Genomic DNA, 142,251 nt, shown 5'->3' on the forward strand with positions numbered 1-142,251 from the left:
AAGCATTTAGAATAGTGCCGAGCATATGGTAAATAATGTGTGTGCTATTATCTAGTTCCTTTACAGCCTTTTTTCACATTTAGATCTTTGGTATACCTTTTTTTGCATGATGATTTGAGTCTATTTTTTTCTCAGATGGATAGCCAGTTTTGTTAAATAGTCGATTTTCCCACTGATCTGAAATGCTACCTTTAGAATATGCTAAGGAACAGGCCATCCCTAGAAGTGCCCTAAGAGGTCTCAACCAGTACATAGCCACCTGTGATAACTACACTTGAAAGCAGGCTATTCAATTAGCACTTTGTGGACTCCTTGGGGACCTGTTAAAGACAGAAATTCTGAAGTTGAATTTAATAATGTTCAGAAACTAGGCCTCTCCCCTCTGAGCCCCACCCAAACGGGTTTGGAAGGCCAGGAAGGCCACCCCAGTTGCTCTGCTTAAAGAACAAGGCCGCTGAGGACTGTGTTCTTGGAAAAGCATATGCAATCTAAAAATGTATATACCACAAACTATTTTCTCCAAAATAATAATGATGAGAAAGAGAACTCAGTCATTCTGAACTTTATAGTAGGAGAATATACGGTATATGCATAAAGATGGGATATATTTAGCTGTGAAAGATGGCTGGAGTTAGTGGAGAGTTTCACAAGTGTAACAGGCTTATCTACATTAGATGACTATTGTGTAGGGGAGGCTGAGAACCAGAGATTCAACCTTAGCTTTTTCTTTAAGACTTAATCACAAACACATCAACTGTTTAAGGTGTGCTGCCATCTCCTGGCCAAACTTGTGTTGCAGTCAGATCACAAGCAGTTACAGCAAAAAGTGAAGCAGCTATGAGTAGGATGTGGTAATCCAAAACAAAACAAACACGCACACCCTCTGGGAGAAGGCATGCTGCGTGCTGACTGACAGTCCCTGGTGGCTACAGATAGTGCTGCTCTGCTGGTAGAGGCCTATGATGGTGTCCATCAGGCACTGCCGAGCAAGCAAATCTGAAGAGCAGGCTGAGGCTAAAAAGAAAATTCACATATTCCAAATGCAGATAGGCCCATATATAGATTCCACGCCCAGATTCTCTCACAGTGTAATGAAGAGTACATAGGCTTGTGCACAAGTTCAGAATGTTGCAAGTTCGTGCTGAAAAGAGGCTGGCGGAAAGGGTGTGAACCCAGGAGAGGCTCTGAAAAATAAATTGCTATCACTCCACTTTGCCCCCGTCTTGGCTCTCCTGCCTCCCATTCCCGGGCCTTACCCTCTGGTAGTGGTTATGTCAAGTGCCGAGAGACCAAGAGCAATCCATGGGGGAGAGTAACATGTTCCATCGATCTCCAAGGCAAACTAAAAGACCTCTAGGGTCCCAGTGGAAATGGAATGGAATAGAGAGCATTCTGTAGACACAGTGAGGTTAAGGGAAAACAAAAGCCAAACAGATATGAACCTAAAACGTTAATGTGATCTTTATTATACAGCACATCTGGTGTTTGTGCACCCCAGAAGTATACACAATACTCTATAAAACCAAACCCAGCCATTCAAAATTACACTAAATGAAGACTTAACCCATAGTTGCATCTCTTAAAAATATACACAGTTAACACTGTCCCGCTGTAACAATATCATGGAAAGAGACAGGTAGCACAAGGAGGGAGAGCGTGTAAGAACTGAAGTTTGTGCCAAAGTAATTTTCTCTTGTTATTGCACTTTTATTCTACACACTTAGTATATTACACTTTTTATTTAACACTGTAATAATAAACATTAGTCCTTTGAAACAAACAAAAACATTACATAAAGACAAAAGACAACAAGCTGTCCAGGCCAATTTCCTTTCCAACCCTCTGAGTAAGGTGTCCCCCCAGTGTCAGGTGTTCACACACAGTCTCTTCAGTCAGCTCTGTGGACTGGATGTTAGTTAACAAAGCAGATAAAGTTAAAAATAAAACCCTTTTCAGAACAGTAGTGTACTTAAAACCCCCCAAGGGAGTTTGCCATACAGGTTTCTCAAGTTGACTCCCTCCTAACCCACTTAAACATCACACTAGCCCTAACCCACCCCACCCCCACATTTAGATGGATAAACCCTCTTTTTTTTTCTTTTAAAGAAAAAGTGGGTTATTTGATCCAGCAAATCCAAAAATCAAGCTTTGAAAACTCAAAGAAAGCAACTACTCTTTCGGCAATGGACTCTTCGAGGGCCATTTATTCCACTCTGATGCAGTATGAACTTAGGAGGTTCCCTGATTGGTCAGATGGAATACCACGCATGCCGTCTCTCCAAAGCAAGGCCAGAGGGAGTCTGTTCCCCAAAGTGCTGTTATAATCACCAATCCCTTTTGGCTTCTCAGTGCTAAATAATAAGCCAAAAAATAAAGTGTCATTCAGTGCAGTTATCATTTTGCAGCCCCGCTACCCCAAACCACTTTGCTGATCAGGAAAAAGCTTTGTCAACACCTCTTTGGCAGCTCAAGTGAAAATGCAAAAAAAACGCATTGGAGAGCTGACAGGTACTGCTTGAGAGTTCTACCAGTCCCCTGTTTCTATCCGTGGTAGTAATATATCCCTCCCTTCACTCTTTCCTTGAATTTTAGTGTTAAAAATTAGGAGAAGCTGCTGCCTAGGCTCTGTCCCCTTGAAACTGATGGAGTCACAAATGACTTCTTTGGTCTGGGAAGAACCAGCACAGTCCTCCTTCCCAGAGAAGTGAAAGGCTTTTGCTCAATCAATGAGCCACTCTCTGCAGAGGATCCAGGGAACTAGGGCATGCCTGTGGAAACCTCACCCCGACGTGCATTCCGCAACGCCCCCAGACTGACCTTGCCGCTGGCTCCCTAGGCACTAAGGCAGCTACTCTGGAGCCCCAGGCTCCACCGCGTCTTCTGATTGCTCTGCAGGAAGGTCCGTCACTCAATTCTGAAGCAACAGAAGCGACCAGACCTCAAGCACATTAAAAATGGCCAGGTAATCATTTTCAGGCTGGGGTAAATTGCCCTAATTAAGTTGGTAAGAAGGATGGAACACAGTGAGGGTAACTCTTTCATCCCATCCTTCTTCCTCCCCCTGCCACAATCTCACCTCACCACGTGGGAGCACAGACAACCAAAGCTAGGAGGTAAAGTCTTCAGGACTTTGGCCTTGTTGAGCCCTCTACAGCCCAAGTGCTGCCAGGCCTCTTTGAATATCTAGTGTCTTCCCAAGTTAATATACAATACAGTACATTTCATGGCATTGCATCACCTAAATAATGGATGCCAAGCAACAGAAGAACCCCAAATTAGCAGACACTGTTATTCAACAAAAGCAAAGTATACACACGTGTTATACATATGTATTCCTGTACTCAGCCTGCTGAGCGTTTAAATAACACTTCCAAATATCTACATATGGACTCTGGCTGACCTGCACCTTTTCTCAGAATACTTTTTAAAAAATGAACTGCAACCACTCATCTCCTTACTAAGCGTTAGCCCCTCCCTTGCTTCTCCCTACTCAGGCAAAATATGTGCGCAATCTGCTAGAAAACTGGTATCTGAGAGCAGACTAAGCCACGGGGGATAAACTGAAAAGGGACTCTGGGTGGAGAAAAACCTAACCTCCCATGTGTAAACGGAGCTATGAACTAAGACTTCCAAAGAATGTTAGGAATGTGGGCTCCACTATGGGAGCACAGAGTCCCGATTATGGCTGGAGTTAAAAGACAGTCTGGAAAAGGGAACTAGGTAAGACTTTTCTTGAAATTTCATACAGAAGAGATTTATACTGACTTTTTGGCTAAAGAAACAGCTTGGGCATCAGTGAACTGCTGGATATGCTCAAAGCCATCCAACTCTTCCCTATCCAGGAGTCATCTCTGCCTGGAAAGGTCTCAAGTTGCCCCGCAAGCATCAGTCCCCTTGGGAGCTCTCTGTAATGAATGTCAAATTCTTCCCATAGCCAAAAGGTGAGGGGAAGGAAAGAAAGAAAGAGCGAAAGAGAAAGGTCTCTGCTTTCAAGTAGAATCATCGAGTCCTCTGTTTGGCCTCTCAGAATGTGACTTGCATAGCCGGTCCATGATGCCCTGGAGCATGGGCTGGACAATGCCCAAGAGAGGTCTCTGCGAGGGGTCACCATCCCAGCAGGCTTCCATCAGCTGCCAGCACTCCTCGTCAAACACAGGGAGGCGTTCTGGACGGGCCCCTAGAGAGAGGAGCATGGAAATAAGACCCGAGGTGGCGAGAAGGGAACCGACACAATGAAGAGGCATGATCAGCTCACAGGCTCTGTCCCCTTGAAACTGATGGAGTCACAAATGACTTCTTTGGTCTGGGAAGAACCAGCACAGTCCTCCTTCCCAGAGAAGTGAAAGGCTTTTGCTCTATCAGTGAGCCACTCTCTGCAGAGGATCCAGGGAACTAGGGCCCCAGTTGGGGCTCAGGATGCTACACAATGCAGTGAGCTTTGGCTTCAGCTGCAGCTATCTAGGTTAGAACCTAACAGTAACTGTGATGAAAAACTGGAATACACTGGCAGAGGATGTTGAAGAATTAGAAATTTTAAAGATAAAAACCTGTCTGAGAGTTCAGAACCACGCTGCCTGGAAGCAGAGGTTTGACTTAAATGTCCTTTCTGGATTCCATGATGGTTTAAACGTGTATGAGGTCCTGCTGTGGAGTGGCCAGAGAGGAGGACAGGAGGCCGCTGCAGCAGTGCCTGGTCTCAGTCTGCTCTCTTCTGGGGAGTCAGGGCAAAGCAAGGCTCGTGGTTCTTACCTCTCCGCACATTGTTCCAGAGATGGTCTTTGCTGGCACACCTCTCAAATGCCTCAGGGAGCTTGACAGAGCCTGAGCAGATATACCAGAAAAGAATGCCAAAAGCGTAGACATCCACAGAATTATCATACTTCCCTACAGCAAGAAAGGGTGACAAGTAGTGAGCCAGGGAGGGAATCAACAGCATCACCACTAACTTGCATCTGCAGAGGCCTTTACACATTCTTTCCTAAAGCCTTTAATGCCCATTATCTCTTATAACAACCCTGTTAGGCAGGACACATTTATAATGCCCATTTTATAATACGGAAAACTATGGCACTGGGAGGGCTAAAGATTGAAAGAGCCAAGACTAGAACCTGACAAAGGGGAAGGAAAACAGGCCTTTTATTTTATTTTATTTATTTTATATTTCACTGATAGTCATTATATTTTGTATTTCATTATTGTTTGTGTGAAGTACTTTTTTATTTTTAAAATAAATAAATTGATTTATTTATTCTTTCATTCATTCATTTCTGGCTGTGTTGGGTCTTGGTTGCTGCACACGGGTCCTCTCCAGTTGCAGCAAGCAGGGGCCACTCTTCGCTGGGGTGCACGGGCTTCTCATTGCGGTGGTTCCTCCTGTCACGGAGCACCGGCTCCAGGCACGCGGGCATCAGTAGCTGCAGCACTCGGGCTCAGCTGTTGTGGCTCACAGGCTCTAGAGCACAGGCTCAGTAGTTGTGGCTCACGGGCTTAGTTGCTCTGCGGCATGTGGGATCTTCCCGGACCAGGGATTGAACCCATGTCCCCTGCATTGGCAGGCGGATTCTTAACCACTGTGCCACCAGGGAAGTCCGGGCCTTCATTTTAATGGGACAATCAAAAAGATTAATCCTGAAAGGTCATGTTAGGGAAATAAAGTTGGGAAATACAGGTGGGTAGATAGGTTGGAACCATAACATAAAGATTTTTAAAGTCGGACAGAAGAGTCTGGATTTGATGGGCAGCAGGAGTCATTTATCCTTTAGAGCAGGAGGTGACATGAAGAAAATATTTTAGAAAGATTATTTTTACAGCAGTAGGGTGAACTGCAGTAGAAATAATCAAATGAATTTAAATATGAAGTAGCCAAGATAAAATAATAAAAGTGGGAATAGAAATTTTTTTAAAAGTCAGGGAAAGAAAAATGATGACTGTCTATTTCTTTTCAATGTGCGTAGGACTACAGCTATCCAACTAACTCCTAATCCTTATATGTATCACTCAATGAAGGGTTGGGGGAAGACGTGTGGCTAATGAGAGAAATCCAAATATTATAAATTGCTAATTTTAAGTCTTACCAATACTAACAAGTGACCTGCCATTCCCTTTCCACCTTCCCTGGCGATGACGCAACCTTCCTCATCCATTCAGGCTCAAAACCTCAGAGTCATCTTTTAGTCATTCCTTCCTGTTCATCACCCATATCAAGTTAATTACAAAATCTCGCCCATCCTTCCTCTGAATTGATCTCAAATCTGTAACATTTTTTGTTTCAGCACTACTACCAACTTAATCCTAGGTCTGGTCTCCACCACTGGTCTCCCTACGTGGCTCTTGCCACTCAATCTGCCTTACCTACTGCTACTAAACATTTCCATGAACATCTCTTTTCATCCCTCACCTGTTCAAAAGCCCAATAGCTCCTTACTTCTTTCACATCAAGCCTTCACTCCACTGCATAAATTTCAAGCTCAAATATATCTTATCTCCAACTTGTTTGCTATTACTTCCCACACTGATTTCTTTCCTGTCATGCTTATTTCTAATCGGCAATTTTGCTCCTATTTCCTCTCCCCCAGCCTCCAGAATTTTCTCTCCTACTTAACATGGTTGGACTCGAGAGACAGAAAGACCTAAATTCCAATCCCAGCCTCATTACGTCTAGCTCAGTGTTTTGGGGTGGGTTTCTTCATCAATCTGGCCTCAACTTAATCCATGACGTGGACATAAAAATGCATCAATGTCACCACAGAATTGTCATGAGGATTAAATGGAACAAAATATATGATATAACATACCCACAGTGCCTAGCTCAAAGAATATATTAATAAATATATTGACTTCCCTTCCCACCTACCAAATTTTCCAGATCTCATTCAGTTTCTATCCAGAATTTCACCTCTACCACAAAACCATCTAACATTTCTTCTCTGAACACCAACATTATGTAGCACTTAATCACATGTTGTCTTATACTGCTTCTTAATTATTTTACCTCTCAATATATCTCTGTCAACTGTAAGTTCTTTAATGATAGAGGACAACTCTTATTATATAGGAGTTATTCAATCAATACTTTAGGATTAAATAATTGGCTGACTATGGCAATGATGGCACTAATAGCCCAGAGAGACATCCAAAACAACAGTTGGTGACTCCCATTTACACTTTTCTTTCTTGCCCCTTTACCTCTTCACTTGTCCCCCTACTTGTCTTAGGTTTCCCCTGTTCTGGTTTCTCCCCTGCCTGTGCCAGAACTGCCAGTAGTACTTGTGGATACTACTTAGCCCAAAGGGTAGCACTTGGTTAAAACACGGAGCCCTGCCCAAACCCACTCCCTGCCCTCCAGCTTACCTGTGAAAAGTTCAGGGGCCATATGAATTGGTGTCCCCACAATGCTGCCTGACATCATGGCCTCTGGCTTGCAGAATCCTAAGTCAGTGATCTTGGCACGGTTCTGCTTGTCCAACTGCCAACAAAGCAGGGTGAGAGTCATCCTATGCCTGGTCCTGCACGTAGCGCTCAGCTGCATACCCAAGCTCAAAAGTAGGCATCTACCTCACAGCAGTACTTAATCAACTCTGCCTCTATTCTCCCTGTCTCTAGATTCACTCCCATTACTGTCTTCTCCCCATACTGTAAACAACCTGATGGCAAGGACTGCCTTTTTCATCTTTGTACCCCCAGCACTTAGCATAGTGCCTAGCACATATCAGGAGCTTAGCAAATCTTGGAAGAATGAATAAATGAAGGGCACTGAGGAAAGTATTATTAGTTCCTGATTATTCTCCTCTGACCTCCAGAACCCAGGGCAGGAAGTTGCTAAATAAGAAGGTTGAGGTCCTCTAGTCAGCTGAGGAGGGTTTTTTAATTCCCTCTAGTTTCCTTTCCTGAGGTCCAAGACAATAAATCTGTCCCAGGTGAACAGATAAAGAAGATGTGTATATATATATATATATATATATATACACACACACACACACACACACATATATATATATAATGGAATACTACTCAGCCATAAAAAAGAATGAAATAGTACAGTAACATGGATGGAACTAGAGATTATCAAAAGAAGTGAAGTGAGTCAGACAGAAAAAGACAAATACCATGTGGTATCAATTCTATGTGGAACCTAAAATATGATACAAATGAACTTATTTACAAAACAGAAGCAGACTCACAGATATAGAAAACAAACTTATGGTTACCAAAGAGGAAAGGGGGTAGGGGAGGGATAAATTAGGAGTTTGGGATTAGCATATAACAACTTCTATATATAAAACAGATAAACAACAAGATCCTATTGTATAACACAGGGAACTACATTCAATATCTTGTAATAACATAAAATGGAAAAGAATATGAAAAGGAATATATATGTAGAACTGAATCATTTTGCTGTACACCAGAAACTAACATATTATAAATCAACTATACTTCAATAAAAATAAAAATTAAAAAAAAAATCTGTCTCATTTGGCTATTGACAAGCCTCTTAGGTTTCAGCCTAGAATTTTAGGAAGATATTTCCCTCCCCCTAAAACTGCTATCATCTTTATATATCATTTTTTAAAATATATTTATTTATTTTTTGGCTGTGTTGGGTCTTCATTGCTGCAAGCGGGCTTTCTCTAGTTGCGGCGAGCGGGGGCTACTCTTCGTTATGGTGCGTGGGCTTCTCATTGTGGTGGCTTCTCTTGTTTCGGAGCACGGGCTCTAGGCGTGCGGACTTCAGTAGTTGTGGCACGTGGGCTCAGTAGTTGTGGCTCACAGGCTTAGTTGCTCCACGGCATGTGGGATCGTCCCAGACCAGGGCTCGAACCTGTGTCCCCTGCATTGGCAGGCGGATTCTCAACCACTGCGCCACCAGGGAAGCCCTCTTTATATATCATTTAAGTGTTGCCAGAGACACTTCAGTGATAATCCAATATATTTTCAAAAGGAGTATGTCAAAAGATTCTTTATAATTTAGATAACAGGACTGGTAGGTTCATGACTATCTTACCTTTTAAGGTGTGTTTACCTATCTCAGTCCTCATCCAGCATCTCAAACCCTAAGCAATAACAAGACCTGGAATCCTCAAAAATATCAATGTCACAAAAGCAAAAAAAGGCAGGACTATTCTAGATTAAGAGGCTAAAGAAACATGACAAAATGCACTGTATGATCCTCGGATTGGATCTTGGGCCAAACAAACAAATAGACCATATTTGGGATAGTTGAACATATTTGGGACAACTGGAAAATGTTAATATAGACTGTGTATTAACTGATAATATTGTATCAATTTAAACTTCTTGGGTGTGAATAATGGCATTTTAATTAAGTGGAAGAATGTCCTTTTCCTTAGAAGATACAAGCTGAAGTATATAGGAGTAAAGTTTTATCTGCAAGTTACTCTCATATAGTTCAGTAAAAAATGTGTGTGTGTGTGTATGTGTGTGTGTGAAGAAAGAGAGAGAGAAACAAAGAGAGACTACAATAGGAAACAGAATATGAATCTGGGTGAACAGTATGTGGGTCTTCATTGTACCACTCTTTTAGCTTTTCTGTAAGTTTAAATTTTCTCAACAGTGTTGGGAGAAAAAATCTTAAGCAAAATAAGCTAGGCCTATGATGCAACTCCTCCCTAAGCTTCAAGTCCAAGATACCATCCATCCACTCTGCTGTTAACTGGTCACAGTCTTTTCCTGTGACCGAATTTACATTCATGTGTACCTCCCTCCAAAGGTCACTTACACATAGAGACAGGGAGTTATCTTGGGGAAACAGCTCTTACTTACCAGCACATTCTTCAGTTTGATATCACGGTGGACAAGTCCCTGGCTGTGCAGGAAGCGGATTCCTTCCACCACATCTAGGGCTATCTGCAAACGGGTCTCCAGGGTCAGCCCAGCCTTGGGGAGACAAAAGGGTTTACCTGTCACTAAGAAGACAACTCCTCAATCCAACTTGCTTATACCAACGAAGAGTTCCTTCTGTGAGATACTGAAAGACTGACCACACTAGGGTACACAAGGACAGAAAAGTGGATGAGAATAAGGGAAGAAGAAGGCAGTCAGGAGAGGGAAATAAAGGAAAAGCAAGGAAGGGCAAGCCATAAAGGCCAGGTCAGATCCCTTGGAGGCAGCACTTAGGCCAGCCGGATGATCCCCAAATGTGACTAGGAGAGCTACAACCAAACGCCTGAAGGCATGAGTGCATCTCTAACCCTGAACAAACTCTAGAACTGCCTTAGAGGCTCAAAGTGAGTATTTCTAGGACTCTCAGGCAGATTTACTTCCATTGCTTTGTAGGACTGGTTAGCCTTTGGTTTTATGGATTCAAATACCAAAGTCACCCATCTTACTTCTACCAAGCCTCCAATTTAGGGTCTCTTGAATTCTGGAGAATGTTATATCACTCATCCAAAAGCCCATATATGGTTGTCTAACCCACTTATGGAAAAGCATCACATGGTACTTAGCTTAACTCCCCTGAAATGAAGAAGGAAAGCCGCTTGCAGAGTCATTTTATTCACCATATTGATTTCTCATGGCTCCTGCAAGCATTTCTGAGGATTCTTCTGTCTTATTCCATATAAACTGGTACAAGAGGCACCTGTGAGAAGGGACCTACCAGATACTCTGGGGTTAGCTTTTCCAGCTCCAATGTAGAGGACAAACAAAAGAAACCTCTCTATTTCCCCGCTGGTGGCTGTTTTAGATGAGGGGAACTCAACATCCAACTGAGGGTATTTCACCTTCATTCAAAATCTTCCACTTCTCACTGTCTACGGCAGAATTTGAATGCTATGGAACTTTTAACGTTTTTGGTCTTCTATAATTTGTTCCCAACATTTCTTTGCATATTATCTCCCCTCTATTCCCCAAATGAACCAGCTCTTCCAACACAGTCAGTGTCCTTCAAATGTTCTGGGCACTAAGCTATTCCTTCCCCCGGTATGACCTCTTCTTTCCATCTGCCCAACTTTTACCCATCAGGGTTCATTTATCCAACTCAAATGCCACCTGTTCATGAAATATTCACTGACTACAATTATTTTATTTTATTTTTAAAAATTTTTTTTGAATTTATTTTTGGCTGTGTTGGGTCTTCATTGCTACGTGCGGGCTTTCTCTAGTTGTGGTGAGCAGGGGCTACTCTTCATTGTGGTGCGCGGGCTTCTCATCGCGCTGGCTTCTCTTGTTGCAGAGCACGGGCTCTAGGCACGTGGGCTTCAGTAGTTGCAGCACACGGGCTTAGTAGTTGTGGCGTGGGGGTTAGTTGCTCCGCGGAATGTGGGATCTTCCCAGACCAGGGATCGAATCCGTGGATTCTTAACCATTGCACCACCAGGGAAGTCCCTACAATTCTTTTAAAAGCCCCCGGCCAATTATACTTTTTGACATCCCCTTATGTTGCTTAATACAGGGCCTTGTACAAAGTAGTCACTAATAAATACTTGTTGACAATAAAAACTAGCTTAATTCACTGAGAACGAAAAAAGAGAAAGAATAGCAGAGTTATAGAAAGCTTTTCTGCTCTTCTGTGTAGTCTAGATTTTTACACTACCACGAGAGGTAAAAGTGGTGAACTGCAGTATTCTGGATATAAACTGGGCAAAAAAACATGTTCTGAGACATTTTTAAGGTTTTTTGGAAATGAAGGTAATAAAGCTTGATTACTCCAACACTGTCTTATGAGAGCTAGAGGCTCTGAATAAAGAAGAAAGGAGGAAAGGCCAGAAAGGAACCTGTGGATCTGGCTGCCAGCTGGACCTCACTCCCTCCTTGCCCTGCCTCACCTTCAGCCCACTGTAGAGGTCCCGGTGCAGCCGCTCCATAATGAGCAGCACAGCGATGCTGGAACCACCACCATAGTTGTAGTCGATGACGGAGCCGTGCAGATCCACCAATCGCTCATGCTTCGGCAGAGACCTGGTGAGGAGCGGAAAGGTCTGGGCTAGAGCTAACCTTGCATAGCATGTCACTACAGTGGAAGAAATAACCCTGAGACCGTGCAGAGTCCAGGCCCAGAGGTAATAGCCCTCAGTACAGCGAGAGGGCAAAGAGAATGGCCTCTCTAACGAGGACAGAGAATTATGGAATCTAAAAACTGACAGGCCTTAAGGACTAAGGAAGAAAGTCAAATGGAAGGATGGGTCTGAAAAATTAGGATGGTGGGGAAAGGGCAGGTAGAGGCAGGAAAGGCCTTGAAGAGAGCACATTTCTGGGCCAGACACTGGAATACTGGTCTACAACATTTTGAGACATAGGAATGGAGAGACAAGGTTTACTATAGCTCTTGGTACAAAATTTATACCAGGCTTCTAAGCTTCTTCTCTGGATCGTTCCCCACGAAGATGAATGAGACCAGAACCCACCTCATGTAGTGGAACTCCAAAGCTAGGTCATTCCAGTGCTTCTCATCTGGAGGGACAACTGACTTGAGGGCACAAGGGAAGTGTCCCCCCCAGTTGTCACACAGGTACACCACACCATACTGGCCCCGGCCCAGCTCCTGTCCCAGTTTAGGTTTACCTATAAGGTACAGAGACAGAGATAAGGCAGGAAGGATGGGAACTTGCTGGGCAACCTCCCTAAGATTCTTAGACGTGGACCTGCCTAGAAGCAGGAAGTCATAATTATGCCAGGGGAAGAAATTTGGATGTTTTCTAAACCAGTAGTAACCTAACTGGTTTAATTTGAATAAACTTTGGTTGTGTTATTTGAACTATATAAATAGCAGGACCAAACAGACTTCATCAGAAATTCAAAAACACATCAATGGGTGTTTAGGCAGCTTCACAAGGAAGCAGCTTTAGACAGTGGGGTTCTCCAGGGTTGGACATGAGGATGTCAGGTATCCAGAACCTTCCTTCTCCAATTTACTAGGGAAAAAAAATAAGGACTCACGATGCAGCAAGACATCCTGTAAAGAACGGCTTTCCAGCGAAAGGCGGGCCAGGCGGGGAGCATGGTCTTTCCGAACCTTCAGCCATAGATCTTCAGTTTTCTCCAACCGGCCTGAGTGGCCAGCTTCCAGCTGGGAAGGAAAAAGAAGAAAGAAATATGACTTACCAGGTCCCCAGCTCTGGCTTCCTCACCTATTATATGGGGATAATAATATCTACCTCATGAGGATACCTGTGAGAATTAAATAAGATATATGTAACATAGCTCAGAGATTGGCAGACCGTGAGCATTCATTAAGGAATACTTTTTCTTCCTGGATGCATAATCACGTCTACCCACCCTCCCCTCCACACACATGTACACATGCACACGCGCACACCCCAAAGGGATACGCAGATGTCACATAACTGCAAACTACTATGGAAGTTGGAATGTCATCCCTTTCTGTCACTCATCCCTAAAATACTATATAAACTCATATAAAATGCCTACCCCTCGATTTTCATTCCTCACTCAGTGAAGTGGGGAGACATTAATTGAGTTCCCTCCATTCTCTCTAGAGTTAGAGAAATATCCACACGAAAAAGTTACTGATGAAACAACCTGTAACTTAGCATTATCCTTTAACAGAATAGAAAGGAAATATACTGATGACTTTTTAAAAATTATGTAGACAGCAGTAGATGAAACATTCCACAGTGGATGAGGTTCCTCTCCGATTGATCCAGCTGTATGTCCTTTCCTATATACCCACCTGCCGCAAGGAGGCTGCAAAGGCCTCATGAGAACTGTTGAGCCGAGTCCGGAATTGGCTGCAAATGCTCTTGGCCAGCTTGGAGGCGCTGAGGCTCTCGATGGCTTCCTGGGCCACCTTTCTCTTCCACTCTAGTGTGATGGCAGGTGGGCTCACCCATGTGATGCGCTGGATGATCTGTCAGGGTGAGGACAGTGAGAACACTGAGGGATGGGAGACGGGAACCACCAGGAAGAACCAACATCCCTCCCTCTCTGGGTTACCCACTCGTTAGGCCAGGATCTTAAGATAAGAGCTGTATGAAGTCCAGCACTCCTCTCCAATTCCATCTACCTCAGAATCGGGGCTCAGCCCAGCGGAAAGCATCAAAGAACACTAGGCCTAGTCTGCGTGCTCACAGATCAATACATTACACTCAGTACTGGGGGTGCCTGATAAACCCCTTTCTAAACACAGCAAATAACTCTACGGAAGAGTCAGATGGAACATCAGAAAGGAAACCGCACTCATGGCCTCTGGCAACAAAGCCTGCTTCTGAGAAAACACTTAGGTTGGGAAAAAGAAATATGAAGAAGATAATGAAGCAGGGTTTTATGGCTCCATAAAATATCATTTAGACACATCACTTTTAAGAGTTAAAGGGGGCACTGTTAATAATTATTTCAGAACAGGCATAAACCAGGATTCTCCCAGGCAGGCAAACCACGACAAATGGCCACCTGCCCTGACAGACATCAGTTTGTTTAGGACAGACACCCTAGACGTCAGTTTCTGTTGGAGCGACCAGATTCACATAAGCCAACTAGGGGCTGAAAAACACTTCCCTAAACAACATCTACCTGTTTGATTTGCTCCCACAGCATCCTTGTAACTGAGGACCCTGAGTGAAATGTGACTTCAACATGATAGGCAGCATTTAAGATCTGAAAGAGAGTACACAAACGAAAGTCAATATTCCCTGAGTAGAGTGGCTAATTAAAAATGCAATCAATGGGGCTTCCCTGGTGGCGCAGTGGTTGGGAGTCCGCCTGCTGATACGGGGGACACGGGTTCGTGCCCGGGTCCGGGAAGATCCCACGTGCCGCGGAGCGGCTGGGCCCGTGAGCCATGGCCGCTAAGCCTGCGCGTCCGGAGCCTGTGCTCCGCAACGGGAGAGGCCACAGCAGTGAGAGGCCCGCGTACCGCAAAAAAAAAAAAAAAAAAAAATTGTAATAAATGATATTTATTTCAAGAACATGGTGCAGTTTCAAGGTTCCCAAATCTATCCCTCAGTGTATGTGCAGAGTCAATGCAGGCTGATCATCTATCTGGTGACTATTTGGGCTCCTTTACTTCATCTTCATCTTCTTGCTCATTGACTTAACTGCAATTTGACCGTTCACAAGCACCTCCCACGGACAGTGGTCATGAGATAGGAAAATAAAATAGAATTCAAACTGGACTGGCAAAAAGTTGAAAGGGAAATTCTTGACTAACTTGAAGCTGGGTTCGTGGGTGGATTCTGTTTCATGTGTTATCTGTGACACGCTCTTAACTACCCTTTGAGTACCTGTTTGAGATAATTACTGGTGATGTGAACCGAGACATCCTGAGACTTCTCCAGGCTCTGCAGACACCGTTCCAGCGTTCCGACGAAGCTCTCACGTAGGTAATCCACAGAGCTGATCAGCTTGTTAGCCACTGCTTGATTAAGCCGGGAGATGATGAGTTCCTGGATCTGTCGGATGCAGCATTTGATCTCTCTGGTGCCCACTGGTTCTCCATTCTCAGGGACAATGACATCTACGGAGGCAGAGCAAAAAGCTAGTTGGCTGTGAGGGGAAGGGGCAGGCACACTGAATAAAGGCAGCTCCCAAGTCAGACCCAAGGAGCTACCATGAACAACAGCTACTAAACGCATATGGCTGACAAACTGACTCTCAGTATGACCATGGGCCAAGCAATCCTCAACTACTTAAGGCATCTAAGAATCGTGAGAAGGAGCAACTGTGTACAGAATGAACCTATTGATTTTGTCAGCTCTTATATCACATTTATAGAAGAGGAGAAACAACATTTATTGACTGCAGACTATCTGAAATGCACAGTAAGTATTTTTCATATGTAATCTAATTTAATCCCAACAACAACACTGTCAGGGGTATATTACTGGTTATATTTTATATGTCAGGAAAAAGCCTCAAAGAGAGAATAAAGTGGGTACTGGGAAGGGATGGTACAGTTAGGAAGTAATATAGCTAGCATTTGAATCCAAAGCTCATGGATTCCAAAGCCTCTTATCTTTGTAATAATTCACACTTCCTAGCATATTAATGAGAAAAATCCAAGAGTCAAGAATTCAATTTTAATCAACTACTAGAGAAATAAAAAGTAAAACTGGAACGTTGTCCCCACTATGCTACTAGCTCTCAGGATTAGAAAAGTCTGTTTTGCAAACCAGAGGACAGAAGAACTTAAGAGAAGACAAATCACCTATAAAAATTCCCTCCTAAAAAGGCCCTCTCTAATGTTAGAAACTTATATTGGTACTACCTCTTTGGAAGAAATCTGGCAATATCTATCAAAAATTTAAGCTAACCAACCAATAAACAAAAGAAATCTATACACCCTTTGCCCCAACTACTGTTTCTGCTTCTAGGAATTATTTTTCTAGAAATATACCCTTACAAGTCTCAAATACATGCATGCACAATGATGATCAATGCAGTATACTCTGAGAGAGAAAGAGAGAAAGAAAGGAAAGGAAAGGAAAGGAAAAGAAGGGAAAGGAAAGGAACGAAAGAAAGAAAGAAAGAAAGGGAGGAAGGAAGAGAAAGAAGGAAGGAAGGAAGGAAGGGAAGGAGGGAGGGAGGGAGGAAAGGGAGGGAGGGAGGAAAGGAAGAAAGGAAGGAAGAAAGGAGCTTCCCTGTTGGTGCAGTGGATAAGAATCCGCCTGCCAATGCAGGGGACCCAGGTTCGAGCCCTGGCCTGGGACGATCCCACATGGCTGTGGAGCAGCTGGGCCCGTGAACCACAACTACTGAGCCTGCACTCTGGAGCCAACGAGCCACAACTACTGAGCCCGTGTGCTACAACTGCTGAGGTCTGTGCATCTGGAGCCCATGCTCCGCAATAGGAGAGCCCATCGCAATGAGAAGCCCGTGCACCACAACGAAGAGTGGTCCCCACTCACCGCAACTAGAGAGAGCCCACGCGCAGCAACAAAGACACAATGCAGCCAAAAATAAATAAATAAAATAAATAAATTTATTTAAAAAAAGAAAAGAAAGCAAGAAACAGCCTACATATCCAGCAGTAGGGGAACAGTTAAATAAATTAAGGTATATCCATTAGAAGAAGACAAATTTCTCTGCACATTTATGGAAAGATCTCTAAGATATGGGGTAAGTGAAAAAGCAAGGGCAGAAGAACATATAGAGGAAAACTAGATGACTAGGAGACAGTATCTTTTTATCTTTGAGTAAAGTACCACGTTTATAGGTACTATCTTTTCAAAAAATAAATAATTTATAAAGTATGTATGTCATGATACCTAGTGTGCATGCATTACCTTTATTTTAAAACAAACAAAAATCAGTAATAAAAATCTGGCTCCGGGGCTTCCCTGGTGGCGCAGTGGTTGAGAATCTGCCTGCTAATGCAGGGGACACGGGTTCGAGCCCTGGTCTGGGAAGATCCCACATGCCGCGGAGCAACTAGGCCTGTGAGCCACAACTACTGAGCCTGCGCGTCTGGAGCCTGTGCTCCGCAACAAGAGAGGCCGCGATAGTGAGAGGCCCGCGCACCGCGATGAAGAGTGGCCCCCGCTTGCCACAACTAGAGAAAGCCCTCACACAGAAACGAAGATCCAACACAGCCAAAAAATAAATTAAAAAAAAAAAATCTGGCTCCATAGGATATGTGGCAGCTCTCTTCTAAATCTACTTGTCATTGCCTGAAGGATACCCAGAATGTATTAGAACAAGGTAAGAAGCAGCACGTAAGTCCTGTCTAAGATGTAGCCAACTAGGTAAGTAGAACCACAAGTCCATGATGTAGTTAACAGAGCCAGACATTTGATGTACTTGTTCCCAGTTACTCCACATCTGAACTAACCACTGTGCCCCAGGTACCAAACATGATTACCTGGTACATGATAGACAATCAAATGTTTTCACTGACTGCTCAACCTACCTGCCCTGACAACCCTTTATCATGTCTACTCTGATGCTGGCATTGATGCTCCAGTGTCTTTTATTCAGGCACTGAATTAAATTAAACATTCAGAAGATTTCCTAGGATTTCCACTGCAAGTGAGCACTTCTCAGCAACTCCTCCCTACAATGGGAATTCGCCAAAGAGGGATCTTTGTTCATCTTTAGAAAGACCTATAAGAAATCAAGCATGCTATGCTTGCTAAAGTATATTTCCTTTGTATCTATAAGTGTGACAAACATATACCATCACTCACACACTCATTCATTCTCCAAAGATATACTATACACAGACTCTGTTATTTGCTGCAAGGGATATAGTGATGAATAAAGACCCAGATCCTGTTCTTCATTTCTAGGATTTGAGAAAATAGAGGAACATAAACAACTATAATAATAAGATAAAAAGTGAAATATACCAGAAATTTCAGTTCCAGATGAAATTCTATGGGAGTTCAGATGAACTGCAATCATTATTAGCTAAGAAAATTAAAGACAACTTCATGAAAAATGTTATTTGGAAGAGGCCTTGAAGGGTAGGTAGGATTTGAAAATTCACAAATAAAAGAGATTCAGGTTTAGGGCAGGGCATAAGCAAAAAAAAATAAAATAGAATAAAGGAAGCATACAGAGGACAGGAAGCAGTTGAAACCAACCAAAAAAGAAATTACAGGAAGGTGCATAGTGGGAAATAAGACTGAGAAAGTTGGAAAGGGTTAGGCTTTGGAAGATCTTGAATACTAGGCTAAAGGAGTCTTAACTCAGTCTGTAGAAATAGAGCCAATAAAGATGAACTGGGGAAAGGAGAGAAAGATCTCAGTGAGATCAGTCAGGTAACAGTAGTTCAGTTAGACTAAAGAGGAAGGAATAGAGAAGCAAAGGTATATATGAAATAGGGAAGAAGACTCAGCAGGACTTGGCGACTGACTGGATACGGGGACAAGAGAAAGAAAACAGTTAAAGACCATGCTGAGGTTTTTGTTTAAGACTTTTTTTTTACTTTTTAAAATTTTTTAATTTTTATTTTTTTTATTTGGCCGAGCCGCGCAGCACGTGGGATCTTAGCTCCCCGACCGGGGATCAAACCCGTGCCCCCTGCATTGGAAGCGCAGAGTCTTAACCACTGGACCACCAGGGAAGTCCCCATGCTGAGGTTTTGAAGCTGGTTCCCAGGAAGATGGTAGCATCGGTCACTGGGAATAGATTAAGAAGCAGTAAAGCATGGAAATTAAGAGTATGGGCTCAGGAATCAGACTGTCTAGATTCAAATTCTGCCGCTACTATTTAGTAGCTGTGTGACCTTGAGCAAAGTACTTAACCTGTCTAAGCCTGAGTTTCCTCATCTAGAAAATGGCAATAAGCAGAATCCACCTAGGGAGGTTGTTTTAGAAAAAAACAAAGACAAAAAACTGAGGCTAGGTCCCATGTCAGAAATGCTGATTAGTAGGTCTGGAGCGGTCTTTAATGGTCTCAAGCATCTACATTTTCAAAAAGCCTCCCAGGTTATTTGGATGCATAGCCATGACTGAGAACCTAAAGGGTAACTTGCAAACCACGTACTTTAATTAATAGGTAGTAGAGCTAATGTTCATGCAGAAGACAGTATAACAAGTCAGTAGCATCTAAACCTCAGACACCAAAAGACCAGACTAAGCATTTGGCCCAGTTTTGTTAACAGTCATTCATGAAGAATGGGAATGCCAGAAAAGCCAAAACCGCTACTTTGGGAAATCCTTCTGAGTTAGGTCTCAGGAGCAGCCTGAAAAGAAAATGAGACCATGACACACAAAAAAGAACAGACAAAGAAGCATGGGCCATGCCAAAGGAGCCAGGGTTGAAGCATGACTCAGTGACATTCTTCAAGCAGCTCTTCTCCAGTTTTATCAAGGCCAAGGGGATACAGATATAAACGGGAGACTAAAGAGCACTATTGGGATGAATTTACCAAAAGCTGGACTAACAGTCCTAGGAAGGAATGATGGTGGAATCTTCCAGGAAGGTCTCTCAGAACAAAAGATGCCACCTTGGCTAAATGATTTAAGGTGGGCTCCTGCTAATGACAGTGGGGATAGGTGAGATGATCCTGAGGTTCCTTTGGGCTTCAGAATTAATGAACTCAACTTCCAGCTGGAAAAGAGTTAGAGGATGCTGTAGTCCCCGCGCCCTACCAAGTTCTCTAGGACCTACCTTTAAACTCCATGTTGGCAGCATCATCCAGAAGCTCCTCCTTCATGGTGTTAAGCGTCTCAACGATCACGTCCTTCATTTCCTCCTGCTTTCGGTTGGCAATATTCATCAGTGATTCGTACAACTCATTCTCCTTTTTTCGTGTATATTCTAGACGTTTGGGAGTAATCTGCAGGTCCCGCTGCATGTCAAAGGCCTGGTTAATAAAGATGTCGAGGCAGCGGCAGTGCACCAGGTTCAGGGCCTTGGCTGCGTCCACCAGGTGAGTCTGTAGCACCTGGTGAGAAAATGTGTTCAAGTGTCTCAGCTTCTCACTTTGCTCCACCAACACGCTCTGAGCTTTGGTGTCCTGGCTGGGGTTCCCACAGTTACAGTGACTGCTGCTCAGATAGCCCAGGTCAGTTAGCTGGCGATGGAGTGGTGATCTTTCATTCTCCATTCTTCTGGTGGAGGAGCTGATTATCTCCGAGCCCAGCTTCGGCACTTTGAAAAAGAATACGGGAAAGGAGAAATACTTTCGGATTTCCTGAAGCTCTTGCTCATCCCTTTCAGAGAGTTCATCTTTGTGGAGTGCATAGGTTATCACAGGCAAGAAATCATTCACCAAGTCACCCAGAACATCCACTGTGGGCCGGAGGCCTTGGCACGGTGCTACCACAATGTCCACTTCCTAGAAGGGGAAGGGGGTCATATCAGCACTTCAGGGTCAGAACCAATCCTTGCCTCCCCAAAGTCCCACACTGAGACCAAAATCCAGATCTATGATGGGGCAACTGAACTTCGGTATGCCCCAATCATGGGTCCACCTCCTTCCTTGGTTACCAACACTCCCTGGTGCAGCCTATGCAGGCAGGCACTTGTCCAGAGAGAGTGAAAAAACAAGTAAGTAGAAAGGATGGCAGTCCTTTTAGCCATTTTATTTATTTTTATTTATTTATTTTTTCTTTTAGCCATTTTAGATAAAAAAGAATATTTAGTCCCTTTTGTTGCTTTGGAAACTCCCATTAATTCCCTCTGATGAAGAAATAAGACAACTAGTAGATGAAGAAAGAACTCTTAACAGACTGGGAGTGAATCTGCCTAGAACATTCCTCCCCCTCTTTCTAACCTGACTAACTCATCCCTATCTTTCTAACACGGCTAATTCCCAAGGTCCTTTAAATCTCAACGTATACATCGTGTCATACCCCTCGGGAGTCTTTCCTATTACACAATCCCGAGCACTCTCTACTTCTCCTTTTCTTAATGTTCAACACATTTAAAATTTATTTATTTGAAACCTAATTCTTTCCCATTAGCCTATAAACTCTTTGAGGACAGGGACCATGTCTATCTTGTTCACTACTATAACTCCAGTGCCTAGTACAGAGTAAGTCCTTAACTTTGTTGAATCAATCAATCAAGCAGCAAACTAAAGGCTAGATCTGCCAAACATTACGGTCCTATTCTAGGAGTTGGCAGGCATCCCAAAGTCTTAGCCACCTAAGTCTTAGTAATACCTTTATGCTCATGTTCACTTGGTCTGGCAGAGATTAAGATTTGCCTATCCAATATTTAACCTCTGCATTATTGGGAAGGCAATGTCTTTTATAGACAGGGGTGGCCGATAATAGGTGGGGCAACAGGAAAGCTCTTTAAAGGGTTGATTCTACTAGTAAGTACACCCTTTGGACTTGCCCTTCTTGCTTGGAGCACAGATGTGACAGACAGAGCAGCAGTGATCATCCTGCAGTCCTTGGGCAAACGTGAGAGTAGAAGCCAGCCTTGAGGATGATGAAGCGAAAAGAAATAGGGGGACTTCTCTGTGGCGCAGTGGTTGGGAATCCGCCTGCCAATGCAGGGGACACGGGTTCAAGCCCTGGTCCAGGAAGATCCCACATGCCCCGGAGCAACTAAGCCCATGCACCACTACTACTGAGCCCACGCTCTAGAGCCCACGAGCCACAAATACTGAGCCCGCGTGCCACAGCTACTGAGGTCTGCGCGCCTAGAGCCTGTGCTCTGCAACAAGAAAGGCCACTGCAATGAGAGGCCCATGCACCACAGCGAGGAGGGGCCCCCGCTAGCCGCAACTGGGGAAAGCCTGCATGCAGTAACGAGGACCCAATGCAGCCAAAAATAAATAAATAAATAAATTAATTAATTAAAAAAAAAAGAAATAGGGAGCTTGGATCTCTGATGACTACAGAGCTGCCACACCAGCCCTCAACTGCCTAGCTTTAGACTTCTTTTATGTGAGGGAAAGAAAGTAACCTCTGTCTTGCTTAAGCAAGTCCCTACTTTTCTGATTGTTATGTACGATGAATCCAATCATAACTGATAAACCCAACGCCTGAAGTGAGTTTCAAGAATGATTTTTGGTTTAGAAACAACTTTCCACAGGTCCTTTCCCTAGCTAGTAGTTTCTTTTTATTGTTCTACTTCTTTCCTAAGGATCTTGAAGCACTTAAGAGCATGTATTTCCATCCATGCATAGGTTCCTCCAAATCTCTGAAATTGCCTACTTTGCCTGGCACTCCAGACCTAAGTGTTGACCTGGAGACTTGTGCCTATATCACCATTGCAGGCACACCAACTCCAAAGTCTGCAGACTCAAAATCAATCCTTTGCAAAATTCTAGTACATTTTAAAGAGTTATGAAAGAACTCAACACAAATCTGCTCAAGTCTGTGTCCTTAACAGTTATCAGATGTAGCAAATTTACTTTATTTGAAATCTAAGATATCAATTTGTTTATTTGCTTTCAGACTAATACTCTGTTTTTATTCCTTTTTTGAGCAATAGGTATCATTGATGAAAGATTTTTAAGAATCAAAACCTGGGATCTTTTCCTTTTTGATCTCCTCCAGATAAGGAAGAAAGGGCTGGGAAATGCCAGCCTATTGTTTCTTGTAGTGTGTGTGTGTGTGTGTGTGTGTGTGTGTGTGTGTGTGTGTGTGTGTGTGTGTGTGTGTGTGTGTGTGTGTGTGTGTGTGTGTTGTGTGTGTATGTGTTGTTTCTTGTAGTGTGTGTGTGTGTGTGTGTTGAAGGACAGAGAGACAGAGAGACAGAGAGACAGAGAGAGAGAGAGAGAGAGAGAGCGCTCTCCTATTTCCAGCAAAGCACAAAGGTCTCACCTTCTTCCTCAACAAAGAACTCATAAATTTTATTCGCAGGTAGGTCACAGAACTTTCATTTGGCTGGCCACCTTGAACTCCCTAAAGCTAAAAGTGCTTTTACCATCTCAGCATTTGTAATTTGAGCAAACACTGTATAAATCCTCGTGCTTTCTACCCAAGCCTAGGCCAAGAAGAAATCTGCTGTTTCATGTGTGCCTCGAATTGCATGGAATGTTTTCTGATTGGAAGACTAGTGTGACACTCACCCTGCTATTCAAAACAAGCCCCTTCACTACACTGAGTCACACGGCTGGAGTACCAGTCACTTCATGAGGCACATTCAAAAAGTGGGTAAGTAAGAACTTTTAGGGTTTAGAGTACCACATGCAATTGCCTAAGTGCCAAAACTTTAAAGACATATAATAATTAGATAGGCTAGAAGAGAACCCCAAGAACTGAAAATTTATAACAAGATAATTACAGATGACAGTGGTTTTTTAAAATATTTTAAAAATTGCTTCTGACTTAAGTAAATATCTTTTTAAAGGTATAAATCAATCAAACTTATTATAGAAATATTAAGGGAAGAAAGCCTAAATATTCAAAACCTAAGTTAAGTGTTGTTTAGAAAGTTTTCAGGAAGAATTTTGTTGGCTTGTTTATTTGATGGATTTTCTTAAAATTCTAAAATAAGCTTCCAGGTTTTCCTCAAAGGACCATTTTGTGTGTGTAACACAACCATCAGCCAAAGCTGCCACGTCCATTTGTAGAACCAATAGCCTTTGTAAGGGACAGTTGACTTTATTTGCTCATAGTTGCAAATTCATTTTTTAAAAAATGGATTCAGTGGATAAAGAAGATATGGCATACATATATATATACACACACACACAGTGGAATACTACTCAGCCATAAAAAGAATAAAATTTGGCTGTTTGCAGTAACATGGATGGACTTGGACAGCATTATGCTAAGTGAAATTAGAGAAAGACAAATACTGTATGATATCACTTACATGTGCAATCTAAAAAATAAAACAAACTAGTGACTATAACAAAAAAGAAACAGACTCACAGATACAGAGAACAAACTAGTGGTTACCAGTGGGGAGAGGGAAGGAGCGAGGGGCAAGATAGGGGTTATGAGGTACAAACTACTAGGTATAAAATAAATAAGCTACATGGATATATTGTACAACACAGGGAATATAGCCCATATTTTATAATAACTGTAATGGAATACAACCTTTAAAAATTATGAATCACTATGTTTTACACCTGTAACATATAATATTATATATCAACTATACTTCAATTTTTTTAAATTCCCCCAAAATGAATTCTGATGGTAGGTACTGCCTGGTACATTGGCACCTAGAAAGAAGTTGTCTACTCCTAAATACATCTTGTACTAAACAAAAATGGATAGAAAACAAGTACCATGCTCTCCTCCGTTCCCCAGTTAATTAACTTGTGCAGTCGGTTTCACTGTTCTGACTACCAAGACTGTTGGAAGACAGGCAAAAAGAGCTGCTGGCTGAGACCCTGGCAGCAGTACAAATTAGACTGGAATGTGATATGTGATTCTGCAATACTCACGGCAAAGGGATGACTCATGCCTGACGGTTATAAACAAAAAGGGAAGCCATCACTGTCTCCTGGAGACAGGGAGTGAAAAAAATTCACAGAGAGGATGAGCCCTGTTCTGGGTCCTATTATGGCCACCTGAGAGGGAAGACTGACCTCAGACTGTTTCATGGAAGGCTGTGTTCCTTCCTGGCACTTAGAACAGTGTCTGGCACTTAATGAGCATCCAATAAATAAATGTGCAGTTGGACTTCCCTGGTGGTCCAGTGGTTAAGACTCTGTGCTTCCACTGCAGGGGGTGTGGGTTCGATCCCTGGTCGGGGAACTAAGATCCCACCTGCTGCTTGGCGTGACCAAAAAAATAGTAATAGTAAATAAATAAATAAATGTGCAATTACTGGATGAATAAATGATGCCTTTACTACTTGCTCAAAACCACTTTCAATCATCCTATACAAAATTTTCTATTTTTAGCCCATATCCCACACATTTATCTGGACCTGCTATTTGCATCTACTCCAAGAATAAAGCAGTGAGTAAGCATTTTGCTCCTAACTCAATCAAGGAAGAAGAATCCCAGGGAATCATGAGAGTACGCCATAATTCCCATTTTGAGTCACAGCAAATTCCTAAAGAGATTTCTCTTTTAGAATACATCTGCACAAATCTGTCGAATCTACATAAGTTGATATATTACATCAATTTTCTTGGCAAGATTAAGAGAATGTAATAGAAAGGAGATTGCTACTCTGCAAACACCAGAATTTACCTCTCTGGTTTTGTTTTCTATGTAAAAGCTTTTTATGTAAAATGACACTACCTTAAGTGCCAAGAAGAAATGCCTCAATCACTGAAGCCTGACCACTTCCTAAGAATATTGGCTCTTACTGGTGAGGACTCCTTACTCTACGGCTCATGGCACATTACTGAAACTCAGTGATAGCTAAGGATGATTATCTTAACTGATGGTTCAAACAGAAGATGATCACGTACTCAGGTAGGTCATAAATATCTTTGTTTTCCCTATAGTTCTGAAGCCTCATTACATCACACAGAAGAGAAGTACATAACTATATAAGAGTCCTGCCCTTGCCCAGCAACTGACACAGCCTCGACTCCAATCCCTGTCTCTGTATTCTACCTATCGTCACTATCAATTCTCCTCCCATGCCCACTCTCACAGGGCAATGGGAGGTTTTTCCCATCTGTTTTTACACAGGATTGATTTTTCCTCATTTTTATACAGTTCCCTGAACTATCACTCTTAAATGTCAATTACATATAAAGGCAAATACCTCCCTCTTCTTGTTACACTGTTGAAAATCCCTTTACTCTTGGTACAAACACTCTCCACTGGGGAGCTGCGACTGACTGAGCTGCTTTCTAGAATATAACAGGCCACAAGCAGCTGTGTCAACCCAGAGCTTCACCCCAGCAGTCAGCATAGAACAGATACAAGCTCACCTCCCTACCTAGTAAAAAGTAGGGAGTGGTAACTCAGAGGCCATAACAGACTTGGGAAAAACCATAATCCCAACCAAAGCCCTGAACTAGCCACAGGAAACATGAGGCCATCATGCTAAAAGTGGAAATATGTTTACAGTCCCAAACACCCCAAAGTAAAGGCTTTAGGTCTGCGTCTCAACTCATAAGCATGAAGCCCTTAAGGATCAGAACTATCTGATTTCATACTGTGATGAATGAGATAACAGACAAGTTGACAAGAATGTACTGAATAGCCTCTGTGTGGTCTGTTGGGTTGGCCAAAAAGTTCGTTCGGTGAGGGAATACATTGTTTCATAAAATTCTTGGTGAAAATGAAAAACGTGTCTTTTATTTTTACTTAAAACCAAACGAACTTTTTGGACAACTCAATACCTTGTGGATATTCAAACATCCAGGTACCCACATATACAGATAAAAGTAGGAAAGTGAAGCTTTATTCTCTTATCACTTACTAGACCCAATCAAGAGAGACCATAGTAGAACGGAGAAGAAGGAAGGAGGGGAAACTTTACCTTTTAACTTTATAACTTTAACTTTTGTATTTTTTACCTTTTTATAACATCTCTCATTTTATTACAAAAGTACTTCATAATAATTATGAAGAACTTTGCTTCTAACTAGAGCAGAATAACTCTAAGTAAGCTGGAACCAGAAGGACTTAAGTTTGACAAAAGGAAGGAGTCCCACCGTGGATGGCTGTCAGGGAAGGGACAGGTGACTGAGAGAATAGGAAATCCTCTTCTCAAGGACACTGATTAATTCATTCAAAGGGAGACTTGCTAAGTGCCTGACACTGTTCTAGATGCTTTACACTTAGTCTCTTATTTAAGCCTCACACCAGTCCTAAAAGATACAGATTACTACTTCTATTTTACAAATGGGGGACACCCCAGCACCACAGTCACACAGTTAGTTAAGTAACCAAGCCAGGATGTAAGTCCAGGCCCACCTAACTACAAAGACAGTGTTTAAACAGTAACTGAAGGTCCACTGTGTCAGGAACTGTCTGGGCTGGTGTTAGGAAAGCTCTGAAAGAAGAATAAAGGATGGACAGGATGATTTCAGGGACCCTAACAGTCCTACTGTCTATATTAAAAAGTATACGCTGGCTATAAGTAAAAGCCCTGCTCTGCTATGAAACAATGCTGCAAAAGAAATCAAAAAGAAAATATTTTTAATTGCCCGAATAACAGAATTTCTGCCTGCTGACAGTACTTTCAACCTTTGCATCTCTGAATCAGGGAGGATTCCCTACCACCACCATCCATTACCGAAAGTGAAACACAAACAGATCTTTGAGATAGTGAAGATAGAAAGAGATGCCATTTGGTGCAGGAAAGAGGTAGATAGGATCCTTAAAAAAGGGAGAAAACATGAGAGGAAGATTAAGACCATAATCTCTTGCCAGATTTTCCCCCAAAGAGCTAATCTTAGAAGGCCAAAAATGAATCAGTGGTGGTGAATTGAGAAAATATAGCCTCAGCTTTAAGCTGTTCTTTTTAAGAGGGATCAAGGCTACTACAGTGAGCATAGGGATTTTAAAAAGAATCTTGCCTCTAAACCACATATATCCTTAATAGGTAAAATTAACCTATTAAAAGTATTACCAGGTTTCTTGGCAAAGAGCAATGTATCGGTTATATTTCACTATGTTAGTGTGTGTTAGGGGAAAGGCAAGAGCGATGTTAAATTCAAAGAACATAGAATTACTGCCTAGAAGGAACTTATAATTTAGCATTTGCCTGAACTTCCCATATCCTTTTTTAACACATCACTTTAGTTCTCCTTTCTTTTTGCCCCATAAAATCAGGGTTTCTTTAATTATGTTTCTAGAATAGCATTATTTCTCTTATACATATTACCCCAACTTTGTTTCTTTTCCCTTAGAAATGGCCATCTTTGACCTAATTCCATACACTCTCTCCTCCCAAAAGTATCTGCTTACCTTGAAGATAGTCACCCAAGCTTCTTTCCAACTTTTTACCAGTCAACTGTTATCTTTCAATCTAGATACATTCAAGAGAAGACACGGTATCTAACTAAAAGTAAGCAACACATAAATTTAGTTTCATAAGGCACCAAAACAAATACTAAAAACTAGACAAAAATTGAGAGAAGCTAGTCTTCTAGCCACAAACAAGTTTAGTAAATTTGGGGGTTAAAATTTTGCATAAATTTGTGATTTTTTAGTAAGATACTTTGATTTGGGGTTATGAAAGTATTAACTGCTGATAAATTAAAACTAACAGTGTCTGTATGGATCAACAGAACAGAATAGAGAGCCCAGAAATAAACCCACACACCTACGGGCAATTAATTTCCGACAAAGGAGGCAAGAGTATACAATGGAGAAAAGACAGTCTCTTCAGCAAGTAGTGTTGGGAAAGCTGGTAGGTCAGTCACCCAAGGCAACAGAAATAAAAGCAAAAATAAACAAATGGGACCTAATCAAACTTATAAGATTTTGCACAGAAAAGGAAAGGACAAACAAAATGAAAAGACAACCTACAGACTGAGAGAAAATATTTGCGAATGATGTGACTGACATGGGCTTAATTTCCAAAATATACAAACAGCTTGTATAACTCAATAACAAAAAAACAAACAACCCAATCAAAAAATGGGCAGAGGGCTTCCCTGGTGGTGCAGTGGTTGAGAGTCCGCCTGCTGATGCAGGGGACACGGGTTCATGCCCTGGTCCGGGAAGATCCCACATGCTGCGGAGAGGCTGGGCCCATGAGCCATGGCCGCTGAGCCTGCACGTCTGGAGCCTGTGCTCCGCAACGGGAGAGGCCACAACAGTGAGAGGCCTGCGTACCGCAAAAAAAAATAAATAAATAAGGGCAGAAAATCTAAATAGATATTTTTCCAAAGAAGACATACAGATGGCCAATAGGCACATGAAAAGATGCTCAACATCACTAATTATTAGAGAAATGCAAATCAAAACTATAAGGAGGCGACAGAGGAATGGATAAAGAAGATATGGTACATATATATAATGGAATATTACTCGGCCATAAAAAAGAACAAAATAATGCCATTTGCAGCAACATGGATAGTCCTAGAGATTGTCATACTGAGTGAAGTAAGTCAGACAGAGAAAGACAAGTATCACATGATATCACTTATATGTGGAATCTAAAAAAATGGTACAATTGAACTTATTTACAAAACAGAAATAGAGTCACAGATATAGAAAACAAACTTATAGTTACCAGTGGGGGAAAAAGTGGGGAGAGATAAGTTGGGAGACTAGGATTGACATATATACACTACTATATATAAAACAGATAACTAATAAGGACCTACTATATAGCACAGGGAACTCTACTCATTACTCTGTAATGACCTATATGGGAAAAGAATCTAAAAAAGAGTGGAGATATATATGTATAACTGATTCACTTTGCTGTACACCTGAAAGTAACACAACATTGTAAATCAACTATACTCCAATAAAAATTTTTAAAAATAAATGAATAAAATAGATCACAACAGCAAAACAAAACTGTAATGAGGTACCACCTCATACCAGTCAGAATGGCCATCATTAAAAAGTCCACAAATAACAAATGCTGGAGAGAGTGTGGAAAAAAAAGAACCCTCCTACACTGTTGGTGGGAATGTAAATTAGTACAGCCACTATGGAGAACAGTATGGAGGTTCCTTAAAAAACTAAAAAGAGAGTTGCCATATGATCCAGCAATCCCACTCCTGGGCATATATCCAAAGAAAACTATAATTTGAAAAGATACATGCACCCCAATGTTCATAGCAGCACTATTTACAATAGCCAAGACATGGAAGCAACCTAAGTGTCCATTGACAGATGAATAGATAAAGAAGATGTGGTATATATACACAAGGGACTACTACTCAGCCATAAAAAAGAACTAAATAATGCCATTTGCAGCAACATAGATGGACCTAGAGATTATCATACTAAGTGAAGTAAGTTAGAAAGATAAATACCATATGATATCACTTACATGTGGAATCTAAAATATGACACAGATGAACTTATTTATGAAACATAAACAGACTCACAGACAACGAAAACAAATTTCTGGTCACCAAGGGGGAAAGAGGGTGGGGGAGGGATAAATTAGCAGTTTGGGATTAGCAGATACAAACAACTATATATAACACAGATAAAAAACAAGCTCCTACTGTATAGCACAGAGAACTATATTCAATATCCTGTAGTAAACCATAATGGAAAAGAATTTGAAAAAATATACATATATGACTGAATCACTTTGCTGTACAACACTGTAAATAACTAAAAAATTATAAATCAAATTAAAAACTTTTAATTTTTAAACATTAAAAAATAAAAATATCAATGTCTGTATGAAATTACAAACAGATTATTTCCATTGATGGCTACTGACTGAGGGTTATAAAGAGAAAATTTTACTACTCCAAATGGTTAAGAGTTCAAAGTAGTAAAAAAAAAAGTTTATTTGCAAGTCATTAGACCTTTCCTGGAAACATCAGTCTACTTTAGTTCCCTGAAATACACCCTACCAGACATCACCATGAGCCAGTAACCATGACAGTGTGTGGCAGCCTGGCTGCCAGGTGACATGTACATTTGTCCAGAGGGCCAGAAAACACCTGGTAGGGATAAACAGGCTATTGATTAGAGCAGAAAACTGAGAGCTATGAAACTGCCACAGAAAATGAAACGCCACTGCTAGGCTGCAGGAATCCCATCTTAGGCTGAGGACGTTTAATCATCTCTGCTCCTTTTTATTCCTTTTCTTAGAGGTGTTCATAGGGAAAAACATATACACACTCACACATCAGATTGAGGCAACTCTAAAGCAGACAGCTGTGTTCCACTGGACTTGTAAAAGGAACAAAAAAGAAAAGGAGGTGATGTATGTACCAGAAAGGGGGTGAAGGTTAGGAAGCGGAAGTATGTAAATGAAGACAGAACTAGTGAATATGGTGAATGGCAAAATGTGTTGCCAGCTGGAAAATGACTATGTTTTATTTATTTTTTATTTATTTTTTGCGGTACACGGGCCTCTCACTGTTGTGGCCTCTCCCGTCGTGGAGCACAGGCTCCAGACGCGCAGGCCCAGCGGCCACGGCTCACAGGCCCAGCCGCTCCGCAGCATGTGGGATCTTCCTGGACTGGGGCACGAACCCGCGTCCCCTGCATCGGCAGGCGGACCCTCAACCACTGCGCCATCAGGGAAGCCCGAAAATGACTATGTTTTAACACTACATGAGGTTTCAGAAACTAACAGCTTGATAGTATTCCTCTATTATTGAATTATGAACTGAGAATCTCAGGGGACCCAGAGCTAAAAAGCTGGGAATACTGTGGTATTCCATGCGGGTACCATGTGAGTTGGCCTATTCCAGAACAAACTGAAAATGGCTAATTTATGAGGCCTTTAAAGTAACGTATTAGAAGAATGACCATTGTATAAGAGGGTAAGGGGAAATTCTGTTTTAATAATTTGACAGTTAAAAATGAACATCTCACTTCCCCTATTTCAATCTTGGTTTCCTTTAGCTAAATGTTTCCTTTCTTTACCACTCCCTTTACAAACCAAATGGAAGGGCTGTTTAGAGCTAACTCCCTGGCCACAGCCCTGGCTGTTTAGACCTAATATAACGGGAGCTAAAAAAAAAAAAATCTTTCTCACTGGCACAAAGAATCTTCAAGGTACTTAGAAAATGCTCCCAGCAGTAAGCTGAGCATCCCTGATACACTAAATGGAGACAGGAGCCTGACTACAGTGACTGAGCAGGGCCTGAGGGCCCCAAAGGCTGCTAAGGCCCCTCTGAGGCTCAGCATCAAGGGATTCTAAAGTTAGAAATGCTGTTTCCACATCAAAACCAGTGGAGAATAAAGCAGATCCGGAGAAACACTAGCTAAGGAAGCCTCACAAACCACATGAAACAGAACAATGAGTGGCTGGAGAATTCCACAAGAAAAGAGAAGAATATTTCTCAAGAAAGAGAATATATATTTCAACTGTGCAGACAGAAAGTTAATTAGGGGTCTCAACTTCCCTCCCCGCCAAGTAGCCTCCTCAACTGTTAACTCAGTTTGAGTGCTTACTTACTACATATACCTGGAGCAGCGATGGGAACTCTCACCAGTAAGATACGTGCTCAGGTATGCACTTGGGAAATGGCTCTCACTTTCTTTTCTGTGACTTTACTTTATCGCCTCAATTCATGCGACCAAAGTAAATGAGCATGAAAAATTAAAACCAATAAAGTGAAGGGACACAGAAAAATCAATCAGATAATGTGCCTGTCCTGCAGATGGCTTTGTTCACATTCCAAGACTCTTTACAAAAGGCAAGAACAGGAAAAATCACCACCCAACCAATAGCAGTCATTTCAGCTATTTAACAGTGTTTTTTAAGTTGCAGGTCACAATACATTAAGTCAGATCATCAATTTAGTGGGCTGCTACCATCATTTTTTTAAAAAAGAAGTCAAATAGAATAGAGAAGAAAATATCAGTGTGTTTTGCAAGAAGTAAAAGTATTGTCTTATGAAACTTTATTTCAAATGTATGCATGTATATATGTACTGGGTCCTGATAATAAAATGTTATTTCTTAGAGTGAATTAAAATCTAAAAAAGTTTGAAAACCACCACGCTATTGGACACTGAAGGAACTAGACCAGAGCAGAATACTATAGAGATTGTGTATGGATCAAATACTTAGGAATTGTGAAGAAGTTGGCGGGTCAACTGAGCAGGCTCAGTCAATAAACAAAGATCACCGTCAGAGCTACTGTCAGAGTTATCCAAGAACTCTAACATCGTCCTGGAGCTAAGCAGTGCACGCTGCCAGTCTGAACACAGAGGAAAGCCACCACTGAAACTGAGCTGAGAGGAAATGCTGGCTGGTATACAGAGCCCCCTCTAGCGTTTATCAAGATAAAGGAAATCTGGACTCTGGAAGGAAATGAGATGGCAGTCTCTACTTCTAGAGGATCATAGGCCGAGGCCACAATCAAAGGACTCACTCACTGACTGAGATCAAGCCTTCTAGAACAGGGGTAGGTGAAGAGAAGAAGAAACCGTTCTCCTAGTCCTGCCAAACTAGCCCTTCCTTCCTGGCACAGCTAACCAAGGTGATGGACGCTCTGTTTTGAGCACATCTGCATTCTTTTATTCCTACCAGCTCCTGATCCCTGACATAGTCACCTTCCCTGCCCATTCCCCCCATTCTCCTGACCCCCAACATAGTCACCTCCTCTGCTCAACCCCATTTGGCCTAATCAAATAGCCCAGTCCTAGCTATACAGAGACGAGTCCTTCCTAAATGGAGATCTGAATACCAGATAGACAATATGATCTTTTAGGAGATGCCGCAAGACCTATGTTCTGTTTGGGAGTTGGAAGAATATCTTTGAGAAAAGCAAAGATATTCTTCAGATGACGGGATCTCCATATCTCCTTACATTGAGCCAGACCTGTCCTCAAGTTCTGAAGTCCCTTAGAAAGTAGGAGACATGATCTGTCTCACTTAGTACATAATGGCAGGTCTAAGGAAAACTTCAAAAGTTCTTCACTTGTTCTCAACTTAAATAAGAACATTAATCATCTTATTTGCACCTTTCAGAAAGGGATGGCTAGAGACAATTCTAGCGACACCTTCCTGCTAAAAAATGAAAAAAGGATTTCTAACCCTGATCCTAATTCTGTCAAAGCACACTTGAGATGCAAGTAACACATTCCTTCAATTTTAGACAGGAATTAAGCAAATTGCCCAGGGCCTTGCAGCATGGTAGTAGAGGCAGCGATGGGCACTGCTACAGCCTTGTCTGGCTTTCAACTTCCTAGATCATGTTCCTTTGACTCTGAGCATCAGCTGATGCTCAGAGCCCAGAGTACATATTGCCAAATTATTTTCTGAGAAAGCTCAAATACAAGGAAAGCTGGTATATATCTGTGCAACTATGTAAGTATGAGTTTGGTACCTGTAAGAGAGCATGGTGCATCGTCACCTCCAGTTCGGCTAAAACATGGGCAGCATCCTCACTGTCCTCTTGGACCTCCAGGTCCTCCTCAGGGATGGTGTCCCAGTTGCCCTGGTGAGCAACCAGCGTGTGCACTAGTTCATACTGGCCAGGGAGTGCCAGGCTGACCCGAGTCTGAGTCCCATAGGTGAAGCGGAGGCGCCGAAGCTTACAGTTCTCCTCACTGCCCAGCTTGGTGGTGGGAAGCACCTGCACCCCCAAGAGCAGGTTCAACAGCTGGCACTTGACACTACAGTCCTGGCCGAGGATCAAGATGCAGGGGAGGCAGTCCACAATCTGCTGGAGGTGCTTCTCTTCCTTAGGCGGGAAGGAAATGCAGCTCAGCTGGCCTGGTTGGGGAAGGGGAGGGTGGAGAAGGAGAAAGGAGTACAGAGAGAAGAGTGAGGAGGGGTAGGGAGAGACTTCCAGGGAGATCCCATTAGGATGTCAGGCTCCTAGAAAAGACATTTCTAGGAAGCTCTTGGCTGAAGGAGGTACCAGGAAAACATCCCAGTCAGAAAAGGTTCCTCAAATATCAAACAGGATTCCCCTCTCTGGCTCATTCCCAGAACAGTTGTTTCTATCCAGAAAGGTGGCAGTGACCTGATCTACCCTCCCCTCTCGTTTTTCAACCAGTGGAGGGACAGCCTAAGGAGTTTACAAGGACTCAAGTATAAGATCATTAAACTGACAAAGCCAGAAAAGACTACACTAACTGGGATGTGAATCCAAGAACCGAATATATCAAAATGAAAACCTTCCTTGTGACACAAGACCTAATACTTGAACATATAAAGGCCCTTTAAAATGACTCTACCACATGCAGTTTTAGCTTATTTTCCTCATTTATAACATATTTGATAACTAAATGTATCAGCCAGTCTTTAAATACACATGTATTGAAATAAAATGTTATTCAGGTGTGTATAAGCTCTAGAATCTTTTCTGGTTCATTTCACTGATGGCTGGTGACAGCATCCCAGCTGCCAAGTCATCTGTTTTCTTAAAACACTGGGTGCTCAATTAAGATCAATATCTCCTAATCAAATCATATTCTTTCAGTTTATGGAGGACGAGACCCTGAATAAGACAAAGGGAAAGAACTACCTGTTAGGATAAAATCCAGGCAAATCTAGGAAGAGATGTGATCCATCTCAGAAATATCCTTTCAGGGCACCACACTCATCTAAACAGATCAAATAATACTCAAGGGAAAACAAGGGACTTCCCTGGTGACACAGTGATTAAGAATCTGCCTGCCAATGCACGGGACACGGGTTCGAGCCCTGGTCTGGGAAGATCCCACATGCCTCAGAGCAACTAACCCCGTGCGCCACAACTACTGAGACTGTGCTCTAGAGCCCGCGAGCCACAACTACTGAGCCTGCGTGCCACAACTACTGAAGCCCGCGTGCGTAGAGCCCATGCTCCGCAACAAGAGAAGCCACCACAATGAGAAGCCCGTGCACCGCAATGAAGAGTAGCCCCCGCTACTCTTCAACTGCAGCTAGAGAAAGCCCACGTGCAGTAACGAAGACCCAATGCAGCCAAAAATAAATAAATGAAAATAAAAAATAAATTAATTTTTTTTTTAAAAGAGAGAAAACAAAAGTCTTCCTAAAGTATGAGAACATCTTTTTGGGAAAAAGAACCAGAAATTAGTTGACTAGAACTCTCATATTCTGAACTCGATCACTCCCCAGCTTGTTCAGTGCCAGTGCCTGCCCAAGTCTAAGATTCAGGCAACTTTGTGTTTGTCCAGAAAGGCACAGACACACGGTTCTTAGGCTGTTAGAAGTCCAATCTCCGAGCCAAATACATACATCTTAATTGAAATTTAGGGTGGCACCAAGTGAAACAGTGTTTGCTTTAGTCACTTAACCATGAGCTATTCATTTTGTTTATGTAATTGAAGCAAGAGAGACCTGATTCATTTAAGAGGTTGTCCTACTTCAGACTCTACCTATCCTGCTTCAAACTCAGTATTTCAAATCCTCAAATCTTTTTCTCTCCCACAAGTGGCACCACCAAAAGATTTAAGGAAGTTGGCTTTCACCCAGCCCCCTTTATGAATTTCATTAAGCCCTTCCTTTCACATCGGCCTATAAGTACATCACCTGGCCAGCACATGTAAACCAGTAATACAAGACACTGAAACAGGAAATCTGTTCTCCTGGGACAGAGATGAGAAAGCAAAGTGTTAACTGAGTGCCCAATTCTGTGCAAGGTATTTACTAAGCTCGAGAGTAAAACACCAGACCACTGGTCTAATTTTTGACCCACTGATACAATCTAAAAGCAAGGGGACACAGCCAATTGCTGTGCTACCACTTAGCAAGTAGTGAGTCCTGAGTCCCTTCATATCTTATTGACAACTAAACAACACTTACCACAGTTGTCAGGGAGGAAAAACAATTTTCCTCTACCCTTTTAGTTTCCTCTGGCTGGGTCTAAGAATTAAATTGACATGAGACAGATTACCAGGAGAAAATGAAATTTAATTAGGTACACATGGGGAATCCGAACATGCGATTCCAAAGACGGGTTAAATGAGATACATATGTCATCCTGGACTAAGGAGAGGGGGTAGGGGGCTCAGTCTTCAAAGGGAAACAAGGCAATCCACAGTAAGAATGAAGAGTAAATGTTTGGTAAAATGTTTGCTGGGTCATCCAGAAACAATGGGACATAGAGAGGACTTTGACCAAACAGGCCTTGCTAGGTTCCTCCCCTGACTACTACACCTGGTTCATATTACACTGTAGCTAGCCCTGGTGATAGCTCTCTTTCTAGGATAGGCCCTCTATCTAAATTCTTTTAGGCAGTTAAGGCAGAGGAGATAAAAGCTCTTCCTGAGCCTTTTGTTTCTTTAAAACAACCAAGCCTAAAGTAATCCTCATACCACAGAGACACATTTTGAGATGGCAGATTTTGCTCCCCTATACAGACTATTCTAGTTGTATGTTTATAATTACCAAAAGCAGGAAGAACCATCATATTTCCCTCTGTATCCTCAACACCCAACACAATGACTAAAAAATAGTTAGTGCTTTGTTATAAGCTTTCTTGCTTTGTGCAAGAATCCATTTACCATGGAGAATTGTCTACAGAAAGCCAGAAGTGGTTCTACTAAGTACTCAGAAAAGTCCAGTAGCATGATGAACAGTCCGGTACCATGAATAGCATAGGAGCAACTGTCATTCCTAAAAACCTCCTTCATCTCAACATGGAGAGTAGAGGTGGACAACAGAATAGTACCTCCCCATTCACCTGCAGACCACAGTCTCAGCCTGAGCAGTGAGAAGTCCAGTTAGATTCACTCTTATCTACCCTTCCTGTACTTTCTCTTTTCCCAGTCTTCCTCAGATCTCAGATGGGTGTCCAAACTCCTATAACAAAAGTTATAAAAATAAGTCTAAATAAAAACCATAATAAAAATAAGCTTAAATGAGTTTTTTGACTGGTGCTGCTGGGAGAGCAGGTAACAGAGAACAAAAACCAACTAACCATTTTTCAGGACCAGAGGGAGAGATCTTAACACCTCTGAGACCTCAGGGTCAACTACAGGAAAGCCAGTAAACCATGCTGCGTTGGCCAAAACCACAGCGGACATACCCCATTACTCATCCGGTCCAAATTATCACACCCCCATCTCTGTACTGACAAAAATAGTCACTATAAATAAACCCGCTAGAGTCTAACAACCATAGGCCAGTGCAATGGGAGAGGGGACTGACAGCGAAACCGGTTCTAATTTTCGTTTCCACGCACTCTGCTAGCGTTCTGCGTGCAACCCACTGGACTGAGAAAAGGTCTTCAAAATGGATATCGCCATCTGTTTTTCGAAACGTCATTATCCAAGGCTTTTGCTTCTCCCACCAATCTTTAGCTTTTTCATTGCTCTTCAACGTGTCTACAAGATTTGAACAAGAGCATGGAGAGAAATGAAGCTGAAACGAGATCGTTTCACTCCTTGCTACTCTCGGCAAATGCGTTGGTGAGGGAGGAGCGCAGCGAGGGAGTGGGCAGAGCACCAGCCGAGGGCAGATGCTCTGATCCCGGGCTTCACCACTGACTGGCAATCTACTTGCTTCTCTCAGCCTTGGATTTCTCATCGGTGAACTAAGGGACTTGGATTAGATCATCTTTAACACCCCTTCCAGTTCTGAAATTCCAGGATTCCATCAGGTTTTAACTGTTGAAAGAAAAATAACTGAGGGGGATGGGCAGTTGGTCTGATTGTTTTTATTTTAAACTGTACGTGAATTTAATTACTCGAGCTCTCCCTGGACTACTATAAGGGCAGATCAAAAGCTGACTGAACTAGCCAGGGGCTCTGAGGACCTACCAGGCAGTTTTAGCCGTTTTCTTAAGAAGAGATTAAAAACTGTAGACTGAAGGTAGGAGGGAGGAAGAAAATCTGTTTCAGATTTGAGCAACTGCCTCACTGACAGTTAAAGGACTTTCGAGTTAATCAGGTTTTCTTTTGTAATTAATATAACAGCATCTGCATATGGGGCTGCCGGAAGGTAACAGCACGGCCTCTCGGCTGGAGCGCTTTAACCCTGCCAACTCTGGCTGCAGGAAAATTCAGATAGTCTTCAATGCAAGCCAAGACTTCTTTTTTTCTTGATGATTCTTAAAAACAGATTATCTTGATTTGGGTTACTTCTAAACAAACGTTTCAAACTACGAGGAGGAGAGCAGCTAAAGCAGCAACGCATTTTGTTTATCTGTTTTAGATAATGAAGGGAAACGAAATATATCATCCCAAAATATGCCTCTTTGACATATTATTTTGAACAGGTTATTTTTACGAAACAGACACAGGTGAAGCTCTGGAAACTGAGAAGTTACCCTTTCGTAAGAGACATATTTAAAAGAGAAATCTCCATTTGTAAGGGGGTCTTCCTCCAGTACCAGGAAGAGGAGGGCTCAAAATCTCTAGAAACTCTTATCAATGCAGAAAGCAACCACTTAAAACTGCACAACCACCTTACCCTTCTTTACTGTGCTTTTCCTGATAAACGCCCATAAATGACTCCCCCCACCTCACCCCACCCCAGTAGTGTTTTATCTTTAGCTGGAAATCGTATTTAAGGTAGTGGCTCGGGCCATTTTGGAGTCACGCAGTTTTTCCAGGGTATCTCCCACGTGTACAGGAGGTACACATGTTATTAAATTTCTGGTTGTTTCTCTCCCATTAATCTTTTTATAACAGGGGTGTCTCGGCCAAGAACCTAGAAGGGTAAAGGGAAAATTATTTTTCCTCACCCACAATAATATTTACTGAGCCCTTTCTAAGTACATCACTTTATTTGCCCCATTTCATTTAATGCTCACAATTCTACCAGACATAAACTATTATTCTCCCCATTTGTAGATGAGGAAGCAGTAGCTTAAAAGGCAAAACAGAACAAAAAAGAAGCCATGTTTCTCCATTTCTCTAAGCAGATAAAAAGTGGAACACAGGGCAGAGCAGGAACTGTTCTTAAGTCTCAGGGGGTCAGGTGAATACTTAATGGTAAACAATGTCCCTGAAGGGTGGCAGAATATGCCATCCCCCAGAATGCCACTTTGGCATAAGGATTATTTTGAGCTAAAGGCACTCGACAAACAGCAGGTATAAGAAGGGCACTCTGACCTCCCCTTTATCTTCCTGAAAGCAAGATAAAACCCCCATTGGGAAGATGTCCTCCCTATAACAGAAGGAAAGCAAAATTCGTTATCACCAGAGACTGGGAGTCGAGATCAAGAAAAATCTGTACAAATAAGCCTTGTTAAACTAGCCAGTACCTTCCTAGTTACTTTCCCACCGTTAATTTCCCTAGCTCAAGCTCCTCTGTCTTGTCACGCTTTCATAATTTACTTCTTTGTCCACTTCAACTCTGTTTCTTTGGGTCTTCATTCTTTTGTGAGGACTCCCATGTACATGTAAAATTTAACAAAGTGCTTATGCTTTTCTCCTGTTTATCTGTCTTATGTCAGTTTAATTCTTAGGCCCAGCTGGAGATAATAAGAAGATAGAGGAGAAATTGTTCCTCCTCCACCTGCCCTACCTCACTTTCTCCCAATGTGGGGACAAACACAACTCAGTAGTTGTAGGACCCCAATTTAAAGCAGACTGACAGAGTCCTTACAAAAACTGCCCAAGACGATGAGGCCTGGGAGAAAAAAACAGCACTACCACTATCGGGTGAACACTTTTTAAAATGTTATTGTTATTCTACCCAACAGCTCTAGAGTCCCTTTTCTAAAAGAAACAGTAGGTACTTTTCAGAGAAACTTTTAATGTTCCCCTCATCAGTTAGACTGTATTACCCTTTGGGCTGAGGTTAAGATTATTCTAAAGAGGAAGAATTGGCGGGAAGTAATATTAATGACTTTTTATTTATTTATTGAATTCTTGAATTTTATTTTTTTATACAGTAGGTTCTTATTAGTCATCAATTTTATACAATGTTTATAATGACATTTTATACATGTCAATCCCAATCGCCCAATTCATCCCACCACCACCACCACCCCCGCCGCTTTCCCCCCTTGGTGCCCATTCTTTTTTTCTCTACATCTGTCTCTCAATTTCTGCCCTGCAAATCGATTCATCTGTACCATTTTCCTAGGTTCCACATATATGGGTTAATATACGATATTTGTTTTTCTCTTTCTGACTTACTTCACTCTGTATGACAGTCTCTAGATCCATCCACGTCTCTACAAATGACCCAATTTCGTTCCTTTTTATGGCTGAGTAATATTCCATTTTATATATGTACCACAACTTCTTTATCCATTCGTCTGTCGATGGGCATTTAGATTGCTTCCATGACCTGGCTATTGTAAATAGTGCTGCAATGAACATTGGGGTGCATGTGTCTTTCTGAATTATGGTTTTCTGTGGGTATATGCCCAGTAGCAGGATTGCTGGATCATATGGTAATTCTGTTTTTAGTTTTTTAAGGGACCTCCATACTGTTCTCCATAGTGGCTGTATCAATTTACATTCCCACTAACAGTTCAGGAGGGTTTCCTTTTCTCCATGCCCTCTCCAGCATTTGTTGTTTGTAGATTTTCTGATGATGCCCATTCTAACTGGTGTGAGGTGACACCTCATTGTAGTTTTGATTTGCATTTCTCTAATAATTAGTGATGTTGAGCAGCTTTTCATTTGCTTCTTGGCCATCTGTATGTCTTCTTTGGAGAAATGTCTACTAGGTCTTCTGCCCATTTTTGGATTGGGTTGTTTGTTTTTTTAATATTGAGCTGCAAGAGCTGTTTATATACCTTAGGGATTAATCCTTTGTCCATTGATTCATTTGCAAATATTTTCTCCCATTCTGAAGGCTGTCTTTTCATCTTGTTTATGGTTTCCTTTGCTGTGCAAAAGCTTTTACGTTTCATTCGGTCCCATTTGCTTATTTTTATTTCCATTACCCTAGGAGGTGGATCAAAAAAGATCTTGCATGATTTATGTCAAAGAGTGTTCTTCCTATATTTTCCTCTAAGAGTTTTATAGTGTCCAGTCTTACTTTTAGGTCTCTAATCCATTTTGAGTTTATTTTTGTGTATGGTGTTAGGCAGTGTTCTAATTTCATTCTTTTACATGTAGCTGTCCAGTTTTCACAGCACCACTTATTGAAGAGACTGTCTTTTCTCCATTGTATATCCTTGCCTCCTTTGCATTGACTAGTTGACCATAGGTGAATGGGTTTATCTCTGGGCTTTCTATCTTGTTCCATTGATCTATGTTTCTGTTTTTGTGCCAGTACCATATTGTCTTGATTACTGTAGCTTTGTAGTATAGTCTGAAGTCAGGGAGTCTGATTCCTCCAGCTCCTTTTTTTTCCCTCAAGACTGCTTTGGCTATTCGGGGTCTTTTGTGTCACCATACAAATGCTAAGATTTTTTGTTCTAGTTCTGTAAAAAATGCCATTGGTAATTTGATAGGGATTGCATTGAATCTGTAGATTGCTTTGGATAGTATAGTCATTTTCACAATGTTAATTCTTCCAATCCAAGAACATGGTATACCTCTCCATCTGTTGGTATCATCTTTAATTTCTTTCATCAGTGTCTTATAGTTTTCTGCATACAGGTCTTTTGTCTCCCTAGGTAGGTTTATTCCTAGGTATTTTATTCTTTTTGTTGCAATGGTAAATGGGAGTGTTTCCTTTATTTCTCTTTCAGATTTTTCATCATTAGTGTATAGGAATGCATTAATTCTGTATCCTGCAACTTTACCAAATTCATTGATTAGCTCCAGTAGTTTTCTGTTGGCATCTTAAGGATTCTCTATGTATATTATCATGTCATCTGCAAACAGTGACAGTTTTACTTCTTCTTTTCCAATTTGTATTCCTTTTATTTCTTTTTCTTCTCTGATTGCCTTGGCTAGGACTTCCAAAACTATGTTGAATAATAGTCGTGAGAGTGGACATCCTTGTCTTGTTCCTGATCTTAGAGGAAATGCTTTCAGTTTTTCACCATTGAGACTGATGTTTCCTGTGGGTTTGTTGTATATGGCCTTTATTATGTTGAGGTAGGTTCCCTCTGTGCCCACTTTCTGGGGAGTTTTTATCATAAATGGGTGTTGAATTTTGTCAAAAGCTTTTTCTGCATCTATTGAGATGATCATATGGTTTTTATTCTTCAATTTGTTAATATGCTGTATCACATTGATTGATTTGCGTATATTGAAGAATGCTTGCATCCCTGGGATAAATCCCACTTGATCATGGTATATGATCCTTTTAATGTGTTGTTGGATTCTGTTTGCTAGTATTTAATTGAGCATTTTTGCATCTATATTCATCAGTGATATTGGTCTGTAACTTTCTTTTTTTGTAGTATCTTTGTCTGGTTTTGGTATCAGGTTGATGGTGGCCTCATAGTATGAGTTTGGGAGGGTTCCTTCCTCTGCAGTTTTTTGGAAGAGTTTGAGAAGGATGGGAGTTAGCTCTTCTCTAAATGTTTGACAGAATTCACCTGTGAAGCCATCTGGTCCTGGACTTTTGTTTGTTGGAAGATTCTTAATCACAGTTTCAATTTCATTACTTGTGATTGGTCTGTTCATATTTTCTATTTCTCCTGGTTCAGTTTTGGAAGGTTATACCTTTCTAAGAATTTGTCCATTTCTTCCAGGTTGTCCATTTTACTGGCATAGAGTTGCCTGTAGTAGTATCGTAGGATGCTTTGTATTTCTGTGGTGTCTGTGTAACTTCTCCTTTTTCATTTCTAATTTTATTGATTTGAGTCCTCTCCCTCTTTTTCTTGATGAGTCTGGCTAATGGTTTATCAATTTTGTTTATCTTCTCAAAGAACCAGCTTTTAGTTTTACTGATCTTTGCTATTGTTTTCTTTGTTTCTATTTCATTTATTTCTGCTCTGATCTTTATGATTTCTTTCCTTCTGCTAACTTTGGGTTTTGTTTGTTCTTCTTTCTCTAGTTCCTTTAGGTTTAAGGTTAGATTTTTTATTTGAGATGTTTCTTGAGGTAGGCTTGTATAGCTATAAACTTCCCTCTTAGAACTGCTTTTGCTGCATCCCATAGGTTTTGGATCATCGTGTTTTCATTGTCATTTGTCTCTAGGTATTTTTTGATTGCCTCTTTGATTTCTTCAGTGATCTCTTGGTTATTTACTAATGTATTGTTTAGCCTCCATGTGTTTGTGTTTTTTATGGTTTTTTCCCTGTAATTCATTTCTAATCTCATAACGTTGTGGTCAGAAAACATGCTTGATATGATTTCAGTTTTCTTAAATTTTGAGTCTTGATTTGTGACCCAAGATGTGATCTATCCTGGAGAATGTTCCATGCGCAGTTGAGAAGAAAGTGTAATCTGCTGTATTTGGATGGAATGTCCTATAAATACCAATTAAATCTATCTTGTCTATTGTGTCATTTAAAGCTTGTGTTTCCTTATTAATTTTGTTTCGATGATCTGTCCATTGTTGTGAGGTGTTAAAGTCCCACACTATTATTGTGTTACTGTCGATTTCCTCCTTTATAGCTGTTAGCGGTTGCCTTATGTATTGAGGTGCTCCTACGTTGGGTGCATATATAATTGTTATATCTTCTTCTTGGATTGATCCTTTGATCATTAGGCAGTGTCCTTCCTTGTCTCTTGTAACATTCTTAATTTTAAAGTCTATTTTATCTGGTATGAGTATTGCTACTCCAGCTTTCTTTTGATTTCCATTTGCATGGAATATCTTTTTCCATCCCCTCACTTTCAGTCTGTATGTGTCCCTAGGTCTGAAGTGGGTCTCTTGTAGACAGCATATAGATGGATCTTGTTTTTGTATCCATTCAGCAAGCCTGTATCTTTTGGTTGGAGCATTTAATCCATTCACGTTTAAGGTAATTATCGATATGTATGTTCCTATGACCATTTTCTGAATTATTTTGGGTTTGTTTTTGTAGGTCCTTTTCTTCTCTTGGGTTTCCCACTTAGAGAAGTTCCCTTAGCATTTGCTGTAGAGCTGGTTTGGTGGTGCTGAATTCTCTTAGCTTTTGCTTGTCTGTAAAGCTTTTGATTTCTCCATCGAATCTGAATGAGATCCTTGCCAGGGAGAGTAATCTTGGTTGTAGTTTCTTCCCTTTCATCACTTTAAGTAAATCATGCCACTCCCTTCTGGCTTGTAGAGCTTCTGCTGAGAAGTAAGCTGTTAACCTTATGGGAGTTCCCTTGTATGTTATTTGTCGTTTTTCCCTTGCTGCTTTCAATAATTTTTCTTTGTCTTTAATTTTTGCCAGTTTGATTACTATGTGTCTTGGCGTGTTTCTCCTTGGGTTTATCCTGTATGGGACTCTCTGTGCTTCCTGCACTTGGGTGGCTATTTCCTTCCCCATGTTAGGGAAGTTTTCGACTATAATCTCTTCAAATATTTTCTCTCGTCCTTTCTCTCTCTCTTCTCCTTCTGAGACCCCTATAATGCGAATGTTGTTGTGTTTAATGTTGTCCCACAGGTCTCTTAGGCTGTCTTCATTTCTTTTCATTCTTTTTTCTTTATTCTGTTCCGCAGCAGTGAATTCCACCATTCTGTCTTCCAGGTCACTTATCTGTTCTTCTGCCTCAGTTATTCTGCTATTGATTCCTTCTAGTGTAGTTTTCATTTCAGTTATTGTATTGTTCATCTCTGTTTGTTTGTTCTTTAATTCTTCTCGGTCTTTGTTTTTGGTTTTTGCGGTATGCAGGCCTCTCACCACTGTGGCCTCTCCTGTTGCGGAGCACAGACTCCAGATGCGCAGGCTCAGCAGCCATGGCTCACAGGCCCAGCTGCTCCGCGGCATGTGGGATCCTCCCAGACCGGGGCACGAACCCGTGTCCCCTGCATTGGCAGGCGGACTCTCAACCACTGTGCCACCAGGGAAGCCCTCGCGGTCTTTGTTAAACATTTCTTGCATCTTCTCGATCTTTGCCTCCATTCTTTTTCTGAGGTCCTGAATCATCTTCACTATCATTATTCTGAATTCTTTTTTTGAAAGGCTGCCTATCTCCACTTCAGTTGTTTTTCTGGGGTTTTATCTTGTTCCTTCATCTGGTACATAGCCCTCTGCCTTTTCATCTTGTCTGTCTTTCTGTGAATGTGGTTTTAGTTCCACAGGCTGCAAGATTGTAGTTCTTCTTGCTTCTGCTGTCTGCCCTCTGGTGGATGAGGCTATCTAAAAGGCTTGTGCAAGTCTCCTGATGGGAGGGACTGGTGGTGGGTAGAGCTGGCCCTTGCTCTGGTGGGCAGAGCTCAGTAAAACTTTAATCCACTTGACTGCTGATGGGTGGGGCTGGGTTCCCTCCCTGTTGGTTCTTTGGCCTGAGGCAACCCAACACTGGAGCCTACCTGGGCTCTTTGGTGGGGCTAATGGCAGATTCTGGGAGGGCTCACGGCAAGGAGTACTTCCCAGAACTTCTGCTGCCAGTGTCCTTGTCCTCACGGTGAGACAGAGCCACCCCCCGCCTCTGCAGGAGACCCTCCAACACTAGCCGGTAGGTCTGGTTCAGTCTCCCCTGGGGTCACTGCTCCTTCCCCTGGGTCCCGATGCACACACTACTTTGTGTGTGCCCCCCAAGAGTGGAGTCTCTGTTTCCCCCAGTCCTGTCGAAGTCCTGCAGTCAAATCCCACTAGCCTTCAAAGTCTGGTTCTCTAGGAATTCCTCCTCCCACTGGCAGGCCCCCAGGTTCGGAATCCTGACGTGGGGCTCAGAACCTTCACTCCAGTGGGTGGACTTCTGTGGTATAAGTGTTCTCCAGTTTGTAAGTCACCCACCCAGCACTTATGGGATTTGATTTTATTGTGATTGTGCCCCTCCTACCATCTCATTGTGGCTTCTCCTTTGTCTTTGGATGCGGGGTATCTTTTTTGGTGAGTTCCCATGTCTTCCTGTCAATGATTGTTCAGCAATTAGTTGTGATTCTGGTGTTCTCGCAAGAGGGCATGAGAGCACGTCCTTCTACTCCACCATCTTGAACCAATCTCTCGTTAATGACGTTTTGATGTCTCTAGTGACCCGTTAGGTTAGATACGTTGCTTAAATTGTTTTTGGAGTAATGGATTTATATCATCACACTCTCCTTCTTGCCTGTTTTCCATCCCAGTCAATAATATGAGTGAAAGCCGGGTAAGGTATAGTCCATGGCCAAGGAGGGAAGGCACTATATGGAATAAGTGAAGTGGAACTCTATCTTTGCCTTATCCTATTCTTGAAACTCATAAGGTTGATGGGGCTTCAGAGTCAATTCAGGTCTCAGCTGAGTTACTACTGCAATACTTGTTCCTGATACCCAAGGATCTCCCTCCTTCGGTAAAATTTTTTACCTCACCTTTAACACTGAACTTGAAGTCCTCTCTGAAAGTGAGTTAAATACAAAGGATTTTATATAAGTCACTGAAGTAATCAGTGATACAAATATGCATTTCCACAAATAAGTAGTGATGTTTTATTTGTTATTAACTACATGTGCCAAGAGTACAGAACAAATCCTAAATTGAGAAATGAACATTATACAGTCTTTCTACTACAATCAATTCTACTACAAGCTTCAAAGTATTGAGCTACAAAAACCCCAGGAGCTGAGAGAGAAATAATTCTGCCAAGAAGCATTTATTTATCATTCCCAAACAAGCTCTCTGACCTTCAGCTAAATTTAAAGGATTCTGAATTTTAGAAGGGGCATCCCCATTTAAGGAAGAGTCTGGGTTTCAGAATCTTCAGGACCAAATAATATAAGGTATTTTGGTTGAAGGGGATGGTTTTTGGAGATTAGAGATGGAAATGTACTCAAGCAGCTAAAGCTCTTGTTGGAAGCTGAAAGTCAAGCTGGCAGAAATGTCACTCAAGTTATCCTACCTGGTGGTCGTGTTAACATCTTGAACAGCTTTTGAAAAGCAGACTGTACTGGTACCTGGGAAGGGGGACATAACCTCCCCCCACCCTTTCCCCTGCCCATACCGCCCCCCCCCCCCCCCGCAGGGCTTATATGTCCTGGGAGCCATGCGACATGAAGAGACCATACTCAGCAGCCTGCTGACAAGTTCTCTTCTGGGAGAAACTGCTCCTGAGGCTGGTCGAGCTGCAGAGGGAATAGAAAGGCAGCTGGCAGCTGAAGCTGTAATTTACGGGATGCAGAGATGCAAGCGCTTCTTCGAAGAAGCCGACCCCATGCTTCACTCAGGGCTTAGTTTCTGTCATTTGGAAGGCAGCTTCTTTCAGCTAGTTACCATTAAGAATGATCCAATGGTGGGAATGTGTTAAAAATGACACAGGAACCACCTCAAAGGGGGGCTTACTCACTGGACTGGGGACAATTTAAGCATAAAATTTTTTTTAAATGATAATAAGAAATTATAATCCATTGAAAAAATTCAGAAGTCCCACACTGATATAAATAAATAATAAACAAACAATGGAAAAGGAATGCTCTAACTTTGCAAATACCAACTAAGAAATATAGAAGAAATAGTGGATAGAAAAACCACCACTGAGGCAGGTGGGCGTTGTCAATGGATGCTAGGTCTAGTGGAGGGAGGCATTTTCAGGAACAAGATCATCCGTGAAACCTTAGAACACCTTCCCACAAAAGACTAATCAATTGCAAAAGGAAAAAGTGTGACTTTAAGGTGGAGAAATCTAAAGGACACCAACATGACCAGAGATCAAGCTTAACATCTCCAAGGGTGGGTGGGCCGACAACATGTAGCCCTGATGTGACTGCATATCACGTCATTTCTGTGCCTAGTCCTGCTGAGAGCTCATGACCTGAGTCTAGTCATGAGGAAGCAGCTAGATCCAGGCTGAGGGTCATCCCATAGAATGTAAAGCCTTCTCTTTAAACCTGCCAAAGATATAAATGCCAGGGAAAGGCCAAGAGACTGTCCACATTCGGCGAGTCTGAAGACACATGATAACTAAATGCAACATGTGCTCCTGGACAGGATCCTGGATCAAAAGAAAAAGACACGACTGGGACAGTTGGCAAAACTTAAATGGGGTCCATGGACTGGATGGTAATACTGACTCAATGTTGATTTCCTGATTTGGGAAGTTGCATGCTGATAGCATGTCCTTGTTTGGGAGAAATGCACACTGGAAGTGTTTAGAAGAGATAAGACAACCTATCTAGAGCTCACTTTCACAAGGTTCCGAAAAATATATACATATATTATAATAGAAAGAGAGAGATTAGGTGATGGGGCAAATGCAATAAAATCTTAACAACTGGAGAACCTGTGTGGAGTGGGTATGAGAACTCTTTGTACTGTTCTGGTGACATTTACATAAATTTGAAATTATTTCAAAATAATTTTTAAAATATTGGCCAAAAAGATAACCAGCAAAATGTATCCAGGTCTGGATCTCAGAGAAAAGAGATTAAGAGATAGAATTTTATTCATCAAAAAAACTGGGCTTCCCTGGTGGCGCAGTGGTTGAGAGTCCACCTGCCGACGCAGGGGACACGGGTTCATGCCCCGGTCTGGGAAGATCCCACATGCCGCGGAGCGGCTGGGCCCGTGAGCCATGGCCGTTGAGCCTGCGCGTCCAGAGCCTGTGCTCAGCAACGGGAGAGGCCACAACAGTGAGAGGCCCGTGTACCGCAAAAAAAAAAAAAAAAAAAACCCAGCAGGTAAAAAATACATCATATACAGTAATAATACAATTTAAACAATAAGTTTCTTCACTGTCGCCACTTCTGCCCTGCACATTACCTTCTTTCTCCTCAATCTTCCTGTGATCATTTTCTGTGCCAGTTCTGAGTCTGGGGAGTCCAAGGCACTCATCTAAACAAGTAGTTCAGGATCAGATTTAGAACCCAAGTCCTCAAGACTAAGCAGTATAGACAAACACCCACTCCAGAACAGGACACTTTGATGAAAGTTACCTATAACCATCCAGTGCATTGAACAAGAAGCCACCAGAAGAAGCTTGACCTTGCACTGCCTGCAGCGGCCTCCTGATGTGCAGCAGTAGGGAACACACCTCCACTTCTTCTGCAGCTCAGGCCTCTTTATCACAGGCCAACTACTTTTATCCTCGACTAACCAACCACGTTTCCAAGTTGCAACAGCAGAACTTCTCCACTTTTCTCCATGGAATATGAGCCAGCAGAGCAGGCCAATTGTTCAATCAGGAGAAACTGAGATAGGTTTCCCCAGAGGACTTCTTATATGCCAAAAGAATAAGAATGACTTCTCCTACTAGCTGTTTTCCCCCAAGTTCTTCATTCCTTTTTGCCCCTACATATCTCCATAATATTAAAAGTTCAGGCTACAGTATATTGCACAGAATATTCCTAAAAAGTAAGCTCCATATTGGTTCAGTCACTGTCTCTCTAATTTGAATAAAAACAGAGCTTTTATTCAAATTAGTCTTGTTATCCAGTTGCTTTTATGATACGGCCTTACTTAATCTTTAGTCTGGAAAGCTTGGCTTAACCAAGAAAATCCTGGGAAATATAATTCTCTCCCATTATATAAACTAGAAAGGGTAAAATCTGTCTGGCATAAATAACACACTGAAGTCTTAATCTGATGAAGCTAAAATTAGACCTTTTTTTATATCTGAGTAAAGTAAAAGTGATAAAAGCATTTTTTTAAAAAGAAGTATGAGGGTTTTTTTTTTTAATAGTCAAGGGCTTTTATGAATACATAAGCTATTACTATTCTTTGGGATAGTTTTGATGTCTTATTAAACAAGTGAAAAGCAAAACAATCCTCAAGTTCTACTTCCCATCTTCCTGCCCAGAGAACACCACCCCAGGGAACGGAAGCACATTATAAAGCCCAACTCCAAAGACTTGCGGTCAAAAGGTTCCCGCAGCCACATGGCACCCCACAGGCTGGGGACACGTCCAAACCACTCACACTGCACACTGCCTACTAAATACGACAGAGAAGGCACCGCATGTGATGGGCAAATCAACCAGGGTCCCACAGGGGATTCTGATGAGTCCCCATGCTCTGACCAACTTTCCTTCAGAGAGTTTTGGTTTGGACTTTGGAGGAATACTATCTATAAGGAGACTTTCTCAGAGAGGCTGATTTATAGCTTTAAGCAAGGGGGCACATAACCACTGCTACATCTGTTCTCCTCTGTTAAAGTGTCAAGTTCCAGGATCCCCAAGATTACCAGACTCCCCATTTGGCAAAGAATGGAATCAATTTTCAAGCATGGGGTGGCCTATACTTAGACTGAAAATCCTACAGGGGACTCCAGTCAGACCTCTGAGAGTCATGAAAGAAAAGCTGCATCTTTCACAGGGACTCTACACTCTTGTTATGAATGACACCATTCAGATTCCCTGGACCACACAGGAAGCAAAACCCACTATCCCTAGAGGTGAACTATTTTCCTACAAAAAGTAAAAGAGCAAATTCACCTTAGGTCTTAAAACAGTTAGGGAAAAAACCGCATCCACCCACACTCCTCACACGCTTCATATTGGCATCCCTGTGAGTAACCTCTGATGAAGATAAAAGATACCCTAACAACAATCTTCATGAATGCATTCTGCTTTTGAACCATGCAAACAAGACAATTATAGTTATTCCATCCCAGAGACAGACTGGGGCTAGTTTTCCTGTACAGTCAGAAAGTTAGTAAAGCATCTCAACTACTGTTTTTATCAATGCCATTTAATCTTAGAATTTCTCATATGCCTTATCCTCCTGTCCTCAAAGACTAATGGTTAAGCAGGAAACCAATGTGTAGGAAATCCTCTAGAGGGAACATGATGAAACACTAATCCTTCTTTCTTTCATTCTAACATTCTAGCATCTAACATCTAACAACATTCTAACGTGTTAGAATTCTAACAATTCTAACATCAGCTTAGAATTTAAAATATCAATTAGTTGGACAATGTTTCACCATTGTGTGTCCTGTACCCAGTACAAAGTTAGGCATTAATAAAGATTTGTTGAGTGAATGAATATTTACTTCCCATATCATGGTGAAGCTCCGGTGTTGCATGCAACTCATTCTTTGGGACATGAAAATCATTCTTTGGGATACTAGCAGCTCCAGCCTAATGAGTCATCTATCAAATGCTTATCATTGTTCTATTTTAGGGGCCCAGAGAGGAAAATCTTGGCAAAGATACAAAATCCCATATCTTTCATGGGGGAAAAATTGCCCTTCTGGAGTGGAAAAAAACATTATTCCAATATCTACCAGATATGTAAACGATCTAACAGAGACTTGCCTGTTATGTACAAAGCACTATGGTAGGTCACTCTTTACCCTTAGGAGTTCGCGATCTAGTAAGCGAGATAAGACAAATCTATCCATAGCTATCATATGAATAAATAAATAAAAACATGACCTGTATGTCCAGAGCCTATAGGAATTGAGCAATAGGTTTAAGGTGAAATTCATATTTCCCTTTACTTCAGTAACATATTTTTTGAGGTTCTAGTTTCAAAAGATTGCTTTTGAGAAGTGCATTTATTGCAGGAAGATTCTTTGTTGACTTAACATAGTGAGACAGAGAAGCATGGAGAAATAAATGCTGATGACTGGAAAGTGGACAGAGCATAACAAAATCTAAAGACCAGATGGATTTTTATTTAAATCCATGCTTTCTTTAAATGCTACTTGCAAGGCTGAAGAACTAACCATATTGAAATCAGTAATGCCTTTTAAGACTAAACTAAACATATTAAAAATTATAATAATCTTAAAGGTAATAATGTCTTTTCTTTCAAGAGCAGGCAGAATTATCCAAGCCTTTTTAGTAGTGCGCTGCCCCGTGCCATGGGAAACAGATTATCCTAGCAAAGGAAGATTAGGAAGGGGAAAGGAAAGGGACTGGAAATTGGTATAAAAGGCTTGAGTAGGTAGTGTCACATTATACTCACTCAATCAGATAAAATCTCCCACTGAAGTAGATTATGGTTCCATGTCAAGCTATGGAGCCTGGGTTATGACTCACTTGTAACGTAATCTCTCCATTGCCAGGGTGCATTTTCTATTCCCATGGCCAGATCAGGAAAGAACAAGGGAGGAGTCACAGAAGCAGAACGGGACTGGGAGCTTAGAGACCTGGGCCTAAATCTGGCTTCAGCTCAAAACTGTTCTGTTCCTCATTCCATTCATCACTCCTCTTATTCTTCCCCCGACACCCCTGTTCCAGCCTCCTAATCTAATGTTCACCAAGTACATACACACACACATTCAAATGTCACGTATGTTTAGTACTAACTATATGCCTGTGCTAAGTGCTTTAATGTATATTATCTCTAAATATCACAACAACTTTGTGAGGTGACATTATCACTCCCATTCTATTTATTTATTTAGATATAATTCACATATCATAAAACTCACACTTTAAAACCACACAATGTAGTGGTTTCTAGCCTATTCACAAAGTTGTACAACCATGACCACTATCTAATTCTAGAACATTTTTATTGCCCAGGAAGAAATCCCATACCCATTAGCAGTTATTCCTCATTTTCCTCTCCTCCCATCCCCTGGCAATCACTAATCTACTTTCTGTCTTTATGAATTTGCCTGTTCTGGACATTTCAAATAGATGCATTCATATAATATGTGGCATTCTGTATCACTCCCATTTTACATATGAAGAAACCAAGACTCCAATAGGTTAAGTAACTTGCCCCAAGTCCCACGGTTAATAAAAGGCTGAACTAGAAGAGGAACTCAGGTCTGATTCAAGTGCTTGTGCTTGCTTTTGACTACTTTTTTTTTTTCCACTTGTTACACCAGAAAACAATGGTGGTTAAAACTTTTGACTACTATATGCTGCTTCCATACAGGAAGAAAATTGAGAGAAAGTGAAAGTTTTAGATATAATTGGGGAAATGGGGTTTTGTTCATCTAAGGTAATACAAGTAACAAATAAAAATCACAGTTATAGCACCATCTCTGCTAAGCTTCTGTTGAAATGCTGAGGCAGCTCTTCTAAACAGATCATGGCAAATTACTAGAAAGCACACCCTTCCCAGTCTCTGGCTGATTTACCCCACAACCGACTCCCCTCCACCCCTCAGCCCCATGAAGATGGCAACTATAAGAAACCAGGCTGTAAAGAAAATCCTCTCTCCCAACTTTCCATCCCTTGCCCAGATGCCACTCTGCCACTTAAACTGTATTATCCATACAAATTTCTGTCTAACAAGTCCAAGAAAAATGTGCACTAGGGCTTTTCTTAAATAAATAAGTACACTAGTGCTTTTCTTCTCCCTTTTAATTCTGGCAACCAAAAGAGGGTGAAGGATGTTGGAGAAACGAAGTTGTTAGCAAACCAATGGCAAAGAGCTATAAAAACCTAAGAACTGTAACTCACATAAAATGCCTATAATCTACCTTTAGCTTTTTCCAATTTTTCTACTTTATATGTTGCGTATGCATATGGCTGAGATTAGATTACCCCTTTCTAGAGGGCCAGGTTCAGATCTTCGATAGTCCTTTTCCTCCCTCATCCAACATAAACAAACAGGTGCACTGTAATGATAATTATATTTTTTTTTCTTTCTTAGCAGAAAACTATAGAAGGGGAAGACTGATCTCCACTAACCCAAGGCCAAGACCAACGTTTGTTTTTACTTTTTAACCCCATTACCAGGGGCTCAAATGTTTATTGACTAGTAATAGCTAATACTTACACAGCACCTTACCAGGCACTGTTCTAAACACATATACTAACTCCCAACAACCCTAGAGGCAACTACTATGATTATAATCCTCATTTCCAGATGAGAAAACCGTGGCACAGCGCTGTTGTGATCTGCCCAAGGTCACTCAGTTAGTAAGGAGCGGAACCAGGAAGAAAGGAATGTGGCACAGATTAAAGCATTCCAACTAAATACATTTAAGTCATTCCAATTTCTTAAAATTGAGAGGTTTATGATACACTGCAACAGCTTGGAACTCTACTAGATCATAAAACAAGAAAAATACTTCTCCCTCTGCTACTCTGTAGTACTCCACTCTGCCTGTCTTCAGAAGTGGTCAAAGCCTTTATCTCATTACTTCTGAACCCTCTGACAGAGGAAAATCAACAGATAGACGGGCTCTCATTCCCTATAGTTACGTGAAAAGAAGGCCAGTGCTTTGGGAAGAAAAGGAGGAACTGAATCAAGGCGGTTTCATTATAATTCAGTTTTCCCTGTACAGGCCAAGCTACTCTCATTTTAGATTCCACCTACTTTTTAACTTCTAAAACATCATGTACATTATATACTCACTATACTGCCCTCAGTGAATTGAAAACTGTGAAAAATAAGAAGGAAGCATTATTTGGGGGGTTGTTCCCATCTCTTTTGTGGTTAAAAGTGAAATAATAAAAATTTACAGTTAATCCATGATCTTCAATTGCTCAAATACCATACTACATCCAACCTAGAAGACACTTCCATTCTGAAATGATAATTTAAACCTTCAAAAGAGGTTTTAAGAATTGAGGTTAAGAATTGAGTGTTCCTTCGCTTAAAATTTCAAGTTCCTATTAATCAGAAACCAACATTCACAGAAGAAAGTTGAGACAGTCTCTGAATGAACTTGACCTTCTAAAGATAGTCTGTAAAGGGAGAGAACAAGAGCTAGTTGTCTTTTTTTTTTTTTTTTTTTGAGCTAGGTGTCTTTTAAGGAATGGTTTCTACTTTCTAACACAATCACCTAAACAGCTGGGAAAATGGCATCCCCAAAATATACACAGTAAGTGCCACCTCACTAATTTCTCCTGATGCTCCTTTTCACCTCCAAAAATAAAACTGTCCACACTAAAGGAATGGAAGCATTTCATGGAACAAAATCAAATGGCTCCCAGTCCTGTCATCTGTACCCTCTCCTGGTTTTTATTTCAGATGGACAGACTCCAGAGGGTGAAGAGAGTTAAATACGAAAAGATTAGTTCATGATGCAGTCAACTAGAAAAGCCAATGAGGCAAAATACAAAGGTGCATTTGTATTTCTTAAGTTGGCTTTTAAAGAATAAAAACAAGAGCCAGCCAAGGTGCCTTGAAAACCTCCATCTCTCTGAGGTGAATCTACTCTCTGATTTTTTATCAGTAGTAATTCTAAAATAGTTGTTAAAAAATTACAGCAACAGAGGGCTTTTTAAGATAAGCTATAAGAAAAACTTGTGAGCAGCAGGGAAAGCCGCTGGAAAGCATTGCTGAGGGAGAGGGTGAAAGTACACGTTCTGGGGCTCATCCCTGAAAACATCTGCCCTTCTCACCAATTGTTTTTGATAGCCTCACAGAAATTAGTTCCCTCTATGGGTCCATTTTAAGAATAACAAATCTCTGGGCAGAAGATGGCAAAACCACAACTTCAGAAAAGCTAGTCATACCCCCTTGTCCCACTTATCCCATGAGGTAAAATAAAAGCTTTTTTATTTACATCCAGGCCAACTAAGTGGAATATCATCAATCAGAATCTTATTTTTATCACCATTTCTGGAGTCTCAGACAAATTTAGGATATTAAACATGCAACTTTGGAAATATAGGGCCCAACACACAAACTCTGAAGAGTTTAAGAATTCACTGTATTCTACGCCTCATGTTCAAATTTGCTGTCAGCATCTAAATTAGTGTTTCTGAAAGTGTGCTTGCTGGCCCACTTGCGTCAGAATCCCTACCCATGGCTTGCGTTTAGATTCTTAGGACCCACCCACTAGACATAATCAATCTGTGGGATAGAGCCTGAGATATTTTCAACATTAATCTTAATACACACTTTAGTTAGAGAATCACTCAATGAAACCCACTGACTGCTATACTGTCCCAAGGTATCTGTCTGCATGGGATGCCAGTCCCTTCTTCCATCCAATCTGTTATTTCCTAATTAGACCAAGTTATCAAACCCTCCAGTTCCCCACCAACAGCAGTTTAAGAGGAAGCAAGAAATTAGGAAAGGTCAAAAACGCTGCACGATTTTAAATGCTTTAGGGCCTCTAACACATCCCAGAGAGAATCAAGTCAAGTTTCAGGACCAAAAAACGATCCTTTCCCTGTCTAACTTCTTCACCCTAAACACAATCCGCATCTCTGGCAATTCCCTGGCACCCGTCAGACATCCTTTCCTTTAGCGACCCCAGCCCCATTCCCCAGTACATTCCTTTCACAGAGTTGCCAAATGATTGATGCAAGCGTATTTCACATACATAGTCAAACACACAGACGCGCGCGCGCGCGCGCACACACACACACACACACACACATCGGACACACAAAATCCACTACAGTTCCCTGGCCTCCTAGGGCTCCCTGCCTACCGCCCGTCCTCCATCCCTCCATTCCACCATCCCTAACTGGGACTCTGACCACAACTGCTCATCCCCGAACTCAGAGCAACTTTCCTCACTCCGAGGCTTAACCTCCGCCCTCTCGAACTGGGGCCCTCCGCCCTCCCGCCCGTGCACAGCCCGGTCCCCTGGATCCTGCTCCTGGCACTCCTGCCTTCGGGCGCCCCTTGCCCTCTGGTCCCCGCGGCCGAGTCCTTGGAGCCCCTCCCCTCCCCCACCCCGAGAGATGCCCTCCCACGGCATCTCGGATCCGGCCAGCTCAGGCCCGGGGGCCTCGCCACGCGGCCCTTCTTCCACTTTCCGCCTCTTCCCGGGGTTGTTTGCAGGGGCAGGGGTGTGGCCCACCCTCAGTTTGCCTCTCCAGCCCTGTCTTCCTCACGGCTACCCTCCTTACCCGCCTGCAGCCCGATCTCGGCGACATCGCCGGCAGGGCCGCGCTCAGCCCCGCCGCCTTCCGTGGGGGAGGAGGGACAGCTGTGGTTGTGGGAGCCCTTGATGTCGCGGAAGAACTTCTGCGTTTCGCGCAGGTTCTGCCTCAGCCGTCCCAGGTAGCGGCGGTAGCGGCCAAAGCCCCGGCACAGCTCGCGGATCATTCCGCCGCCTCCCGGGCCGGGACCCGAGTCCGGCTCGCTCCCCCACGGCACCCCGTCGCCCTCCATCGCCTCAGCCTGCTCTGCCTTCGCGGCTTGGTGCCCGGCCCTCTGGTCCGGCTCCCCTCCTCCCGCCCCCCAGTGCTTAGGGCAGGAGGAATCCGCCTCCTGACGCCCCCGCCTGCAGTCGGCCGGGTTCCCAACCTCCGTCACCGCCGTTGAAAACAAACCAAACCGCAGTGCGCTGCGAACGGAACCTTTATCTCCACTATCCAGAGGAATGAGGGAACGATCACCGGAGCACCCCGTCACTGCGGGGTCTCCTGGGACTTGTAGTCTGGGCCGGGGCCGAGCTCCAAAACCTGGAGACTGTGGATGCGACCGACCGTCCTTTGGTATACATCTCCCCCGTTTTCACACAGAGCTCACACGCTCTTCCCGACTTAAAAACATGTTCCTGCTCCCTACAGAAGTGTCCCTGAGGAGAGAGAGCACCTGCAGAACCCGGACTCCTGCAGAAGGAGGGGTGCCTTACTGAAATCAGAGCGAAAGATTTTAATAGCAAAGAAAAGTAAGGAAACAAGACTGAGGCTAGTACTGTCTCCATGGCTACCCTAAATGACTCTCACTTTCCAATACAGTAGATACTGGGGAAGCGGCTGAAAATACCACGGAAATAGGGAAACCCCTCATGTCTGCATTGCATTCTCCTTTTCAGACTTTCCTTCTCCAGGTGTGGAAGGGGGGTTGTAGAAGGGTCGTTAAAGAGCTGTAAGCTGAAGTTTAGTTGGTTTCTTGAAGTAGAGAGACCGAGCTGGGTAAGGGGAAGTTGAGGTTAGTAGCCTTCCAAACCAGTTCTGATTATCTTAATTTGGCTTCTGATAATATGGAAGACTTCTAGTGACATGGATTGTGACGGAGCCTGGGACACAATTAGGAATAAAACAAAACTTGACAACCACTCCTTTTTCACTTCCTGCTTTCTTTCTCCTCTTCTCCAGGCACAGAGCCCTCCTGTCTTTCTTGCCGTGGAAAGACCCCATCTTCTACCCAGGCCAGATGTCTTTTCCCACAGGCTGGATAGTGTAGTCCCCCAACAGAATTTAAGAGGAGACTTGAGTTTGAGTCTGAACTTCTCCAATGCCTTGCCTTGAGACCTGTGAAGTAAGGGTTTGGGCTAGTTGATCTTTATGCCCCCTAAAATTTTGTGAGTTTTGCTTCAAAATGTTTGCTTTAGTCTTCCAACCTCTCATTCCTTGAGTGCAAGTGCTCTTAGCTTATTGATGTTGTGATAATTGGGTTAATTCCATGTAAAATGGGAAGGTTTTACCTGTCCAGGGGCTTTTAGTATTGTATAAAAAGGGGTCACTGGCTCACATGAATCTCTACTTGGTAAATGCGTGTGAAGTCTGCCCTAAGAAGGAACTTCAAATTCCTTCTCATGTTCTCCTTCCCTTTTACTTGCTCACGTATTCTCCATTTGTCATTCTTTATCTTTGAAGACCCCTTCAAAGTCCATTGCAACCCCTAAAAGGCTCAGTGAAACAAATGAAAATACAAAATGAAAAGTTTAATGCAAGATGGTTTATACTACTTTTTAGAAGTGGTGTAACAAAGCAATGTGTGATGATTTGCCACACACAGTAATTTCTAGCAAAGGAGATCAGAAGAGAGAGTAGTTGAGCTGGAGTTGTCCAAAAAAGGAATTGGGAATTAACATCTTGAAGAAGGGGTGAAACATGGCTAGGTGGAAGTAATCAGGAAGAGCATTCTGTAAGGTAAAGTTCATGGAGCTCATCCTTTTAAAAACTATTCATTAGTTCTTTATTTCTAAAGTAAGTACAGTAAGTCCCCTACATACCAACGAGTTCCATTCTGAGAGCACGTTCATAAGTCCAATTTGTTTGCAAGTCCAACAAAGTTAGCCTAGGTACCCAACTAACACAATCGGCTATATAGTACTGTACTGCAATAGGTTTATAGTACTTTTCACACAAATAATACATAAAAAACAAACAAAGAAAAAATAAAACATTTTTAATCTTACAGTACAGTACCTTGAAAAGTACAGTAGTACAGTTCAATAGCTGGCATACAGGGGCTGGCATCGAGTGAACAGGCAAGAATTATTGACGGGAGGAGGGAGAGGAGGTGGGAGGTGGGAGATGGTAGAGCTGAAAGATCATCAGCCATAGGAGACGGAGGGCAAGCTGCAATTTCACTCACGCCTGACATTGATGGAATGTCACATTCGCATCTTTGAAAGTTCGCAACTTGAAGGTTCGTATGTAGGGGACTTACTGTAATATAGGACTGTGATATAAAATTCAAATGGTGCAAAAGGTATGCAAGGGAAAACTAAGTCTTCCTATTACTCCCTGTCTCCCAGCCACTTAGTTCCCCTCCCAGGAGGTAACTACTGTTGCAGATGTAGATACTATATAAATATATTTTTTAAAACACAAATATAGCATACTATACTTACTCTATTCTGCCCTTACAGACTCTTCCACAGCAGAACATAAAGATCTGCCTCATCCTTTTTGACTGTATATTATACTACCATATGGATTGGGATGTTTTAATTAACAGGTCCTCTGTTGATGGACCGTTAGGTTTTGTGCGGTCTTCTGGTATTATGAACAATGCTGCAGTAACTAACCTTTTACACACATGATTTTTAATATGTGTATGTCTCATCTCCATTTTTGATCTGCTGGGGAAAGTGATCAATTTTTTCCTGCTACTTAAAACTTTAAAGGGTGTGAATGACGGTGAACTCTTCCTAAATTACAATCAGCTACAAGTAAAAATACATGTTTTATTCCAATATCTAATTCTAAGGACAAATGTGGGAGAATAAGGGTTTGAATGATAACGAGAGAGGATTTAAGTTAGTGTAGGAAAGTGTTTCCTGCAAGTGATGATGTTAAACACACAGAACTACTTTTGTTCCCTCCTAGGACACCACTAAAATGACAGTAATGGAATTTTTTTAAAAACATAAGCACCCAATAATGAGAGGAGCCAGTAGCAAAAACAAAAAAACAAAGTAGAAGCTGGGAAGCAAATGGACAAGTGTTAACTAAGTTACTAGCCTGGAAAAACCTGAATCCGAAACCCCAAGTGGGAAAAGCTGAGACCCAACCTGATGTAAACTGCAGAATCCCTCAAGTCTCAGGAATTGGTAACAGTAGTTCCCCTCCTAGCTACTGTGTATAGGACAACAGGGCTGCCATGTACATCTTGAACCATGGGCAGGGATTAAAACAAGGATTTTGAAATCTGTTTAAGAGCAGTTAGATCTCCAAATCACCTTCCCCTTCTTCAACTGTCCCCCTGACCCCACTCCTCCAAAAGAAGACTGAAGTATTTATTCTCCAGAGAGGGCTGAATCAGAGGTCTCTGTATAAAATGGGAGATTAAATGAACTAATGGATACTGGATGTGAAGATTCCCAACCCTCCTCCTCCATTCAATTCCTAGATCTCTAGCTACAAGACGTTTACTCTCCAGAGAGGAAACTTGCAGTGTCTTCTTTAAGGAATCTGACCAGCCCAAGAGGAAAGGCCCAAAAATACTGACATCAGAACCAAGATTTTGGGTTTTATTAAGGTATAATTAACATACATTACATTAGTTTCAGGTATACAACATAATGATGTGATATTTGTACATATTGCAAAATGATCACGACAGTGAGCCTAGTTAACATATGTCACCATCCACAGTTAAAAAAATTTTTTTCTTGTGATGAGAACTTTTAAGATTTACTCTCTTGGCAACTTTCAAATGTGCAGTACAGTATTATTAACTCTAGTAGCCATGCTGTACATTACATCCCAGGACTTATTTATTTTATAACTGTAAGTTGGTACATTTTGACTCCCTTCATCCGTTTTGCCCCGACCCTCATCCTCACCCTCACCTCAGCCTCTGGCAACCACCAATCCAGAAGAGAAATTTTTGTCTGGCTTGTTCATTGCTGTGTCTCCAGCACCTAAAAGAGTGTCTGTCATTTAGTAAGTGTTCATTAGATATTTGTTGGATGTTCACTCTAGATATTTTTGAATATTGAGAAAAACACAAAGGAGAACATGGCTTAAAAACCACTCATACTTCTATTCAGAAAGAACCAGTAGGTTATATTTGTATCTATTAATGTTGATCCTCAATGCCAATTATAAATCTCAAAGTATTTAGAAGGAAGAGGAATAGGTGAGACATACGTTATCCTTTCTAACTTTACTTTCCTATGGCAAGTTCCTCTAGGTTAGATGATTTCTAGAGAGATTCTGAAGACTTGATAGTCATGTTCATATAGGTGGGAATCAGGTGCTTTTTGTGGAACACCAAAAGACATTAACATTGAATTCTGTAATGTGAGTTAGGAACAAGTTTATTATGAGAAAATATGACTATTCTCTGTTATGCACCATAAAATCACAATCACAAGTCCAAGAATTAAAAAACCCACAAATTAAAGAAAAAAATACAACAAACAATTAAACAACATTTCTGAGCTTTCCATAGGTATTTCTTTACTACTGTTCAATTGTCATCATCTAAACTTACTAACAGGCAAGTGATATTCAACTCCAAAGAAGAGAGGAAAAATTATGGAAGATGAGAAAATATAATTCATTAACTTAATTTTATTTATGAATTGGAAAAGATCACCATTACCAAGTTGAGCAGCAGAACATACCTCTTTCCAGCTCAAATTGATTTCCAAGGGAACTTGTTTGAGAAGCCCTGTTCTAGACAACCTTGCTCCCTTCTCAGCTTATTCTGTATATTGCTGGTGTGTTGCAGAGCAGTGCCTCTCAAACTTTAATGTGCACAAGACTCACGTGGGCATCTTGTTAAAATACACATGTGACTCAGTAGGTCTGGGGTAGGGCTTGGGATTCCACATTTATGACAAGCTCTCAGGTGATGCCAATGCTGCTGGTCTGTGGACCACACTTTGGGTAGAAAAAGTGTACAGAGACGGAACAGGAATCAGCAAAGTCTGAGGATTAAGGAAATAGGATTGGAGTCAAAGAGACCTGTGTTCAAATCCTAGTTCTACCCCTTCCCTCTTGTATGCCCTTGGAGACACTACTCATTATCTATAAGTCTTAGTTCCTCATCTGTAAGAGAGGAATAATAGTACCTTCTTCATAGAGTTATTATGAGCATTTAAAACAACAATGCCGGGACTTCCCGGGTGGGCCAGTGGGTAAGACTCCACACTCCCAATGCAGGGGGCCTGGGTTTGATCCCTGGTCAGGGAACTAGATCCTGCATGCCTGCCGCAACTAAGAGTCCAGACCCGGTGCAGCCTAAATAAATAAATATTTTAAAAAATCAATGCCAATTATAAATCTCAAAGTATTTAGAAATAAAAAATCTTTTTAAGAAGCAGTATCTGACACATGATGTGTTTAATAAATGACAACTGCTTTTATCAATTGTGGTATCATTTATACAAACCCGATTTCTAGTCCTGACTTGCTACTGTATAGTCTTGGGCAAGTCATTCGCCCCTCGGAGTCTTGATTTTCTCATCCATCAAATGGGATAATAATTATGACCACCTCATAAGGTTATTATGAGAATTGGAACAGGGAAAAAAGTATTAAAAATGCTTAGTACAGAGGCTTGCACATAGAAAGCATTCAATAAAAGATAACTGAGATGCTGATGATTGCTACAAGCTTATGTTCTTATCCTGGCTCTGTGACTTGCTAAAAGGGAGAATTCTATAATTGTGTTTAATCTCACTGTGTTTTGAGGAGGATGGAATGAGCCATAGGAAGAGAAAGTGCTTTGGAAATGAAATCCTGTAAAAATTTAGGAAAAAGCACGGGAGTCAGAATCTGACCTGAGTTCTGGTCTGAGCTGTGATGCTACTTACTTTGTGATCCTGGGCAAATCACTTAACTTTTTGGAGCCTCAGTTACTTCATCTGTATAGTGAAGCTAATGCCTACCTCACAGGGTTGGGAAGACTAAATGACATAATGTGTAAAGCAGTTAGTAACTCTCCTGGCACATAAGAGTATTTAATAAATGTTTTCTTTCCTCCCTGTACTAAATACATTCAGGATTATGTATTTTTCCAAGGAAATTATGTATTTCCAAGAACGTTTTGGTTTTGTTTATGAGATTCTCTACAGGTAGGTTTATTAACTTGAAGATTAAAGGTCTATAAAACAGAATTGCTAAATGTATTCTATTTAATTATACATCAAGTATCATTCCAATGCTGAATATTTCATCAGTGGCATCCCTGGCTGTTAGGATACAGAGCATGGGAAGGAAAAACAATCAAAAGAAATTTAGTATAACCCCAAACAGAGGTAATCTTTGTTTTACTGCCAAGAAAAAGAACAACTAGAAGAACAAAGTAGAAGAAGAAAGTAGAAGAACAAAGTTTCCAGAAATTTTTTAGAGTAACTGACCCAGAGCTTTCCAGAAGAAGCGCTGAACATTGCTTTGCCACAATTCATTTCTCATCAGTAAGATTGGAAGACTAGTAATGCTTTTCCAAGTCTAAATGTTTTTGATCCTTTTTCCACTATGTTGCCTGGCATTTTGGTGGAACTCATTTTTGGTTAATTTCTTTACCTGCCACAAGACCTTGTAACACACGTTTTTATCTTTCTGGGCTGATCCTGGAAGGAGAAAGATGGATAGCTGAAAACCTATCAACACCCTTTTCTTTGTCTATATTATCTTTTTATTTTTTTAATTTGTTTTTTAATTTTTGTTTATTTATTTTTTGCAGTACGCGGGCCTCTCACTGTTGTGGCCTCTCCCGTTGCGGAGCACAGGCTCCGGACGCGCAGGCTCAGCGGCCATGGCTCACGGGCCCAGCCGCTCCGCAGCACGTGGGATCTTCTCGGACCGGGGCACGAACCCGTGTCCCCTGCATCGGCAGGCGAACTCTCAACCACTGCGCCACCAGGGAAGCCCTATTTATTTTTTAAAGCATTTTTTAAAAATTATTTATTTATTTTTGGCTGCTTTGGGTCTTTGTCACTGTGCGCGGGCTTTCTCTAGTTGCAGCGAGCAGGGCTACTCTTCACTGTGGTGCACGGGCTTCTCAATGCAGTGGCTTCTCTTGTTGCAGAGCATAGGTTCTAAGTGCGTGGCCTTCAGTAGTTGTGGTACACGGGCTCAGTAGTTGTGGCTTGCGGGCTCTAGAGTGCAGGCTCAGTAGTTGTGGCGCACGGACTTAGTTGCTCCGCTGCATGTGGGATCTTCCCGGACCAGGGATGGAACCCGTGGCCCCTGAATTGGCAGGCAGATTCTTAAACCACTGTGCCATCAGGGAAGTCCCTGTCTATTTTATTTTGGTAGAGGTTTTCTGGAAAATTCTGAAACCTGAGTTCCAAAACATTTTCCAGCTGGCTTAGTATGTATCTATCCACATGTGCCAAACACAATGCCTGACACAGAGTATGCTCAATATATTTTAGCCAAAAGAAAATATTTCATATCATCCTCCTGCCTATCCCCTTTCTCAGGAATCAAGCTCTGCAAGATGGAGGCTTAATGCAGGTGAGGGTTAGGATTCTGAAGCAAAGGTGGATGGAAGGCATTCTGGTCATGAGAACATTCCCCGTCCCCAAACTGTAGAGGAGAGAGGGAGCACTACCCAACAAGCTTCACGTGCGAAAAGGAACCCTCTTACACTGTTGGTGGGAATGTAAATTGATGGAGTATGGAGGTTCCTTAAAAAACTAAAAATAGAATTACCATATGACCCAGCAATCCCACTACTGGGCATATACCCTGAGAAAACCATAATTCAAAAAGAGTCATGTACCACAATGTTCATTGCAGCTCTGTTTACAATAGCCAGGACATGGAAGCAACCTAAGTGTCCATCAACAGATGAATGGATAAAGAAGATGTGGCTCATATATACAATGAAATATTACTCAGCCATAAAAAGGAATGAAACTGAGTTATTTGTAGTGAGGTGGATGGACCTAGAGACAGTCATTCAGAGTGAAGTAAGTCAGAAAGAGAAAAACAAATACCGTATGCTAAAACATATATATGGAATCTAAAAAAAAAAAAAAAAGGTTCTGAAGAACCTAGGGGCAAGATGGGAATAAAGATGCAGACCTACTAGAGAATGGACACTTCAGGATACAGGGAGGGGGAAGGGTAAGCTGGGACGAGGTGAGAGAGTGGCATGGACATATATACACTACCAAATGTAAAATAGATAACTAGTGGGAAGCAACCGTATAGCACAGGGAGATCAGCTCTGTGCTTTGTGACCACCTAGAGGGATGGGATAGGGAGGGTGGGAGGGAGGGAGATGCAAGAGGGAAGAGATATGGGGACATATGTATATGTATAACTGATTCACTTTGTTATACAGCAGAAACTAACACACCATTGTAAAGCAATTATACTCCAAGAGAGATGTTAAAAAAAAAAAAAAAATCTCTAAGTGCCTGGAAAGCAGGCCTTGAACCTAGCTGAGTGACCTTCCTGTGTGTCAGTGTTTAGGGTTCCTGTCATTTTCCTGGAGCTGATTTCAGAAGCACTGATCTAGAACTTTCTCAAAATAGAGCTTAGTGATCCATTAGCAGGTTTCCAGATGACATGAACACACATATCCTGTGTAGGGAGTATGACCGTTTTTTAAGGGTGAGGAGGAATAAAGGAAAAAAAATTGTATTAAATTTAAAATATCATAAAAATAATTCATTTCAAATAAAATTTTCAATAGTCCCATATCTTGGCTTAAAATTTATGATTATTTCTTAGCACTCCCCTCTCATCTTTATCCAGGCTTTATCCAAAATTTTATCATTTCGTTTATATCATCTTTAATTCTTACAGCAACACTGGAAAGATATATATTTCTATCCCTATTTTATAGATGAGGAAATTGAGACTCAGGTTAAGTGACTTGTCTAAGTTCATCCAGCTAGTAACACAGGTTCATCCAACCCCAAAGCCCTTATTCTAGCTCAACACAACTTTGCCTTCTAATGCTTTCCTTTTATATTAGTTAAAGAAGGCTTTTCGTGTCTCTAAATACTCTTCATATTTCTCTCTGTTAACAGCAGCTTGATATTCCATTACACTGCTGTGCCACTGTTAGTCATTCACTCCCTATCCTTGGGCATTTAGGTTGCTTCAGGTTTTTCACTGTTATAAACATTTTTTGGTGTGTTGTTGCCTGTTTTCTTCTTTTGAATTATTTCCCAGGATAATTCCCAGGAGGGTTTTACTGGGTGAAAGGGTACAGACATTTATATGGCTCTAGCTATATATTACTGAATTGTGCTATGTCATTGTATCTTGAAAGAGAGTACTGTCTTCTTTCACCAGCACCCTGTGAGAGGTTTAAGGCACGCCTGGAAGATTCACCAATGAAAACAGCCCTTTGTCCCTCTATCTGCTTGGATATGCCCCAAGGCCATATGAGACTCCCTGAAAATGATTTATAACACAAGCATGCATGCTCCAGAATAAGATCTCATATGGGATAGTGTGATTCCCGCTTCCCAGGAAAGATTTCCTGGATTAAGTTGTCTTTTTCTCTTTGCAGTCACAAGATCAGCAGACGGTTTTTCAAGCAACTGACATTTCCCTCTTGATTCAGAGAGACTGAAGCTCTCCATTCCTGTGTCGGGAAGAGGTGTGGTAGCTATTAAAAATGAAGCATATGGGCTTCCCTGGTGGTGCAGTGGTTGAGAGTCCGCCTGCCGATGCAGGGGACACGGGTTCGTGCCCCGGTCCGGGAAGATCCCACATGCCGCGGAGGGGCCGACCAGTGAGCCGTGGCCGCTGAGCCTGCGCGTCCGGAGCCTGTGCTCCGCAACGGGAGAGGCCACAGCAGTGAGAGGCCCGTGTACCACAAAAGAAAAAAATGAAGCATAGACTTCAACTTATGGTTTGCTATTCCGAACTAGGTGCGAAGGGTCAGGATAAATAACAACAAGGAAAGGAAGCCCCAATAGTCAAAGCTAAAAAGGGTTTTAGGAACTGTCAGGAGGAAGTAAAATTGAGGAAAAGTCATACTAGAATAAGAAGCTCTGTTCCAACTGGTGGAAGGTAATTTTGAGCTATATATTAATATCTCTGAATCTTAGTTATCTTACAATGCAAGAGTACCATTGGATGGTATTGAAAGGTTTAGACTGAAATTATATGACATATAATAGGCACTCAATCCCAAAGTAACAGTGCAGTAGGCATTGTGGGAAAAGTACAGACATTGAAGTCAAAAAAAACTGGTTTGGCTAGCTCTTTCTAGCCAGGTGACATGGGGCAAATTTTTAATCCTCTTTGAGCCTCAGTTTCCTTTACTGTAAAATGGAGATTGATACTTAACTACAAAGTTTGTTTTACAGACTAAATAGGAGTGTGTTCCAAACATATAGTAAGTGCTTGATAAAAAAGGAGCTATTACTAATTGACAAATCTATCAATAAATGTGATCAACCAAGTCTTCCCCTACATCTGTGGTTCTCAAACTTAGTGAGCATAAGAACCACCTAGGATACTTGTTTCAAGGGCAGATTTTCAAGCTCCACCCCTGGAAATTCTGTTTCCATTAGTTTGGGGTGAGCCCAGGAATCAGCATTTGTAACTAAATTCCACGGTGATTTATGTCGCTGATAGTCCATGAACCATACTTTGAGAAACACTGCTCTATGGTCTCAGGGAATAAAAAGAAAAAAGGGGCTTCCCTGGTGGCGCAGTGGTTGGGAGTCCGCCTGCTGATGCAGGAGACACAGGTTCGTGCCCCGGTCCGCGAAGATCCCACATGCCGCGGAGCGGCTGGGCCCGTGAGCCATGGCCGCTGAGCCTGCACGTCCGGAGCCTGTGCTCCGCAACGGGAGAGGCCACAACAGTGAGAGGCCCGCGTACCGCAAAAAAAAAAAAAAGAAAAAAGAAGTTTTTCCCACCACTAACGTGCCATAAAAGTTCTGTAACATGCAGATGTAAAATTAAAGAGATTCAGATATTGAGTGATTCTATATTCAAGATGATTTATATAGTTCTTACCTACTTAAAGGCTTCAGAATCATTCTAAAGTGACATTTGATCCTTTTAACACTCGTGATATGGATGAATGTGCATAACACTCTTCCTTGGAGTCGTCTTAATCCCTCACAGAGATCGCTCTCTCTCTGGACTGTGGTACTTATCTCCCCCTTGGAGTATTGACAGACATTACCACTTCAATCTTATGTTGTTGTTTTACATTTCATTTGTGTCTCATTTCCCCAGCTGGACTTTAAGTCCAAAGACAGGGACCAATGTCTTTTTTTGTTCTCTATCTTCCACAAGCATGTTGTAAAGCCTTTGTAAATGATATTTATTTCATGAATATATTTGAATGAATGGAGATACATCTAACTATAGCCTAATACTCACTGATAAATTCTTTACCACAAGAGTGGCTCAAAATTACAGTTGTGAAAGGACTATTAGGCTATTAGGCTTTTAGCTTTAGAGTCAGACAGAGCAGTGTGTAGCTCTCAGGCCTATGAAAGTGCTATAATCTCTCTGAGCCTGTTTGCTCAGTTGTAGAGTGAATAACCCTTACCTTGCAGATTTGACATGGGGATTAAGAGAGAGTTCACAGGGTTCCTAGCAAAATGCCTAACACGTATGGTTCTCTTTAAACACCTATAGTTCTCTGTGCTTGCTCTTATTATTATATTTAAAAGTACCGCATAGAATAATAGATGGAACTGCCATAGATATTTATCTTCAGATGTAAAATAATAAAAACTGATTCTCTCTGAGCAAAGCAGATACCTTCTCTTCTCTTTTTCTGATTTTTTAAGGTCTAGCATTTTCAGCTTTAAGTAACAGACTGTCCAGAGGTTTGTATGGGTTCCCTATGGAGATGGAGAAGGACACAAAGCAGCCATTTTACCAGTCCCAGGCTCTCACAGAGAGCAGTACAATCAGGATTTAAGTTCATGCTTCACAAACCTCCTCTGTTCATGGCCGTGATGCTTGTGACTTTTCTCCCATTACTGAGAAGCGACCAGCACCCAGAATGAAGAATATGCATCCTACCTGAAATGAGAAGCAGGAACTTCCCCTTTTTTGTATTACGGATAGGAGATTCACCGCTCCAAGGAAAGAGTCAAACTTTGGATCTCCCATGCAAGTCTTAGGAAAGCTGCTAGAAAGATGTGGACAAAAGTGGCGATCTGGGTTCGTTTACTCCTTTATAGCGTTGCTAGTTAGGTGTCAGAGAGTCTATGCTATGGAGGAAATAATATATATTATTTCTCGATAAAAATAGTAACTACAGTTTTATACCTGAAGGCAAAAAATTGAAACAAATAGCTAAGAATAAAGTGGATAGTGGTCAAATAAACCATGATACATTCACTTGATAGGATGGTAAACAATCATTTACAATGTTTACCAAGACATATGGAAATATGTCTAAGTAACAGCATATGGAATAACATGGAAAAATATAATAACATATTGGAAAATGCTTCTGAATACACTTTAAGTAAAAAACAGGGTAAAATTTAGTTTAGACTCAAGAGCTTTCTCCAACTCACGAGTGATGCAGAGCCTTCCCAGTCCTGCCTGCCTCTTACAATAGCCAATAAAAAGCCTGTACTTAGGTGGTGGGATTGTGACATCAGCAACAATCCAGCCAATCTCCCTGACGATTATTTGCGTAGTTTACACCTCCTAATCCAACGGAACCCAGTTTCTTTTAGGGAGAGCATTGAGTGGAAGTGGAAATCTCCAAAAGAAAGGGAAGAAAATTACATTAACAAAGGAATACTTGTAATGATGTTGGTATCAAAACACAGTGATCAAAATTATGATAACTGGTTTCTCAAGAGAGTACTTTTACCTTCTAAGCAAAGCACTCTAGTTAGTATGTTAAATCCTAAAATAGCTCTCTGACAACCCATTTGATGTTTAAATTTTTTTAAAGAATTTTTGCAGAATAGGATAATTAATTATCCTTGGATAATCTACAAGACTCTTGCTATTGGAAAAAGAGAAGCCTTTTATTTCTTAGAGTTAATTGATCTTACAAAAGAAAAAAAAATCTACTTTATGCTTACCTGTTGATCTTGGCACCTTATCTTCCACAATTAAAGCTGCATCAGTTTTTCAAGGTAAATGAAGTGGCTGTCGACAAGGATAACAGGATTCCATAACCCTAATCTTTATCCTCCTTGTTTACACACTTATTGGTTTAGCAAATTTGATATTAGCAGGATTGCCCCCTTCCATTAGCCTAACTGGGATTTCCTTTCACAAAAAGCATTAAATTTAGTGGGATAATCCCGCCTTTCTCATGTGGCAGACAGTGGGCTTGGACAAGTTTGTTAATTATTTTTGTTTCATTCAGGTTTACTGAGCACATACCATGTGTCAAGTGTTTTCACAAGCATTGTCTAATTTAATCCTTAAAATAACCATGTGAAGATAGATATTATTAGCCCCTGTTTACAGATGAGAAACCCAAGGATGAGAGAGGTTAAGTGATTTGGTTGCCCAAGAACACACAGGGAGTAACAGAACCAGAATTCTTACATGTATTTTCTAACACCAAGACCAGTGTCCTTCCCACTACACCATGTTATTTAATTATAATTAACCAGTGGTGCCAAAGCAAAATGGAAAATGCTACTCCTACATATTGAATATAATCTCTTGTATTGTAAACCTGTAAATGTTTGTCTTATCTTGAACGTCAAAAGATAGTATGTGCCTATATTTTCCCGAGAAACGTAGAATGATAGAATGATTTAATCCTTTAAACAAAATTTCAGTCAAAGTATTTTCAAGTTCTCTTTATTTTAGGTACTCAAGAATCGACTATGACTAATGAAAATTTGTCATCAGCTTCAAACTGGTGGTTGCAGGTCACACAGCTCTCTACACAACTTCTCACCCAAACTTCTTTGGCAGTAGCATATTTTTTCTATAATATGACACTCAGTGAAAGTCAGAAATGGGTGAGACACATTTGAACTCCCAAGGATAGAACCACTGGAGTGGAATGTTCAATGTTTTGAAGCTGGATGACATCTCTGTTTAAAACCAGGGAGCTCACTCTGTGCCAGGCAATGTCTAAGTGCTTTACATATATTACCCAACACCCTATAAGGTTGGTATCCCCACTTCTCAAAGAGGAAACTGGGGCTTAAAGAGGTTAGACAACTTGCCTCCAATCACATGGTCAGTGGAGAGCAGAGCCAGGATTTGTCCCCAAGCAGTCTGGCCACAGAGTCTGAGCTCTTAAGCTCTGCACAATGCTGCCTCTCCAAAATGGAATGTAAAGCATTGGCTGATTTCATGAAACCCACCACTTTTTTGTTGACCTGCTAAATATGGCCACAAACAGGAAATCTGTCCATCAGGCTATGGGTACAGGAAAATATTATAAACATCAAATTCAAGGTCAACTTCAACCTAGTATGGAAATGAGACATAATTCAAAATGATTATGGTCTCTGCTCCCTTAAAGCTTCACACCAACTGCCTCCACTTTTCTTCAGCCTAGAGTCAGGTCATGAACATGTGTCCACATGTGCTCACCATTTGCCACCCAGGGTCTGTAGGGCCCCTGCACTTCACTGGGGCGAGTCAGGCAGGGGGCAGTAGACTCTGACATCTTGCACTGAGGTCATCTGCCCCCACTGGTTCTATCTACTCCTGCCACCGACTTCAAAGGCACATTCTGCCTTTCCCTCACCGTTGAAAATGCTAAAGGCTTGTGGCCTTGTGTTTCCACATTGTGCCTGATACTGTGTAGTGGAGGTGGGGGTGGTTCTACATTTCCAGCCCATCCTAAATTCCTGTTTTCTAGAAATGGAGCTGCCTTGTTTAGAAAGTAGCTGCTAGACTGAAGTAAATTCTTAACAACTTAGGCTCTTCTAGGACACACATTAAAATGAGTGGGAAAAAGACAGAACAGAGTCAGGAGACTTGCAGACTAGTAGGACTGAAGTGAGGCCAGAATGGTATGATGGGTGTGAAGGAGACTGGGAAACTGTGAAACACTTTAGAGATCACTGTGACTCACTGACTGAGTGGCCCCTTCACTACAGTCTAGGCCAGTGCTTCTCAAATGTTAGCTTACATCAGAATTACCTGGAGGACTTGTTAAAACAGATTTTGGGGCCCACTATTTTTGATTCAGTAGGTCTGGATGGTGTCCAATAATCTGCATTTCTATCAAGTTTCCAGGTGATGCGATGCTGATGCTGCTGGTCCCAGGACCTTACTTTGAGAACTGTTCGTCTAGGCTGCTGGGTGGACAAAAACCATGGTATCCACAGTTAGCACAGGGTAGGCACTCATATGGGGTTGTTATTATTACTAGGCTGAATATTTTGGTAACCCCAGTATTTGCTCTCTTGTGCCTCCAGATTAGTCGGCGCAGTTTGGCTGAGATTTATGGGAAAAAGAGATTGCATTCCTTTCCTCTCTTCCATGTCTCAACCTCCTGCCATAAATACCCCTTCTTATTTAAAAGCTGCTTCACAGTTTGCAAAAAACTCTCACATACATTATTGTGTTCAAAAATGAAATACATTCTCATTTCTGAGCATAAAGCTGAGACTCATAAGATAGTTTACTTAAAGTGGGGGGAAGGGAAGGGGCGATGGGGCAGAACACCCGCTTTCTTCTGCTTGCATTCGCAGCTCTGAATGTAGGCATTGGTAGGTGTTTCAGGTCAAGCGTCAGAGGGGATCCGCGTCTTCCTCATTGAAGAGATGTCATAATGTGCAAAGTTAGAGCAAAAAAGCAGCGATGATAAGCATCCCTATTCGTCTCCTCCCCGCCAAATAAAATGAGTGGGTGGGGGGAACCCCGACAGAGTCCTTCCTGGAAGACTCACGCATCTGAGTGAGTTTTAGCAGATCCTCACGCATCTGCTAAAACCGCGTTCCATTGGCCAGCCGCCCCTAGTCTCTACTCCGCAGCCCGCTCTCTGCAATGCTAAAACACAGCAGCCTTGCCCTCCAGACCTCTCCTGGGGGATTGCACGATGCAACCAACCCTAAAAACGTGGCCGCGCGACGCCCCCCTCAGCCCTCCGGGCTTCCCATTGGCCCGTTGCCGTTGTCACTCCCTCCTTGCCTCGCCTTCCCCCTCCCGGGCCGAGGCACTGGGCGGGGTAGGTTGCGCGCTTGCCGCTGGCTCTGGCGGCGGTCGAGGCTTTGCAGCAGGCGGCGCGGAGGGCGGGGAGTGGGTCTAGAGCGCGCGCGCGGGGGAGGGGCGGGGCGCGGCGAGCTGCGGGCTGCGCTGCCGGTCAGTGTGGGGCGGGGGCTCGCGGCAGGGCTGGGGGCCGCAGTCGGCGCCGAGGGCTGCCGACGAGGACCTGCCCGGCCGGCCGCGCCATGCCTGCCGCGCCCAGCAGCCCGGCCCGCCGGGAGGGATACGCTGTGCCGCCCAGCTCCCCTCCGCCCGGCCCTTGCCCTGAAGCAGAAAGTTTGGGGGCTGGGGGCTATCTCCTCCCGCTCCAATGACTGCCCAAGGACTCCTGCTGCCCAGCCTCGATTGTGATCTGTCTCCGCTCCCCAGGTCGTAATGAACTATTCCAAGCTGTAACCAAGGCTCCCCTCCTCTCCCCTCTCTCACCCTCCTTTAAAAAGGTTTATTTTTTTAATTCAAGAAATTGTGATCCGCCGACTCCTCTCCTCGTTAATCATTTAGACCCCGAGCCTCGTTTCTGAGTGTAAGAGGGGGTGCGGTCTCCCCCAAGAAGGCGCGCTGGAAGGACAGATTCCCCTTGCCGACCCACATACACCATGAAGAGGTGCAAATCGGACGAGCTGCAGCAACAACAGGGTGAGGAGGATGGAGCTGGGCTGGAAGATGCAGCTTGCCACCTGCCGGGCGCGGACCTCCGGCCTGGGGAGGCCACGGGTGCTAACTCCGCTGGCGGGCCAACTTTGGATGCGGGCGCTGCCGCGGCGCCCAACCCGGGTCCCCGAAGCAAGCCTCCCGATTTAAAGGTGAGCGCAGACCCTCCCCTTACGAGTCCAGCCGGCGACTTAGCTTTCCCCGCCCCACGCCGAAGTGCTTTAACAGGATAAAAGTGATGGGGAAGCCAGACAAAGGTCAGAGAGAATGAGCAGATGTTGGGCCAGACCCTGTGCTGGACGTCAGGTACCATTTGTGCCTCTTTCTTTCAGCTTATTTCGGGCCTCTGTGTTTGTTCCTCATTATTCAGCAGACGTTCTAGTGACTTACGCATCCGAGATTGTTTGAATAATGTGTGTGAAGTGCTATTCGCAGACAAAGGGCTGGAGAAATCCAAGATGCTAACTAAAAAGTTGACATCACTTTCCCTCCTGTAAAATGGCAGGGGAAGACAATGACAGCGTGGGAGCCCAAGCAAAAGACCGTTAGTTTCCTTTGCTGAATTAGTTTCCTCCTTTGGGGACCTTCCTGGAGTGAAGCTCAGTTTGTCCATCTGTGAAAGGGGAGTGTGGGTTTCTTGCCGTTAGGTGGAGCCAGAGGTTAAGCTAGTGCTTGGAGATCCCTGCCCGCTTGCTAAACCAACCCCAGCGTGGAGAACTGACAGGTGGCCGCTTAGTGCTTAGGCTGGCTTGGGGCCTCGGTTCAAGTTGCACACACGCAGAGCCGGCATTTAGAACCAGGATCCGAAAGAGGAGATTGCATGCAGCTGGGAGTCCTTTATTTTCCAGCCTGAGGTTGCCGAGACAATTATTGAGCTGTATTGGATGTCTCTATATTAATTAAAACAGCAGCTGTGATAAATAATGCACCTTTGCTGGAGCTGCCACAGGGACTGCAGGCTCAGGCTTCTCAAGCCAGCTCACCACAGTGGTGAGAGAGATGTCAGCCCAAGGAAGGAACTTAGATGCATCGGAGATTGATGCCTGGGGTCATTTTCTCCAGAGAGGGTGCAAGGTCTTAGCTAGGGGAGCAAAAGGACTCCGTCCGTTATGTTAAATAAAGCCTGTATCCTATGGCAGCAGCCACTAAGGAGCTCACCAGAATAAACCAATGACATTCCTCGTTTGGCCTGAGCGGCACAGAGTCAGGAAGTTTAGAGCGCAGGTGAGTGTGCTCTTACCTGTGTGTTACCTGTCTGTGTTTCTTGGGGAGGGGTGAGAACGTAACTGCTACCTCCATGTATGTACTTTAAAAATTTGTGGTAGTTATTGGAATGTGACCTCTGGTTTTGCTGCTGTCCTTTTCAGAGTTTTGGGGCTAGCCTTATGTCTAAGATGAGCTCCACTGGGTAGGCTGTGCGCAGGAAGTCCTTGGTACCTGGCACACCTGCCACTTCTGAGCCCACCCTGTGTGGTCAGGAGGTGTGGTTCCTGTTTTAACTGAGATGGTGAAGGAAAAGAGCTGCTCTTAATGCTGATGTGGGGAGGGGGCCAGCCTTCTGCTGCAGACTTCATCTTCATTCTGGGCCGATCCAGATGGGTCTGGCCAGCAAACCCTGATTCCTTGACCAGGTGGGATTCTCACGCTGAGTCCATGAGCAGCAGCCTTGGAAACTCCCCGACTCTTCAGCTCAGGCAGCACTGGAAACGGCCAGCTCCATTCATTCCCCCAGCTGCCTTCGTGAGGGAAGGTGGGCTGGTTGTGGTATGGGGCTGCAGTGTCTTTGTCTCTGTAGATAAAGCTGCTTAAAGAAGCTCGTTCATCTCCACCCTCTTATACTCCCTCTCTTTTTCTCTCTTTTTTTTTTTTTTGTGACACTCTCATTCTGGTTGGGGCAGACATAGCAACAACTCTACATTTGATGTTAAATGCTGACTTTCCCCGAACCAAAATTGTGATCAGGTGTGAGAAAAGATGTTGTCCTTCCAAGTTATCCTCCACCCCCACCAGAAAGCGTATCACCGAGGTGACCACTGCCATGTGGACCCAGGCTGGCAGCCCAGAGAAAACCTAGCTGCTGCCTGCTCAGTGGGAGCACAGGGAGACAATCAGGGCCTTTTCCTGTTTATCTCTGTCTGCTTTATCACGTGTTTACAGCGTAGGGACTTCAGAACCAGGCATGAACTTGGGGGCTGTCGCAATTTGATTTGCTCTGTGATCTCAGGCACATCACTCAACTTTTCTGAGCCTTTTTTCTGGGGGAAAGGGACCAGGAATATTGAAGTGTGTCCAAACTCGTTTACCAGTGCTGGCACAGTTTTCCAATGATGGAAAAATTCCATCTTCGGCTCTAGCACTGGGTAGAAGCTAACTTGTTTTAGATTTGATGGTGGTACCAAAACGGGGTAAGTTTGATTTTTAACACCCACCCTGTCTCATACCTGTGTTTGGCCTGGAGCAACCAGCAGTTCTGGCTTGCTTTTGTTTTCATTTTAAACTTTGGAGATAGGAACTTTTGGTCCCTTAAGTCCCACTTCTGTTTTCTTCTGACAGCTCCAGGCATTGTGATGGATTAGGTGCAATGGAGGAAATCATCTTGAGAAAGGGGGGAAAAAAAAAGGCTTTGTGTGAAGCACCTCTGAGGAAGTTGTGCAGAGGGAGAGGAGAGAATTTTGGTCTGAATGTGCCCTAGCTAGTGGCAGCCAGAGCTTTCAGGGACTCCCGTGGTCTCCCTCCATGGTCCTTCAGTGTTGTGGAGAACCGCACTGTAAATTTCTCCTATGGTGGCCCGGGATCTGTGATTATGGGGTGGGTAGGACCAGTGAAAAGAAGGAAAAATAATTAAGCAGCAATCTTAAAGGAGCACTCATAAAACTGTAACTGTATGCAGGTACTTTGGGGGCCTTCTCAGCTACTCCACACATTTGATGTGACCTTCAGGGGTGATCTCAGCAGACGCTCCTGCAACAGGAGCCCAACAATTCGGAGTCACATCCCCTGCCCCCTGTGGCTTGGATTCCTGTTGAACCACTTGAGTTCATGTCTTGATTCATTTGTGATCATTATCCAGTCCTTTGCTGCTGCCAGGTTCCTTGCTAGTTGGGAGGAGATGCTAGATTGCTGGTCACAGAGAGTGTCGGCTGACCAAAAGTACACCAAGATTTTCCGGCAAGTAAATGCAGTACCAGTGAGAGTGGGAGTGGGAGGGGCTCAGGGAAAAACTGCAGAAAGGGACACGAAGCACACGTTCCTGTTAAAAATACAGCATGTGGTAGATGTTGCTGAGGCCTGGGATGAGTGGCTCAGCACGAGAGTCAGCTGGCTCTGTCCTGATGCCTCTTAGAATCCCAAGGGCAGGGGAGGAAATCGCAGACCTCTCCACCTCTCCCCAGCCTTTCCTGAAAGGAAGGCTCTGGGTTTGCTGGCTGGAGACCTTCCCCTAGACTTCCCCTGAGGTTCTCTTTCCCCTCACAAAAGCCCCTGCAAACAATTTCTCCAGGGATTTCTGAACCATACTAATATTTTTTCCTGGAAGAAGGGGGTGCTCTGAGTTGCACCATTCCAATCCTGGTTCGAAGTGCTTTTTATTTTTAATTTTTATGTATTTATTTTTGGCTGTGTTGGGTCTTTGTTGCTGCACGCGGGCTTTCTCCAGTTGTGGTGAGCGGGGGCTACTCTTCGTTGCGGTGCGCGGGCTTCTCATTGAGGTGGCTCCTCTTGTTGCAGAGCACGGGCTCTAGTCATGCGGGCTTCAGTAGTTGTGGCACACAGGCTCAGTAGTTGTGGCTCTGGGGCTCTAGAGCGCAGGCTCAGTAGTTGTGGCGCACGGGCTTAGTTGCTCCGCGGCACGTGGGATCTTCCCGGACCAGGGTTCGAACCTGTGTTACCTGCATTGGCAGGCGGATTCTTAACTACTGCACCACCAGGGAAGCCCCTTGAAGTGCTTTTGACTCAGGACTCATTTGGGTTCTTTCATCCACACCATTCACTGGTCTTCCTGTCTGCTCAGAGTGAAGAGCGATTAGAAACCAAAGAGCTGAGGGAAAGTCGCAACTGAATCCTATATGATTCTCCTTGCTGGCTCGCAGCCTGTGCTGCTCACAGATGCGTCACCTGCGCCCCTTGTTTGTTCAGCGGTCCAATAGAGAGCCTGCCGGCAAGGGGTTCATGGGTTAACAGATACTGATGCCTTCAGCGGGGAAGGCATGTTTTAAATTGTAAAACACGACATCCATATAAAAGTGTCTGAAAACATATGTACCCCTTAAATAACAACAGCAAAACAGACACCCCGTCTACCTACCACCCAAATTAAGAGAGAGAACATTGACATTCCCAAGAAGCCTCTGCTTATTTTTATCTTCTTTTATTTATTTATTTTTAAGGCCCAGGGTTTTAGTAAAATTAATGGGCCTCAGCTTCTCCACTTTTTCAATGGAGAAGACAGGCGACTTCATGGGAATGCGGGCGGGATGGAGGGTTGTGTGTGCTCTGGGACCCTGAGGAAGGGTTCTGATGGTAGGGCAGGGCTCTATGTGGTCTTGCTGCATCATGAGGCCCCCAGCTCTCCTTCAGAAGTGTTCAGGTGTGAAGATTCCCACAGCCTCAGGTGGGAGCAGGACCCCTGGGAGAGGTTTCATCAGGGGAGGTAGGATTGCGGTAGACCTAAGCACAAGGAAATGGGAAATCAGTTCTTTGGCAGCAGGCACTGCCTCTGCCTCCAGGCAAACAGGGTAAAGCACTTGCAAGAAAGTCATCCGTTGAAGCACATGTAAGTTTGAGGGTGCTTCGAGCATCACTGATGGAATCAGAAACATATGGGGTTCTTCAGAAGAGGTGCACTTAGAGCAAGTTGTAAAGGGTGGAGACGTTAATTACCAAAGAAGAGGAGAGCACTTTCTAAGTGGGGGAAGTGAAAGGGCACGTGCCAGGTCCCTCGTAACGTCAGTGCCCTTTTTTGACTGGACAGCAGTTCCCCAGCCCTGTAAATAGTCAGGGACAGTGGAGGGTGGTGAAGAATGCAGAGGGTGCCTGTTTTTTTTTTTTTTTTTTTGCAGAGGGTCCTAAGGCCTGGGGTTGTCCCTCTCCTACCCCCTCTGCCATCAGGAATTTTCAGAGCAGCGCTGGATGTGGGCTTGGGAGGAGGAATTGGTGGCCGACGGGAAAGCATGTGGTGAACGAAGCTGTCTGTTCTCCTGCCACATGTTGGGTTCTAGATGAATTCCCAGCTGCCCTTGTTCCAGTGGGAACTGTCGTGCAGGCTTGGCATTTACAGAATGTGCTGCTTTTCGTGTATTTAATTGTCTTAACTGCCAATCCCATTAACAAGAATCTCTCCGTCAACAGGAATTGAAACATTTGATAGGACCTGAATTTGGGGTTGAAGTTTTAAAAAAGTGTGGGTGTCAGGAGCTGGGGGAAAAATATCTCAGGTGGCTTCTCAGTGGTGATCTTGGAGGCCAACTCAAAATTCATGCCTATTTTCATCTCTCCTCTAAGAAAGACATCTCGCTTGGAAATGCTCATGGATGAGGAGGGTGCATTCTTAGAATGAGGCCATACTAGACAGGGTCCACCTTTATCAGCCAAACACTTAAGCCTCTCTGCATGTTGAAAAGTTAAAACAAAACTGTTGAGGGATTGCAGTTATGTTTTGTGATTGTGTGAGAAAGACAATATTTGACTTTTCAAACCAAATGGCTAAAAGCTTCCTTATTCCAGCCAAGCTGGCTGAATGATGTCCACCTGGAAAACAAAGCTGGCTGTGAGAACATTAAGCCTTGACCTAAGCCATTTGTGAGGACAGTAAACACATTCAGGCTCCTGGGTCTGTGTTCATCTTTTTTTTTTTTTTTTTGCGGTACGCGGGCCTCTCACTGTTGTGGCCTCTCCCGTTGCGGAGCACAGGCTCCGGACGCGCAGGCTCAGCGGCCATGGCTCACTGGCCCAGCCGCTCCGCGGCATGTGGGATCTTCCCGGACCAGGGCACGGACCCGTGTCCCCTGCATCGGCAGGCGGACTCTCAACCACTGCGCCACCAGGGAAGCCCTGTGTTCATCTTTTTCCAGGCAATTACTAAGATGATAGACTGAGACGAGGTTTTAACTGCAGCAGGAGGGATCTGGGTTAGACACAAAAAAACTGTGTGAATGAGCATTTTAAATATTTGGAAAAGATAGTTGTCTAAGGATTAAATCGCCTTTTTAAGATGGTCTTGTAGATGCACACAGTTTCCACTCAGAAAATAATTAAGTAGCAATGGCCATGTTTGTGTTAAGGTCTCTCCCCCTACTATTGGGGGCACAAAGATAATAGATGTTATAGCTCCTGCCCTCCATTTGCTCATGGAGGATTCCATCCAGAAGCAGGTGAAAAGTTGGATAACAGTTTGACAGAGCCGTGTCACAAGGCAGAACATGATTAATTGCGAGATGTGTGGTGCAGATGACCAGTTCAGAGCAGGAGTTCAGAGCAGGGTGGTGAGGTCACTTTAGACCAGCATGGTCAGACAGGGCTGTATGGGACGGGGGGCAGTGAACGGGGTGTAGGATAAGAGGCAGAGAGAGGGCACACTGCGAAGATACCTTTAATCAGAATCTTTTAGGACTTCCCTGGCGGTCCAGTGGTTAAGACTTCACCTTCCAGTGAGGTGGGTGTGGGTTCAATTCCTGGTTGGGGAGCTAAGATTCCCACATGCCTCGCGGCCAAAAAACCAAAACATAAAACGGAAGCAAGGGCTTCCCTGGTGGTGCAGTGGTTGAGAGTCCGCCTGCCGATGCAGGGGACACGGGTCCGTGCCCTGGTCCGGGAAGATCCCACATGCCGCGGAGCGGCTGGGCCCGTGAGCCATGGCCGCTGAGCCTGCGCGTCCGGAGCCTGTGCTCCGCAACGGGAGAGCCCACAGCAGTGAGAGGCCCGCGTACCGCAAAAAAAAAACAAAAAAAAACGGAAGCAATACTGTAACAAATCCAAGAAAGATTTAAAAAATGGTCCACATCAAAAAAAAATCATTAAAAAAAAATCTTTTATGCTGATAAAAGTTGAGCCGATTCTGCCTTAAGATCTGCTGCATGAGGTCACCTTGCCTGACTTGCACTGGCTCAGGCAGAATTCTCTGAGCCTAAAGGAATGAGGAATTAAAATAAAATTGAGAATGGGGAAATCACTTGCCCCTGAGTTGAGATCTGTTTGTTTCATGTCAGCTGGGATGCTGGGGAAGAAAAAAATGCTTCCAAAAATCTTTCATCACTGTGTTTCTAAGAGAAACAGTTGCAGCCGCTCACTTTTCATCATTGTGGCCATCAGCGCCAAACCTGGGGTGGCAGTTCCTCTCCTGCTCCAACCCCAGGCTCCCCACCCAAGGCCTCCTAAGGGCAATTGAAGACTTCTGCAATCCACTTTGTATCTCCAGAGTAGGACTCTGTGGGTTTTTTTACAGCGATTAGCTCTCTAATGCTGGCCCTGTTTCCATAGAGACCCTATAAATAGAGGAACGTTGGCGACCTAGGCTTGCTAAGGCTCACGGTAACCCAATCACCCCCTGAACCCTCCCAGCCGGACCTGTGGTGGGGCAGAGGGAGTTTCAAACCCAGGCAGGAGGAGGGGATGTGCAGTCAGCGCTGCGGTCAGCTGCCAGGTGGGATAATTAACTCTAGGTTAGTGTCACTTTTAAAGATCCTTTCAGCTCTAATGGGAGTTGTTAAGAATACAGGGACTTGGAGGAATTAGAAGCTGCTTCTGGCTATTTTAAACCAGATGGTGCCAAAGTCACTGCACCCCGAAGCATTTTACTTTTGACCTCATGCAGCTGTGTTTGAAGCTTTTGGAGCAGACTTCCCCTTTGGGGGACCCACACCCAGGGAGGAAAGGGGATGAAGCCTAACTGTTCAGAGACCACAGCCTTCTCAGGAAGGATCTTTTGGAAACCATCTAGCCTACGCTTTCTTCCTGAGACGATGATAGCACTCCAAGGAGATGGCGTCCTTTCTGCCCTTTAAGATAGTTCAGGGAAAGACAGCAAGCTTCTGTCATTTACCTGCCCAGGTACAGGCACCTGGCCTCAGGATGCTCTCCATTCTGCCTTGCTTCTGGCCTCTGGGCAGTTCTGGGACAGCCCTTGCTTGTTCTCATGGATCAGGAGAGCTGTTTGTGTCTCATCTCTAGCTCTGAAACGTCTCAGCTCTCTTTTCCTAATAAATACGTGGCTTCATTTGGCCACCAAAATGGTTTCTGGCAGCTGGGGAAAAGCAATAGTCAATGTGGAGAAGCAAGTGACATTTAGTAGCTGGAACCTGTTAGTCAGAGCAGGTGGTGCTTTCTGCCGCGTTGGTGGCTGAGTTCCCTCAAGCTAGTCACCATGGTTTTCCTCATTTCCAAAACTTGTGGCTGGTTATGTGTATGTGCTGGTTTCTTTTTCTTTCTTTCTTTCTTTTTTTTTTTTTTTGAACACTTACTCACCGTGTTATGTCAAAACTCCTTAACTCTCTCCTCCCTGACACCCACATGCAGAAACAGCCCAGCCCATGTCTTATAAGTGAGGAAAAACCCCTGCATTTGGTGCCATCTCTCTCCCCCCATTATTCTTTGTCTTCTTTTTTGTTCTTTTCCCTCATCTCTACCATAGACTTTAGCAGACTCCTCAGCGCTGCTGGGGCAAAGGTCCTGGGGTCACCCTGGCTTTCCTTTACCTGCAGAACAGATGGGAAGGTGGGAAAGGAAAACCCACACTGGTTACAGGTCTTGCCCCAGTCCTACAATGTGGCACGGGAAGATTCACCGCTGCAGTTCAGGGGGCGGAACCCCCCATGGCCCAGGCATGTTTGTTTTGTTTTGATCCTGCCTGTGATGCTGTTCTGGGACACATGTAAATACTGTATCTGCTTTAGTCTCGGAATCAGTGTGTGAGCCAGTGAAGGTAGCTTAGACTAGAAGTTGGAGATTCTTCCGTGTGACTGGGATGAGCCCCTTAACTGTGCTGTGCTGCAGTTTCTTCATCTGCAAAATGAAGACACTGATGCTCTGTGACATCCTGCCTCCTGGGCTTAGGCTAGCGTCAGGTTAGAGTGACAGCACACATTGGAAAGCACTTTGAAAAATGCTGTTGTATGATAGTAAAAGTCATTTGACCAAGGATTTTAGGATTCAAAGCAGTATAGCAGACAGTGGTGGCTGCTGTCCCCAGCGCCTGCCTCCTTCTCCTGGGGCTCAGGGAGAGGAAATGCCTTGGGACTCCGGTGCCGTCTTTTGAAGGGAACCCTGTATCTGAGTGGATGTGGAAGAGGGGCCTCAGTGTTGGAGAAGCTAGGCTAGGAGTGGTGGGGAGAGGAGAAAGAGGCTTGGAATAGAATATGCTAGAAAGACAATTTGGAATATGTAATGTGACCATTTAGCAGAAGTTGCTGGGCAAATGCCAGAGCCAGCTGGCCCCATCTACAGTGCCTGCAGGATGGTCTGCTATCAGCTTGGGCCCAACGAGGAGGAGGGTGTCCTGGCCTGTCCCTGGTCCAGAGGCGGCAGGATCCGGCCATTTCCGAGTCCGGCGGAGTGCACGCCTCAGTCCGGCCTGCCTTGGACGGGGTGGTTTTACCCTGAGCAGACTCTGCCTCAGGCTGGCCCCGAGGAGATGGTAGCTCCCGTCGGGAGACCTGGCACTGTGAAACCTAGCATCTGCGGGGCTACCCCGGGATTAACTTCTTGAGAAGGAGTAATGGTCACCTTAATTTCCTCACCTAAAAATGGAAATGTTGCTGCTGTTGCCTTTATTAGTTTCTGGGAAAATCAAGTGAGAGAATGCAGGAGAAAGAGCATATTGAAAACTGTAAACCGTTAGTTCACGGTGAGCTGTGATGATATAACTTATCTGGCCTGTAAAATGGGTTGTACAAAGGCCCCACCTACTTTGAGGATTGTGGGGCTACTCAAACGAGGTGAAAACGGAAAATCCTGCACTTTGACGTAATCCGCAATAGTGTGCATTGTTACTGACATCAGATGTAAGTGCAGCTTACATCGTAACAGTAGTGTCTGCACAAACCACGCTGAGGTGTAAAGTTAACAGTGAGAGTGGGGTCAGCTAATTCAGAAGAGCTGAGGATGGTTTTCTCCTTGGCGTCTGCATGGTTCAAGTTTTCTGCTCTGTAAGTTTGTTTCTAGAAAAAAAAGAAAAGCCAGTACTTGTAATTCTTTGCAAGGTTTCGTAGATGACCGAGGCTGCCTCCTGAGGTGATGAGTTGTTCCTTACAGATGAAGACATTGAACCCCATGTGGCTGGGTTCTGAGCTTCCCTCTCAGGAGTTACAGAGTGGGCGTTCTCACCTGGTCCTCAGAGTCCCACCCCTCCTCCTGTTGGCTCTGAGGCTTTCTGCCGAGGGTTCGGCTCCACCACACGAGCCGACCCCCTGACAGAAGCAGCTGTCTGGAGTTATCCCACACGTTGCCTCACCCTGGCCGGGTGGTTGGGCCGCCTCTCACTGAGCAGTGCTGCCTGGGGAGCAGGTGGAACATCTCAGCGGCAGAGCTAAGAGGGAAGGCTGGGGCCAGTGCAGCACTGGGCTCCAGAGCCCCTTTGGTTTGTTCCAGTCTGAGTGGAAAGACACTAAGACTATATTCTGATTGTCTTCTAAAGAAGTGGTCACGTTACCGACCACACTACAAGGTATGCCCATTGAGGTAGTTTATTTACTTTTTTAACATTTACCAGTTTATTATACAGGATACAGATGAACAGCCAGAGGAAGAGGCACATACGGTGAGGTTTGGAAGGTCTTGAGTACAGGAGTTTCTCGGGCCCTTGGACTGCGATGTGTCACCCTCCTGGCATGTGGAAGTATTCACCAACTCAGAAGCTTCAGTAAAATTTATTTTACGGCTATGTCAGGAATGAGATTGGCTATAAATAAGAGGAAATTATTCTAGAGTTGTACAGATAAAGATAGACTTGTTTATTTCATGAACCAAGAATCCCAGCGTAGTCATTCACAGCTGGGTTGGTGATTCCATAAGGCCTTCAAGTTCCCAGGCCTGTTGTTGGGGACTTTACCATCTGTGTGTAGGTCTTCATCGTCGTGCCAGTTACTTGCAGTTGCAAGACGGCTGCTGCATCTCCAGGCATTGCCTCCACGTTCCAAATGGGAAAAGTAAAAAGGGCTAGTACCTTTATTAGGTAAGCAAAAGTTTCCCCAGAAACGCTCACCTTGCTTTTCATTGGCCCAAACTATGTCACGTGTCTACTCGTAGCTGCAAGGGGGTCTGATGAAGCAAGAATTTTTAGCATGGCACAATAAGGCCATGCAATTTGGTAAGAAAGAAAGGAGAATAGTTATTGGTAGGTCATTAGCAATATCTGCTACAATTGTATAACCTGATTGTATGACCCTGATTTTCCCAGTGAGTGTTGCAATGAGGCATCTTTGGAAATGGATGCTTGGTGGGCCAAAAGAGCATCTGGAGGAAGGACCTAATTGGAAGGAGAAAGGGACTAGGGGATGGAGGGAGAATCAGTCCAGAGGGATAAGCCTCATGAGCCAAGTGCTGCCCGCATGTGCCACTGAGCCCCAGACTATAGGCACAAGGATATCATGACCAGTAATCCTGAACCGTGTGTGGATTTGGAATGTCCTGTGGGAAGCCATACAGGTACATTTCTTTGTGAATGAGAGGAATTGGTCTGGGTTGCCACCTTTCTGCAAGGTGACCTTTAAGACATGACAGGACATTCATGGGGATCTTCCAGATTCACATGGCTGTAGGAGCTACACTCATATCCCAGGAAGGGACCCCTCACCTCTGCCCGCAACTGACTAGGCGTTCGAGAGCTTTCCACTCACCAGATTCTTCATCTTTCCTCCTTAAGAAAATCCAGCAGCTCTCAGAGGGCTCCATGTTTGGCCACGGCTTCAAGCACCTGTTCCACGGCCGCCGCCGGTCACGGGAGAGGGAACACCCGACGTCTCAGGATTCCCAGCAGCAGCATCAGCAGGGCATGTCCGACCATGACTCCCCGGACGAGAAGGAGCGCTCCCCGGAGATGCACCGCGTCTCCTATGCCATGTCCCTGCACGACCTGCCCGCCAGGCCCACTGCCTTCAACCGCGTGCTGCAGCAGATCCGCTCCCGGCCCTCCATCAAGCGGGGTGCTAGCCTGCACAGCAGCAGTGGGGGTGGCGGCAGCGGGGGCAGTAGCCGGCGCACCAAGAGCAGCTCCCTGGAGCCTCAGCGTGGCAGCCCCCACCTGCTGCGCAAGGCCCCCCAGGACAGCAGCCTGGCCGCCATCCTGCACCAGCACCAGTGCCGCCCCCGGTCTTCTTCCACCACTGACACGTCCCTGCTGCTGGCTGATGGTGGCAACCTCTTGGCCGAGGAGGCCGAGGGTCTCAGCGACAAGGTGAGGCGGGGCAAGAGGAGGGCCTTCCGGGTCGGGGCTACTCAGAGGCAGGAGCCACCTGCGCAGGGGCCTCTGGCCTTGAGGACCTGAGCTGGGGCCTGGCCTGGTGGGTGTGGACACACTGCCATCTGCAGAGCTGTGTGTCTCATTGAAGGAGCCAGAGATAGGACAAGCCAAAAGCAAGAGATGATCCCCAAAAGGCTGATTTTTGTTTGTTTGGGGATTTGTTTTTGAAAATTATCTTTTGCTCAGGCTGATAGTAATTTTGTTTGTTTTCCTTAAACATGCTCTCAAGAGGTAATACATGCAGTGGTTGAGAGCACAGTCTAGCATCAACCCTGGCTCTGCCACTTACTGCCTGAGTCACTTAATTTTTTTGTACTTCAGTTTTCCCAGTTGGAGATGGGGATAATAATAGTAGAATTGCTCTAGGATTAAATGGGTTCATATATGTCAAATACTTGGAATGGAGCCTGGCGCAGTATGGTTTTTAATATTGTTACCAACCAAAGAAGTTAGAGGAGGAATCCATGAAGGGCTGTTTGGTAAGAAGAAAATCTAGTTTGGTACTTTCTGAATCTCTATATTCATTCTTTTATTCATATAATAAGTATTGATATTTCTTGCCTACTTGTTATGTGCTATAAGAACGAATAAGCCGGAGGTACTGTTCTCACTGAATAGAGGGGAGACAGACTGGTGAATGGACAAGATATGGTGATGAGGCTGTGTTGAGGATACGGGAGCTTGTTGGAAAAGACCTTCTAGAGGAAGCCATCGAGCTGAATCTTGAAGAAGGAGTATAATTTAGCCAGAGAATTGGGAGGAAGGGTGGGGGGAGGAACGGTGTAGTGTGTACAAAGGCAAGCGAGCTGATGCCAGGGACTACCCGGGGTTCATTGTCGTTGGAGCGTCCAGCACTTTTGGGGGCTGACAGGTAGGTAGAGGTTAGGTCACAAAAGGCCTTGCCATGTTGAGTTTGGGGTAGTGTGAAGTTATCAAAGGGTGTTAGGCAGGAAAATGGCAGGAGGAGGTCCCTTTGGGTCTTAGTGTAGACAGTAGGTTAGGAAGGGGGACAGGAATGGAGTCAAATAAACCGTTATTGGAGCTATTGCCGGAGTCTAGGCTTCAGCAGTGAGGATGGAAAGTCAGAGATAAATTCAGAAGACCTTTGGCAGTTCTCATCGATAGTATAGGCGAGAAAGTGGACATGGAAGACGAAGGAAGAGTAGAGGAGGACTCTAGTTTCCTGGCTTAGCAGCTTTAGGAATGGGGCATTCTTTAGTTGAGGAAACACAGAAGGAGCATGTTTTGGGAGCCAAGTGATGCATTCACTTTTGGACACGTTGAGTTGTAGGTGCCTTTGGGAGCTGTCCATCTAAAGAGCACCACCTGGCAGTGCCTTGGGGGAGAGGTCTGGGCTGGGGCGAGCACCCTGGGAGCCAGTACTGAGCTTGAAATCCTGGGTGCGATGAGACGGTCGAAGGACATGTGTCGAGGGGGCTGAGACCAAGGACAGAGACGACGTATAAGGGACAGAGTAGCCAGGTCTGCAGGAGTGAACCTGGAGAGAAATGATGCCGAAGTATAAGGAGAAAGGAGTTTAAAGAGGGAGGAAGTAAGTATTCAACAGAGTGAAATGCAGCAGGAGTGACAGGTCAGATCTGGATTGGGAAATGTACGTAGATAGTATCAAGCAGTGGGGGTCATTGATAACTGTGGCAAGTAACTAGTTTTAGTAGATTGAGGAGATGGCGGAAGTGGAGGGTCAGCTCTTCCGGGGAGGAGAAAGGAGGCCAATATTCGTTGAGGCAGTCTGGTTTTTGTTAGTTTTTAAAAGATGCGCAGGGAGGGCTACAGATCACTAGTAGGCCAGGAAAAGGGCTTTTGACTTTTTTCTCTAGTGAGATGAGAAGTCATTAGGTTTTGTACAGATGAGTGACACCCTTGAAGAAGACCGCTCGGGCTGCTGTTTGGAGACAAGGCTATGAGCCACAGCGTGAGCAGGGAGTCTGGCTAGAAGCTGCTGGAAGCCTCCAGGGGTGAGGTGGCAGTGGTTTGCTGCAGGGTGAGAGTGGGGGAAGTGGCTGGATTCTGGATTTGCTTCAGAGATCAAGCTACAAAGGTTCCTGATGGATGTGGGGCACAACAGAAGGGGAGCGGGCAGCGATGGCTCACAGGTTTTTGGCCTGTCAGCTGGAAAGAAGGAATTGCCGTTAACTGAGTTGGGGAAGACAGCACATGGACCAGATATCTGGAGGGGCTGTGGGGCGGCAATAAGAGCTAGTCTTTGGACACGTTACGTTTGAGTTGGTTGTTGAACATCCACACGGGGAGGCCAAATAAGCAGTCAGATGTTGGAGTCTGGAGTCTTGGGAAGAAACCCAGGCTGGAGGCAGACACTTGGGGGTTGTCAGCATGTAGAGAGTATTTAAAACGATGGCACTGGACCATCTGCAAGCTTAGTTTTAACTACAGAGAAGTCTGTGCCAAGAGTGAGATCTGGATGTGTCGGCTAAAAGGGAAACGTGGCCTTGTGGAGGGAAGGGAGACCCAGAGGGACCCACAGGGTGAGCCAGTTGTTCAGCCCTTAATGAGCAAGTTTTTTTTTTTTTTGGCCGCATAGCCTGGCTTGTGGGGTGTTAGTTCCCCGACCAGGGATTGAATCCGGGCCACGGCAGTGAAAGGTGCCGAGCCCTAACCACTGGACTGCAGGGGATTCTCAGTGAGCAAGTATTTTGTTTGCAACAGCTGCCACGCCCGCCTCTCACTGCTGAGTCAGCGGATACATTTTTAAAGTCAAATTTGTACAGTCCTGTCAAGCCAGGGTCTCTGGTCCTAGAGCTGTTTAGCGAGGAGGGAGAACGGGAACCTTGTAGTCCTGAGGCTGTGCGAGCGGGTGCGGGGTGGGCACTTTCGGAGGCTGGTGAGGGGTTGTTGATGTTTGCTGACTGGGAATGCAGGGGGGAGGGGGTGGGGAGCCCATCAGCTGGGGAGCTTCTCTGCAGGCTCCCGTTTGGTCTTTACGTCGCCCCCATGGTATCCAGGAGGTGACAGTGGCAGGGTTCTGTTCTTGTTGCTGGTGGAAGACAGGCCAGGAGACTTGGGTGAGCACACTGGGGGAAGGGTCCCTGGGTTCAGGCTGGGAATGGGGAAAATGGTTATTCCTATGACTGTTTTATATCCTTATTGAGAAATTTCATCTTTCCGAAGCTTTGTCATACATATACTCCCTGGTTACTCCTCATAACATCCCTGTGAAGTTGTCAGAGCAGGTACTGTTATCTCCATGTTACACATGAGCAGACTGAGGCCTATAGGAATCAGGAAGCTGCTTGCCTAAGGGCACCCAGCCAGTTCATGGCAGAGAGGAGACGAGACCCCATGTTTCTAGCATGTCCACAAGACCAGACTGAGATCTGAAGTCACTAAAACCGCCAGGGACCATTTTGTGCAATTTCCATCATGAGCGGGTTGCCTCAGCCCAAGGACGGTGGCTTTATCTCTTGGTTGCAATTTCCCCTTCAGTTATACATCCTTTCTGATCTGGCGCTGTCCCCCCAGGGATGGCCGTGGCCCTGGGGGATGCTGAGAAGAGGGGGTGCCTCCATGTCCTGAGGAAGGGGGTCTTCCAGCCATCAGTAAACCTGCATGGTCAGCTGACTCCCCCAAACCCAGAGGCCGTTGGCTGGTGTGATAAGCTGGTGGTGGTTCCACCCTGGTCTCTGGGCATGAATAGAAGGGATTCTTCTCTCTCTAGTAAACATAGCCCCACATGCTCTCTGCAAGCTCCCTGGTGATTACTAACATCTATTTTTAATTCATAAGCCTCCCCCACTACCCACACCCCTTGCCATTGTTTAGAGCTTAGCAGCTGACTTTCAGACCAGAGCCGGCCCTATCAGGGGTTGAATTACTGAAACACCCGGGAGGCAGCTAAAGTTCCTTAGCTGTCCTGTGAGGCTCACCCCGGCCCCTCCCTAAGAAAGTAGGGGGCCTGGAGCCCCACGGAGAGCAGGGGTGCGGCAGAGGCACAGAGAAGCGTTCACAGTCCCAGGAAGCAGCTCAGTCTTAGTGATGTTGTTCGCCTGTCATTCGTTCCCTCCAGATCTACTTGGTTGTCTTCAAGGTTGTGTCTTAAATGATTCCCCTTTCAGAACAAAAACAGATTGTCATCTCAACCTCGCCATTCTGCTTTCTATTATTTGTGTGACACTGAGCAAGGTAACCACTCTCTGTCTTATGTCTATAAAGTGGAAAAATTAAGTCATCATTATTGGTGCCCTGGGGCATCAGCAGGTAAATAGAGAATGCAGGTGACATCTGGGTTCCCCATCTGTGTGTGGCCTTAAGCTCTGGAAATCTGGGCCCTGGAGTTTTCAGCAGGGACCACTGGTTATATGTACAGTGGCAGAGGAATTGGACCTCCTGGTTCCTCAGCAGATGAGTCTCACCCCCCTTCCCGGTCTCTCTTTTACTGAGCAGCAGTTCCTAGAAGACGTAGTGTACACTCAGGAAAATCTAGCAACTCTTCTGTCCTGCCTTGATAACCTGCTCCCAGACTTTCAGAGAGTGGATTAGCCCTTGCAGGGGTCAGAGGCTTGTTTTCCCTTTCTCCCACATTTGGCTTGGTCATTGATGCGCTCTCGGCCTTGTTCAAAAGCTCTCTCCAGCTGTCGCCGCGTTCAGAAGGCTTGTGCAAGGTGTTCCAGCTGGAGGGTCTTGGGAGAGGAAGAGTGCAGGAGTGCTGAGTTCACAGCCAGCTCTACCTGCCCGGCCCCTGACCTCGCCCTGGTCATCCTTCCCCGTCTGTGCAGTGTGGCTGGTCCCCAGAGGATGAGGAGCAGCGTGGGTTGGGGTGTTGGGACCCTGAAGCTCACAGAGGATGTCCAGAGCCTTAGGAGACCAGCACGGAATGCTCAGTGGCAGGAGGACTTTACCGACAGGCCAGCCTGCTGCCCCCTGGCTTCGAGGGTAGGCAGGGCCGGAGAGAGGACCAGGTGCTGAGGGGTGAGGGGGAGAGTGTGGAGATGATGCCACGATGGTCGCTTCCCCGTGGCCTCATGGAGGTGTTATCTCCAGGCCCCAGACGGGGAGACCAGGGACGTTCCGCTCATCACGTAAACCAGAGCAGACTCTGGACAGCCTGTCCTGTACACTCCCCCACCGGATTTCTCCAACAACAAGATTTCTCCTCTGCCCTAATAAATAAGGGGCATAAATAAGCACCCCTGTTTACTCTGAGGAATGGCAGGTGAGGGGCTGCCCTTAGCCCTAGGCTCTTGCCAAGAAGACAGATCTTGGCAGGTGTCGAGGAGCCTGGTTTTTTTAATGTCTGGAAGCCTGCCGGTTCAGAGGTGGGTGGGGCCAGCTCTGCTGAGAGAGGTTTCCAAACAGGTTCCCTCGGCAGCTGGGGGAGGCTGGACCGTCCATCTGTGAGGCCTCCTGATGTGTCTGAGCTTGTTGCCCAGGTTCCGTGGGAGGCCGACGGGGCCCTGTCCGGCTGGCCCATTGGCCTGTCCACACAAACGCATCCACCTTTAGAGCTGCGTTACACTCTTTCCGTTCAGTCGCTCGTGTACATGCGCCAGTCCGTGCCAGCCTGGACTCACACCCAGTGGCTGGGGAGGACAGCTGCCTTCTCTGTACCCCTCTTCCACCCTCTCTCATCCCCTCTTCCCTTCTCTCTTCCTCTGTGTGGAAAGCCTCCTTAGGCAGAGGGGCAGCCAGCCCAGCGGCCTCAGGAGGGCCTCCTAAGGCAGTGCCCACGCTGCCAGCCGCCCACCAGGCCAAGGCAGGGCAGCTCTGTGCTTCGCCATGAGCTGCTGCTCCCTGTCTCAGTGATTAAAAGCCCCTGTTGCCCAGTATATCTGAGGTACCTGGTGAGTTAAGTTCTTCCTTTAGTCCGATTTGAGTTCCTCATGTTCAGGTGAAGCCCCGTTGCTTTTTAGGGGTCCTGTCCAATCAGGAGAGGGGCCGAAGAAATGACTCTGCCCCTTACCTAAAGCTCTGACACCAGAGATCATGAACAGCAGAAGCCTCTTGACTTTAGAGCAGGGTTTTGGACTCAGTTGCCCCAGCAGGCAGCTGGCCTCTGGAACTAGCCTTTATTCGTCTTTTCCCTACTGACATCCATGACTTTCTTTCTAGATAGAAAGTACCCAGTGCTCTCCGGATTAGCTCTGGCTTCTGGGAGTACAAAATTCCCCTAGGTACAGGGGGTGAAGTTAGATACCGTCCAAGTTACCTATCAAGACCTGATGTCATGCCTTCTCTACCCACCTGACTCTAAGCACAACCCCGGGGGTGGGGTGTGTGTGTGAGATGCTACCAGCCCAGACACGGGTGGGAGACACCAGTCAGGCCCCCAGCCTTCCCGCCAGGAGCCTCAGCCCCCTCAGACACGCCCCGGTGGAAGGTGTGCTCAAGGTTTGGGTGATAACAGAGCTGATAAAAGCAGCAAGACGAGCTGTCTGTCATCCGTTCCAGATGACAAGGAGCCAGCGCTGGTGATGTGGGCATGGGTCCTGGCAGCTAGCACAGGTCTCCCCAGCCACCGGGCACATTCCTCCCTGGATTCACCACATCCCTGAGATGTGAAACGTGACCCTGGTCTCTTCTGGTGCCAGATGAGGCAATGGAAATACAGTATCACTTACCTGATCCCTGCTCTGCTTCTTCTTTCTTTTCACAGGCACAGTTTGGGCTTTCTCTATGCACCACAGGGCAGAGGACTCTGAAACAGGAGCAGTGATGAGTGCACACACCCCATTGCATTCCTTCTAGGCTCCTAGGGAACCGAGGGCTCCCCTGAACTGCAGTGAGGGCTGGAGGCAGTGAGCAAAGTTCCTGGGAACAGAAGCCTTCTCTGACCTCCCTTCTCTCTCCAGTGGCAGGCGCTGGGGTGTTGCAGGCAGCTTGTCTGACTGTTCTTTGCCTCCAGCCATCCCGCCGCCCCAGCTCCTGCGCCCACATCCTCCGCATCCTGAGTCTGGTGCCCCTGATTCTTTTGTCCCTTTGACCTTCCTCCAAGTCTGGATTTGGGGAGTGTGCTCACTTCAGGTACCCCACCACCGGGACCCCAGAGCTGGGCCAGTATCCATAGCTAGTGAATAATTCAGCATGATCCGCAGAAGCTAAATCAGATCCTAAGTGATACTGTGACCGGGAGGCCTCCTTTGGGTGGCCGGAAAGGCGAACCCTGCCCTGGAAAGAAAAGTGCTCTGTAATATTAACTTCATTATATAAGGTTTCTTTGCTGCCTGAGAAGGCAGCTTCAGACCCAAATATTATCTAGGTGCCATGCCTGTCTACTGGCTCCTCAAGGGTTCAGGGCATTGTGGACACCCCCAGGCCATGCCAACCATGGCCTTTGACGTGTCCCTTTGAGCCCACTGGCCAGCATGCTGCAGTTTGCAGACCGCTTTGCTTTCACATACATTTCTCATTGAATCACGTCAGCTCATGATGACCTCTGAGCCCTGAGTCAGCAGGACGCCCCAAGAGTTCTATGTTTCAGTCCTCTGCTTTTAGAAGGGAGTCATTCTAAATTATTCTTGGCAAATAGGGTGGGGCGGAGGGCGCTTTGCTTCCTAAAAACTGCCCAAAAAGGAGACACTCCTTCCTCTCTGGGTCACTTTCTCCCAGGCCTGTTCCCAGTGTCGCCTCCCCCAGGGAAATAGAGTGGCTATAGAAGGCATGGAAATTGTCCCTCTTTCCTACCCAGCTGGCACCAGATTTGATTTTCCTAAAAGGGACCTAGGTGTGGTCCTCTCCACTGCCCGGCGTCTGGCTCATGACCATGAACTCTGTAACAGGAGTGTCCATGGCATTAGACAGGGCGAGGACCCATGGGCGAAAAAGATGGCCTCCTCCCTCCCTGGAAGCAGCTGCAAGGTGGTGTGGTGTGTGCACGCCCCGCAGCGCTCTCTACTCTGGCCTTTCCTGTCTGCTTTTCCAGCTCATGTGGCCGAGCCTCTCCACATGCTCCTAGGAAATGCGCCCACCTTAGTTGCTCTAGTTCACCCTGAAGAAGGTGGCCCTTCCTCCTGTGTGTCCCCAGAGGGAAGCCGGGCTCTTTGGTGACATGAGTTTCTAAGAAAATGCACCAACTGGCTGGCTCTAAGAGTGAGTGTTAGGGGAGTGACCTCTGAGTACTGACCAGTTCCCAAACCCCCATTTCCAAGAGGTGAGCGTTGGGGCAGCTGCCAGCCTTTCATGGAGGAATCCTAACCGGGAGATATTCACAGCACATTTGGAGCCTGAAATGTTTTGAAGACATCACCTTGTATTTGAAGCTACTAAATTTAGCTGCTCTTCAGCATTAGTCTTTGCTCCTGAAGCCTATGACTTCTCAGGTTTCCCACCCTTCAGTGTGTGTGTGTGTGTGTGTGTGTGTGTGTGTGTGTGTGTGTGTGTGTGTGTGTGTGTGTGTGTGTGTGTGTGTGTGTGTGCTTCCCCCCCCCCCCCCGCCGCCCCGCAGGAGAAAGAAAAATAAGAAGATTTTTTTAAAGAATGTGTGTTGTGGGGGGTGGGTGTGGGGACCTGAAGAGTAATAACAATGGCAAAGGAAGAGACAAGAAAAAACTTAATATTTAAGAGTATTAAAGAAAGAAGGGGCACTGCATGAAAACGAGGGGAAGAGGAAGAAAAAACTAAATTAAGGGGAACCTGGGGAAAGAGAGGGCTGAAACCTGCTGGGCATGCAGAGGAGAGCCTGGCATACAGGACCTGGGCTTCCTTCAGGGTCCAGGCTTCCTTCCAGGGTCCCCTTCCAGGATGACGGGAGCCCGTCTGTCGCCCTGGACTCAGGGTAACTTGTGAGAGCGGAAAGAGTGTGGCTGGAGACGCCTGCCTTGGCTCAGCTGCCTGAGCCTGCGAAGGGCCAGCAACTGCCCTGTCCCCCTGCTCAGATGAAGCCTGTCTCTGCCAGGCCAAAGAGGAGGTGGCAGGGCAGCCAGGACTTGCCAGGAAGCACACTTGGTGGCGGTTACCCAGCAGCACTTCTCTTTGCACAAGGCCAGTTGCTCGGTGGCTAATGTCTTTCCATAGCCTGTCGCTTTAGTGCAGCTGCAGCTCTTCCTGTGTCCACTGCCACTCTCAACTTTGCTCCGTATGTAGCTACTTTTTGGCTTTTTCTGTCCCAGGCGGAGTCTTCCAGGCACCTCCTAGAATAACTGTGGGGTGTGTGTGTGTGTGTGTGTGTGTGTGTGTGTGTGTGTGTGTACACACGCATGTGAAGGAGCCTCAGGACTAGTCATTTCTTTCTCTTTTTAACATCTTTATTGGAGTATAATTGCTCTACAATGGTGTGTTAGTTTCTGCTTTATAACCAAGTGAATCAGCCATACGTATACATATGTCCCCATATCTCCTCCCTCTTGCATCTCCCTCCCACCCTCCCTATCCCATCCCTCTAGGTTGTCAGAAAGCACCGAGCTGATCTCCCTGTGCTATGCGGCTGCTTCCCACTAGCTATCTATTTTACATTTGGTAGTGTATATATGGACATGCCACTCTCTCACCTCGTCCCAGCTTACCCTTCCCCCTCCCCGTGTCCTCAAGTCCATTCTCTATGTCTGCGTCTTTATTCCTGTCCTGCCCCTAGGTTCTTCAGAACCTTTTTTTTTTTTTAGATTCCATATATATGTGTTAGCATACGGTATTTGTTTTTCTCTTTCTGTCTTACTTCACTCTTTATGACAGACTCTAGGTCCATCCACCTCACTACAAATAACTCAATTTCGTTTCTTTTTGTGGCTGAGTAATATTCCACTGTATATATGTACCACATCTTCTTTATCCATTCATCTGTCGATGGACACTTAGGTTGCTTCCATGTCCTGGCTATTGTAAATAGAACTGCAATGAACATAGGGATGCGTGTGTCTTTTTGAATTATGGTTTTCTCAGGGTATATGCCCAGGAGTGGGATTGCTAGGTCTTTAGTCATTTATTTCAATAAAACCTGTGATGTGTCAGGCATTTTTACTCATGTTCCCGTTTGATCCTCCCCTCCCTGCAGCCCTGGGAGATAAGGATCATATGTATGATTTTGCAGCTGAGCTGCAGAGAATCTCCAGGGCTCAGCTCACCCACCCTCTCCTCCAGCTCCGGATGCCACCGGTCTCATCCCTGAGGCCTTTTTCTCCAGACTGCTGCTTTGTGGGTGCTGCCGCCTCCTCTTGCAGTTGTGAAGAGGCGTGTACAGGGCCTGTGGAGGCTGCATTGCTAGCGAGTGGCGGGATGAGGAGTCACAGCAGGCCTTCTGACCCGAGCCCTCTGCCGTGTGCCGAAAGGTGTAACCTGCCCCCAGGGAGCGAGGTGTCTTCCTGCAACACACTCCTCTCCTGCCGGGGCTTTCCAAGCCCCCCCTTCACGCACTCCTCCCAGTGCAGTGGTAGACACTGAGTCACAGAGCCTGTGCTCGCTCGACCAAGCTCCCATAGCAGGTATGGAGCTGAGACCCACACCCTGGTCATCACCTTTTCCACCACGTCATGGCACCTCGGGCTCCCGCTTCCCACCCCCAGGGCAGGAAACTCTGCATCCCTGGCAGATTTGGGAACGTTTCAGACATGTTAAGACGAGAACATACTCTGGAGGCAAAGGGACCTCTCTGCTGCTGGTTTGCCTGGCAGACATCACCCCGGTTCCTGTTCGTCCCTTTTCTCTCAGCAGACTAATGGTTCACCCTGAGCGCCACCCCACTTTTTCCTGCTCTTCGGTTATTGTGCTGATGGGTGAGTTGTCCCTGGAGGTGAGCTGAACCCTCCCATTAGGGAGACGCCAGATGCCACCTCAGGGTCATCTTGGTGGTGCAGTGAGGCCTCGAAGGAACCTCTTCGTGGTGCTTCTGAGCCTTCATGATCCTGGGCAGCTGGGGAGTGAGACCTTGTGAGGTGTCATGAGAGCCCCAGGGCTCGGCTTACTCAGCCGCCTCCTTGCCTCTGGGCTTCTGCTGCTACTGCCTTCTCCTTTTTCTCCTCCCCGCCCCCCGTTTTGCTTGTAAGAAAAGGTTACATATGTTAGCTTGGCGGAGCCTAGAAGGGGGTGGGGGGCAGAGGAAGGATGTCTTGAGTGTGAGAAGACCAGGCTGCCTCCGTGGCTACCTAGGACAGACTGCAGTAGCTGGACTGCCTTCCATCTCAGCTCCGTGGGATAGATCAGGCAGTCATCTACAGACGTCAATACCAGGAAGGGTCAGTCTTACGCTAGACACAGCGAAGGGCCAGGATATAGTTAAGATCTGATCCCTGCCTTCCTGGGATCATTAAGACTTAAGACTTGTTTATGCAAGAGGAACAGTGCACATGCCCAAAGCATGAAGAAAAAACTCAAGTGCCGTAGGCGGGAGGTCATCTACAGGTGTGGGAAGCTGCTGGAAGCGTCCCTGACCCCGCATGGCCCTGACTGCTTATGCTCGAGCCGGCCCCACAACTTGGGACCTCAGTGTTGTGCCCTTGCTAGGCCCCTGTCCTCACAGACCCCAAGTCATTGCCACCACAAATGTTTGTAAGGTTTCCACGAGCCTAGGGTGTGGGGACTTCTGCTCTTGGTGTTCTGGCTGAGGGCCCTGGCATTGGGCCCTAGAGATAGCACTGGGCCCTTATCTCGGTGCACCTTCTTGAATTTGGGCCGCCCCGTCAGCGTGATCCATGCCGATCCTTAATATTTAAGCCCCGAGTCTCTCACCAGGCTCAAGTGGGTGCAGAATCTGCGTCGTCTTTGGTGATTCTGCTGTGGGAAGCTGCCCGTAGAGAGGCCCGGCAGATCCCTGAACTCTGCTGGCCACCCCGGCACCCTCCTTACAGCTTGCTCTCCGCAACTGTGGGTCTCTCGCCCCCTCTGCTGGCCGCTCACGGGATTTCTTGCTGGGACTGTCAAGATGAAGTCCAAGGAGGAAGAGACGGCTGTGAGTTTGCCATCCATGTTTTATCTTGGGTGTTTTTGCTGGGGTGGGGTGGAGGGGGGGGGGTGTGACGAATGGGAAGTAGAAGCTAGCGGGGAAGTAGCTGGCAGCGGTGTCCAGAGCAGAAAGTCGATTTCTAGGATCTCAGAGACGAGGAAATCCCCTGGTGAGGCTGGCTACTGCCTGCTTCCTCCAGGCAGTTATTGGAGTAGGGAGGAAGCCTTGGGAGTGATGGTGCCTTCAGCCTGTGGGCAGGGCAGCGGGGAAAGAGGCAGAAGACTGCAGGCTGAGCTGGCTGTGTTAGCATCTGCCAGAGAGTTCCCTCCAGGCTCCAGCCTTTTTGGCTTTGAAGAGCTTGCCTCCATCCTGGAAGCCTGGCTAGGAGGTCCACTTCTGTTCTGAGGCTGAAGAAGGGAGTTGATGGGACTGTGCCTGTTTGTGAGAGGGGCTTCTGACGGTGAGAGGCATTTGTGCGTGCATGAGGGGAGGGGAGAGGAGGAGAGGGGAGAGGAGGGGAGGGGCGGAGCATCCATCCGGTTGGGTGAAAGATGCAGGTGCACGTGTTGCCATGTGCTTCCCCAACCTGCCCCCAGGCAGGAGTTGCTATCTGTCACACCTGGATGTCCTCATGAACACTGGACTCATAGTGGCAACAGCTGGACTTGGGGATGGGCAGGGTGGAGGAGGGCACCCGCTTGGTGATCCTCCCTGTCTCCTCCCAGATGGGAAGGAGCAGCCGTGAGCCCCAGGGAGGGAGAAATCTCCCAGCGCAATCCGCCCCTAATCCCCAGGCTGGGCCTCAGACTGGAGATGGCGGCTGCAGAGCCTGGGAGCTCCGGCACACCTGCTCGCAGACCCCGGCTTTCCTTGGCAAGCCCAGCGCTGCCCAGGGACTGTGATCCCGGGGGCCTGGCACAGCCTGCAGAAAGCTGGGGCCTCAGGGCCCCTGGTACCCCAACACCAGCACGGCTTTGGGAAACGGTACCTACACAGGTGAGGCCCTGGTAGGGATGGGGGTGGGGTTGGGGGATGGAAGAAAGCCATTTCTGGAGTTTGTCAGGTGGGCTGTGCTCCCCTCCAGTCTCTTGGGTTGTGGCCCCCTCTCCTCTTCTCTCTCCATTATAGAGATGGGAGAAGGGAGGAGGGGTGAACACCAGGCCTCCAGGCTTAGGCTGACGGGTGCTGGCAGGGCCCTTGGGGTTGGGTGAGGGAGCCCTGGCACAGAAACCTACAGACGTCACAACGCGTGGGGCCAGAGGAGCTGACATGAAATTAAGCGGAAGGGGTGTTCCCGCTTGTGGCTGCCTCTGTCTACAGAGAAACAGTGACCGGGAGGGAGGAATGTGAAGGGCCAGTGAGCACCATCCCAGTAGGAGGGTCCGGAAGGAGCAAAGTGCTGGGTGCTTGGAGCTTTGGGAGAATTTGGAGGATTGAGAATAAAGGAGGCGCCAAGGTGGGAGGGCAGCTCCGGGGTTCCAGCCAGGGTGTGGGTATGAGGAGGCAGAGGGAACAGCACAGCAGGGCATTTGTGTGGACAAAAGGGCATTGTTCTCAGCAGGGCAGGGAATGAGGCGGCTGAGCTGAGGATGTAGTTTTGACCAGAACCAAGGGGTGGACCTATCAGAAAGGACTGGAATCCGAGGGCTAGATGAGAGGAGTGTCGCTCTGCCAGGAAGAGTCACCCTTAGGCTCAGGGCGGGAGGAAGCACTTGCTGGCTGCAGGAGGAGGCTGATTGAAGCCTCCACCCAGTGCCCGGCTGCCTGGAGATCGTAGGTGCTGCATGAAAGGATGCAAGAGTGAGTTTCCTCATCTGTATGGACTCTGCACCCTGCAGTCCCTCGTAGCAGCGTAAAATTCCTTGTAAAGCCGCTGAGGGCACTCATGCAACGAGGAAGGGGCACTGCAGGAAGAGCCAGGTCCCTCACGCACCTGCCCTTGAATCCCTCGTGTGGCAGCTGGGGTCTCACTGCAGGAGTTTTTCATCTTACTCTTACCCAGTGAACAGCCCCAGGTGTATATATGTAATATATCCTCCTCCACGTGTACCCCTTTATCTAAGCAGTTGCCTCCCTGCCCTCTGGAGAAAAGCCACGTGGGCTCCCAGGCACCAATGGAACCACTGGATGGGCTGGTGCCTTCCCCTCCCCCACCCCCTGCCCCTCCCCGCCCCTCCCCGCCCCTCCCGCACCTGGCTTGGGTTAGCTGTGATGATGCCTCAGAGCCGGGGTTGAGCGGCTTCATAGCACCTGCATTATCTGGGAGAATGGGAGCAGCCCCTGGCTGAGGACCAAGGGTTGGCGTAACCTTCCCAGTCTGCCCTGGCTGGAGCATCAGGTTGGTGTGGGAGATGTCAGGTTGCCTCCCTCCCAGCTTCATTGTAGGGTCACACTGCCTCTTTGAGCAGGGGGTGGGGTGTTTGCTGGCCATGGCTGTCCCTCTCCATCCTGGCCTGGCTTACCTCCCTTTCCCTCGAGGAAAGAGGGGAATCTGTGTGTTCTCCATCCTGAGAAGGGTGCTCAAATCAGAGTCACAGGGCGAGAAGTCAGCAGATGGAAGCATCTCTGCTGAGTCACCCGTGCTGACAGGCCTGTCACACTCACCTGCGGGGCTCTTAGTCACTGCAGCCCAGGAGCAGCACCCTGCGTGGACCTCAGCCCATCTGGTCAGACCCACAGACAAAGCAGGGTTGACACCCGACTCCATTGCTCTCCACCCTGGGAGGGGGCACACAGGCCACCTGACCCGGGATGACAGGGCCACCCTGCTCTCCTAAAGGGGGGCATAGGAGCCCCAAAGCTCTTTTCTTTGCTCTTTTTTTTTTTTCCAAGAGTGACCTTAGTGTTGGCTTTCCAACCCCTGAGCAGGTAGCTAGGACAGGAATCATCTTCTATGCGGCTTGCTCTGGGGACCCTAACAGGAGAGCACTTTGTAAATGTAGGAGGAGGCTGCCTGTCCCTGGGGGAGGGGAGTCACAGGCTGGGGGCCATCTCCGGTCTCCTGGGAACCTGGGAGCGCAGGTGTGGAGCATGCATTCCTTGCAAGTGTAATTGTTGATATGGTCCATCTTGAAGCATGTTTATAATGTGTTTGTACTGTTGCTAGAGAAATAGACCCATGATTCACATCTCACAGTTTACATGGCTAGCGTCCTTCCCCTTTGCACTGAGGAGCTTCATGTAAGCTTGGATGCTTCTGTCCCAACAGTGTCTGCCTCAGGGACCCAGGCTGCCGGGCCAGTGTGTGAGAGGAAGACCCATGGCCCGTGTCTGGCCGGGTTAACATGGAGATGTGAGCTCAGGCCCCGGAGGAGGTGGGAGCCCTGTAACCTGGCAGAGCGCCTAATCCGGCTTCGCTCAGCTCTGCTGGAAGCGGGCAGGGAGAAGAGTCTGAGGGGCTGTGAAGCCTCGTGGAGGGGGTGCTCCCAGGGGTGTGTCTCTCCAGAGCAGGGAGACGAATAGGGAAGGTTGTGCCCCGGACACTTCTGACAGCGTCCCAGCTCTGGCTCTTCCAGAACATTCATCAGCACTTCTCGAACATCACTGTCTGTGTAGAACAGTGTCAGTGACCTCAGCCCTGGCTGGTGGGCACCCTGAGCAGGGAGCGTGACCTGGCCTCTGGGTTGCCTTGTGTGGATAGGGGTCATGGAAGAAGCATGGGCCACTCTCCACGGTTCTCCTCTTCTTAGAACTTGCCCCCCTGTGCACAGGGATTCTTCCTGGGGTCAGGTGCCTGCGGAGTGTCTGGCCCCTCTTAGGCAGGAGAGTGGGGTGAGGAGGCCATGGTGTTGGTGGCTAGGCATGGACAGAGGGCTGGGTGGCCTGGGCCATGTGAGGCTCTGTGACAGTTTCGAGAGAGGAACAGCAGTGCCTGTGTAGGCCACACACTGCCGTGCTCCAGGCTGGGGCACCCTGGGAGTTTTCACCTGCTAGTGACCGGGAGTTCAGTGATCTGTATTGCTCCTCTTTTTAGTGAGTGAGTTAGAGCTGCTTCTTCCTTTTTTTTTTTTTTTTTTGGGCTGTGCTGAGCAGCGTGTGGGATCTTAGTTCCCCGATCAGGGATTGAACCTGTGCCCCATGCCTGCAGTGGAAGCACAGAGTCTTAACCACTGGACCGCCAGGGAAGTCTCAGCTAGAGCTTCTGCTGTATTAAAAATGTGCCCATAAGATGAAGGACTCAGATACCCTCCCGCAGACCCACTCTGTAATAGGACATGAGCTGGCCCTGCAACCTAGGCCAGCAGATTGAGGGCCCTGGCCTTCCACACCCAGGTTGTGCAACCATCACCTCTTTCTAGTTCCAGAACATCTTCATTATCCCTAAAGGAAACCTGTACCCATTAAGCAGTCACTCCCCATTTCTCCCTTCCCCAGCCCCTGGCAACCGCTAGTCTGCCTTCTGTCTCTATGAATTTAAGTATCCTGGACATTTCATATAAATGGAATTGTACAGTATGTGGCCTTTAGTATCTGTTTTCTTTTACTTAGTGTAGTGCTCTTGAGATTCATCCACATTGTAGCCTCTATCAGTACTTTATTCATTTTATAATCAAGTAAGATTCCATTGTGTGACTCTACCAATTTTGCTTACCCATTACCCAACGATCAGTGGACATTTGAGTTGTGTCCACCCTTTGGCTATTGTAAATAGTGTTGCTGTGAACATATGTGTACAAGTACTTGTTTAATACCCGCTTTCAATTCCTTGGGGCTGCACCTAGGGGTGAAATTGCTGGGTCATAAAGTAAATCCATGTTTAATTTTTTAAGGACCCTCCAAACTGTTTTCCACAGCAGCTGTGCCATCTTGCATTCCTGCCAGCAAAGGTGTGAAGCTTCTGATTTCCCCACATCCTCGTCAACACTTGTTATTTTCCTTTTTAAATTTTAGCCGTCCTAGTGGACGTGAAGTGTCAGTTGATTGTGATTTGTTTTTGAGCACCTGCCGTGTGCCCTGAGATTGTACTGTGACCATTGCCTTCATGGTCTCATTTTATCCTCCTGACAATCCGTTGAGGTGGGTAGAAATACCCCCTTTTTCTAGATGAGAAAGCTGAGTCCCAGAAAAGTTAATGACATATCTAAGGGCACACAGCTGGTAAGTGACAGAGCCAGGATTCTAAACCGGTGTTTGCTTCCACACTTAGTGCCCTTTCCATTGTCCTGCATGGGCCGTGTATCCTGTCTCATTGCGATTCTTCTTCTTCTCTTATTTTTTGTGAGCAAATCTCATTCTCCTCGTGCTCTGCTAGATTCATCCCTCTTAACAGCTTTCTCATCTTTTTTCTTCTAATGCTCTAATTTTCCTTCCTTTGTTAAAGCATAATCCCTCTTTGTACCTCTGCCTGTCTGTCTGCAGCCTCCTTGGCTCTTTTTTCCTGGTCACCCTGTCTCCCTTTCGTCCTGAAAGGGCGCTGCAGCCTTGGGGGGGGGGGTGAGCTTGGGGAGAGGAGGGAGCGGAGAACTCCCTGGGGGCAGGGACAAAGAGGCATGTTCTGTGACTGGAGCCAGCCAGAGGCTCCAGGCATTGTAGACCCAGTGGAGGGGCAGGAAGGAGCTGGGGTCCTGCCGCAGGAACCCCAGGCTTGAGTCTGGGCCCCAGGGCAGAGAAGAGGGGCGGGCGGTGGGGAAACGGGTGGGACTGCAGCCCACTTCAGCTCACCACCAGGCCCTGCTGATTTTCCTGGAGTGCCTGTTCTCTCATTCATGGGGATTTCACAGCCAGCTTCAGCTCTGCTTTTCTATTTGTAAGCCAGACAGCCACCAAATTGAGGGGTAAAAGGCTCTGAGCTGCCAGACTGGAGCCCGGACGGGCAGGGAATTTGCTCTTTCACACTCCCTTGTAGTCCAAAGCACTTTTGCTTTTCACAGCGAGTCCATGTCTCATTAGGTCCTCCGACACTCCTCCAAGTAGGTGGGACCGACGCTCTCCTCTTTATAAAGATGAGCCCGCGACCTAGCTGAGCATCAGGCAGTGAGGCCGCCAGATCCCAACTCATTTTCTGAATATTGTTTCTCCCACGCAGCGAGTGGAAGAGAGGGAAAGTGTTGAGTCTCTTTGGAAAGCACAGCGGCCTTATAAAGGGGTCAAGTTCTTTCATCTTAAAAGCTGTGTGTTGCATATAGAATTAAATTTTGCCTCATAGTATCAATGTTGAGCAAATTTTTTGGTATAACCTTTTAAATAAACTTCATTTCCTCCGCCACACACACAAAATGTTGTGCTGGCAGATGCAGACGGCACCGATGAGTGCCTCTGCCTGTGCTGTGCCGACTGCTCGCTGCACATCATCTTGTGTTACCCTCACCAAAGACCTGAGAGGAGGTATGATGATCCCCATTTTACAGGGGGGAATACTGAGGGTCAGGAAAATCGAGAGATGGGGTGTTTGCCGTCACTGCAGGAACAGCACAGGAAGAAGGGGTTTCACTGCACGATGCAGTTTGAAGTCAGATTGCTGCAACGAGTAGACCTTGGGACGGGTCATTAAGGGAGACTGTGGAATTGGCTCCTCTGATATACAAGGTCCTGAAGGTATCGGCACCCGGCAGAGGGCAAAGGGACATGCGGGGAGACCCAAAGCACATGTCAGAGGAAAGTCCTGACTTCAGGAGGTATGGGAAGGGATGGGTTTTGTACCCAGCGTCCCCAGTGGAACGGGGACCTGAAAAGGCTGAAGAGGAAGCCCACAGAGGAGACACCCTCCTCTGGCTCCTGAGTTTGGCAGGGCTGTTGTTTTTAACAGCGTTTGCCAATCATTTTGCACCTCTGCAGAGATGGAGCCCAGTGGCTTCTGCCTGCAGTTGGCACGGGCTGCTTCCGGTGCGTGAGCTGCGAGCTGGGGTCACTTTCTTTGTGTTTAACCCCTTCCCCCATGTGCACCTCACCCTGCCCCCACCCCCACATACACAAAAATAGCTAATATCTGACCGGCCCAGGGTGTGCTGTGTGTAAAAATACAGGGGGTTGAGCCATTTCCTGCTGCTTCCGTTGTTGCGTGGAGATAAGACACTGGGACTCGGCTGTGGACAGTGGTCCTCCAACAGGCTGAGGCAGGTCTGGCCCTGGGAGAGTGGGGCTCCAGGCCCGCCTGCTTTCATCCGACCTTGCTTCCCATCTTTCCTATCTTCTGTGACCTTTCCTTCCCCTCTCTCCCTGCCCCCTATCCTCTCTCAGTCTCTCTGCTCCATTCTTTGTGCCACCCTGATGCATTCAGGAAGCCTGCCTGCCTGCGAGGAAAAGGCGCTGTCCTCTCCCTCCTGCACATTCACCTCCTTCCACGCTGGATGGCTGGTACCCCCAGGCCCCCAGCCTGGGCCCCGCTTCCCTGTGGGTTACTTCTGGGACTCGAGCCCTTGGGGACCCAGCCAGCAGGCAGGTGGGGGTGTGCTCCTCTCCCTGGCCTGGGAGACCGGGCAGGGCTGGGCGCTCCCGCCATCATGAAGCGGAAGAGGTTGCTGACGACCCCAGGGAGCTGGAAGGTAAGGGCAGGGCTGCGAGAGGTGTCCGCTGAGGCAGGTGGCCCGCTGAGCTGCACTGGGGAAGCCCAGGTGGGGAGGGTGCAGGGAAGTGCTTCCTGTGCCTGCATGGGGCCCAAGTGTAGGCTCTGGTCAGCTCTGAGGGAGAGGCCTGCTCCAGGCAGGAGCCTTATGGAGGGCTGAGTCCAGAGGGACAGCGTGTCTCATCCCCGAGAAATAACCCCGTGACTGCAGTGAAGCCTCAGACCTGCTTGGTCCATGTGATGGGGCAAAAAGAGTTCTGGGCTGCCAGTTCTGTCTTCCTGAAGCTGTTTGTCCCTGAGCAACTTGCTTGAACTCTCTGGGCCAAAGGAGGAGCAGGTCTGCCTAGACTGCATTTTAGGGTTGTTGTGGGGATTGGGTAGATAGCAGATGTGCAAGCCCTTCCTAAATGGCAGCTGTGAGGGAATACTGTTGTCATTGCCATTATCCTTTCGGACTCTTTCCTTAAAGTTTCCTGTTCATCCCGCATCTGTTTTCCAGGCAGTGAAAACCAAGTCCAGAGTTGTCCAGGGACACACGAGAGACCCCTGTGGGCCCCCTCCCTTGGTTTCCTGATTGACTTACGCTTCTTCTGCTTGCCTTCTTCCCCAGGTCGACAAGGGGGACCTCGCGGCCCTGAGCCTCCCTGGCGGCCCTGGCCACGGTGACGCCGATGGCCCCATCAGCCTGGACGTGCCGGACGGGGCCCCGGACCCCCAGCGGACCAAGGCCGCCATCGACCACCTGCACCAGAAGATCCTGAAGATCACAGAGCAGATCAAGATCGAGCAGGAGGCGCGGGACGACAACGTGGCAGAGTACCTGAAGCTGGCCAACAACGCTGACAAGCAGCAGGTGTCCCGCATCAAGCAGGTGTTCGAGAAGAAAAACCAGAAGTCGGCCCAGACCATCGCCCAGCTGCACAAGAAGCTGGAGCACTACCGCCGGCGCCTGAAGGAGATCGAGCAGAACGGGCCGTCGCGGCAGCCCAAGGATGTGCTGCGGGACATGCAGCAGGGCCTGAAGGACGTGGGCGCCAACATGCGCGCCGGCATCAGCGGCTTTGGGGGTGGCGTGGTGGAGGGCGTGAAGGGCAGCCTCTCCGGCCTCTCACAGGCCACCCACACCGCCGTGGTGTCCAAGCCCCGGGAGTTCGCCAGCCTCATCCGGAACAAGTTTGGCAGCGCTGACAACATCGCCCACCTGAAGGACCCTCTGGACGACGGGCCCCCCGAGGAGGCGGCCCGGGCGCTGAGCGGCAGTGCCACGCTCGTGTCCAGCCCCAAGTACGGCAGCGACGATGAGTGCTCCAGCGCTAGCGCCAGCTCGGCTGGGGCGGGCAGCAACTCGGGGGCCGGGCCCGCTGCGGCGCTGGGGAGCCCCAAGTCGAACATGCTGTACGGCGCCCCCGGAAACATGGATGCCATGCTGGAAGAGCTGCGGGAGATCAAGGAGGGCCAGTCCCACCTGGAGGACTCGATGGAGGACCTGAAGGCTCAGCTGCAGAGGGACTACACCTACATGACCCAGTGCCTGCAGGAGGAGCGCTACAGGTGTGTGCCGCCCGGCCCGGCCCTGGGGAGAGGGGCCGAGCACCGGCTTGCAGACTTGGTGGTAGCAGCAGACGGGGGAGCATCTAGAAGGCTCCTGGGCTGCTGGAAGGGGCCAGGAAGAGGCTCCGAGGCCCCTTCCACCAGCTTCCAGGGCAGCTGGAAGTTAGGATTACGGGGCCTGTGGAAGGAAGGCTCTGCCCGTCTCAGGAGCTTTGAGCATCCCTCCTTGATGATTACATGGTTGTTGTACAAAAGGGGAAACCGAGGCAGGAACCAGCTACATGGCCTTTTATCTGGAGAGAGTCTGGCTAAGAGCGCTGACTCTGGAGCCAGGTTACCTGGGTTCAGATCCCAGCTCTACTCTTTACCCTTTACCTTGAACAAAGTTCTTAATACTCTTCGTACCCGGTGTCCTCATCTGTGAAGCGGGAATAACGTGAAGCCCTGTTCACAGGGTTTGTGAGGGTTGAGTCCAAACCTGTAAAGTCACCGTATGTAGGTGTCTGGCGTGGTCCATGTGATCGTTCAGCCGGGGCTCCCGAGTCAGCCTGTCCCCTCCTTCCCTTCTGTCGGCTCTGCTTTTGCTCTGCGCCTCTCGTGTGCCATTTGGCACCTGCTCCTTGGGAGTCTTCGGGATCTTTTCTTTAGTTAGCACCTTTTCTTCTTTATATATGGGAAGAAGGTTTGGAAAATTGAGGGGGAAACCTGCCTGAAAGCTAACTCCCCCCCCCCGCCGCCCGCCATAGTAGTCATCTTCTATATTTTGTGCCTTCAGAGCAGGGATTGTGTCTCTATATCCCTGGGTCCCTGGTACCCAGGAGAGCCTGTTAGCCCAGGGCTTAAGGGTTGAGGTTGTTGAAGTTAGTCAATCCCTGACTCCATTCATGATCTCTGTGATCTCAGGCAAGTTCCTCAACCTCTCTATGCCTCAGTCTTCTCGTCTGTAAAATGGGGATGACACTAGGACTTATCTTGAAGGTTTGTGGAGGAGGATCCTATGGGATAATGTGGCGAAAGTGCCTAGCCCAGGGCCTGCATATAAGAAGTGCTGTGTACGTAGTAGCTTTCATTGTGGTTGCTGTTAAAATTGGACAGGGCTGGACACCTGGGGTGGGTTGAGTCATTGTTGAGAATGAGTGAAATTGATCCTGGGGAGAGACAAGGGGCTTGGGGAGCTGGGACTGGTGTCATACCTTCTCCCTCCGCCAGGTATGAGCGGCTGGAGGAGCAGCTCAACGACCTGACCGAGCTTCACCAGAATGAGATGACCAACCTGAAGCAGGAGCTGGCCAGCATGGAGGAGAAGGTGGCCTACCAGTCCTACGAAAGGGCCCGGGACATCCAGGTACAGCAGCCTCAAGAGGAATCCGGGAGTGGGCTGGTTCCGCCGCTTCCCCTTAATCAAGACTTCCACTTCCCACCGTCCTCCCCAGATAGTCATCATTAAAGGACTCGGGCCCCTAGCTGCAGCTGATCACTCTCTACCCTGCCTGGCCTTTGGACGGGGCACCCTGTGCATTGTCACCTCCTCGGAGGGGCAGGTAGGGTTTAGGCTGGGGGTCTGCCCGCCCCGAGCTCCAATGCACCCACCCCTGTGTCCCTGCAGGAGGCTGTGGAGTCTTGCCTGACCCGGGTCACCAAGCTGGAGCTGCAGCAGCAACAGCAGCAGGTGGTGCAGCTGGAGGGCGTGGAGAACGCCAACGCACGGGCGCTGCTGGGCAAGTTCATCAACGTGATCCTGGCGCTCATGGCCGTGCTGCTGGTGTTCGTGTCCACTCTCGCCAACTTCATCACACCACTCATGAAGACCCGCCTGCGCATCACCAGCACTGCCCTCCTGGTCCTCGTCCTCTTCCTCCTCTGGAAGCACTGGGACTCCCTCACCTACCTCCTGCAGCACGTGCTACTGCCCAGCTGAGCGGCCGGCCTGTCCCGACCCCGTGCTCTCCCCAGCCCCCAGCTGGCCATGCTTCTCCGGGGGAACCCTGGGACTCCCGAGTCCTTGGACTTCATCATGTGTCCAGTTTGGCCTCCTGCCCAAACTGTCCATTCCAGCAACTTCTGCCCCCTTCTCTGTCCTTGCTTCTTCTGTCCAGTGCCTCCTCCCTGTTGGCCTGAAGGGAGCCGTCAGTGTAGCCCTGGCTGGAGGCGGTGGGGGCGTCGGTGGCCAAATGGAGCAGAGGACACCCGGATGGACTGTTCTGATTATTTACAGTCACACAAGTGCTCCTCCCAGCTGACGCAGATGCCATGGGTCAGGAAGGCCAATGAGAAGAGGGGCGGGAGAGGGCCATGCCTCGGCTTTCCTGGGGAAGAGCCCATGCTTCAGGCAGCTCCGGCTCCCTCTTTGTGGAGATGGTCAGAATGAAGGCAAGAGTTTCAGGAAGGAAGCTCCCCAGCTCACCCCTCCCTCCTCCAGAGCTGGGTTGAGGCTGGGTTCTGGGTTGGGCCCTTCTGGGATCTGAAGGATGCAGGCTCTGGAGGCCAGTTAGGTGTGGCTTTGGATTTGTGTGTTCCCTGTTATCCTTTCTGCCTGTCCCTGGATCTGCTCTTTTCAGGGAAAGAGGCCCCAGGGGTCCCAAGCTCTTAGGGTTCTGTTTATTTATTTATTTATTGGTTCCTTTGTCCCTTATTCCCCTGAGCTCCAGGGAGAGGTCCCACCCCCGCCCCCCTCTCCGGTCCTCTCTCTGAAGCCAGGGCTGCTGCTTGGCTGTCGGGCACTTCCATGCCATTTAGATCTGGAGCCTCCTGGCTGGGGGAAGTGGGGCAGAGCCGCCCAGCCCCACTCTCCCAAGCGGCGCCTCAGCCTCTTTTATATGTCTGTTTATTCCGTATGTGTGTATCTGTGTGGGGGAGGTTGTCTGTTGCTTTCTTTTTTTTAAGGCTCTGGAGTGTTGTGTATGGTTTCTCTTCACATCCCAGCCTCCCCAAGGGCACTTCCAAGAAGAGAGGGGATTTCTCAGAAAAGGAGAGAGAAATCCCCTGGAACAGGGGAGGGCAGTGCCTGCCAGCTGTTGTGGACCTTCCCGAGAAATAAATATCCTCTAAATTTTCAAACCATCCCGTCTAGCGTTGGTTGATTAGGCTGTTTCCATGGAAACCACCGAGTCTCTCCCAACACTCAAGCATTCTGGGTAACACAGACTGGGCCTCACCTATTGGCCTGTGGCCTTCATCCTCCAGGATCTGACATTGAACAAAGTGTCATCCACCCTTCCCATTTGCTTTCCACAGCCAAAGCTCTGGCCTGGGTGATAGGGAGGTGAGATGATGTCTACCCCATCCAGCCTCCCTGGAGGCTTTCTAGGAGGAGGGAAATTGGGAGAGATTTCCTTAGTTTGGAGAACATAAGCAGCTGGAGGCCTCAATGACAGCAGTCATGCCCAGGTATGGCCACAGGAGGGCAGCAGAGTCCTTATTCAGCACTTTCTTAGGGTTCAGCTCCAAAGACTAGCATCTGTTGGCGTTAGCTTGGCCTTTCAATTCTGTCCAGCCAGAGCAGAGATCACCTGCCTTGAGCATAGAGGCCCTCAGTGTCTGCTCTGTGACTCTTTTTCCCACCTCTGACAGTTAAGGGCACCCACAGAAGGCACTGGATTCCCAGCAGGAACCCTGTGGGAGCTCAGTTGGCCCACCTGAGTCTCCCTACTGCGAGGAGATGCCCCCAGTTCGTGAAAGCAGGAGGGCTGTAGGGAAAGCACCTACCCCAGAGCCCTGGCCCATAATTAGCGCACCTGTGGCCAATTCCCATCTTTCTGGGCCTCAGTTTCTACATCTGTAATATGGATGGATGCAGTAGCTGCTAATTTCAAAGGGCTCTGACATTCTGTGGTTCTGTAGGTCTGAGAAGTCAATACACAGATACACAGATGTATCCGTGACCTTGGGCTTTAGGGGACTTAGGCGTCGGGGACTGTGCCCTTAACTGGATCAGAGAGGGTGCTGCGCTGGCGCTGGCAGGAGGGCAGCACGGATGGTTCATCTTCACCCTCTATAACCGGGTAGGAGTTTCACCAGGTGACCTTACAGGGCCTTCCAACAATGTCACTCCTGGGCCCTGCACCCCCCATTTCTTCCAACCACATGCACACCTCCCTTGGGGGCCATGGGCTCTGGGCCAGGAGCCCACATTCCTGGGCCCCAGGTGGGGGTGGCTGCTCCAGGCTGCAGACATTTCCCACATTCCTCCCCAAGGTCAGGTGCCTTCCCTGCATTGGTTCTTAAATGTCACTGCCAGCCACAGTCCACACTGAAAGGGAGGAGGGAAGAGGGAGGCTGGGGCGTGACATTCTCAGCTGATCCTGAGGCTGCAAAGTAAACAGCCCTAGGAGAGGGGAACATCAGCCCCACCTCCACCCCCACCCCCGGCTACAGAGCCATCTTCTGCAAAAAAGGACGGAACAGGCAGACCCTATATTTGCCTCTTTGTGACAAGGGGCTTCTCGCTAAGCCCAGGCCCCGACTAGGAGTTGGGTTTCATTCCTCTGACAGTCACTGCCCTTCCTTGTTCATGTCTGAGCCTCTCTCCACTCTGTAAAAATGGGACAAATTGCTCCAATCTGGACCTGCCTGCCTCTCCCGCCAGGGGTCACAGGGTGAGACATTGAGTCAGGGTGGCCTCTGCAGGGGACCACCCTCCTTTAGACTGCAGGACCAACGGGCAGGCTTTCTCCCCGGGGGTCCGTCCTGCAGGTCCCAGCCCCACACCTGGGGTTCACAGGGCCCGGCCAGGCCAGCACCCTCCCGCAGCCTCAGTGGCCCAGGCTGGGGGCAGCTGAGAACTCATCTCTGCTTGGACTTGTGCGGTAGTGCTCCAGCAGCACTTGGCGGGCAGCTGGCTGGCCTGGAGACGGCATATTTGCTGTGCCATGTTTGCTGTGCCCGTGCAGAGCTGGTGCTCCCTGCCAGCCTCGTGGAAACGGTGGCGCTGCAGCAGGTGCAGCCTGGGCCCACACCAAAGCCTTCTGACGGCACGGGGCAGAGGGCAGTGACCTGACCCCCGCCACTCCAGGTGACTCAAGGTGATTCTGGGGGGAAGGGGAGGGAAAGGAGGAAAGACCTGGGGCCACAGGGTGGGAGAGGAGGGGAGCTTTAGCCGGGACGCCTGGATGGATCCACGTGGCAGGCCCCCCGTCAGTGACGGCGCCCTTAAGTGAGGTCAAGTTTCCAATGTAAGAGCCTGGGCTTTGGAGCCTGCAGCTCTGGGCTCCAGTCCCAGCGCTGTCACCCACTTCAGACAAGGTTCCAGTCTCAGATTAGCCTCCTCCTCTGCCCATAGGAAAGCAAATGGCATCTGGCTCACAGGTTTGGGGTGCAGGAGAGAGGACATTCTGCGTGTCACACCTTAGCCTGGCGCCTAGAACCTAATAAGGGACTAACCAAGGCAAGTTATGACTCCTCCCCCTTCCTGAAGCCAAGGGGATGTTCAAGTGCAGAACTGCTCAGAGACGTCTAAGGCAGACCCTACAGAAACAAGCAAGGCTGAGGGCGACTGAGGAGGTCTTGGCCTCCAACTCCTGACGGCTCAGTAGAGGCCCTCACAGCTCCCCTTCCCTGCAAGCTGAGAGCCTGCTTATTCCAGACACCTTTCCTCTAGGACTTGCAGACAAAGCCGGCCCAGTCCCAGGGAGTCAGGCCCCAGCTTGAGACAGGACTGGATGAGGCCTGCCTGGCCCAGGCTGGCTGCCTCCACCCGGGTCCTGTGAGTATATCAGTGCTTGGGGCCCAGCCTCCTCCAGACCACGGGCCCAGGTGTGTGCTCAGGAATCGGCATCAGGAGGCCCAGGTTTGGGTGGAGGCTCAGCCACTCAGCGCTGGCTGTGGGGTTGCAGGCTCGCGTCTCCTCGTCGAGATAAGGATGCCTGGGCTGCCCAAGTGGCAGGGCATTCGTGAGGCTCAGAGGAGATGTCAGATATGGGTGCCTGCACCCCAGGTTCCCAGATCTCTCTCCCTAAGGGAGACAACTGTCAGGCTGCTGCTGGGCCATCTGGGGTCCCCACAGAGGGCTCTGAGCTGCTCGGGGCCAAGCCTGGGGCAGGGCTTGAGAGAGTGGCTGGCAGTGGCCCCTCAGGCTGAACGGTTGTAGCCAACCCCCCAGTGGAGCTGGAAGGAGGAGGCTCGGCCTCCACCAGACGTGCTGGGACAGAGGTGGAGAGGGAGGGAAGGCTGGGACTTGCCCCAGCACATCCAGACCTGTCAGCAGGACCTGAGTCACCCAGCTAGAAGGACAGTCTAGGTTGGTGACGGCGGCACTGCTTCCCACACTCGGGTCCTCCCAGAAGAGCCCTCCCTCCCCGGTAGCCGATCCAAAGTCTAACTCAAGATGAGGGGCCCAGGGGTGCTCGATAGACCACCTTGGCCATGCCCCTGCCCCCAGGCAGCCACCCACCAAGTTGGCTCTGCTTCCAAAAGCACCCGGAGGAGATTCCACAAGCTCTGGGTGCCTGGACCCTGCTGCCCGCCCACCTCCCAGCCTAAAGGTCCTTTGGTTGCCTTACTCTGGTTGTTCTTGTAGGGATTTCAGCTCACTGAAGAGAAGACTAAAGTAAACCCTTTAGAAGGATCTGGGTCTCCAGCTGGTTTGGGTGCTCTGATCTCTGGGCTCCTGCAGGAAGGCTGAGTTCTCTCTGTGCCACTCTCTTGGGTCCCTTTGTTCTTTTTCTACTTGAGCCCAGCCCCAAGCACCCAGAGTTGAGGTGGAGGTGAGGAGGAGAAGATTTCCCACGAAACTGGGCATTAAATAAACTCATGCAAGAGACAAGTCACCAGCACGGACCTGTTATATGTCTCTGGCTGGTCCCTTCTCCATCTTCTCAGTCAGGCAGGGCCACGCCAGGCCAAGGATGGGAAGACCTGAGCGACAGCAGCGTGGATGCCGAGGAAGAAGGGGCTGACCAGGGGTCCCGTTCCTTCCTCTCCATTTCCTTCTCTGCTGGTCTTGGAGCTCTCATCAAAGGTGGGCAGCCTGTGGTCCAGGTAGCCTGTAGCCCAAACCACTAGGCTTAGGTTCAATGAAATTCAAGAAATGCAGTTTTGAACACCTGCTCTGTGCCAGGCATGTAGACACAAAGAAAAGTAAGACATGGTCCATGCCCTCATGGAGCTCACAGCCTAGCGGGGACACACACACACACACACAGCCCTCTAACAGAGGCAGGAAGAGATAAGTGCTGCAGCAGGGGACGGAGTGGGAAGTCCAGGGAGGAGAGCTCCACTCTGATAGGGACCTTTGGGGAGGCTTCTCAGAGCACTGAAGGACGGGCAAGAGGCAAGAACGGAGAGTGTCCCAAGCAGATGGTTTTGGTCAGGTTCTGGGCGTGCAGGTGAGACAGAGGCATCGTTACATGGTTTGAAGGGATATGCGGTGTTTCAGGCATCAGTACTGCCCAGCCTACACCCCAGAGGGCAGGATACCTGGGGAAGGGGCTTCTAAGGCCACTCCAGTGAGAAGGAGAGGGAAGAGGGGAAGGGAACCCCCACTCCAGAACTTATGGGACTTGGGGGTTTCAGAGGGGTTGTTTGTGCTTGAAAGAGAAAGGGAAGGTGAGGGGAGTTTGGGGAGAGAAGGGAAAGGGTGAGCATTCTCCTCAGGAAGACCTGGGACCATCCAGAAGTCTAGGGACTTGGGGGCTAACACTCAACAATGCTGTGTGATACTGAGAAGGTCATGCAACCTCTCTGGGCCTTAGTGTCCCCACCTTCACACAAATGGAGAATTTAAGATGGAGAGATTGACGAGGCTAGTGAGTTTCTGGGAAATCCAGAAAGTATCTCTGTGAAGCAGACTCAAGTGCGGGCTCCCAGTGTGGTGGAGAGGCGGCTTGGTTTGGTGAGGTCCGTGAGCAGGAACGCACGCAGACAGAGGAGTCGGGACCGGTGTTCAAACCGTGGGGAGTCCTCACTGCTGGATGCCCAGGTTGCGAGGAGGGCATCTGGAGGTGAGTCGGAGAGCAAGGTTGGCTCCAAAGGCTCTCCTGGCCTCCCTCTCATCTTCCCCCGGAAGCAGGGCAAAAGACGAGGGAATGCCAGGGTTCTCTTCTCCACTTGGCAGCTGTGAGATTAAAAGGGTGGTGGCTTCCACGCACAGCTGTCATCTGCTCAGGTATGATTTTGAGGGTGAGGGGAGACCCCTCCTCCCTGGCCCAAAGTCATGGCAATATCAATCCCTTTTCCTATCCAAGACCTCACAGCTAACAATGCTTTTTGTGTACATGGATTCATTTTATCTCCACCATAGCCCTAGTGGGTAGCTAGAGAGGTGACATAAGACTCCGCTTACAGATAGCAAACCGAGTCTCAGAAAGATGAGGGGAACTTACTCATGGACACAGCCGGTGAACGGCTGCCGCAGGACAAACCCAGGCTTGCTGACAACGCCGCCGCAGCTGTAGCTGAAGCCTGACACCCACAGGTAGGCTAAGTGTTGCTTGTTACATGTACAAATGCAGGTGACCCTACGAGGGGTAAACCTTGAGCCATTCACACCTTAGTATGAATTCGTTTTTCCCGTTGAACACTTTCTTTACTCTGCCAGAGAAAGAGAAGGTTAGGGTTTGAGAGGTTGAAGAAAAAACATTTTCAAGGAGGCAGAAAGGGAAAAACAATTTTCTACAAATTCCATTGACTTTCTATTTTTTCCCAAGGCTGAGTCCTTTGAGCCACAGAGCTTAATACCAACTCCAGAGGGAAAAGCCTAGGGAGGATCCAAAGGAGCAATTTTTTCATCTGTTCATCAAACCTACATGAACATCTGTTTTATGTAAGAGATGGAGGATACTGAGGTGAACTAGACAAACTCTTTCTCTTCGAACATCTCAAAATCTATCCAGGAAGACAGAGGTAAAAAAATGACAATGGAGCTTGGTAACTGCTAAAACGAAGTTATGATCTAAGAAAGAGAGGCCAGCTGCTGGAGGGGAGCTGCATTAGCAAAGTTCTCTTCCCTCCGTGACACATCTTTCATCACACATTTTTCGCCCGTCCCAGCACCTCATAAGCCTGACAGCCAGACAGTCCTTTCTGTCACCTCACTTAAGTACCTCTTGCTCAGCAGTGCCCAGTACCCCTGGCCATGCCCAGTGATCCCAGCCTGTGACCTCAGCAGCTAGGTAAAGGGCCGTGAGGTCTTTATGGAATCTCTGGCCAAGACTCCCATTATACATATGAGGAAACTGAGGCCCAGATAGAGGCGGTGACTTTCTCGAGATTGCTACAGTGAGGCGGTGCTGAGCCTGGGCTCTCACCTGCAGATGTCCACATCACGACAAGCACACCTGGAGGGGTTTGACCGAGGAACCCCTGCGCTCTGTACAGGGTTGGAGAAGGAAGGTAAGTTGGCTGAGGGGGAGGCAGTAGAGGAAGGTAGAGGAAGCTCTGAAGCCGGGGAGGAAAGAGAGGGCAGGGAAGAGGGCACTCATCAGGAAGGGTTCAGATGGTGACAGGGCAGCACACTTTCTTCTAGAGGCCAGCATCAGGAGTTCCCTGGTGGCCTAGTGGTTAGGATTCCAGGCTTTCACTGCCGCAGCCCGGGTTCAGTCAATCCCTAGTCGGGGAACTGAGATCCTGAAAGCCGCGTGGCGTGGCCAAAATAAATAAATAAAGCCCGCACCATCATGCACAGTCTGTCTTATTGAACCCTCAAAGGCCAGGCCTACTTAAAATTAAATGTAAGTTAATTAAAATTCAATAAAATTAAAAATTCATTTCCTCGGCTGCACTAGCTATATTTCAGGAGCTACGTGTGGCTGGTGTCTGCTGTACTGGACGGCACAGACGGAACGCGTTTCCATCATGGCAGAAGTGCTGTTCTAGACACTTTACATGTATAATTTCATTTAAATAATATTTTCTGAGAGTGATTAATACATGTTTGTCGTAGAAAATTTGAGGGAACTTCAGTCACAGATGATACCCTCCACCCACTAGTAGCATTTGACATACATCTTTCTAGCCTTTATTTTTCCTTTACAAGAAAATTCAAATAATGCACAGTCGGTGTAAAAAATGCAAACAATATGGGGGCTGGAGAGTAAAAATGTTGTCCCTCCACAGGGGAAAGCACTGTCAGCAGCTTGGCACGTGTTCCTCCTGAGTCTGAGTTTCCCTCAGCCCCACGGTCTCAGGAACACTGAGGGGCTGCTTTAACCACAGAATCTCTATTTCCTGGCTCTGCCCTCATCCACCTTCGAGAAGACTTCCGGTCCCTCCCCTTCCACTAACCCGAAGTGCCACAGGCCCGGGACCCTCGCAGTGGCCTCTACTTTGGACCCAGAAGCCCCTCACTCCTCTTCCCTCACCCAGCCCTGCTCCCTGCGACACCTCATCAGGGCCTGGGGAAGGGGCGCTATATCCTGTTACTTCACCCTCGTCATTTCTCCCAGCCATCCTCCAAGGCCACGGCAGAATGGCAGAGTGGTCCAGAGCACGGGCCCTGGGATCAGACAGTCACAGGTTATGTCCCAGCTCTACCACTCATCAGGATTCCCGAGATCCTGCACGAGGTATCTGAGCCTCAGTTTTCTCATCTGAACGTTGGAGATAATATCTGCCTCAAACTGTTTGCTGTGAGAGTTAAATGAGATAATAGATGTAACACATTCTGCATTTCTAGATAATAATTATTGTCATTTTGCAGATGAGAAAACTGAGGCTCAGCGAGACCTAAGTACTTCTCAAGGTCCTGCTGGCAGGAGGTGGCAGGAACCAGGGTTCTAACCTATGCCTGTCTGGCTCCAAAGCCCACGTTGCTGACCCCACAGGGCCATCCCTTTCCTAACCTCGCTCCTACGCTCCAGAACACCTTCATATGGGTCGAAAAAAGCAAAGAAGCAAGGGAGGCAGCAGGAGAACTGTCAGGTGGCTCTAAACCTCAGACTTTTCCCAAGTCAGAGGCCTGCCGGGGCCAGGAGGGCAGCAGTCCCCTGCCATGCAGTCCCCCAGCTTCCCATTGCAGACTGGGCGTCCTGCTGCTTGTGTCTGCTCTCTGCAGGCCTCAGTTTCCCCATGTATATAACAACCCTGACAGTCTGTCATTTTACACTTCTGTGACCTCCAACCCCGGAAGTCATCAGGGACCCAGAATTGACTGGAGGCAGGAGGCCAGCCCCGCCCCTCAGACCAGACCAGGCCCTGGTGAGGGGCTGACCCACAGTTACCTCACTCTCCCCAGGCTCCCCTGGGGCCCTGAGATGGGGCGCGGTGCTCGACAGGCCTGCTGGGTGAGGGCAGGTTTGGAAGGAGGTTTAGGAAGGGTGTGGCAGGGAGGGTGCGCCTGGCAGGCTCAGGTGAGGTCACTAGAGAGGGGGCACGCCTGCCAGCCTCCTCAGCTGTGCCAGACAGGGCCGGGCAGCTTCCGCCTCAGACCACGTCTCTGGGCTCCCAGAGAGCCCAGATGGACCCCCATCCATCGTGAAGTGTGAGTGGAGGTGGACAAACTCCCCTCAACATCCATCCAAGGCCAGCTCACGGGACCTGCCCTGCTGGGTGGTGGGCCAGGAGGGCCCTGAGAGCTGTGAGGACAGGAGTGGGAAACCTGTGTGCAAGCTGTGAGCAAGACAGCAGGGGCCATGGAGGAAGGGGTTTGACCACAGTTGATCCAGGCAGTCAGAGAAGACTCCTTTGTGAAAGCAGGCAGAGGCCACAGGGGCCCAGATCTGGCTTGCTGTTCCCTGCCCTGCCCCTTTTCCCCTCTACAAGACGACACCCATTCTCCCTGAGTCCCAGGGGAGGAATGGTCATTGTCTCTTCTTCCTCTTCTTCTGGGATAGAGCTTAGAAGCTGCAATTTATTCCCTTCCAAAAGACCAAATATGTGGGGTAGTGGGGAGTTCCAGTCCATCTACTCCATGAAGCTCACTGTTAGAAAGTATTTCCTTTTACTAAGTTACTATCTGCCTCCCTATAGAATCCACTAGAGAGCATGTCAAGAATTTAATGTCCACGCCCAGTCTCCATCTACTCTGTAATTCTTTGCTCTGAGCCAAATACCCTCAGTTCTTTTAGTCATTCCTCCTAAGACTGGTTTCAAGACATTTTGACAGCTTGGCCTGTGTCCCCTGGAAATATTTCCATTTATCTGCATTCTTATAGTAACATGGTATCTAGAATGGGACTTGGCCTTCCAGTCCAAATCAGGCCAACATAGAGAATAGTACAGAGCAATCGCCTCCTAGACTTTGGCATGATATAGATCCCATGAGCTCTATTGTCTTGCTGGCCTGCATAGAACTTGGGCTCAGCAAACACCTCCTTGGCGATTTTGGACTCATGTGGCTGTTTAGACATGTCCTTGTTGGGTGGGTACACATAGGTCACTCAGCCTGCATGACTGTTGCCTCCAACGATTCGGAGGCCCCTCGGCCTTCCTGGGTCGGGGTTCCCTGGCAGATGACCCCCAGAGATGAAGCCCAAGGCTCGGGCAGTGGCTCTCAACAGGTCTTCACTTGTCCACTCTCTTGAGGGTCTGATGAAAAGCTCTGCATCATCTTCCCAGAAAATGTACCTTCTCAAAAAACCTACAAATGCCACCAGGACTCCCTGCAGAACATCGGGACCCCGGGTTAGGAATCCCCATGTGGAAGATGATGCCTGAAAAGTAAACTCTGAGACAGCCTCCCTGTTCTAACCATGGGGGGCTCTGGACTCCCACAAAGTAACAGCCTTTCACACCAGTGCTGTGCTTTACAGCTCACAAAGTATGTTCACACATGTTGCCTCAGACAGACCCTGGAGTACAGATTATACTTGAACAAATAGGAGGTCAACGTCCACTGACTTGCCCAAGGTCACACAGCCAATCTGGGCAGAGCCAACACTCTCCTTCTCACATGGGGCCTCAGAGGAGCCAACACAGTCTGTCTGACGGTGGGGAAGGCACAAGAGAGAAACGGCTGCACTTGGCTGCAGGGGAAATTGGTCCTGACCGCTCCTGACCGTGCCCAGCGGGCTCCTGCTGCAGCTCCAGAGAGACACACCCCACCTGCCCCCGTGCTGAGCTGTGCTGCTAACAGCCTCCCTCCTGGCACAGCAGTGAGGGGCCAAGCTACCAGGCTGCAGCTTGTGAGAGAGGAGAGACAAGGGCAGAAACCAGACCTGGATCCTGAACCCCAGGAACCCGGGGGACAGAGAAAGAGCCCCTGGACCTGCCTCTCCCTACAGAGCAGACACCTTACTTGGCAGGAGCATATCCGAGGATAAAATGGGGCTGGAGAGGGGGTGGCAGTTGGGATATGGAGCACAACTGAGCGAATGAGGTTTACATACAGGCACCAGACTTGACTGTCTGAAGTCAGTGTTTAAGTTTTCAAGGAATTCTTGCTCCTTAAAAACCCCTTTACTTGACCCAGAAAACTCAGCCTGCAACACGCAGCTCGCTCCCTCCATGAAGCTTTCCCCAGTGTCCTGTGTAATGACGGTGCCCCTAGCAGGCTGGAGCTCTGGACTCGACATCCCACCCTGGTCCCTGGCAATAGGGGCTCAATCCATGTGTGTTCAGTAAGCGCTAGACACCAGAAATGAGACTGTCTTTTGTCTCTACCTGTTCTGTCACTTCGAACAGGGTCCCAAACCTCCATGGTCAACGAAGGCCAGCCTGCCTCATACACACACTCACCCACTTGAACTGGAAGCCAGTAATGGCCTTTAGGAACCCTCTCAAGAAGCATCTAGCAGGTTTTCCCAGGCTGGGATGGGCTGAGGGAGAAGGTTCAAGACAGAAAACTGTCATTTTTATGTCTTTCCCCAAACTGGGTTATTTTCCTTTGCTCCAAACAGCTGGCGGAGATGTGTGGGCAGAGAAAGGGTCTGGAACTTGGAGTGTCGCTCTGCAGGCATCTGGGTGGTTCTCCACCCTCAGCTGGTTTGCAGCCCGGGCTGGGGCTGGGGGTTGCTAAAGGGAGGGGCCTGGCTTGCAGTGGGTGGGTTGCTGCTCGGGCCTTTGATCATTAACCCTTATCAAAAAGAATTCATGAATTTGTGTTGGTTTTATGCCTCTGTCTCCTCCACCGGACTCTGGAGGGTGGGAACCACATTTATTCAATTCAGAATCCTCAGGGATGGGTACAATGCCAAGTATAGAGTAATGCTAAATACATGTTGAAGGCAAAAAAATAAAATAATTTTTTAAAAAAGCACCCAAACCTCCCTGCTAGTCTTATTTCTGGGGCACCCCTGCCTCTCTTAAAGGAAAGAGCTTCTTAGAGCTTCCCTATGCTGATGGGAGGAGGGACCTGTCACTGGCCTCCATTCTAGCTGGAGGTGTGGGCCCTTCTCCCCTGGGCTGCTCCTAAGACTAATTCTTTGTCTCTGTTATTTCTAGCCCCAAACGTGTGTCTTAGGTTTCTTGCCACCTGGCCTGACGGCCCAACCGCCCCAGCTATATCTCTGCACAGCCCCAACCAGACATGGAGATTCACCCAGGCTTCCTGATAGCTCTCACCCCTATGGCAACCACAACTATTTTTAGCAGAGTTCAGGGGCAGCCGGATGACCTCACTGCCTCATGTTTTTGACATCCTTCAGAGACCTCAGCCCTCCCAACGTTGGGTTTCACTCTCCACTGCTTTTGCTAATCCTCCAGCTGCCTGGGTTTCTTGGAGTGAGTCTTGGGCCCAGCTCAGAGAAGACCCTTTGTCCCCTCCCCACCTCCTGGCTGTAACCCCTAGCCCTAAGCATTTAGGGCCCTCAGAACCATTCGTTTTTCTCAAAGCTGTCAGAAATTCTCCATCCTTCCCTGGGTCAGAATCCCAACATCTGACTCAAGTTCTCAGTCTAACCTAAATCTTTCCCGCTGTCAGGGTTGCCAGATTTAGCAAATAAAAATACAGAATACCCAGTTAAATTTGAATTTCACATAAACAACAAATAATTTTTTAGTTCAGCATGTTTTAGGTAATATTACACTAAAAAATTATTCGTTGTATATGTGAAATTCAAATTTAACTGGGAATCCTGCATTTTATCTGGCAACCCTACCTGCTGTATTCCTTCTCAGTAGAGCAGCAGTTATTAAATGTTTTGGTCTCAGGAGCCCTTTATACTCTAAAAACTTATTGAGGACACTCAAAGAGCATTTATGTGGGTGAACTGGCGTTTATCATATTAGAAATTAAAACATAAATTAAAAAATATTTATTAATTTATTTTAAAATAAGTTTTAAAAAGTGACAGTAATAACTCATTACACATTTACATATATAAAACATTTTTACAAAAACTTGCTATATTTTCCAAAACAAACAAACAAAAAATAGTGAGAAGAGTGGCATTGTTCTACATGTTTTGCAAATGTTTTTAATATTTGGCTTAATGAAAAAGAGACAGATTCTTTTCTTTAAAATTAAAAAATTTAATTGTGGTAACAAAATACATAACATAAAATTTACCATCCGAACTGTTTTAAGTGTGTAGTTTGATTGTATTAAGTATGTTCACATTGCCGTGCAGAGTTGGATTCTTATGTCTCCTTCAGCATCCGGTCTGTTATAATATCACACACCATGAAGCTTCTGGAAAATTCCACTGTGCACTCATGAGAGAATGAAAGTAAAAAGGCAAATGATGTTTTCATATTATGATGAAAACAGTGTTGACCTTGTTTTCGTCTGAAAGGACTTGGGGAACCCCCAGGGGTGCCTGACCACACTTTGAGAGCTGGTGCTCTAGAGCAACACCAGAGACTTCAGTGCTGACCGGTAGCAGCAGCCTTGCCCCTGACATTGATTTGGGGTGGGTGTATGACACACTGCACACATAATCTAATGTGACTCCAAGCTGGTTCTTATTTCCGAGATAGGTAGTGGGGGTGGGAGGAGGCTGAGGCCGGATCTCGTCTAGTGCCTTAGCAGGGATGGAAAAAAATGGGTCTAGAAAGACTCGGACCCAAGGGCCCTAGGGGTGGCACACAAGTTATGAAGTGGACCAAGCTGACTCAGAGAGAGAGTTACAATTCTGCCTCATCTTGAGGCTCTGAGAGGCTCTAAAGAAGGTAAACTCCTCCAGGCAGCGAGAAAAGAATGGATGGGCTGCTGGGGACAGGGTCAAAGAACCAGTGTGCTCGCTGCCCCAACCGGCCCCAGCCATAGCTGGCAAGGAGGGAGCTAACCACCTTACTCCCCCGTCCCTCCCTGGTGTTCATCTGCTCGTTCTGACCCTCTCTCTCATTTCCTGCCACGGCTAGTGGTTGTGAGGAAGGACAGCTGGGCCCTCGCATTTCAACTGAGTGGACGCAAGTGAGACCCTGCCTTGGGGCCTAGACACCTAGAGACTTTAGTTAGTGGGGGGCTTATTCATTTACTGACCAATCTAGTGACAAAAGAGTGGGGACCCAAAACAGCCAGTGGTCCATCCCTCATCCACACAAGTGGTCCCATTACTACCAAGTCCAATAGAACATGAGCAGGCCACACATGTTTTGTACCAGACATACGCCCTGAGCACACTCACCTCTGGGCTGTTCACGATCATCCTGTAGATGTTATTTTATAGCTTCAACTTTATTATATACAAATTCCTTGAGGGAGGGAACCATGCCTTTATTGCTCCCGTATTTTCCACAGCACCTAGAACAAAGTAAGGTCTCCATACACATTGATGGGTTTATTAGGGGATGGCTTTTCACTGATTCAACTATCAGATTCCCATTTCTAAGGCGCTGGGGCCAGGAGAGCAGGTGGAGGCCCTTTATTAAACACTTATTGAGTACCTTCTCCCACTCCTTAGTTTCTTCGGGGAGGTGTTGCTTACAAAGCACATTGATGAGTCATCCAGTTTAATCCTTGGGGAAACAGGACTGGTGTGAGTGTACTGTGAAAGGGGCTCTCTAAGTGACTGCCCTGTGTTCTGCCTAAAGGAGGAATGTGCTAAGCCAGGAGCTTGTCTCTGGGGCAACAAATACATGTATGGGATGTCCTCCAGAGCTGTACGGGGGAAGCGCGTCCTGAGCACGGCCACGTGGTGCGTCCTGGCTGAGAGGCTGGTACTCCACGAAGACCCTTCATGGCCACAGCGTTCCCTGCCCAGCTCCTGTGCTGCCCGAGTAACCGTCCCACTGAGTCTCGGCTTCCCCTCGTGTGAAATGGCCAACAGACGGCGAACGTGCTCATCAGCAAACCCGAGTGTCTGGTGGGTTTCACAGCAGTTCTATTTTTCATTATGAATCAACAAATTGGCATTCTGGCTGTGTCTGTTCGTCTCCTGGAGGTTTGTGAGTCTGCCCCCTAGTCTCCTGGGCCTGTTGCAAGCAAGGTTTCTGAGGAGCCACGGGAGGCCCAGACCCTGAATTGTGAAAGGATCTCAAGGGAGACCTGGCCACTGTGTGAGGTTCTGAGGAGGAGACAGCCAGCTCTCCCCAGGTGCCACCTGGCCCATGGCTTTTCCATTCACAGAGAACTGAGCACTGGGCTGGGAGGCAGAGCAAGCCAGGGGTCCCTTAATAGGGGGGGGGGGGCTCCATGCCAGCGGCTGGTCTGCTACCAACCAGGGGCCCACCTGCTTGATGGGCACAGCCAAGGATCAGGAAGACACTGCAGGCCAGGCTGGAGGGTGATTCAGAATGCAGCCAGGGAACTTTAAAAAGTCACAGCACCCTTTCCCCGGGGTCTGGGTGAGGCATGTGGTCAGCCCTGCTGGGATAGCTGAGAGCCTGTGCTGTCCAGAGCCCGGGTCAGCACCGCCTGGAGCTGCATTCTCCTAGGAGGGGAAAGCAGTGAGGAGTAGGGAGGGGGTGGTGTTGGCTGGGCCCTCGTTTCCGCCCGGAAATGGGATTTTGGCCTCTTGGGCTGGGAAAATCCTGGCCCGCACTGTTTATCAGGGAAGCTGAGTCAGTCTCCTATCTCCTAAAAAACTGCTGTTTCTAGAATTTCATTGGTCAGTACCTCTCCCAACGCCTTCCTTTTCTCTGGGGAATTCCTTTGGGGGCGGGGGACAGTGGGGAGAAATTGGCTCTTTCCTAGAGACTGAGACCTGAAATCAGAGTTTTTGCCCATTTATGGACTTAAAGCCCCCCTCCCCAACCCTAGGATGACTCATTCTCCCAACATGACCTAAATGCCCCCAGAGGGGAAAAGGTGAAATTGAGAAGGTGGGATTAGCTGGGGGAGAGGACTGGTGCCTGGAGTGAGGAGGGAAGAGCCTGAAAAGCATGGGGAATTCTTCCGAGAAACAATCAGTGATGGGAGCATTTTAGAGCCAAAAGGAGGCAGAATAAGAGTAAGAGAGGGAGAAAGAGAAAGGTTTGTATCCCAGAGAGAAGCTGTGTGCCCAGTGGCATAAAATTCCTCTAAAGGCAGCAGCTCTGTAGAGGCAAGTTAAGGCTCTCACCTGGAGTCAGTTCTCAAACTTCTGTGTCATCAGAACCAATCACCAGGCCTGTTAAAAATGCAGATCCCCAGGCCCCCTGTGGGCTGCGCTCAAGCTCCCCAGTGATCTGAAGCAGGAAGCTCTGAAACACAGGAAGAGAACTGGGAATCCGGGAGCCGGCTTCTTCTCTGGGGCCTGGGATGTACAAGGCAACTCCCATCCCCTCTGCCAGTGTCAGAGGCAGAGCCCTGGCCCAAGAGTGGCATTTCCCATGTTCTTATAAAACCTGTAAAAGCCTTAGAAGATGCACAGCCGTAAAGTTTCAGAGCGGGAGGGTCTTGAGAAGTCTTTTAGTACAGCCCTCTCGTACAGGAAGACTCAGTTCTACAACGGACCGTTCCTCCCCAACCCGCCCCCCAGCCTTCTCCCAAGGATGGGAGAAGCCCCGTTGTCTTCCTCAGGAGGAGAAAGCCAGTTGCAAACAGGCAGAACTGCCTCCCCAGCTCAGCAACACCCACCTCCCCCGCTGTCAAGGCTGTCAAGCTTTCACAAACAACTGATCAGCTATACAAATAACTGCTTTCCTATTCAATAAAATCCTAGAACCTTTAGAACTCAGGGACTTCAGAGATCAACTAAGGTGATTTTCCACCCAAAGCAGAAACTCTTTCCTAGCAACAACTCCTAAATCTCTATCTCCAACTCACATCTCTTTCCCAAATTCCAGACTCCTTATACCTCTCATCGCCGCTGGAGGTCGAAGTGCTCCCTAGCTTCCCCCACCCCCCTCCACCTGCCACCTTTCCCACTCGAATAGTGGACGCAACATCCCTCAAGTCCTGCAGGCCACCCCCACCCCCTGGCTATTCTCAGCAAGCAGCCAGAGGAATTAACAAAAAACATCCTTAGTCCGATTACACCATTCCTTTTGCTCAAAACCTCCCACTGGCTCCCCATTTCACTCAGAAAAAAACCATAACCTGTATAATGGTTCACAAGGCCCTAGGTGCTCTACTGCTCGACCCCTGCTTCCTATCTTGACCCTCTCTCTGTTACTTTCTCCTTCACTCACTCTGTTCCAGCCTCAATGGCTTTTTTTGTTTTAAAGTGCTATACAAAGGCAATTTTAATTTGCTGAAACAAACAAACAAAAAAACCAAACAGAACGAACTTTTTCTTACTGCTACATCTACCATCTTAAAAGAGCGATACCCAGAATTTAAATAACCTATTTTCAGGTGTTACTTAAACAAAAGCATTTGTGTAAGTATTCTTGTAAGAAAAACCAGTGGCAAACAAAACCAGAGCCCAGAGGCATAATTCTGGCTATGAATTTTAAATTAGGTTTTATTTTTCTGTCCTGAAAATTCTGTGTACTAAAACTTCATAGTATAATAGAAACAGACACATAAATCCATTGAGCCTCTGCATAAACGAACATTTTCAGACTTTACTCCTGATGCATTCTTCAAATTACCCGCAAAAAAACTAACTGCTTATAGAGAATGCTTTAGGCTATGCTGATGATTTAAAAACAAGCACACAACCAACATAAAAACAAAGCATCTTCCTCTTTTTCAGGAGAAACGTCTTATGTGAAGTTATCCTCTCGAAACATGTTTGGTGTCAATTCTGGGTGAACCAGGATGGCCACTTCCGTTCTCTCTCAATGATCCTCTTACCCTGATCTTGCTCGGAGGGTGTCTCCCCCAAGTACAGCACCATGATCTCCATGGTAGGAGCCTTGAAAGGGGCTCCCTCTTGCTTCCCTATCTGTCCTCTGATTTCCGCTGTCTCTTTACACACCTTCTCATAGCAATAGCCACAGAGGACGTGTTTCTGTTTCAGGTGACCGCATTCAGGATAAACGTCTATATTGTTCTTAACTTTAATAAGCTTATGAGGGTTTCTTCTCCTACACCTGTTAACTTCAATGCTGCGTCTGTCTTTGGGAGCTGCCATCCAAAAGATGCTCTCCAAAAAACTGGAAATCTCCTTCCTTCCATTGGTATCATTGGCTGGTTCTGTAAATATAGCTGGACCTTGGACCGCTAATGCTGGTCCCCATTGAGGACTGGGAAAGCCTGGCCGGCTCTGCCGCAGTTTCCGCTGCAGTTGCTCCCAACAGTTCCGGAGGAGTCCCTGGGCTGCGGGGCCACGGCGGAACCATTAGCATAGGCATGGCAGGTGCCATGTTGCTCGCCCTAAAACCTCAATGGCTGTTTTAGAACTAGCCTGACCTGCTCCCACTTAAGGCATTTCTATTGTCTGTTCCCTCCACCTGGAACACTGTTCCCTCAAATATCTATGTGGTTAGCACCTCCCTCCTTCAGGTCTTTGCACAAATGCCACCTTCTCGATGAGCCCTTCTCTGATCACCCCAATTTAAAACGTTATTCCCTGTCCCCTTCCCATTCTCCTCATATGCTTATGACCTGTTAATATACTATATAATTCACCTATTTATTATATCTATTGCGTTGTCTATCTTCCTCCACTAGAATGGAAACCCCGTAAGGGTAGAGATTTTTGTCCGTTTTGTATACAAATGTATCCCCCCAACCCCAGTCTCCTCTTAAAAACGCCCAGGCTCCTCAGCTCGCCCTTTGTCCTGGCTTCATCACAGTCCAGACATGCTCTGGCTGTCAGTGAGTCTCTGGATTCTGGCTTGCAGAGCTGAGCAGAAGCTCTAGTGGGATGTGGGCGCTGTGCCATGCAGGGGACTGTTGCATCGCCATTTCCCCTTCCCACCAGCCCATCAGAAGGTCCAAGGCAGCCTGACTGGGATGGGGTCTGGGGAGAAGGGAAGGGCTCCTCCTGACATGCCTGCTGTGGGGGTCTCCCCGCTCCGCGCAGAGGAGCCTCGGTACTACCCAGTGAGGGGGTTTCCACTCAGGGACAGCCTGGATGGACTTGCCCCAGGAAAGGGCTGAGGCTAAGGTGAGAATTCTGACCAAGACTTTCTTGCCTTGGTCTCTGAAGGCCCTTTCCTGTCTCCCCAAGTTGCCCCCGGTGGTTGTCTGGGTTATTCACATTCCAGAAGCACTGATGTGGCACTAAATATTCCTAGGGCTGCAGCCTTCCCCCCTGGGGCCCAGAGTCATCTCTTTGAGCCTGCTTTCTGGAATGCTTTTGGTATGAAACATCCTGGCAAGTGAGGGGAAGCATCCTGGCAAGTGAGGGGAAGGAAACTCCGTGCAAATGGAATCCCCGAGCCTGGGTCTCTAGGGGCTGGAGTAGTAGACATTCTCTTCCCACCCAGAGTCTCTTTCCCCAGCGGGCTTCTGCCACATCCATCCCCTCTCCTGCCCACCCCTCCCAGCCCCTGGCTTGGAAGAGGTTAAGCAAACAGACCTCAAAGAGGACAAAGATCTCAGGACCAAGTACCTATGTGTCCCCTCCTCTTCCTAGAAATCCGCCCCGCCAGCAGTGTTAGTAGGATGGGCTGCAGGGGCTTGGCGTCCCTTCTCTCCTCCTGTCCTGTCTCCCCACTCTAGCTTCTCCGTGTTCTCACTCACCCTCTATTTCCCAGCTCCCTTTTGGGGCTTTGGAGGTAAGAGGAAGGCATCTGGGGCAGAAGGAATTGCCATACTCCTTGTGCCTGGACAAGAGTGTGGCATGTAATAGTGTCTCAATAAGTATTTGTAGTTCCATTCACTGATATTCTCCCAACTCTCCAAACCCAATCTAGTTTAAATGAGCCCCCCCCCCCGCCGTCGCCCACTCCGCTAAGATTTGGCATCCCTCAGACCTGGATTTGAGTTGAGTTTTCCCACCTGCTAACTAGGCAAGTTACTTTATGTTTTTGTCTCAATTTCTTCCTCTGTGACCTGAGAATGATAAAAATTGTGCCGAACTAACAAGGCTTTCCTGGGCATTACATAACATATCAAGTGTTTGATACATAAGCACTTAAAAAATGGTAGCCCTGTTACCTCCTAAGTTGCAATTCTTCTCTCTCATCATCCCAACTCCCCTTCAACATTCTCTGAACTAAAAATTTTTCTGTTGAATTTTACTTATTTTTATGCATGCTGGCTTGCTGTTCAGTGTGCAACCTCTCTGAGGTTAGGATCTTATGCGTTGCACCAGAAACAGAGCAATTACCTGTATCTTCCACGGAGCTAGCTTAGCACACAATAGGGCTTGATTCCTGAGTCAATGAATAAATGAACACAGTTAACTCCACATCTGAACTCTATGCTTCTTGGGTAAAGACCCTCCCTTATATTTCTCCTGTGTCTACCCACAGTCTAGCCCAGAGCTCCAGCACTCAGTTGGACCTGCCTTGTTTTCAAGTGGTGGAGCCTCGGGGCTGGAAGAGCTTTGAAAAGTCTCCATGAAAAGGCTGGAGGTGGGAACCCCATCACCAGGAGACGTGGAGCCTTTTCAAAATTATCAGACTGAAATACCCCATCTGTAGCCTAAACGGTTTCTTGTTTACTCTCCCATCCCGATCCCGTAGTTGCCTGGCCTCCCCACTTCTTCCCCAGACTCAGCAACTTTGCCAGCTCCCCAGATGCAGGGAGGGGGAGGGCAGTGCAGATGCTCCAAAGCGGCAGGCACCGAAGGCCGGCAGGAGGGCAGGTGTACGGGGAGCAGACTGTTTGGGGGCCTGCGAACACCAGAGCCGGGGGAGGTATGGGGGAGGGAGCCTGCTTGAAGCTGGAGCCAGCCGGCTGCCTGCCTGCACTTTGTCCTTATCCTCCCTTTCATCCTAGCCCTCAGAGCCTGGGAGTTTCTCAATGGAGCGGGAGTCCGGGGAATGCTCTGCAGGGGGTGGAGAGGGACGGCCAACGAGGGGGGCATTCCAAGCATTCTTCACTTCCTCTAAGAGTCAGGCGGTTGGGGGGCGGAGTGGGGAGCAGCTGCCTGCACTGGAGGGAAAGGGATTTCTTTGGAGGGAGAGAATAAAGGCGGTGGAGGTGCCTACAAGCAGCAGGGGACGGAACTAGATGGGGGAGGGATGGGAGAGGAGGGGGAAGGGTGGGGGCAGGGCTGTATAATCTGCCAAACCCAGTTCTTTAGTGCTAAATGCAGGAGGAGCGAATTGGGACCCTTAGCCCAGGGCACCCTCCCCGCTGGGTGTTTACAAGGGCAGAACCGCTGATGGAGGTGTGACAGGGAGTCCTTTGGAGCTAAGAGCTCGGTTTTTGGTGTGTGTTTTGTTTTTATGAAGCAGGTTCTCTTTTTTCCATCTGTGAGAGCCCAAGGGAGTGTGTGTTAAGAGAAAACTCGAAGACCTGTGCCCCCACTTCGCCAAAGAGAACCACAGAAGCTATTTTCCAATCATCGTTCTGGTTTTTAATGGGGTGGCTCTTTCTAGCCACCACAGAAGGGAAGAGGGACCATCAGGTAGATAGAATCAGGGCGTGGAGTGAGGGAGCCAGAGACCCCTTCCAGACAGAGCGATGGGACATGTAGATTTATAAAAGGCCCCCGGCTTCCCCTTGATCAGTAGGGAATCATTGCAAAAGTATCTCCCTGTACACAAAACTTAGATGTCATAGTGCATTTCCCCAGAACATAGTATTCACATTATTGAAAACAGTAAGATTCACTATTTTAAAAATGCAGAGCTGAAAACATAAAAATAAATAAGAACATTCTAGGCCCTGAAAGCCCAGAGAAACAGACACATCCATTCTCAGTAGCAGGAGCAGCTTGGAGGCTAGAGAAGTTCAGAGTCTTTGAGGTCCAAGGTGGGGTCCAGGGGAATCCGGGCCCCTTGAGATGATGTCCAATAGCAGCCCGAGCCTTTTCAAGTCTTTTAGATTCATAGCAGCGACTCCAGGAGGCTTGGGCCAGGTTTGGAGGATGCGAAAGGGGAGAGAACCTTTGAGGAAACAGAGGCTGCGTTCTCTTACTGCTCAGATAAATAAGGAAGGGCACACTCTAGAAGACCACTCCCAGGACACCCCAGGCACATTAGGGGGGTGCCACACTCCAGTTTGAGTGGTTGGTGGAGATGGGAATGCGTATGTGAACTTCAAGAGTTTCCATCCCCACCTTGGCAGGAGGGCACCATGCACAAAACTTACTCTTTATAGGAGCTGGGCGCTGGGAGCGCTCTTTCCAGCTCTCTGCGGCCCTACTATGTGTACAAGAAACAGGCAACCTGGACTCAGCCTTGGGCCTTCCTCTCTACTTCTCTACTCATTTCCCTTCTACTACCTTCTTGGTTCCATGCGGCTGAAGACATTGAACCCTCAGTACACTTCACTTGCCCACTTCCCACATCCAGCCCTCCCCAGGGCTCAATTGCAAACCATCCCAGCCTTCTGGGCTGGGATGCTGGTCCTGGGAGGCAGGGAAGAAGGCAGTTTCCCCTCAGGGTGCAGCCAGCTGCGTCTTAGAGCCAGCTGGGATGGGGCAACGCCCCCCACCTTCAGCTGAGCTTTGAGCAGACCCCCAGTGCCTGTTGGTAGGCCTCTGTCACCTCCTGGCAGTCCATCAGGGAAAAGCAGCTGTCCCCCAGGGGGTCCTGCCGCCAGCACCTCAGGGACCTGCTTCCAGGGCCCTCTGAGGGGGGCTCCTCAAGCCCCACGAGGTTGTCCACAGACACACAGCCCCGCAGTGGGGGCTCAGGGAGCCATTCGGGCAAGTCCAGCTGGTCAAAGGACTCAGAGGACAGGATGCTGTCCTCACTCACTGCCCCCGTGGGGCGGCTGGCCCGGGCTGGAGGGCGAGGTGGGGCCAGTTCATCCAAAGAACCAAAAGCGGTGTGGGCTGTGAGCTCCAGGGCAGCGTGGGAGAACTTGCTGTTGTGTTTGAGGATGCCCTTGCGATGGAGCAGCAGCCCTGAGGTTTGGGGGGGCGTGTGCCCCATGGCATCCCCACTTACAAACACGTCCCCTGCATCCAAGAGCTCCCCAGACTCACTGGGTTCAGGAGAGGAGTAGTAGCCGGATTCCCGCTGGCGAGACTTCTTGAGGATGCCCTTCTTGGGGAGCGGGGGGGCAGCCTGTCCTGGGCTCATAGGGACGGGGCCAAGCTCAGGGCCCTCCCTTGCGCCTTCCGAGGAGGTCGATGCCTTCTTCTTGAGAATGCTTTTCGGCAGCTTGAGGTTGCCCTTGCCAGGGCGAGGGGAGGCGTCAGCAGCTGGGTCCCCCTGGAGAGTCTGGGCCATGTCATTCTCTCTGCGGGACTTCTTGAGCGAATGCTGGCGCTCCAGGCCAGGGGCGAGACTCCCGCCTCCAGGCGCGTGCTGCTTGAAGAAGCTGCAGACCTTGGCCCCGTTCTCCAGGAGGGGGCGGGAGGACCGCCGGAGCCAGTCAGCCACGGAGGCCCGGCCAGAGTCGCCGCCGGTGCGCCTTCCCTCGTGCACAGCTTCCTGCTCCCCGACACGGGTGGCATAGCCCCAGTTTACCCACCAGTGACTGGCCACATCCTCCAGGGTGGCCCGGCGGGTAGGGTTCACCATTAAGAGCCACCGGATCAGACCACAGGCATCTAAAAGAAGAAGGAGAAGGGTTTCAGATCCATAGGCATGAGCATGGGCACCCACAGTCCCCCTCACTGGCTTACCCCCATTTGTGCTAAGACACTGCTCACTCCTGTGTCAGATATGCCACTCCCACCTAGGGCTCCAGACACGCTGCAGCCCGGGCCGGGCCCCCAGTCTCCAGCTTCCCTGGATTGACTGTCAGATTTCCTCTTCCATCCCACCACCCCTCAGGACCACAGCCATGTTTATGTGTTAGTGTGTATCCTCCTTTGCTCCACTGACATGCAACCCTCTGAAGGTAGGGACTGTTCAAGAGTAAACCAAGGTCCTCACACCTTTCTTCTTGCCTTACACATCGTACGTGAAAGGACAAAAAGATTTCTAAGGACAAGGACAAAAGCAGTAGGAAACGAGACAACTGTAGCAAAGAGGATCTCAGCTAGACCTTAGGAAGCACTTTCCGAATATGATAAAGCTTGCCCATAAAGGAAGGAAGGAGCTGTCGCTTCCTTCCTCAGAGGCCACAGACATAGGAGGCACAGAGATGGCAGCAGGAGTTGAGGTGGAAGGCACACTCCATCCACAGTGGGCTGCCCTCTTCACTTTACTGTCACTGTTTAATCGCTGCCTCAGGAATGAGCAAAGGACACCCAGCACCTAGATGAGAACACCTACACCTCTCACTCACCAGAGGGTTTAGGCGGCTGCCGGTAGGCCCCATTGCTGATCTGTTTCACCAGCGTCTTATGGTCCTGCCCATCAAAGGGCATGGAGCCATGCACCAGGATGTACAGGAGAACACCGAGGGACCAGCTGTCCACCTGAGGGAGAGAGAGGATCAGCCAGGACCTCCTCATGCCACAGGCTAGAGGGCTTCCAGCCTCACCTTCATTCAGTACCATGGGGAAAAGGGAGCCCATGTTGGAGAACCCAGAGCCCAGTGTATCTGAGGACCACCTCCTTCTAGTACCCAGGGGCAGAGAGGGTGACGCTGCAGAAGGGACTGAGGTTCATGGAGAGCTGCTGTCATTTGCCTCCCCTTGGGAGAAGCAGCCACAAACATAAGATCAGTGACAAGGTCATCCCTTCTGGGCCAGGAGTGCTGGTTGTGACAGATACCATCCCTCCAGGGAGGCTGGCTGGGGGCTGGGAAAGGAAATGGGAATGTGGAAGGTGAGGGGCACAGAACCAGACTGGGGGGCAGAAGACTCTTGTTCCAGTTTTGCCACTCCCGCTAGAGACCCGGCCACACACTACTTTGGTGGGGAAGTGAGTTTTGTGATCTGAGAAAGGGAATAACTAGAAAAGTAGCGCATCCCTCTCTCAGGATCTAAGCTGAGGCAGGCTGGCGGAGGAGTCCAGACACTTACCTCTGGGCCCGTGTAGGGCTTCCCGTTGACGATTTCGGGCGAGGCATAGAGGGGGCTCCCACAGAATGTCTGCAGGAACTTGCCTTGGTGGTAGAGGTTGGAGAGGCCAAAGTCAGCGATCTGCAGAATTGGGTCAAACACAGGCAGGGGTCACACCAAGGCCTGTGTTGTTCTATAGCTCCTGGTCTGCCCCCCGCCAGACCCCGGGGAAACCCAGGCCCTAGCAGCAGGAAAGGGTGCCCATGACCCCTACCCCATACCGGGCACCACCAACACAGCTCAGGCCCTGGAAGAAAGAGCCCTTTGGAGGTTGTGTCAATGAGGAAAGCGTAGGCAGAGGTGTCGGGGAGCTTCAGGGTCCTCACTGTTCCCCAGGCCCCTTTGCTCACGCTGTACTCTACTCCAGGGATGCTCTCTCTGCCTACACACATCCTCCTGACCCAGCAAGCCCACCTCCTCCAGGAAGCCTTCCATTGCCCTGAGATCTCCTCCTCCCATGAAGCCCTACCATTTGCAGTGGCTCACGGTAGCCCCTGCTTGTCAGTTCCGTCTCCTCATACTGCCACATCAATATGCTTCCCATGCTGACCTCCTGCCCCCACCCCTCCTGCAACTCCTAGCACAGCTGTGACCCATGGGTGGGACTAACGGCCACTTACTGACTAAAGGAAGGGTCTACCAGTTGGAGGGGGACAGACAATGTCTTATGCCAATGCCATGAACCTCAGAAGCAAGCTACCCCATGACTTGGGCTTGGGCTGCCCTTCCCAGCAAAGAATGCATCTCTCTGCTCACACCCGGGCAGGAACGTGGTGGCGGGACTGGGGTCAGCCCAGTATAGCTGAGAAGCAGTACTGAAGGAAGAACAAAGATTACGGTCATGGCTATAGCCTAGTAGAAGGGATCTTCTTACAGGACTTCCTGAGCCCTCTGATATTGAGGGTTTGAGGGGCCCCAAGCCCATCTTCTCATTCCTCAGAAAGGCCCTTCCGCCAGCTATCCTCAGACAAAGGCTGAGGCCAATGCCCTTTTGCTCCCAACCTCTTCATCCCCAGCAGACGGTCACGTGTGCCCAGGGTGGGGAGAAGTTGTTTATGAACTCTGGCTCCTTCATTTATGGGTTTTATCGGCCTCCTATCAGGCAGTTACCAGTTGAAGCCTATAATGAGGCAGATGATTGGTGCAGATGGGAAAGTTCGTGCCTGCCTGGGTTGTGTGGATTTATTGCCTCTGGCTTCCCCCTTCCTGGTCAGCATCAAAGAGAGCCCCACCTACTCCGGCAACTGGTAAGGAAAATGAACTCAGTGCCAGGGCGCCTCAGGGCACCTCAGGGCACAGGTCAGGGGCCACTGGGGAAAGGACTATGATCTGGGTTCGGGAAGATTCTGAGGAGGGTCCGACTGCAGAGTCAGAGCCCTTCCAGGTATCTGCAGGGGCCAGCCCTTGCCATCTCCCCTTCCAGCCCCAAGACCCGAGTTTATCACATCGACCTGAACTTCCCAGGCCTAAATTTAACTACTTAGACACGGGAATTCAGCAGCTGCAGAAAGCAGGAAGCTGGCTCTGGAGTGCTTGCTGTGGTGAAAGGTGCTAAAGGGCTACCTAATTGCGGCAGATTAAAGTGCGCATGCGTGCGTGCATGTGCATGCGTGCAGGTGGGGAGAACTCAGGCCATGGCCTCTCCGTGCCAGTCCCAAGGCTGTGAGCAGAAGCCAACCTTAGATCTAGACTCCTTCAGCCTTGTGACGTCAAGAGCACTGGTCAGGGAGTCAGAAGACTCTGGTTCTAGCTGAGGCTCAGCCACTTGCTAGCTGTGGGACCTTATGCAAATCACTGCTTATCATAAGGCCTCAGCTTTCAATCCATAGAATGAGGTACTGAAGCGGATGATGGCTACGGTCCTTATCGGTACCCATATAAGAGTCTGAGCTTTGCTCAGCTCCTTCTGGAAGCCCCTAGGGGCTTAGAGATGCTTGGCAAGGGACAGTGCAGACAGGCTGGGGAGGGGTAGGGAAGCAGCTTTAGACAAGAAGTGAGGCTCACCTTGATATTTCCATTGGCATCTAAGAGGATGTTCTCCAGCTTGAGATCCCGGTGGACAACCCTGTTCTGAAAGAGGGAGGGAGGAGGGTCAGGGGAAGGCCACCAGGGAGGGAAGGACATGAGGACCTGGTCTGGACAGTGAGGGAAACACAAAGGGGGCCACGTGGGGGTGAGCACAGGTAGGCTGGGAGGCCCATCTTTACTGGTACGTACTACAACAAATCATGGTCCTTCCAACCCCAGCCAAGAGACTTGAAGCCAGAGACACCAACATTCCCCAGGCTGAGTCCAGACCTGAGTCTTGCCTCTTTCGATCTCCCTGTGTGATCCTGGACCAGTCATGGAATCTCTCTGATGAAACCAGCCCCCGAGCCCCAGGGACCACCCCCTCAGCACAGGGCTGAGGCAGGTGCCGCTCACCTGGTGGCAGTAGTGCACGGCGGAGACAATCTGCCGGAAGAAATGCCGGGCTTCGCGCTCGCTGAGCCGCTGCCGTTCACTGACGTAGTCATATAGGTCGCCCCGGCTGGCATACTCCATGACGATCACGATCTTGCTGCTGTTCTCAAACACTGGGGCAGAGCAAGGCAGGAATGTCAGGCCCCTCCAGAGTGCACTGCTCCCCACTAGGGAACACGGATCACTCCCAGGCCCCCGAACCAGACAGGACTTCCCACCAGAGACATCTGCTAATGAGGCAGGACAGTGCCCTTTGATGCTCCCAACACCTTCCAGTAGCAACGAATTAAGGCCAAGGGAACTGGCTCACCCTCCCTTTCCTTGGACGTTCAGGCTTTGGAGGATTCTTAACACTACCCTGCAAATTCTGAGACATCACTGGATGAGAATGAAAAACCAGGCTCTCTGGTTCAGTACTTTTTTGCCTCGTGACCTTGGGCAAATCTCTTCTAGATACATCAGTAAGAATGTAGGTTTGGGATTTGAATCCTGCCCCCATCATTTACTAGCTGGGTGACCACGGCAAGTTATTCAATCAGTGTGCCTCAGTTTCCTCATTTGAAGAGGGATAATGATAGCAACGTCACAGAGCTGGGGCGAGGAATAGATAAAAGTTAGTCACAGCTCTCAGGCTGGCGGAGCAAGCTGGTGTGGGCTCTGACATACAAGCAAGCACTCAACAGACTGTACCTACTGTTATATTTATTATCAGCATCCTCACGCATAAACCTGAAAAATAATGCCCATAATAATGCCTGACTTGAGGATCAGAAGAGGAATAAAAGTATGAAAGTGCTTTGTAAACTGTAAAGTACCGTGGAGAGCTGAGATATTGATCACCCTTAACATCTTTGACTTCCCGTCCAGAACATCCAGGCTGGGGCTTTGTACATAGAAACGATCAATAAATATTTGGTAATTAATTGACTGGCTGGGCTCCTGGCAGCCAGCCTACTCCAGCTGGCTCATCTCCATGTGAGGAAGGGGCCCTATTGCCACCTCAGGCCTTGTCTTGCCTCCTGGAAAAGTAGGGAATGGCTGGTTCACCAAACTGGCCCTTCAGCAGGGTGTGTGTCAAAACACACCCTGTGTTTTGTGATATTGCATCTTTGTGTCAAACGAGTCCTATGAGTTTGGCTTGCTCAGCCAGCCCCAGAGAGATTACTGTCTAGCCTGTGAGAAGGAGCTAAGAGAGGAGGCTTCTCCCAAGAAGAGTCCCAGCTCCCAGGCAGTTGGATACATGGTCAGGAGGACTGTGCTTTTTCCTAGGGGAGCACAGTGGCCCAGAATGCTGGGGGGTACCTAGCTGAGGCTCCACCCCTGTGGTTCTCCACATCTCTGCAGGATGTGTGCAAACTTTGTGCCGTAAAATTGGGGGTCAGGAGCCAGCCAGGGCACATTCTGGAGAGCACCTATGTTAGAAGTCAGTTCCCAGGACTGCAGCCTTCCCCCCAGTCCATATCTCTTAAAGTCTGTGGATGGGGATGGATCTGGGGGAGGTCTACCAGATACACAGTAACTATGACACCCCAACATTTGCTGAATCTGAAGGTGCAGTAAGTAGCAGCTACATCCTAAGCTTCAGAGCTCAGTTCCCAGACCTAGCTGTAGATAATGGGTGTGGGGAAGAATTCTCACACACACACACACACACAGCCCAATCACCAAGCTTAGCCTGGCTTAACCAACTCCTCCCTGGGGGAAATAAACAGAGAAACAATTAGCCTTCCAGCCACCTGCTAGGGCTCATGGGAAAGGCTCAGGCCACAGGGCCATGTCAGTGGCTCTGCCCTAAGTCTTCCTCTAAACAGAACTTAAGAGAGGAGACCTCTCTTTCTTCCTATCAGGAATATTCAGACTGAGGGCAAAGCCACAGCCTCCCTTTCCTCCTTCCTGCTGTTCCTGCCGTTCCTCACTTCCTGTCTAACTGATATTAGGTAAAGGCTGGAAGCAGACAGGTGTGTGTGGGAGGCTGCTCCCCCTCTTTCCCTCATCACCCTCTCTTGCTCACTTTGTTGTCTGGGTCACAGGGAACAGGGCAGCTGGAGTGGAAAGCCAGCACCGATGTCAGAGCAAGAGGAGGCTTCAAGAGACGAGGAGAAGTAGAAGCCAGCCCCATGGCGGGAATGATTCAGAGGACAGGAGGTCTGGCTCCTGTATATGAAGAAAAACAGCACCCACACACCTGAGACGCGTGCAGGTCCCCGTATGTTTCAGCCTCCCCCAGATTGCTAAGGATCTCATTCGTCTGGGGAAACAGTGTTCCAGTACGGAAAACCTAAGAACAAAAATGCCTACAATCTGTGGAGTTCCTCCCATGAGAGGAGCACTTGGTGACATTTAATTTGAATTTTTTTTTCCAGCAGTGCCACAGGGCATGCGGGATCTTAGTTCCCTGACCAGGGATCAAACCCGTGCCCTCTGAGGTGGAAGCACAGAGTCCTAACCACTGGACCACCAGGGAATTCCCTGGTGACATTTAATTTGATCTTTGCAACAACCCTGTGATGTAGGTGGGATTATCCCATTTTACAAATGAGGAACTGAGGCCCAGAGACAAAATTAAATTAGTTGCCCAAAGTCATATAGCTGGGTTTCAAATCCAGCCTGTGTCTTTTTTACCTCTGTGTCATCTGTTCCAACTGGACACACACACACGTACACACACACACACACACACACACACACACAGCTTCAAATGCTCCACCTCTGTACCTTCGTGGATGGCAATGACGTGGGGGTGGTTGAGTGATGACATGATCTCAATCTCTCGCCGAATGTGCATCAGATCTTGCTCGTCTTTGATTTTGTCTTTCTGGATCAACTTGATGGCCACCTGGGAGCAGAGAATGCAGGAGAGTGAGGAGAAAGGTCTGGCAGGTAAAGGCGTCCCTGAGGACACTCTGGGAGCCCTGACCCTGGTGATCTGCCTACAGCCGCTGCAAAGGCCACAGCGCGCACCCAGAGAAGCCTCTCCACCCTTCACTGGGGCGGGCGGCAGAGAGGCTGGAGGGAACATTTTATGTTACATATGCTTTATCACACACACAAAAATCACCCAAAAAAGTTATGGAAAAAATGCTAGTCTCTTCGGTCTAGGTAAGTAATGTCTCTCCCCCAGCAACAAACAAACAACTAGACAGTTAAACAGAGTCCTCTGGGCTTTGCTATCTTGTCCGTAAAGGTGAAAATGCCATTTAAGGATTAAACTCTCTGGCTGGTACATGTGGTGGCTTCAGGAAGGGTGGAGGGAGGCAAGAGGAAGTGGAGAATGAACCGCCAAGAAGCAGCTTAAGCAAAGCTCTTAGAGACTGAGGCATCTCGCCCCCTTCTCTGTTCCACAGCACTGAGCAGCGATGGTGACAGAGTACCAACAGCGCATGCAGTGTGTGGGGAAAACACCGCGTGGTGAGTCAGGGGACCTGGGCCCTCCAGGCTCTGTTGCTGTGCTCATGGGCAAGGCCCATGCCCTCTCCCAGCCTCGTTTTCTGTGAAATAAACAGGCTGGACTAAGATGTCTGGGGTGCTTTCCTTCTTTGACTTTGTGAAGTGACCCTATAGATGCCCCGGGGCCCTCGGAGGCTACAACTCTGGCATCAGGCGCTGGGCGGGTATGGGGTGGGGTGTCACAGGGCTGGTCAGTTCCTGACAAGTCCTGTCCAAGGACACAAATGGTAAATATAAGACTTCCCCTTCACAGGAGCGGGGCAAGTTAGGAGAAATCCCGAGGCACAGGCTGAGGAAAACAGCTCCTCGTTCATTTCCCAGGAGGGTTCGCCTCCCCTCAAGGTTCAAAAGGAGGTGGAAAAAAGGGAACCCAGAGCCCAAGGGGCGGGGCCTCTAATCCCCCTTTCACAGGGCTCTGGAGGCAGACAAAGGCTTCCGGCTCCGCTGCGGACCGCGGGCCTCGGGCCTGTGTCCCCCTCAGACAAGAATGCGGAACAGCCGTAATCCTGTAAGAGGAGCAGCTCACAATGCCCTGGGCCTGGTCACCCCGGCAACAGGCCAGGGATGGCGTGCCCTCCGCCCCGCTCCTCCCCTGGAGCTGCATCCATGAAAGAGGGGAGGCCCGGCTCTCTCGCCCTCCCAGAGCAGGGCAGGGAGGACAATGGCAGCAGGAGGGACGGTCACCATGGAGTCTCCTGCCCAAGCCCCTGGAGGGGCCCACGCTGCAGCTGCAGGGGCCGGGCTGCACCTCAGGCGCTCTCTTCACGCCCCCCACCCCTTCTGCTCCAAACCACCGCAATGAGCTAAGCAGAAAAATCCCCGGCTTAGAATTGCCCAGGGGGTGGGGATGGGGGGAAGGGGCTTAAATCCTCCTCCAACCGGCCTGGAGCTTGGTTCCTGAACACCTCTCCAGACCCTTTTTCTCTCCCTGAAGGGGAGATTTTATGGACTAGTTCTTTTCTCTCTGAATTCTTTGTTTTAAAAATCAGACAATACAGTGAAGCTTCAAGACAACTCTTGTTGCTCCTAATTCCAACCCACTAGAGCCATTAACGCCTCTCTTACATAGAAACTCCAGAGCTGCAACTGTCTTGATATATCAGATAATGTTCTAATAATTTTTCAGTTATGAATTATCACTGCAGAAAAGAATTATGGTCTTATAACTGCAAAAAATGAACTCTAGGTACAAATGAAAGAGTTGTCACTTGTACATGAGGACACACCAATCCAGTGGCAACTAAACATGTTTGCCGAGACTTTAAAGGTTATGATGATTATAAATATGAACATAAATGCCTGCACTGAAACGTAATTGCATTACTTGGTGGTGGGGCTCAGGGCAGGCTACCCCAGACTGTCACTTTGGCATGTGGATGATTTTGAGCTGAAGACAATGAAGCTGACTCAAGAAGAGCTTTTTA

At 47.2% G+C, this 142,251-nt stretch overlaps 3 protein-coding genes and 1 pseudogene across 6 annotated transcripts in view; 1 reads left to right on the plus strand and 3 right to left on the minus strand.

Moving 5' to 3' along the window:
- Window positions 1-1,445: 1,445 nt before the first annotated feature.
- DSTYK (dual serine/threonine and tyrosine protein kinase) lies at window positions 1,446-57,846 on the minus strand. 2 transcript variants are annotated; one of them, XM_060293510.2, is made up of 13 exons: window positions 57,393-57,846; window positions 34,192-34,580; window positions 20,032-20,701; window positions 15,201-15,433; window positions 14,491-14,574; window positions 13,652-13,828; window positions 12,898-13,027; window positions 12,366-12,522; window positions 11,787-11,919; window positions 9,784-9,897; window positions 7,351-7,465; window positions 4,750-4,821; window positions 1,446-4,177 (listed from the first exon to the last, which is right to left on the minus strand). In XM_060293510.2, the coding sequence occupies exons 1-13, from the start codon at window positions 57,655-57,657 to the stop codon at window positions 3,990-3,992; spliced, it is 2,727 nt and encodes a 908-aa protein (XP_060149493.1). In that variant the 5' UTR covers window positions 57,658-57,846; the 3' UTR covers window positions 1,446-3,989. The 2 variants fall into 2 exon arrangements, with proteins under 2 accessions (XP_060149493.1, XP_030728630.1); XM_030872770.3 differs by having other exon boundaries at window positions 4,750-4,884; window positions 57,393-57,845.
- A 16,044-nt stretch (window positions 57,847-73,890) lies between these two features.
- TMCC2 (transmembrane and coiled-coil domain family 2) lies at window positions 73,891-109,828 on the plus strand. Of its 3 annotated transcripts, none has more exons than XM_030872774.3 (5): window positions 73,891-74,578; window positions 86,278-86,808; window positions 106,828-107,768; window positions 108,978-109,113; window positions 109,375-109,828. In XM_030872774.3, exons 1-5 carry the CDS (start codon window positions 74,372-74,374, stop codon window positions 109,684-109,686), a joined length of 2,127 nt encoding a protein of 708 aa, XP_030728634.1. In that variant the 5' UTR covers window positions 73,891-74,371; the 3' UTR covers window positions 109,687-109,828. The 3 variants fall into 3 exon arrangements, with proteins under 3 accessions (XP_030728634.1, XP_060149496.1, XP_030728640.1); XM_060293513.2 differs by lacking the exon at window positions 73,891-74,578 and adding an exon at window positions 75,200-75,650; XM_030872780.3 differs by lacking the exons at window positions 73,891-74,578; window positions 86,278-86,808 and adding an exon at window positions 98,634-98,722.
- Window positions 109,829-127,687: 17,859 nt separating this feature from the next.
- On the minus strand, window positions 127,688-128,255 carry LOC132593524 (large ribosomal subunit protein bL32m pseudogene; annotated as a pseudogene).
- Window positions 128,256-131,364: 3,109 nt separating this feature from the next.
- Window positions 131,365-142,251, minus strand: part of NUAK2 (NUAK family kinase 2) — a 17,988-nt gene continuing 7,101 nt past the window's right edge. Inside the window, exons 2-7 of the mRNA XM_030872781.3 lie at window positions 140,096-140,216; window positions 137,342-137,493; window positions 136,922-136,987; window positions 134,879-134,998; window positions 134,197-134,329; window positions 131,365-133,513 (exon numbers count right to left, since the gene is read on the minus strand). Of these exons, the coding sequence (XP_030728641.1) occupies window positions 132,450-133,513; window positions 134,197-134,329; window positions 134,879-134,998; window positions 136,922-136,987; window positions 137,342-137,493; window positions 140,096-140,216 (1,656 nt within the window). The 3' untranslated portion in view covers window positions 131,365-132,449. The remainder of the gene's footprint in view (window positions 133,514-134,196; window positions 134,330-134,878; window positions 134,999-136,921; window positions 136,988-137,341; window positions 137,494-140,095; window positions 140,217-142,251) is intronic.

Source organism: Globicephala melas, chromosome 1 (assembly GCF_963455315.2).
Source record: "Globicephala melas chromosome 1, mGloMel1.2, whole genome shotgun sequence".
Taxonomy (NCBI): domain Eukaryota; kingdom Metazoa; phylum Chordata; class Mammalia; order Artiodactyla; family Delphinidae; genus Globicephala; species Globicephala melas.

Bases quoted from the DNA above. Each gene is read 5' to 3' on its own strand.
- TMCC2 (XM_030872774.3), top strand. From the start codon at position 74,372: ATGAAGAGGTGCAAATCGGACGAGCTGCAGCAACAACAGGGTGAGGAG. The intron at 107,769-108,977 runs GTGTGTGCCGCC...TCCCTCCGCCAG, and splicing joins CTGCAGGAGGAGCGCTACAG to GTATGAGCGGCTGGAGGAGC. The intron at 109,114-109,374 runs GTACAGCAGCCT...GTGTCCCTGCAG, and splicing joins AAAGGGCCCGGGACATCCAG to GAGGCTGTGGAGTCTTGCCT.
- DSTYK (XM_030872770.3), bottom strand. From the start codon at position 57,657: ATGGAGGGCGACGGGGTGCCGTGGGGGAGCGAGCCGGACTCGGGTCCC. The intron at 14,575-15,200 runs GTACTCAAAGGG...ACTCTCTTTCAG, and splicing joins CCAGTAATTATCTCAAACAG to ATCTTAAATGCTGCCTATCA. The intron at 12,523-12,897 runs GTGAGTCCTTAT...TGTACCTTATAG, and splicing joins ACAGGATGTCTTGCTGCATC to GTAAACCTAAACTGGGACAG.